This window comes from Marmota flaviventris, chromosome 16 (assembly GCF_047511675.1).
Source record: "Marmota flaviventris isolate mMarFla1 chromosome 16, mMarFla1.hap1, whole genome shotgun sequence".
Taxonomy (NCBI): domain Eukaryota; kingdom Metazoa; phylum Chordata; class Mammalia; order Rodentia; family Sciuridae; genus Marmota; species Marmota flaviventris.
Window position 1 is genome coordinate 26725492 of NC_092513.1, and position 144179 is coordinate 26869670.

The 144179-nt window shown below is 37.2% G+C and overlaps 2 protein-coding genes across 6 annotated transcripts; both read left to right on the plus strand.

Moving 5' to 3' along the window:
* Nucleotides 1-19250: 19250 nt before the first annotated feature.
* Nucleotides 19251-112036, plus strand: Pias2 (protein inhibitor of activated STAT 2). 5 transcript variants are annotated; one of them, XR_011704809.1, is made up of 16 exons: nucleotides 19251-19422; nucleotides 34508-34615; nucleotides 44614-45088; nucleotides 54287-54371; nucleotides 62733-62783; nucleotides 62916-63006; nucleotides 70093-70227; nucleotides 71863-71968; nucleotides 74466-74539; nucleotides 80884-81044; nucleotides 87383-87516; nucleotides 88787-88958; nucleotides 97694-97833; nucleotides 99725-99898; nucleotides 102652-102689; nucleotides 105422-105449. XR_011704809.1 is itself a non-coding variant. In XM_071602789.1 (15 exons), the coding sequence occupies exons 1-15, from the start codon at nucleotides 19399-19401 to the stop codon at nucleotides 105599-105601; spliced, it is 1977 nt and encodes a 658-aa protein (XP_071458890.1). In that variant the 5' UTR covers nucleotides 19251-19398; the 3' UTR covers nucleotides 105602-112036. The 5 variants fall into 5 exon arrangements, 4 of the variants coding, with proteins under 4 accessions (XP_071458890.1, XP_071458891.1, XP_027791426.1 ...); XM_071602789.1 differs by lacking the exon at nucleotides 99725-99898 and having other exon boundaries at nucleotides 105419-112036; XM_071602790.1 differs by lacking the exon at nucleotides 99725-99898 and having other exon boundaries at nucleotides 105422-112036.
* Nucleotides 112037-130078: 18042 nt separating this feature from the next.
* LOC139702182 (small ubiquitin-related modifier 1) lies at nucleotides 130079-131144 on the plus strand. Its single transcript, XM_071602631.1, has one exon. The coding sequence runs from the start codon at nucleotides 130168-130170 to the stop codon at nucleotides 130471-130473; it is 306 nt and encodes a 101-aa protein (XP_071458732.1). The 5' UTR covers nucleotides 130079-130167; the 3' UTR covers nucleotides 130474-131144.
* Nucleotides 131145-144179: the final 13035 nt, after the last annotated feature.

Below are 144179 nucleotides of genomic sequence, written 5' to 3' on the forward strand. Positions count from 1 at the left end.
ATGTAGTTTAAGGTGGGAGGCAGAGCCTTATCTCAGGTAAGGCGGAGCTCTTTATAAATCTTAGGTAAAGTGTTCTAGTTCTGAAATATCATTTTACAAAGTTTACATATATTGCTGCTTGAGTTCACATGAATATTAGCTAATACAATATGATATTATATTTAAAACATGAACTAAAGAAAGGCTGTGGGCTGGGGATGTGGCTCAAGCGGTAGCGCGCTCACCTGGCATGCGTGCGGCCCGGTTCGATCCTCAGCACCACATACAAACAAAGATGTTGTGTCTGCCGAAAACTAAAATAAATAAATATTTAAAAATTCTCTCTCTCTCTCACTCTCTCTTTAAAAGAAAAAAAAAGAAAGAAAGGCTGAGAACTTTTAATCTTTTTGTGGAAAAATAGCAAAATACTTTTGTATTTTATAATATTAAACTTTACATAGATTAGGTTTTCATTAATTTAAAAATACATTTAAATTGTACCCCCATGTAAAAAGTAACATAAACTTTATATATGATATTGATAACACAGTTATAGAACATTAAATGATATAAATAAATCTCCAATAAAATTTGTAATCCTTATAAGCCTAAAATTACCATACAGCTTTAGTTTGGAATTATGAGTAAATTAATGTTTTAATAATTCCTTGTCCTTTTAACACATAGATTAAGTTTTGGTTTATATCAGTACATTAACATTTGACCTTAGATAAAAAATTTAAATAGCTTTGACTGATTGTTTCATATATATGTATAACAACTTACATAGATCATCTTTATCACTTACTTAAACCCTTATTTACTTCATCACATAAAGACTTTCTTATCCAGAAACACTTTCTTTTTTTTTTTTTTAAGAGAGAGAATTTTTTAATATTTATTTTTTAGTTTTTGGCGGACACAACATCTTTGTATGTGGTGCTGAGGATTGAACCCAGGCCGCATGCATGCCAGGCGAGCGCCCTACCTCTTGAACCACAGCCCCACCCCGAAACACTTTCTTTTTCTTCTATTTAATATGGTTTTCATACCTAGAACCTTCTAATTTCATTTCCCATTTGTTAACCTCTTTTCTGTTCTCATTCTGAAACAATCCTTGTAAATTCTAAATTAAGATAAATTATTTTATTTTAATAAAAAGAAATACTTTTTATTTACAGTACTCTTAATTGGAACAGTTTAAACTTTTGGGCCTTTGTATATAGAAATCTTCTATAAACCTTTGTATATAGAATCACATATAGAATTATACCTATTGGGAGTTTAAATTTTTAGTAACCTTTTTCCAGTGATGACAAAACAACTTTACCCCCCACTTTTTTTTAATTTAACAATCTATGAAAACATCAATAATACGCGGCCCTGGGTTCCATCCTCAGCACCACATAAAAATATAATAAAAGATGTTGTGTCCACCGAAAACAAAAATATAAATATTTTAAAAAAAAAAAGAAAAGAAAACATCAATAATGTTACCCAATGGAATTCAAGGAGTTAAGAGTACTTAATGGTATATTTAACAGTTAGCCTTTTAACCTTATGAGTTAATCAGATGTCTAACAAACACATTTATGAGTAATCCCATGTCAAATCGATTTTACTTATTTTTATCAAGATATCAGACAAGTGTAATGAACAGTATTAGCCATTTCTTCCATGTTGAAGAAAAGTCCTAGATACAATGGATATTAGACATTTTATAGATAAACATTTTATTAGTTCTTTGACCACCTAGAGAGACGTGTGAGTTAAGTTTAAAGACATCTTCACTTTCATCTGTTTACCCAATTTAAATTGAACCCTTTTAATTCACGTGAATTAAAGGTATTTAGATCCATTTTTTAAATTTATGAGCGCTCATTTTCAATCTGCCAATTTTGATATCATGTACATGACATATGTCTATGTCACACACACATATGGGCAGACAACACAACACACAGTGTGCACACATACAAAAGTAAAGGCCTTGTAGCATTTCGCTTGTAGAATCTCCATTGCAAAGTTACAGATGTTTAAAAACTCCATAGTTGAAAATCAGCACCACATAAAAATAAATAAAATAAAGGCATGTGTCCAACTACACCTAAAAAACAAATATTTTTAAAAAAAGAAGAAGAAAATGTCCTAGAAAAAATGACTGGCTGGTAATTAGTAAAGGACCATACAATTTACTTTTTGGATTGGTATAGTATGAGGCTTCTTCCACTTACATTTCAATGTCAGTCCTGACATAGGTCTGGAAGGAGCTGAAGAAAATTGCTGTTCCCTAATCCTGTGCCGCAGTCTGGCTGGGCACAAATAACTGAGCCAACATGAGGCACTTGTAGGTTTAAACAGGAACTACTTTATTGCCTGAACCCTCACCAGCACTCTCTGCGCTCTCCCTGGGAACTCTCCGCCCTCCACCGGCTCCGTGAGAACTCAACTGGAACTCAGGGAGAACTCAATGGGAACTCCTCGAGAACTCAAAAGTAGCGGGCGCTGGAGGCAGCAGGAGCCGCCCTATTGCCGGACAGCAGGGGTCCATATACAACTGAATACACAGCCTGCCCCAATCCAGCATCATCCAGTCACAGCAATTATACACAGCTTAACTTAATTATCATCATTCCAATGGCTCCCTGGTGTCACCTCTCAACCACTCCCTCCAGCAAAATGCCAGGCGCCACCCGACTGTGGCTCTCAACAATCCTGCTCCCAAACTTGCCTGCTTCCTCAGGTAGAAGAGTTTTGGATAGGATCATGGAGGTTAAATCGTATTATTGGATTAGATATTGGAATTCCTTAATGTACCCTGAAGGATTGGAGGTGAAGGATCCTAGCTAGCCCCTTTCAATTGGGAGAGGTCACTAAGGGAGAAAGGGACCTGTACCCAGACAACTCCCACCAACCCCACTACTACACAAAAGGGAAGCAGAGGTGCGTGCTGGGTAGAGGGGGCCTTGCGAGAGCAAAAGCAAGTATCAGGTGGACTGAAAGTAGGTGAGAGAGGTTCCAGAAGAGTCAGAGCAGAAGGTGGAGAACCGTAGGGAGGGGGTTCATCAGCGGGGTCGAAGCCTGGGGTTTCTGGAGGGTCCTGAGGTTGAGAAGAGAGGGTTCAGGAGTCCACAGAACCTGGGCCATAGAATAGGAAGAGCAGAGGTATGATTTGGAAGGAAGGAAAGAGAAGGCCTGAGGATGCAGGGATTGCTTTCCATTTTCCTGAACACTCACAATAGTTGAACAGATCTCTAATGATATTGGGATCTAGAGTGTTGTTAAGTGGCCATTTAGAGTCGTTATCCAAAGGATATTGATGCCAGATCTAATTGCACAAGAGGATAAGTTTGGGAGGTTTTAGGTCCAGGGTGAGAGAGAGAGACCCTAGGTTAGCCAGGAGGAAGCCTAGAGGACTATGGGAAGGAATGGATGAGGAGCCACCCATGGTGAGACTTAGGAGGTGAGCTTAGAGGTGGGGCGTCCCCAGTCTCTGGTATCACCTAGTCAAGACGATGGTTTTGCTCAGGGGGTCGTCACCGCCACTGGGTAAGCATTGGGTCAGGAGTCCATAGAGGCACTTGGGCTCTAGGCCAGGACTATATAGTAGGGGCAGAAGCCATAGAGATTAACCCAAGGGCAAGAGGTCTTACTAGGAAAAAACTCCCAATCAGCCTCAGTGGTTTTTTTTTTTTTCAAAACCCAAGACCCAAATAAAAGACCACCTATAGAGTTGGCTAACAATAGGGATCAGCCATAGCTGTGAAAGCTCTGGCTGGGCTACCACATGGTAACCCTGGGAATGTCAGACGATCAACAGTCACTTCCCAGGACCCTTAGGTTGTTTAGGTCAACCAGACACAGGGGTCTTATCTGAAATGTCCCGTGGTAGATGCAGAGAAGGCATTGGGCAGAATGGAGGGCCTGGTCCCACTACGGAATCTGGATCAGGGCCCTAGGATGCTCAGTGATCCTCGAAGAGGGGAGGGGGCACACCAGGGAACCCAATCCTGGGTTTTGGCAACAAAATGAAGGAAAAGCAAGGAACAAGAGTCAGGTAAGCGAGAAATGAAAGACAGAGACCAGGCAGAAGTACACATGAGAGTTTATTTGTCAGAGCTGACAAATAAAGGCCATCTCTCTATAGGACAGAGGTAAAACAGGCTTGGGGTCGTGACTGTTATGGGGCAGGTTTAGGGATTAGAGCTGGGTGGGTCCTAATGCTGGCGGTTAAGGTGGGATTGGTATGAGGGAGTGGTGAGCCTTTCTTAGAAAGGCCCTTGGGCGGTAAAGCAAAATTTTTCTTAAAATGGCGGCTGTCACTTAGACATGGTCATCCAAATGCTAAGCAAGGACCTTATACTAAATAACTTAGGGAGATCCTGTCTCAAAATTAAAAAAAAAAAAAAAAAATTAAAAGAATAAGAAAACAGGCTGGGAATCTGGCTCAGAGGTTAGGTGCCCCTGGGTTCAATCCCCATTTAAGAAAATATTATTGTGACTTGGGTGTAACTCAGTGGTCAAGAGCATGAGTTTGGCAGACCTGGGGCCAATCCTCAGGTGAACCTTGATGACATTCCAAAATTGTGGCATTTAATGTATGTGAAACAGAGTTCAAACTTCTTTGTTTTTCAAGACACATTATTTTATAAAGTTTTGAAAAACACAGTTCAACTTCCATTGGAAAAAAATAAGCTATTTCACAATTTCTTTCAGCTACAGCAATGATATTTTATAAGGTAATTTATGACTTTTTCCTTATTTTTTTTCAGAAAATAAAATTTTTATTTGTTCTTTTGAGTTATACATGACAGTAGACTTTTTTACACATATTATGCATACATGGAGTACAACTTCCAGTCTTCTGGTGTGGAATTACATTGGTGGAGGTTTTCCTTTTTAATTACAAGCTTTTCCTTTCATTGGTCACACTCTTAAGATCAGTTATTCATTCATCAACGCCGACCTCCTATTTCCTCCCCAGGTAACCACCTTGGAAATATGTGTTCACAACCTCATTTATGTCAAACCAAAGCTTCTCTAGACATGCAAGAGCAAGAAGAAATTTTCAAGAATGACAAGAAATATACCTTCCTAACTGCAAACCTTGTGACAGCCACTATATGCATCTCTGAATATTTATTTTTAAAAAGTTGATCTTTTTATGTTGCTAAAAACATGTATCCCCATCTTTCTCTTAAAACTGCCCCTTGTTAATGGGAAAAAAGAATATTTTAATCATACAGACATTCTATATTGCTACATATCTGTCTCTGCCAACAATCGTTGATAAGAAAGAATAAAGAGCTTTTACTGGATCTTATCCACACAGTGAAATCCATTCCCTTGCCATTGCTGTGTCATCTTCTTTCTCTTTTTTTCCCCCCAGTGTGTCATTTGCTAATTTAAACCACAGAACCAGTGCTGTCCTTCCAGCAGTCACAGGTGGCAGTTCAGGTTTCTCTCTGGAGTGACAGAGGCCAGGGTTGGAATCCTGTACCAACAGTCACCACTCCGTGATTCTAGCAAAGATGTTGGACCTGATCAACCCTTTTCTCTTCTTGTGTAAAATGGGAGCAGTAACACCCCTCCCCGCCCCTTGGTGTCACAAGGATAAAGGCATGGGAAGGACGACCTTTGTCAAGTTTCCTTGATTGAGAGATTGTTCATTATTTTGAGGAGAATGAATCATCAGCAAAACAAAAGAAACCTAACTGTATTAGCTTTTTCAATGCAGGGAGTATATTTTACTAAAAGGACAGTGGAATAACTTATGTCGTTATGTCAGGTAAATATTGAACAACAAATTCAAAAAGGGCAGGCATTGGAGCAGCTTCAGGGACCTCGGCAGCTGTTCCCTTCACTTCAAAATGTCCTGCCATTTGCATGACTCATCTTCAAACTTCTCTGGCCTCCGTGTCACTCAGCTCAAACTTGCAAGAAAAAGAATGTTTCCCTTGACTAACAGATGGGCTTTTCTCAGTTATTTTCAAATCAGATCAGTTGTGACTAGGGTATATCTCATGATACAAATACATCTGCAAGGGTCTATGGAGAAAGAGTGGAAGGCTGGTGTGTAACCCCTCCACACCCCAAAGTATGTGGTTCCATTGCTTGGAGACGCCTGGCCACTGAGAGTGTTTAGTGGGTCTTAGTTATTGTTGTTGTGATTATTGATAGAGTTCTCTGTAATTTTCAGCTTCTGTATTTGATTATACCATATTTACAATATTCTCCCCCTTTTAAATAAAAATAAAAGCACTCATTTACTTAGAAAATATTTATTTCATACCTGATAATGACCCAAACAATGTTCTTGGCAACAAACTCCCTGCCTTTATTGACTTTATATCCCTTTCCTCACCTTTTCTTGTTCTCACCCCTCCCTTCTTCTCTCCTCCCCTTTCCTTCCTGATATGGTCTTACTGTTTCCCAGGTTGGGCTCCAGGTATCAAACTACCTAGTGATCCTGCTACCTCAGTCTCCCAAGTAGTTGGGACTTCAGGCATGTGCCACCATTCACTGTTAGATTTTTTTTTAATGAGATACAACTTTAAAAATTTATTAGAAGCCCCCAAATAGCCCTTGCAGATCCTATACACTTCCTCTCAGAAGTATCCACTGTCCTGATTTTGATATAGATCATTCATACTTATGTTTTTAAATTCCAATCACAAATGTACGTATCCATAAATATACAATGTTTACAATTTTGAAAAGTTTAAAAAGGGTCAATAACTTTTTCCAAATTGATTTTTTTTCTATTTTCTTTCCTCTCCTTTCTTCCCACCCACCCCCACAGTATTGAGATTGAACCCAGAGCTACGTCCCCAGTTCTTTTTAAATTTGATTTGGAGGCAAGGTCTTTCTAAACTGCCGAGGCTGGACTTCAACTTGTGATCCTCCTGTCTCAGCCTTGAGAGTGTTGGGATTCTGTGTGTATACCACTGTATGTGGTCCAACTTGATTTTCTCACTTAACATTGTTTTTGAATTTGTCTATGTTTTTTATATGTAGATATATTTTCTTCATTTTTTTCTTACTTTATACATAGCCATCCTTTTGCAGGAGTATATAATCATGTGTAATATATAACCACTCTCATTATAGATGAGTTCCGTTATTTTTAGTTTTTCATTATTACAAACAGTAATGCAACAAAAATTTTTGTATGTGTCTCCTTTTGTACATACATACCCATGAATTTCTCTCACTTAGTACTTCCTTTTTAAGGTCACAGCACTGATAGCAAATATCAAATTTGTGTGCCATGTGGTAAACTTGAGGCAATTTAGGAACATCTATCTGGGATTTGGTGAAAAAGATAGTTATTTTTTTCCTTATAATTGTAAAAAGAAAGATAAAACACTAAAGTATTAAGGAAATATAAAATTTAAAAAAAAAATTGGGCTGGGGATGTGGCTCAAGCGATAGTGTGCTCGCCTGGCATGCGTGAGGCCTGGGTTCAATCCTCAGCACCACATACAAACAAAGATGTTGTGTCCCCTGAAAACTAAAAAATAAATATTAAAAATTCTCTCTTTCTCTCTCTCTCTCTCTCTCTCTCTCTCTTAAAAAAAAAATTTAAAAAAATTGTTTTGTATTTTGAATACTGGGAATTGAACCCAGGAGTGCTTAACAACAAAACTGCCTACCCAGATCTTTCCTTTTTATTTATTTATTTTGAGACAGCGTCTTGCTGAGGCTGGCCTTGAACTTGAGATCCTCCTGTGTTGGCCTTCTGAGTTACTGGAATTACAGACATGTGCCACTGTAGCTGGCTAAAAGTTGAAATTTGAATAAAACTTTCAAATGAAAATCTTAAGTGCATTTCTGAAAAAAATTTAATAATTTAATGCTTAAACTGTCTATACTTCCTGGTCAACTCGTTTAATGGCAATGTCTTTAAATTTTTTTTTTTTTTTTGCTACTGGGGAATGATCCCAGGGATACTTTATCACTGAGCTTCATCTCCAGTTCTTTTAGTTTTTTATTGTGAGACAGTCTCCTGCTAAGTTGCAGAGGGTCTCAGTATTTGCTGGGGATGGCCTTTCAAATTGTGATCCTCCTGTCTCTACCTCTTGAATTGATGGAATTATAGGTGTGCACCATACACATGGCCCAAATTCTATTATTTTAAATTTTTTGTTTTAGTTATTATTACTCTGTGTATATACGTGACTGCATGACCAATGTGATTCTGCAACCAAATTCTTTAAAAAAAAAAAACTTTGTTTATTAATTTATTTTTTATGTGGAACTGAGGATTGAACCAATGTCTCGTACTTGCTAGGCAAGCGATCTGCCATTGAGTTACAGCCCCAGCCCCTAGCCCAAATTCTTGGTGGAAACAATTGACAAAAGAAATTTTATTTAAATTAAAATTTATTGAAGTATTGAAAATGCACAAAACCATTTTAATTCAAGAGTTGGAATTATATTTTAAAAATTGAACACATTTTCATTTCTATCATTGACAAATACAGGTTTGAAATTTCTTTTAATAAATGAGACAGGTTCTTATTTTTCATTTTGGTGCTAGGGATCAAACCCAGGTTCTCATGCATGGTAAGCACAATATTTACCAGAGGCATACACTCCCAGTCCTAACTATTGCAATTAGTTCAGTGTTCCCATAGGCCCCTACCCAGTTCCCCTTTTTAATGCCTTATATTAATATGGCATGTTTGTCACAACTAATGAACAACTCCTAGGATATTATTATTATTTAATATAGTCTATGCTTTTTTTCAGATTTCCTTAGTTTGCATCTAAATTCACTTCCTGATAAATCACCTGATAAAGAGGTGAATGACGGGGCTGGGGATGTGGCTCAAGCGGTGGCTCGCCTGGCATGCATGCACCACATACTGAAAAACCAGCCTCTACCTCAGAATAAAGCCTGTCCAAGGAAGGGACATCACCTTTGTCCTTGGAAAGACACACAGAGCACTCCTGGGCACATTCCCACCCTGCTAAGTTGTTTACCTACAAATAACAGGAGAGATCTGCTGCGCCAGGTGTCCCTGATTCAGTCAGGCTAGCTGGGGATCCATAGCAGCCCCCTAGCAGCCACCAATCAGCATGGGACAGACCAGTCCCCTTATATCACTCAAATGAGCATAGTTTACACACACAGCCCATGAATGGCTCCCGATAGGCTTGCCAGAGGAAGTGGTTAATGCGGGGCACGGCCATGGGGTATCTATTTTGTATCTGGAACTGGAGTCTCTCTTTGTGCTTCTTGATCGCCATGATGTGAGCTGCTTCCCTCTGCCACACACTCCGCCATGATGTTCAGTCTCACTTGGATCCCTGAGGAATGGAGTTGGCTTTCTGTGGACTGAGACCTCTGAAACCGTAAGTCTTCAAATAAACTTTTCCTCCCCTACAATTGTTTTGGTCCCATCCTTTAGTCACAGCAGCGAAAAAGCTGACTAAAACAGCTAGTTTTTTTTTTCTTCTTCTTCTTACAACACTTTAAGGCTTAAGTTTTCTTATAACCATGATTTTAGGCAAAACTCACAAATTTCAGTATGTAGTATTTTCATTATCATTCAAGTAATTAAATTTTGTTGTGGTTTCCTTTTTGTCCTCTAAGTTATTTAGAAGAGTACGTAATTCCAAATAATATATGGTGTTTGTTTTTTGGTAGCAGGGATTGAACCCAGGGACGCTTAGCCGTATCTCCAGCTCTTTTTATTTTTTGTTTTAAGATAGGATTTTATTAAATTGCTGAGTCTGGCTTTGAACTTGTGATCCTCCAGCTGTAGCCTCCAGAGCCACTGGGATTACAGGAATGCACCCCATCATTTCCTGATGTAAATGGTGATTATTCTCCCCACTTTTCTTCTTTTCTTGGTGGTGCTGGAAATTAAAACCATGGCCTCATACATGCTAGGCAAGCACTCAATCATCGATTGAGCCACATTTCCAGCCTGATTTTCTTGTTATCTATTTATTACAGATTTCTAGCTTAATTTTGCATGGACAATACATGTGTAGGATTTCAATTATTTAAAGTTTATGAAGTCTTGCTGTTTGGTTAGTATATGTCTGATTTATGTAAATGACCTATATGTGCTAGAAATAATAAAGTTGTGCACATATTTTTATACATTGGGTCAAATTTGTTAATTATGTTATTCAAAAAATCTGTATCTTTAATGATTTTTTTCTTTTGGATCCGTTATGGAGATTTTTTTCAATTATGGAGATTTATGTGACAAAATATTCTATATTTCTTGATTTGTCTGTTTCTAATTGTAGTTCTATATTATACATTGAGCTCATGTTACTACATGCATATACATTTAAAATTACTATATTATTCAGGTGAATTTGAAATTATTCAAAGAAGCCCCAACTATAGCATCTCCATCAGATAATTATAGGACATATATAGTTTCTCCCACACCAATGGAAATCTTCTGTTAGGTTCCTAAGTAAACATCTAGAAAGCTGACTGAAGGCCAAATTTTCATGCAGAATGATGAAGAATTGTGTAACCCTTTACCTAGTGTTTTTTATCAGTCTGAAGAAAACTCAAGCCAGGCACAATGATGCACGTCTGTAATCCCAGTGACTTGGGAAGCTAAGGCAGGAGGATTGCAAGTTCAAAGCCAGCCTCAGCAATTTTGTGAGGCCCTAAGCAATTTAGTGAGACCCTGTCTCAAAATAAAAAATAAAAGGGCTGGGGATGTGGCTCAATGGTTAAATGCCCCTGGGTTCAATTCTTAGTAGTAAAATAAACAAAGTACAACAAAAAAACCAACTGTTATAATATCATCACATTACTTCTGCCTCACTTTCTTTTTCCATTGAAGATTCTGATTATTGTTAGACCTTTTTAATGGTATCTTCTATGTCTCCATTGTTTTCTCATGCAGTTTCCAATTCTCTAAATAGTCAATTCTAAATAGTCTTATAACATATGTTCTGGTTATTCATTCTTTCAGAAGTCATGTATAATATTAGCATTATTACACTTACATTGAGTTCTTTCTTAAACTATTCTAGAGTTTCTATTAGGTTATTTTTATTCAAGATGTGTAAAATTTGTTACTATATATATGGTCTGGGTTGTTTATTTATTTACAGTGCTGAATATCAAACCAGGTTGTCATGCACCTAGGTAAATGCTCCACCACACAGCCCACTCCCAGCTGATCTGGTCATTTTTGACTGAATATGGGTAATTTCTTTGAAGATTATTTGTAGGATATTTCTGATGTCTAAGCTATCTGGAGAAGATTTTTGTTTGCTCTGCCTGATGCCTGTAGAATACTACTATAGAAACAGTTTACTCAGCATTCAAAGTTTGAGATTTTTCTGAATTCTGTAAAACTAGATTGCATTTTGTGGAAGTGCTGATTTACTTCTGGTTCATCTCTACACTATGGGATTTCATATTAAATATAAGAGCTATTTATTAGGCTTGCCAACTTCTAGGGTCACTGGCTTTAGATTCTTTTTCTCTTGTTCTGCAATACTGTAAAAAATCACAGCTCTGTTTATGAATCTATTGTATTTTCACAATAGTATATTCCTTCAGGAAAAATGCTTGACTAAACTCCCTGGAATCTTGTCATCTTTAGTTTTGGCTGAATAATTCTTATATTGTGTTATGGTTGGATATGTGGTGTCCCTTAAAAGCTCATGTGTTAGACAATGTAAGAAGGTTCAGAGGTAAAATGAATATAGTTATAACCTAATCAATGGTTTAATCCATTGACATGAATTAACTGGGTGGTAACTGTAGGCAAGTAGGGTATGACTGTAGGAGATTGGTCCCTGGGGGCGTGCCTTTAGGGTTTATATTTTGTCCCTAGTAGGCAGAGCACTCCCTATTCTGCTTCTTGGTACTATGTCCTTCCAACATGACCTGTTCTGCCTCATCTTGAGACTAGAGCTATGGAGTTGGCCACCTATGGACTGAGACCTCTGAAATGGTGAGCTCCAAATAAACTTTCCCTCCTCTATGTTGTTCTTGTTAGGTCTTCTGGTTACAGCAACAAAAAGCTGACTAAAATAGTGGGTATTGCTTCTGCTTTTTAAAATCTAGGTTTTTATTTTTAGTCTTCAGCTGTGGACTTGAATAAAGTTAAAAAATTTATAAAATATATGCTAACATGAAATTATTCTTGCTTCTTTGGGGTAAAATTTACAGTTTATAAGTGATATTTAAAAAAACCCTAATCTTTGTCTGATTTTGGCATCCAGCTTATAATAATAACATGGTGAAAGAAGTAGAGAATGCTTCTTCATTTCTTAATTCTCTTGAGCAGTTTGTATACATTTCTTTTATGTTCTCATACTTACTCATATGAAAAGTAGTGTATTTGTTTACTGTAAAATCCCTGCAAGATCTATAATTGTGTCTATTTTCTAAATGTAAATGTTTATCTCCTTTATTTTCTTCAAAATCTTGTTAGAGATTTATTTATAATATTTTCTAAGAGCAATGCTTTAACTTTGCCTTCCCTATTGTATTGATTTTACATTTCATTATTTTCTACCATTGTTAGGTTTAAAAATTAGATGTCTCCCAAAAACTTATGTGGGAGACCACATAAGAAAGCTTAAAGGTGAAATGATTGGGTTATTAGAGCCTTAACCTAAACAGTGCGTTAATCCCCTGATATGGATTAATTGATTGTTAACCACAGGCAAGTAGGGTGTGGCTAGAGGTCATGCCTTTGGGGTATAAATTTAGAGCCTGCATGGGGGAGTTGTCTCCCTTTGCTTCATGGTGTGAAGTCTTGAGCTGCTTTCCTCTGCCACACCCTTTCCACCATGATGCTTTGCCTCACTTGGAGACCCAAGGAATGGAGCTGTCTGTGGACTGAGATCACTGAAACCATGAGTGCCAAACAAACTTTCCTCCTTAAAATTGTTCTAGTCAGGTCTTTTCTTCACAGTGACAAAAAGCTGACTACAACAACTGTTGTCTTTCATTCTAACTTCAAATTTGTGTTACCTTAATTTTTTCTAACTTTATTCACTGGCTATAAATTTCCCTAAAGCAGTACTGTATATATGTCACACATCTCTTTTGAAGAAGGTTCTAGAATCTAGGTTATTAAACTCATAGTAAAAATCTGTACACTTTAGTAGTAGTGTTAGGTTAAAGTATAGGAAGAGACTTTGCAAATAAATGCATCAGAGATATGTAAAAAGAGGCATGTAAGGAAGATAACAAAATAGAAAAGAACTAAAGAGCAATCAAACATTTCAAAGAAGGACTGACATTCAATATTATCAAATAATTTTGAAGTTAAATAAAACAGTAAAAATGACACTTAAAAAGTTACTAACTAGCCAGGTGCATTGGCAGAAGCCTGTAATCCCAGTGGCTTGGGAGGCTGATGTAGGAGGATCACAAGTTCAAAGCCAGCCTCAGCAAATTAGGCATTAAGCACCTTAGTGAGATGCTGTTTCAAAATAAAAAAATAAAAGGGCTGGGGATGTGGCTCAGTAGTTGAAAGTCCCTGGATTCAATCACTGGTACCCAAAGGAAAAAAAAAAAAAAAAAAACTACTAACTACATTCATTGCAGGTGAATCTGAAAAGTTGGATAACTGGCAGTTTTGTTAAAAGTTAACCATAGTTTCTTTTTTTTTTTAATATTTATTTTTTAGTTTTCTGTGGACACAACATCTTTATTTTATTTTTATGTGGTGCTGAGGATCGAACCCAGCACCCCGTGCATGCCAGGTGAGGGCGCTACGGCTTGAGCCACATCCCCAGCCCCTAAACATGGTTTCTTTATGTCCCATCAACTCTTAAATATTTGAAAGAAATCAAATCATAGGCCAATAAAATGTCTTGTACAAGAATGGTTACAGCAATTTTTGAAAGGAAAGTGACCACAACACTCGGAGCAACCAAAAGATCTTTATTGCAGCAGTGCAACAAAGAGAAAGGAAAGAAGGAGAGAGAGAGAGAGAGAGAGAGAGAGAGAGAGAGAGAGAGAGAGAGAGAAGAGATGAGATGAAGAGGGAGAGAGCAAGAGCAAGAGACAGACAGAGAGTGCGTGCAAGAAAGATAAAGAGCAAGAGAGAGAGAGAGCAAGAGAGAGAGGGAGCAAGAGAGAGGGGGGCCTGGCAGGAGGGAGTTTTCATAGCCCAAATCTAATGGGGCCTCTGAGTCTGCAAGCTGCCTTGTTGGCCCAAGGGGGGGGTTAAGTGTTCAGCCTTAAGCAGGGTTGAATGTTCAGACTTGAGGCAAACAGGTGATAAAGGACCAGATAGAGGGGGGTTTGAGTGCATGGGCTATCTTGCAGCCAACATCTGTTCAGCCTGCCCTGCAGACAACACAGTTCAGCCTGCTCTGCACCCAGCAATTTTATTTATAACAGTGAAAACATGGAAACAAGATGTCCATCAACAGAACAGATAAAGAGATTGGGATCCATTCATACAATGTAATACTAGTCATCATTAAAAAGAAATATGTTACACATATCAATTTGATTTCTTTCAAATATTTAAGAAAAGGGTTGATGGGGCAAAAAGAAACCATATGTTTAACTTTTTACAAAACTGCAGGTTATCCAACTTTTCAGACTCACCTGCAATGAATGTAGTTAGTAAATTTTTTCTTTTGGGACCAGTGATTGAATCCAGGGGCTTTTAACTATTAAACCACATCCCCATCCCTTTTTTTTATATTTTGATATGTGTAACATATCAATTTCAAATATACTATGCTGAATGAAAAAAAAGGAAGAGTACACACTGTATGATTTCACTTATTTGAGATGTTAAAATATGAAAAACTAGACTATAGTGTTAGAAATCATATCAAAGTTTGTTTCTGGTGGGAGGTTTGACAGGGAACAGGCAGCAGGGATCTTTCTAGGGATGATAGAAATGTTCTGTATCTTGACAAAAATTATTCTAAACAGATTAAAGAGTTTACTTAAGGCCTGAGCATTTCACTATATGTAAAGTATAATAAAAATTAGTGGCAAAGATGATTGAATCTTGTTTGATGGTAACATGTGCAACATAGTATGCTTTCAAATCTTATGTTTAGACTCTTCAGAGTAAAATGCTGGGGAATATAACTTAATAGATTTATTGTTTAATTTCCTCAGTAATTAGTTTTAGTAACAGTTAAGACCACACACTATCTAAAAAGTACAAAGAAGTGAGGAGATGTGGTTAGAAATAGATGTGTGCTTGGTAGAAGAAGAAAGGTGGAGGGAAAACCATTTGGGAGGCTTGAGTTTGGTTATAAGGGGAGAGGAAGTAAACAGTAGGAAAAAAATAGATGTAAAAATCAGTAAATTCTGATGGGTTCAGAGGTAGGAAGGGAAAGGATGAAGATAACTGGTGCTTGGAACCAAATTCAATATTCCATACTTGGTTTGACTAGGTTGCTCTTTTCTATTGTTACTCAGAATATCATATGTTTCTTAATAATTCTCAAAAGAATGCTTTTTTTCCTGTTTATATATTGATCAAAGTCAACTAGTTTAGACAAAATATTTAGATATAAATCAGCTATTTAACTATTTAGATATAAAAATATCTTTCATTAAGTTTATAAAGTATACTCATAAAACTGATTTCATTTAATCCTCCAATATCCTGATCAGGTACGATTATTTCTATTTTACAGATGAGAAAAATCAGGATGAAGCTGGGCTCAGTGTTTCATACCTGCAAATCTAGCTATTCAAGAGGCTGAAGCAGAATTGAAAGTTTGAAGTTAATCTGGGCATATTAAGACCCCATCTTAAAATAAAATTAAAAAGGGACTGGGATGTAGCTCAGTGGTAGAGCTCTTACCTAGCATACCTGAGACTCTGGTTCAATCTCTCTGGTACTGCAAAAATAAAAATAAAAAGATGATAAAACTGCTCAAGTTACACAGCTATTAGATGGAAAAGCCACTTCTGATGCTTTTGACTTCATGCCGTATAATCTTAGGACACTTCAATCATAGTACTTATAATGATTTCTATTTGGATACATTTTAAGCAGGTAGACTAGCTCAGTAATTGCCTAAAGACTCAATCCATAAAGTGTTAAAATATTGTATCATTGGAATTGTAAGGAGGAAAAAATTTGTAATGTAATGGAATTCCTATGGTAGAAGAGTTCTACTTGTGGTATTTTCATATGTGGGCTATCCTGGGTGGTGAGACTGCTGTATGTTCCCCCTTTCCTACTGTTCTCCAGGGGTGTTATGCCACAGTATAAGATAACTGGACCTAAGTAAGTGCAGGTATTTTGATCTGTTTTTGCAGCACTGGAGATCAGATAAGGGACTCACCCATAAGTACTCTACCTCTGAGCAATATATTTCAGCCATTTTAAGAGTCTTGCTAACTTGTCGGCATTGCAGGCACACAGCACAATACCAGGTCAGCTATTTTTTTTTTTTTTTTGATGAATAGGATATAAAATCTGGATTGAATTGAATTGCTCACAATAGAGAAGACGGTTATTTTTTTTTTTTACTCTTTCCATTCAGGCTTTCCTTTAAAAACAACTGTTAGGGAATATAGTTCAGAAAAGGCACCAAATTAATAATCTGGTTTTGGGACATAAACTAGCACCCTGTAGCAGACCATATATATATATATATATTTTTTTTTTTTTTCTTTTTTTTTTTTTTTTTGTGTGTGTGTGTGGTACCGAAGGATAAACCTAGGCCTCAGGCATGCTAGGCAAGAGCTCTACCACTGAGCTACACACCCAGCCCTTTATATATATATATATATATATATATATATATATATATATATATATATATTTTTTTTTTTTTTTTTTTTGAAGTAGGGTCTCACTAAGTTGCTGAGACTGGCTTTCAACTTGCAATCCTCCTACCTTAGGCTCCTGAGGCATTACAGGTCAGATTTACAGGCCTGAGCCACTGCCTCCAGAAACTTTCAAAGTCTGTTAAACATGTTTAACTCTACTGAAGTATAAATTAAGGCCTAAAGAAAATAAACAAGAATAAGCCAAACTGAGATCACAAAGTTAATGGTGAAGAGTCAGTATTAGAACCTAGACATTATTCATTTATTCCTTTATTTCTTAACTATTATTCCTTAGACATTTATCAGTCATCATAATCTAGTGGGTTTAACTTTTTTTTTTTTTTTTGGTACCAGGGATTGAACTCAGGGGCACTCGACCTGAGTTTCTTAGTGTCTCAGCATTGCTGAGGCTGACTTTGAATTTGAGATCCTCCTGTTTCAGCCTCCCGAGCCACTGGGATTACAGGTGTGTGCCACAATGCATGGCTGGGTCTAACTTTTGATAAGCATTTTAAGTGGTTTTATTATATGTAATAAACAATTACACAAATACCTACATAGTTAATATGGAAACATAAAAAGTTCTTTATGGAAGGTCATAATGATGCTGGATACCAGGAAATATGACTTGGTAACAACAAAAATGAAGTCAAGTCATACAAGTACAAATATACAGACAAAACCTATATTGCAACCTTGACTTGGGTAGGGAGACAGCTTCCACAAGAAAGTGTCAGGGCAGCTTCGTGGAATAAGAGAGTTAATTTATTGGTGGCTTGCAGGGGTGGGGTTTATATATGTTGATTGGCCTTAAGGTGCGCTTTCAACTTATTTGAATAAATTAACTTTTGCCCTATAAGAATAAATTAACTTGGGGAGGCACTAAGCAACTCAGTAAGACCATCTCTAAAAAAGGGCTAGGGATGACTCAGTGGTTGAGCATCCCTGGGTTCAGTTCTCAGTATCAAAAAATAAAATAAAATAAAATAATTAAGTGAAAGCAACCTGGCTTTAATGATGTACCTGGTAGTGTTTGAGGATGGATAAATGGATAACATTTGGTTATGTGACAAATTGTGAATTAAGTGAGACATTTTATTTTATTTATTTATTTTTGAAATATTTATTTTTAGTTCTAGGCGGACACAACATCTTTGTTGGTATGTGGTGCTGAGGATCGAACCGGGCCGCAGGCATGCCAGGCGAGCGCGCTACCGCTTGAGCCACATCCCCCCAAGTGAGACATTTTAATTACTGTTAAGCTATAAGCCAAGGCTCAGGAGTGTATTTGCTCTTTGTCCCTATGGTGGTCTCTGATGATATAGGATAGTCTATGAAAAGTTAAAATTACAAAAAATTTAGTTTGAAGATCTTAATTAGCTTTTCTCCATGATTCTCTAGGGCTGCAGTGCAATCAGACATTCAAATGTAGAAAACAAAAGTGAACTGCTGGCATCTTATTTGGTTATAGCATGTTTTTTCTTTCTCTTACTGGAGTCAGCAGGCCCTTGGAGGGACTGAAGCTCAAAACTCAGCTATTTATTGCAAATGTAGGCTCAGGTCAGGGTTTATGGTTAGCTTATGTATTGGTAGTTTAGCGGTAAAGACTCAAGTAAGGAGGCACTCTAGGGCCTACACTTACTATAACAAGGGGGATTTTAATTAGAATCGGTAATGTGAGTGAGAAAGGCAGTAGGTAGAAGCCAGATTAAACAGGGCCTTCTAAATCATAGTTATGCAGTCCTTAGGTGGTGGTGGTGGTGGTGGTGGGTGTTTCCCATTCCCACCCACCTCAACCAGGAAATTTGAACTTGACTGTCCAGATTGACTCAGCATCTTCTCTCATCCTTCATTAGCAGCTGGGGGGGCGGTATAAAGCTTCCTTCCACCCACTGGTCAATTCCTTCTTTCCTGGCTCTCAGATTTCCCTGATCCCTTGACTTTTTATCAGAGCCCTTCTGGGTGCTCTTATTTCACTTCGCCCAGTCCCACCCCTCGACTCTCAACTTTGCAGTCCCTGACATTCAGGCGCCCTTCAAGGCCAGGAAAAACCAGCCAAGTTAATACTTGAAGGACGTTAGCAATTTAAAGAGGTCTCACCCATGCAGCACCTTTAGTCGGAACAGTGGCTTTCCCAACACCCCACTTCAACTGTTCCGCCCCGACTACTCTGGGGATGGTTTTATTTGCAACTGTTTTCTCAGCGCACAGCCACCGAGGGAAGGGGACCGTTACAATCTTCCCGAATGTTATTATCACACGTCCCGGCCACATCTCCAAACCAGGCCCTCCTCTGGGCCCGCAGGTAACACCGCAGACGCGACAGAGCCTTGAGAACCCGCAGGCGTCTCCACGGTAGTCCGGCGACGCGCGGCCGAGCGGGACCAGGCCGCGGCCCCGACGCCGGAAGCATACGGGGCGCGAGCGGGAGGGCGCAGCCGGCGCACAGGGGGCGGGGCTCCCGCGCCGGTCACGTGACGGCCCGGCGGCGGCGGCGGCGGCGGCGGCGGTTGCCGCGGCGTCTTCAGTGGCGCCCAGTGCAGGATGGTGCTGGAGGCGGCGGCGGCCGTGGTGGCGGCGGCGGCGTTGTTGGCGGCAGCGGGAGGGGGAGCGGTGGCGGCAGCGGCGCCCACGGGTGGTATAAAATGGCGGATTTCGAAGAGTTGAGGGTGAGCGGGGGCGCGGGAGCGGGGACCGGAGGCCGCGGCAGAGGGTGGGGAGGGAAGCGGGGAAGCCGCAGCGTCGACGGCCGCCGCCTGCTTGTTTCGCTGGGGGGCCGGTTGGCGGAGCCTTGCGACCGGCGACCGAACGGGCCCGAGCGCGCGGGGGAGGGGAGCGAGCGGGCGGAGGACGCGGGCGGCTGGCCTGGGCCGAGGGCGGAGGACCGCACACCTGGCGCGGGGGCCGGGTACCCTCGGGAGGCACGTGGACCGACCCCTGAGCCTGTAGGGCCGCAGCTGTTGGTCCCCACCTTGGCAAGAGCTGAAGGTGTCCGTGGCGATTCAGAAGCCCTCATACTTGATACTCAGTTGTTGGAGGACCGTTTTCTGCGACGTGAAGTTGGCGTTTAGGAATTTTTCTCTCCTGCTTTTATGATTGAAGCTACCGATTAGTCAGATCTGTCACGAGAAAAGGCCTCTTCCTCCCACCCGTGCTTCCCATGTATTGGAGAGAAGCGTGGTCTTTTGGGAACACTGCATTCGTGATCGACCTTAAACCTTGATATTAGTGCGGTGGTTAAGAAATCTGCAAAGTCCATTTGTTTGGTCTGTGCACTCCTTCTGCTCTTGAAAAGAAATAATTTTTCTTAGCCCTAGAATAAAGTCATAAGTTTATTGTTGATACCTCTGTATAGTAAGGGTTTGAAATGGAGTTGTTTGGGGTTAAGTGGAAAAAGATGATTTTTTTTCCCCACCAGATTGATAACCTTTAGAGAATCTGTAACTTAAACAAAACTGGATGGATCCCTGAGTTATTGGCAATATATGGGATGTTTGCAGATTGAACTACATTTTTTAAAAGTCAAGATTTCTAAGTAAAGATGAGTGTGAACTAAGATGAACTGCGACCCAGTTTGCATGAAACATACGTGTGATATCAGAGTTACTTTATCGAATTCGGCAAGATTCACTTTTGTATGTTTATTATTGTTTGGGGGATGGCGTGGGGAAAAGATGTAGTCTGGTTACGAATCCGGCAAGATTCACTTTTATATGTTTATTATTTTGGGGATGGAGTCAGAGAAAGATGTGGTCTGGTTACCTGGTAGTTTAGTGGAACATCAGCAAAGTACAATATCATTTTCCCTCCTGTTTCAAAAAGAATTGTTTTCCATTGAAGAGAAAAGTATGTTAGTGTATGTTATGACCCATATAATTTCAACATGATAAAGGATGTTCCTAGTTCATAAGTCTAAGGGTTTTAGTTGCTCAGTGCTTCAGCTGTGGCACTTTAAACACCTGTGGCAGGCGTCACCTCACCTCTGTAAACATGCTAGGCTTTGGATGGGTTGAGAAGACTGAACTTTGAAGTTAAATTTATTTTTATCTGCATTGTTGTCTTAACTTGTGTAGTAATAGTAACGGATGTAACTTTTCCTCCAACTTTTTTTTTTTTTAAGTGGGGGGCAGAAGGGATGGTGAACACTTTTCAGGATTTGTATTTAATTTTTTTTTTTTTTTTTGGTCTCCGGAATTGAATCCAGGGGTGCTTAACCACTGAGCCATGTCCCCACCCCTTTTTACTTTAAGACAGGGTCTCACTAAGTTGCTGAACTTGTGATCTTCCTCCCTCAGTCTCTGAAGCCACTGGGATTACAGGTGTTTGCCACCAGGCCTAGCTTGTATTTGACTTTTATAGATGTTTTTGGTCAAAACTTAATATGAAGCAGAGAATTAACTTAATCTGTTTATGGCAGAAAGGGCAGTCAGTGCTTAGATCGTAGTAAATCCAGGAACTATCAAGTGGCGGAAACCAAAGACAATTTTTTTTTTTTTTCTTTTTGTGCCTCCCTTACTATCTTTTTCTCATTTGCTCTGTGGATTAACTTCAGATTCTTTTCCTGTACATCAGCTGTATTTGATCGAAGATGGTCCCTTTTTCAGTTCACATCAGGTGAGCTAGTTAGGGACAAAGGGCAAATGCACTCCTGGGCCATGGCTCTCAGCCTGACAGCCCTCTAACCTGAAGTCCCTCTAACTGCCTATACCAAATGTGCTTCATTTATCAATCCTGAAACAGTGCCAGGCATATCAATAATCAGGTCCTGACTTAACTCATAGGTTGCCCACACAGGTCGAAGCACACCTAAAGTCCATGAACATATCTAAACTCCACCATTGCAAGCAGGCTATAAAGCTAGCTCCTTTCTCTTGTTTCAGAGAGCCAATCTGTCACTTTCTCTTGTGAGCTATCACTTCTTTTCAAAGTGGTGGCCCCAGTGAGGGCTGTGCTTGTATATTTAAACTTCTGTGACTGAATTTTGTTTCTGTTATGAGTCAGAGTTCCCCAAGTTCAGCATCAAGGCAAACAACAGATTTGGGAGAGTTTTCAGAGAGAGGGAAGGTTACTGGCTGAGAAGAGGCAGAAAATATTATCTACTCCTCTTTGTGATAGCTTCTCAGGCTAAACTGATGTAACTGTACTTAAAGATTAACTGTATCCCATCTTTCCCCACTGTAAACAGTGATGATGATGGCTTATATCCATTATGATATAATGCTTGGCTTTGGTTTAGGTACTTCATGTATACATTCTATTCTCACAATTCTATAAAGAAATTAGGCACAGAGAGATTAAATAATCTTACAAGCTCACAGGTTGGCCTGGAAATACTGGGATTTTTAACCTCAGTCATTTAGCTTTAGTGTCCTTTGCCCTTTAAAGCCCCTGCTATATTTGTTTAGGTTCCTTTAGGTCTAGCTGGAAATCCTAGCCATCTTCTTGAAATTTATGGATTAAATTAAATGATAATCACACACTTCTTATAGGACAGAAGGAACGCTGACTAAAATACTTAGGAAGAGAAGGGGAAGAAGTATCTAGGACTCTCAAAATGATGGTCTCAGGTTCAGAATATTGTCTGATGGTCAGAGTGTAGACAGGTAATTTATAGAACCCGAAGAATTATGAGCAATAATTGTTTAGCTATCTTGTTGGCAGGAAATGGTCAGCTGATCTGGATGCCACATATCTGGATGCTGCTGATATTGCTGCTGGGAGTATTTTTGTTACCCTTCAGTGTCACTCCCTACAAATCAGTAAAGGACTGGAATAATTGGAACTCGTGCTGAATCTGTAGTGGAGGTTGGGAATTTGGGGAAAGTTTATTCAGTGTGTTTTAGTAGCTTTACTTTTTAGGCTTGGGAGGTTTTTTTGATGGGACATTCCCTGTTTTTGAGATTGCTGTGTGAGCCAGTATTAGAGATATTGTCTGGTAACAGTAGAATATGGCAACCCTACACTGCCATTAAAGCTCAGTGTTCAGTAGAGTACCAGTCCACCTCTCTTCCTATTCTTCTGGGAGAGAGAATCTGAACTGCAGAGTTTGGATGATGATCCACTTCTGTTCTAATCTATAGCTAGGGGGTTAATAGTCATAGCATACAAACCTGACTTAGGAAATGATCCCGATGGGTTGAGGGAAAGAAGGAGGCAGTTCTCTGAGAAAAAAAGTTCTGGCATGTGAAATCAAAGATGATTATAATACTGTGTCATGTGTTAGAGATTTTCAAGGTGCCAGAGGAGCTGGATTGCAGTGGGATACTCTTGCTATGCTGGAGACTGAGGCAGGAAGATTTCAGTTCGAGGCTAACTTGGGCAATTTAGTGAGACCCTGTCTGAAAATTTTAAAAAGGGCTGCGAGTGTAACTCAGTGGTAGAACACATTCCAGCAAGTGTAAAGCACTGGATCCAATCCCCAGTACTGCAAAAAAAAAAAAAAAAAAAAGAAAAGAAAGAAAGAAAGATAAAAAAAAAAGTGCCAGAGAAAAAAATTCTTCAGTTCGCCAGCTACTTGTTTATAGCTCTTATGTTGTTAGGTCTTGAAGTGCAGGTTAGCTAGTTTGTGAATGGATAAGTTTGTGAATTATCTAGTTCTGCATTAATGTGGCACAAGATTTAATAGTCTGCATTTTGTCATTGCTGCCTTGCTTCCTCCCCTCAAAATAGTATAGAGGAGCCAAGCCCTGAAGTGGTGAAGAGGCAGAACAGTTGGGTTTTTGGAACCATATACCTCTTCAGCCAGAGCAACTTTTTTCTTTCTTTTTTTTTTTTTTTTAATTGTAGTTGGGCACAAATCTTTGTTTGTTTGTTTTTATGTGGTGCTGAGGATTGAACCAGGGCCTCACATGTGCTAGGCGAGTGCTCTATTGCTGAGCCATAACCCCAACCCCCAGAGAGAGCAACTTTTTTTCTTTACTTGTTTTTCTCCTCCTGTTGGCATAATTTCAATACTGTGGGTTACTGGTAGCAGTCATTCTTACAAAGGTCCTTGTATTTAACCTGGTCAATTCACTCTCCTTGCCTCTTTCTACTCAACATTGGGGAGGGGGAATCTATTAGTGACTTTTTTTTTTCCCTGAAAGGATCTGCTTATTATTTATCTTGTTCCTTTCACTGATTGAGAGCTTATTCTGTATGTGTGCTTTGGAAAATGAGTATAAAGATACATGCCAGAGTCTGAGTGTGTATTTGGGTTGATGAAAGAGCAAATGATTATGACTTTCTTCATAGCTGTGGGCAAACCAGTTTACCAAAGTAGGTAAGTTTGCTGTTGTGCCATAATTTCAATATCAGAGTTGGGTCTTTTTGGTATTGGGGATTGAACCCAGGAGCAACTTTTATCACTGAGCAACATCCCCAGTTGTTTTTATTTTTTATTTTGAGACAGGGTCTCTGGTATTATATGTGTACCATGCCTAGCTTGGTACTATATTTTATGAAATCGAACAATTGAGTAAAAATAATGAGTGAAATCAATTTGTATCATAATCCAAACTCTTCTGTATTAATGTTCATTTTGAATCCACTAGTAACATAGCTTTTTGCTAGACTTTCTGAAAAAATGTTTCAATACATATTTTTACAAATAAGATCTTTATGACTTTGCAGAAAGTAATATAAACCTACCATAAACATTCGGAGCACTCCATTTGGCTTTATATAGATCAGATTACTGATCTTGATTACATCAGATACCTTTTTTGTTATTAGCATCAAGAATTGATGATTATTAGAGCTGGCAATATAGATCAGTTGATAGAGTGCTTGCCTCACATGCACAAGGCCCTGAGTTCAATCCCTAGTACCACCACCAAAAAAAAAAAAAAAAAAAAGAATTGATGATTATCAATTGTGTGAACATGGACAAATCAGTTGACTCTAATCTGGAAAAAAGATTTTATTTTTAATTCTTTTCCTCATCTGTGTATCTGTGTCTGTGCAGATAGTATGGAAAGAAATTCCTTTCCCATTAACTGTACTTCCTCTGTAACTGCTTTTAATTTTTTTTTCCCTGATAAATTTCAAAAGTTAAAAAGTAGTATCTTTTCATATTCTGATTTTTTAAAAAATTCTAAGCACTTTTGAATAAGAAATTTAGGTCATTTTCCACCTGTCCTACCACTTTGATTTTTATTAGTTATATTTTTGTTTTTAATCTTTTTACTAGTTATTTCTAACTTTTTATAATAGTTTAATTATCTGTTTTTTAACCTATGAATTTGATAGCTCTTCAGTTTTCAGTCTTTCTGGGAAAGATATAACAACCATCCATTTCCTATCATTTCTTCTCCCTGTATGCATCTTCCTACTCTGCTTTCTTGTGTCTACAGGAAGATTCTAGAACTTGGGTACTAATAATTGTCTTTTAAGTATGTATGTTGACATAAGTATTAGTCCCTATGGAACCAAGTACTGTGGATTCATAAAGGAATTTTACATCTATGCTATAAAGCTTGTGCTCTCAACAAGCTTGAGTGAGAGAGCTCACTGAAATTAAGTTTAAATTTTAAAAATTATTATTATAATGTGATATCATCTTGCAATCACTCCACCTTTCTTTGTAGACTTTCTGGCCTTTATTTTTAATTGGGAAGCTTGCTTTCCAAACCTCTTATGAGCCGTCATCCTGGGATTACTTTATATTGTACTCCTGGATAAAGAGTGTTCTCTTTTGGATCTTATGTCTTTTTATTACACATCTTCTTTATTTTACCAAAATGTAGTCTTGAGTAGTCGTTTCAGGAAGATAGGCTAAGTGATAAATTTCCTGAGTTCTTGAATGTTTGAAAATGGCTTGCCTTGGTTCCTCATTTAAGTCTTAGATACAGGATTAGTCATTGGGATACATTCTGAGAAACGCATCCATAGGTGGTTTCATCTTTGTGTAAACATTGTAGAATGTGCTTTAACAGTTTACTATATATCTAGGCTATATTGTGTTTATGCATACATATGGAATACCTGGTTACTTTTAGGTCCACGATGAACAGAACATGTGGTTAAATCAAGCACAGTAGAAAGTGCAGTCAAGAGAGGGAGAAGCAAGAGATGTGTATGGAGGGCTGCTGCTGGCATAATACAGTATATTGTTTGTGGTACTTTTTTCTTTTTAAAATAAGTAGAAGTGTATCTAAAGTAGTGATTAAGAAGTATTTGTATAAAAGATGATGGGTTTATTATTTTTGACAAAAACACACATTTGGATCTTTACACTGTACAAAATCAGTTCTAGGTGGATTAAAACATCAGATGAAAAAGGTAAAAAAGACCCTGCAACTTTTATAAAATAATGGAAATATCTTCAGGTATTCTGAAAAATTTCAAGATTCAGAAGCACTTTAAAGCCTGATAAACTCAACTACAGTAAGATTTAGAACTTCTCATCATGATGAATAGTTAAGTACATAAACAGTAGTATGTAGTGCATACAATTGTATGTGCTATATACTTTTATACAGCTGATGGCCTGGTAGTGCAGTAGGTTTGTTTATACCAGCATCAACACAAACATGAATAATACATTGTACTGATTTGTTATGATGTTTTGAAGTCACCAGACAATGGGGGATTTTTCGTCCCCTTTGTAATCTTATGGGACCATTGTTGTATATGCAGTTCATTGTTGATTGTAGTGTTCTTATGTGGAGCATGACTGTATAATTGTATAATAACAGTTTCTCTCTCTTCAGACACTGAAAAACTTTGCTTCAGGAATTTAAAACACTCAGTGTTGTTAATGAGAGATCTTTTGCAGATCTGATGGTTATTCCTTTGTGGTGACCTCATTTACAGTCTTTATGATGACTTCCTTTTTTTGGTGTTAATGCAGTGTCTAGTGGTGGGCCTGTTTTCACTCCTCCAGGAATGTTTTTCAGTTCTAAGAATCTTCAGTACTAGAGAATTACCTTATAATTTGATAATATTTCCCCTCTTTTTTTGTGTTTTTGGGAGATGTGTGCATGCGAGTGTGTTCTGAGGATTGAACCCAGGGCCGTGACACATGCTAAACTGGCACTCTACCACTGAGCTACACTCTCAGTCCTTCTGTGAGACTCCTGATAGGTGAATATTGGATAACTCAATATTGGAATGTTGATATTTTGTTTATATCCTGGGAGAGTTCCTTGACTTTGAAGTTTTCTATGGAGTTTATTTTGATAATTATATTTTTTCTTTATAAGAGCTCTACCTTTTTTTTTTTTTGGCGTGTGTGTGTGTGTGTGTGTGTGTGTGTTTTGTTTTAAGAAATGGCAACTCGTTTTGGATTTATGGGGAAAATACTTTGAATTTGTCTGAGGATGCTAATTTCTTCAAAAAGTTCTTAATTTTAATTGTAATAGTGGTTTATGTATTTAAGTATGACACTTTAATAGTCAAATAGTTGGTAGGTGCCAAAGATTATAACAAGTAAGATGTAAGTAAAAGTACATATGTGTACTCATCACCCCTTAACAGTTATTACAGAAGTTATAGTAGGGTGCCCTTCTCTGATCACATCCACCATAACCATGCCTGCCTTCACTAATTTGAGGGTAGCCACTATGCTGAATTTCAGATTCATCATTCTTGTCTGGCTTTATGTTTTTTTCATACCAGGGATTCAACACAAAGGTGCTTAACCACTGAGCCACATCACCAGCCCTATTGCTGGACAGCAGGGGTCTAATATACAACTGAATACACAGCGTATTTCAATCCAGCATCATCCAGTCACAGCAATTATACACAGCTTAACTTAATTATCATCATCTTAACCATTCCTTCTGGCAAAAATGCCAGGCGGCATCCAGACTGTGGCTCTCAACATCTCCCCCATTCTGTTTAATTAAATAACAAGCATGTGGCTTAGGGACCGTGCCTGTCTTAGGTTGTCCAATACTACATATGGTCCTTACCCGTCATTGAATGAGCTGACCTCAAGGCGTCAGCCTCCTGTCTTAGGTTGGTACCATTGCAATTGGATCTTAACCGTCATTGACTACCGGCCCAGCATACAGCCATAATTGTGGATAGGCCTTTGCACCAGTGGGGGGGTGGGTGAGGTTCTTTGCCTCACCTCTGTTGGCCCCCAAATTTTAGCTGAATGACCATCACAAGCAGAAGGGAGGAGGATACCACCGATGACACCATCAGCAAAAATACCCCGGCACTACCACAAGTTGCTGCACCAACAGATAGTTCACAATTATACAAGTGATACATAGTCCAGGCAAGTTCTGCAAGCAGTTCAAAGCAGAGGAATCCATCAATATGTCCATTTCCTCCCAAAGCAAATTGACTTCTTGATTGAGCGTCACTTGTTGAGTTACATTATTCATTGATGCATCAGTTTATACAGTTTGTTGTGATAGCTATCACAGAAGCTGTAGTTTGGTTTTATCTTTGTGTTCACCAGCACTGGGATGAAGATAGGAATTCTGGCAATGATGGCCAAAAAAAAGAAAAATTATGTAGCATACCAGCAGGCACTAAGAAAACAATTTTCTGAACAATTTACATTATCCTGAACAGAATTATTAAATATAATGAAAAGGAAAGGTGAAAGTAAACAAACAGATCTGTTAACCTCCTTTTTTGTTCACATTTTAAAACAATCCTCAACAGCTGTTACCCAATTTAAATTAGACCATTTAAATCACGTGAATAATAAAAAAAAAATTGGATCCATTTTTTTCATGAGCGCTCCTCATATATGATATATGGACATACGCACATACAGACATACAACACAAAACACAAGTGTGCACACATAATACAATACATACAACACATAACATAATAGTAAAGGCCTTGTAGCTTTTCACAGGTGAAATCTCCATTGCAATGTTTAAAAACTCCATAGTCAAAAAATAGAACTGATCAGAAAAACATTAACCTAGGTCTGTATGAGCTCAAAAAATAAAATAGAACTTCATGATGTGGGAAAGGGCAATAATAAAATAGATATTGAAAAAAGCATCCTGGTTTCATTAGCCTCCAGGTGTGGGAGAACCACTGTCGCATATGTAAGGATAGCCAAATTGGAGTTCTGGATATCAGCTGTTATGGATTTGAGCCAAATCATCATCTTTTTGGTCTGTAGAAATCACTTTAGTTAGTCTCTCTGGAATCCAAATCGGCTGCTGTTCTCCCTGTGGAAACACACAAACAGACCCCGACTCCAGACAGTCACTGGGTCAGGACCTTTCCATTGTCCAATTAGAATATCCTTCCAAAGTACCTTGGGCTTATGTACATTTTTTGGACACATGTGCCTTTCCGCAGCACTAAGCACTGATGAATCCAAATTTTAAAAGTTTAGAGTAAAAAGGATATATTTTAAGTTTATCTTTGGGGGATATATACCCCTTCTCAATTCCCTCTTTTTGCTTTAATAAGTACATTTTAATAGTTTGATGAGCTCTTTCACCTATGCCTTGTCCCTGTGGATTGCATAGGATTCCTGTTATATGAGTAATGCTAAATGATGAACAAAATTGCTTAAAAGAGGTAGAAGTATAGCCAGGGCCATTATCTGTTTTTAACTGTTTTGGAACGTCCACAGTGGCAAAATTTTGTAAGCAATGAGCTATAAAATCTTTAGTTTTTTCTCTGGCATGAAGGGAGCCCATCAAAAATCGGAAGAAGTATCAACTGTAACATGCAAATATTTTAATTTTCCAAATTCTGGCAAGTGTGTGACGTCCATCTGCCATATATGGTTAGGTATCAGTCCTCTAGGATTGACTCCAAGACTAACTTGTGGTAAAAAGGTCACACAGTTTTGACATTGTTTTATTATTTGTCTAGCTTGTTCCTTAGTTATTTTAAAACGCTTTTTTAAAGTATTTGCATTGACATGGAAGGATTTATGAAAACTTGTAGCTTCTTCTAGTGTAGAAAAAATATGTATGTCATGTGTAGTTTTATCTGCTAAATCATTGCCCAAACTAAGGGCTCCAGGCAATCCTGTATGTGCCCTGATATGTCCTATAAAGAATGGATCTTGTCTGTCCCAGATTAGACTGACTTCAAACTTCTCTCTTCTACCTTTTTCTATTTTGAATGTCTGTATCCAATAGTTGTCTTAGCTTCTTGCATTTTCTATCTGAAATACCTTTACTTGACATTTTCAACCATTTTCTATCTTGTTTCTATCTTCTCGTTTTCTTCTAAGGTTTGTACATTCACCCTTAGTTGCTTTTTTTCCTCCTAGTTTTCTTTTGCTTCCTATTTTGTGGGTTTAAAATTCTTGTCTTCCTACATCTTCTCTATCTTTCTACATCTTCTCTGTCTTTTCTTCACCTTCCTGTACTTCTGTCTTCAAAGTTTCCCACTTCAAATTTCTAATCTTCTTTCTCCAAATTGCTTTTATCCTATTATCTTCCCATTTTCATGGGTTTTTTTTTTTTTTTTTTTAAGTAATGCTTTTAAGATTAACTAGGCTTCGGATGATGCAATCTTTCCTCCGCTGTGGCTGTGAAGGCATCTTAACCACCTTCAATTTAACCCGTTGAATTCTCGCGGAGTTCCCGGAGAGTTCCAGCGGGGCCCGGTGGAGGGTGAGTCCTTGACTCCCTTGTAACACTTTATGCCTTCAAACAAATGCTTTTTTTAATATTATGCTCAGTTAAATTCTCACAGGGACAGTTGTTCTGAAATAGTCTAGTGAGTCACTGAGAAGAGACAGAAGCAGGAAAAGTCCTGTGGGTCTTATAGTTGTTCTTTAAGGAACTTTTTGGCTTATTGGTCCTCTCTACAATTTGAGAATCATATTTTCGAGTTTCTTTATCTGTCTCTGTATCTGTTTATCTGTCTGTTCCCCCCACCACATCTCATTTGGGTTTTTGCGTTTGAGAAATGCATTGAATCTGTAAATTAGTTATTTTTAAACCATGAGTATTGTACTCTCCATTTATTTACATCTATTATAGCTTTTTGTAAAGTTTTATAATTTTCAATTAAGCTGTTGCAAATATTTTTTTAGATTTTATTTCTAGATACTTTAGAGTAAATCATAAATATTGTCTTTTTATAATTATATTTTCTACACTACTGGTGTTTAGAAGTACAACTGGACTTTGTATAACATCCTTGCTGCATTTCTAGTTGTGGTAAATTATCTATAGATTTTCTTTGGATTTTTCTATAGAGATAGTCCTATTTGTGAATAACGACATCTTTGATTTTTCTGATTCTTGTGCTTTTTTTTTTTTTAAATTCTTCTTGTCTTAATGTGCTGGCTAGGATCTTCAGTACAGTGTTGAATAGAAGCTGTGATGCGGGCATCCTGATCTTGGTCTTGATTTTAAAGGGAATACTTTAAATGTTTCACAGTTAAGTATGATGCTTACTAAAGGTTTATTGTAGAGAATCTTTGTAGGCTGAAGATTTTGCTCCCTTGGTTTGCTAACTTTTTTTTCAATCACAAGCTTTTTCTTCATCTTTTGAGACTATTTTCTTCTATACTCTATTAATAGAGTGAAGTACATTGGTTATTTATTTATTTATTTTTTGTGGTCATAGGGATTGAACCTAGGGCCTTGTGAGTGCAAGGCAAGCACTCTACCAACTGAGCTATATCCTCAGCCCAACATTGGTTAATTTTTTAACTTACTTAGACAAACCTTCTGTTTCAAATATAAATTAAATGCTGATCTGTTTCTTTTTTCATTATTGAATTAAATTTGAAGATGCTTAATTTAGGATTAGGATTTTTATTTCAAATAATAAGTAACACTTGCCTAGAATTTTTAAAACATCTTTTCTCTTCTGGAAATGTTTATATGACATTAGAATGATGTATTTCTGAAATGTCTGATAGAACTTTCTTATAAAATTGTTAGTAATGCTGGGCTTTGGTGCACGTGCCTGTAATCCATGACTTGGGAGGCTAAGGCAGGAGGATTACAAGTTCAAGGCCCGTCTCAGCAATTTAATGAGGCCTTAAGCAATTTAGTAAGACCCTGTCTCAAAAATAAAATGGGTTGGGGATTAGCTCAGTGATAAAGCAACCCTGGGCCACAATACCATGCCCCCTCCACCCCCCAATTGTTACTAGGCCTCCTGTGTGCCATGTAAGCACTCTACCACTGAGCTATTTTCCTAGCCTCTAGTGGTTTCTTTGAAAGATGCTTCTTAACTACTGATATAGTCGTTTTGATTATATTGTTTATATTTTCAATTTTCAAACCTGTTTTGGTAGGTTATAAGAATTTGTTCATTTCATACACATTCTTTTTTTTTAATGTTTATTTATTTATTTCTATGTGGTGCTGAGGGTTGAACACAGTGCCTCACACATGGTAGGCAAGCACTCTGTTACTGAGCCACAACCCTAGCCCCTTCATATACATTCTTGAATTTATGGTATTAAGTTGTTAATCTCTAATTTTGTAGTACTGTGTAAGTAATATCCTCTTGATCTTTTTTTTTTTTTTAACACCTTCTTATTTTAAGCTAAAACTTCGCAAATTTTGAAGACTTTGGAGAATAATTTGCTTTGATTATATTCTTTAGTGTATCCTTTTCCCATTTCATTGGTTTCTCTTTATTTTTTCATGATTCTTATTTTCTAATAAGTTGAATGCCTTTTATTAGCTTCAACATTTTAGTATAGACTGACTTTTTTTCTTTTTATGGTGCTGAGGATTGAACCCATGGCCTTGTGTGTGGAAGGGAAGCACTCTACCAACTGAGCTATATCCCCTTAGTATAGACTTTTAAGACCAAAGATGTTTTAATATTGCCTTTTCTGCATCACCCAAGTTTTGATGTGTAGTACTTTCCCTTGCACTTTTCTATTTTTTCCCTATGAATTCTTTTTTTTTTTTTTTAAAGAGAGAGTGAAAGAGGGAGAGACAGAGAATTTTTTAATATTTATTTTTTAGTTATCGGCAGACACAGCATCTTTGTTTTGTATGTGGTGCTGAGGATCGAACCCGGGCCGCACGCATGCCAGGCGAGTGTGCTACCGCTTGAGCCACATCCCCAGCCCCCATGAATTCTTATTTAAAAAATTTAATTTCCAAGCATAGGGAGTTCCTCTAGTGAATTGTTATTGATTTATGCACACAGCATTGTGGCCAGGCAGCATGGTCTGTATGATACCATTTCTTTGAAATCTGTTGAGACGATGTGGTTAATTTTTACAATTTTTTTTGTTTGTTTTTTTGATACCTGTATTGAACTCAGACACTTAACCACTGAGTTATATCCCCAGCCCATTTTTGTATTTTATTTAAAGACAGGGTCTCTCTGAGTTGCTTTTAGTGCCTTGCTAAGTTGCTGAGGCTGGCTTTGAACTCAGGCATGATCTTCCTGCCTCAGCCTCCTTAGTTGCTGGGATTATAGGCATGCTCCTCTGCGCCTGGCTAATTTATATAATTTTTGTCAGTATTTTAATTATGTTGCTAAAACCTTATGTCATTGTTTTTTAGAGTTATGTTCATTTTCTATTGTTTTACTCAGTTTTGTCTTATAGTTCTAGCAACAGATAAAAATGTTTTGTTATTAGAACATGAAAGTTTAAATCTATTCTATTTTCCTGCTGAATTGAAACATTTTTGTTGTTGTTGTTACTCGAGATTGGACCCAGGGTGCTTAACTGCTGAGCCACATCCCCAGCTCTTTTTAGTATTTTATTTGGAGATAGGGTCTGAGTTTCTTAGGGCCTTACTGAGTTGATGAGGCTGGCTTCGAATTCAGGATCCTACTGCCTCAGCCTCCCAAGCTGCTGGAATTATGAGTGTATGTGTCCCTATGCCCAGCCTGAAACTTTTACTCTATATACTAAATATGTACCTAGGAATGGCTTTGATTTAAATACTGGTGTTATTAATTAATATATCTAGATTATATGTCTTTTGGGCAGTTAATTTTGTCTGATTTTGAAAATTCTCTCTCTGTACATTTGTGTTATTTTGATCATATGTCTTGTGAATATCATGCTATTGAATTAAAAAAATTAACTGTCCAGATACTCTTGGTCTTTGTAATTTTAAATTATTTTATGAAGATAATTGTCAGTTCACTTACAGTTTCAAGAAATAGTAGAGGCATCCCATGTACTCTTTATCCAGTGTCCCTGGTTGGTGACATCTTGCAAAACTGCAGTACAGTGTTAAAAATCAGGATATTGGCACTGACAGGATGAAGATACTATTTTTTATCTGCTTAAGAATCCCTCATAGTATATTTTAGCCACCCTCAACCCCTACTTTCTGGGAAACATGAATCAATCTGTTCACTTCGGTGATTTTTGTCTTTTCAAGAATGTTACATAGGCTGGGTATGGTGGCCCATGCCCCAGTGACTTGAGAGGCTGAGGCAGGAGGATCACGAGTTCAAAGCCAGCCTCAGCTGGCTAGGGATGTGGCTTACTGGTTAAGCGCCCTTGAGTTCAATACCTGGACCAAAACAAACAAAAAGAATGTTACATAAATTGAATCATAGTATGTAGCCTTTTTGATTTCACTCTTTTCATTCAGCAGAATTCTCTGGAAATTCTTCTGGGCTGTTATGTGTAAAAGGTTGTCCCTTTTTATTGCTGAGTTGTATTCAGTGATATGAATTTACTACTATCCATTTGTTGTTGAAAGACATCTGAGTTTATAGTTTTTTGCTTAGTTATCAATAAAAGTTTTGTTCATAGGGTATTCTAATTTTTTCTTAAACTTTAATTTCTCTGGGATAAATGCCTACGAGTGCAATTACTGCATCTTCTGATTGTTTTATGTGTAGATTTTAAAGAACTTGCCAAATGTTTTCCAGAGTTGCTGTACCATTTTCATCCCTACCAGCAATATATGGAGTGATCCAGTTTCTCTACATCCTTGCCAGCATTTGGTGTTATCACTGTTTTTCATTTTAGCCATTCTGGTAGGTATCTAAGTGATAACTTAGTGAGGTTTTAATTTGCATTTCCCTAAAGGCTAATGATGTTAAACATTTTTTATTGTGCATATTTGCCATTTCCTATATCCCCATTGATGAAATGTCTCTGCATGTCTTTTGTCCTTTTAAAATATTTTTAATTTTTTTTTCTGTTGTATTCTGAGAATATCAATATATTCTAGATACTAGTCTTTGTCAAGTATGTAGTTTGCAAATGTCTTCTGAGCCTCTTGACTGCCTTTTCATTCTTTTAAAGGGGTCTTTTGCAGAGTACAAGTTTTAATTTTGATACAGTCCAATATATCTTTTTTCCCTGTTATTAATCATAGTGTCAAGTCGAAGAACTCTTAGAATAGACCTACATCTTAAAGATTTCCCATTAAAATTTTTTTTGTAGTTTTATTTTTACTTTTGTCTGCAATCCACTTAGAGTTAATTTTTTTAGAAGTTAGGAGACTTAGATGGTAGTTTGTTTTAAATCTATAGATGTTGTTTTTAGTATCATTTGTTGAAAGCCATCTTTATACATTTGATACCTTTGTCAAAATTATTTAGGCATATCTGAGTAGTTCTATTTCTGGACTTTCTATTTTGTTCCACTGAGCTATGTATCTGTCTTTTCCTTAATATTACACAGCCTGATTACTGTAGTTAAGTTACAGAATAATACATGGACTGGTCTCCCCACTGGGTCTTGGGGTTTAAGCCCAGCGCCTTGTGCCCTCTATCACTGAGCCACATCACTAGCACTTTTTTTTTTTTTAATATTAGTTGTTGATGGACCTTGATTTGTATGTGGTGCTGAGAATTGAACCTAGTGCCTCACACATGCTAAGCAAGTGCTCTACCACCGAACCGTAACCCTTGCCCCTCACCAGTACTTTTTTAAATTTTGAGACAGGGTCTTGTCAAGTCTTTGGGGGCCTCACTAAGTTGCTGAGGTTGGTCTCAAACTTGTGGTCCTTCTGCCTCAGTCTCCTAAGTCACTGGGATTGCCAGTGTTCACCACCATACCTAATTCTTACTGGGGTTTGGATAGGTACTATGTTAAACCTGTGTATCAATTTGGGGAGGACTGATATCTTAACTGTGTTAACTAATCATGAAATTATGTTTTTGCTTTCCCACAGCCTCTTGATATTGTCTTGAAATTTTTCTTAAATAAATTTTTTGGGGGGTTTAGGGGGAGGTACCGGGGAATGAACTGAGGGCCACTTAACCAGTCCAAGATGAAGAATCCATGTTTTTGGTTCTTAGATTTCTTTCACCAGTGTTTTGTAGTTTTTAGCATACAAGTTCGATACATATTTGTTAGATTTTTACATTATGTATTTTATTTTCTTTGGAGTGATTGTAAATGGGGTTATATTTTTAACTTGTTTTTTACTCATGTTCACTGTTTATAAAGATGTAATGATATAGTTGGTGTTTGTTTTGTGTTCTGTCACCTTGCTGAACTCACTTATTAGTTCTAGGAGTCATTTTATAGATTTGATGGGATTTTCTACATAGGCAGTCATGCCATCTGTAAATAGTTTTACTTTTTTCCTTTCCAACTTGTTGGACCTTTTATTTCCTTTTCTTATTTTACCAGAACTTTTAGCACTATATTGAATAAGTGCCTCATTCCCAACATTAATTATGGAGGGAAAGCAGTTAATTTCACCATTAACTGGTAGGAGAGCTAGGTTTGGGGTTTTTTTGTATTGTTTTGTTTTTTGGGTTAATACTGTTGATGAAGTTGAGGAAGTTCCCTTCTACTTCTATTTTTCTGAGAGTTTTTGATAATGAGTAGTTGCTGAATTTGTCAACTGCTTTTTTTTTTTTTTTTGCATTGATTGATTTGATCATAGAACTTCTCTTTTTTAGCTGTTAATATCATGTACTTTGTTGATTTCAAACAGTGAGCCAGTCTTTTCATCCCTGGCATAAACCCTTCTTGGTCACATGAATAATTCTTTTTAAACATTGCTGAATTTTATTTACTAATATTTTGTTAAGGGTTTAAGCATCTGTATTTATGAGGGATATTGATGAATAGTTTTATTTTTTTGTACTGTTTTCTTGCTTTGGTCTTAGGGTAATACTAGATCCACAAAATGAATTTGAAAGTGTTCTTTAGCTCTTTTTTTGTATTATTTATAGATATTATGTAGAACTAGGGTTCATTTTTTCTTTGATAGAATTCGTACAATCACTTGGGGGTGGGAATTTCTCATAGGGGTTTTAAAATTGTGAATTAAATTTCCTTAATTACAAGTTAGAAGTGTATTTAAAAGATCTGTTTTAAAAACTGAGTGTTTTGGTAGTTTGTGTTTTTCAGGGAATTGGTTCATTTTATCTGTATTGTCCATTTAAATGGGTATAGAGTTGTTCTTCATATTCCTGTATTATCTTTTTTTTAAATTTATTTTTTAGTTGTAGTTGGACACAATACCTTTATTTTACTTATTTATTTTTATGTGGTGCTGAGGATTGAGCCCAGCACCTCACATGTGCTAGGTGAGTGCTCTACCGCTAAGCCACGACCCCAGCCCCCTGTATTATCTTTTTGATGTTTGCTTTTCTGTAGATATTCCTAATCTTGTTCTTTTATTAGACAGTCTATTTCTTTTGATTTGTTGGGGTTATTAACTTATATGCATTTACTTTTACTCATTCATTTTATTTTGTGCTATCTTACTTTGTGTTTTGTCTTTGTTTTCACATGTATTGTTGTTTTTCTTTTCTTTCCTCATTGCCTTGCTTTTCCTGCTTTACTAGTGGTGAAATTATGTTTTTGCTTTCCCACAGCTTCTTGATTTTGTCTTGAAATTTCTCTTAATTTTTTTTCTGTAGGGGGAGATACCGGGAAATGAACTCAGGGGGCACTTAGCCACATTCCCAGCCCTTTTTATATTTTATTTAGAATGTGGGTCTTGCTAAGTGCTTAGGGCTCTTAAGTTGCTGAGGCTGGCTCTGAACTTGTGATCCTCCCAGCCTCTGAGATTACAGGCATGTACCACCACACCTCACTTCTCTTAAAATTTTGATGTATGTCAGTCTAAAATTTTCTTTTCTCACCTATAGAAACTGTTTACCACTCTACCAGTTTACATTGTTTCCTAGAATTTTCGTTCTTTCTGCAACCTCATTGTATTCTATTTTATACAATACTTGTTTAGGCTAAACGCTCTCCCAGGTTTGTCATTTTCTTTGCTCTTCATGGATCTTTCCCCTTCTGTACCTGCCCTAATCTTCACTTCCCAGGGCCTTAGACATGCTTGGTAGATGCTTTCCTGCTGAGCTATATTTGCTTCCCCATCATTCTGTTATCTTAGTATGCATTTTTCTTGCTTATTCTGGTTCAGCAATGGTGGGCTTTTTGTTTTACCTGCTGTGTGTTAGATGTGCTTTTCTCCTGGGAACTTTTGTATCAGCTCCGTCCTGTGCTTTGGAATGTTTTTCCTCAGGTATTCCATGGGCATTTTGTTAACTCTCTATTTACTCAATTACCTTTTCACTGTGATCTTTTTCCTGTTAAATTGCAAATTCTTTCTCTTTTGCTTCCCCTGCTTTATTCATTCATCACCACTTGCTCTATTTTATAAATATGTATATATAAATAATTTTATATATATATAATTATTCTAAGTTTGGCCTGTTATGCTCTCCAACATTCATTGAAATTTTACTGATTTTGTTTTTGTACTGGGGATGAACCCAGAGGTGTTTTGCCATTGAGCTACATCTGCAGTCCATTTTATATTCTATTTTGAGATAGGGTGTCGATAAATTGTTTAGGGCCTGCTAAATTGCTGAGACTGGACTCGAATTTGCAATCCTCCTGCCTTAGCCTCCCAAGTCTCTGGGATTATAGGCATACACCACCATGCCTGGCAATAAAATTGATTTTAAAATAATGTGATACCTCAGACAGTATTTAACAGAAGAATTTTGTTGGTTTAATGCTAATGATTCTAATTTTCAGTGGATTCTTTGTATTTCCAATGTAAAGAGTCCTATTGTTTGTAAATCTGAGTTTATAAACTTTTTATTGATTTGTTGTATTATTTTAGGATTTTTGGAATAATGTTGAGTGACAAAACAATGTACATTTTAAAGGCCTTGACTTTATGACAGTGTTTCTTTGGCAGGGAGGGATTGAACCAGGGGCACTTAACCACCGAGCCACATCCCCCAGCCCTTTTTAATTTTTTTTTTTTTTTAAAAGAGAGAGAGAGAGAGAGAGAGAGAGAGAGAGAGAGAGAGAATTTTAATATTTATTATTTTTTAGGTTTCTTTTTGGCGGACACAACATTTGTTTGTATGTGGTGCTGAGGATCGAACCCGGGCCGCACGCATGCCAGGCGAGCGCGCTACCGCTTGAGCCACATCCCCAGCCCCCTTTTTAATTTTTTATTTTGAAACAGTACCTTGCTAAATTGCTGAGACTGGCCTTGAACTCATAATCCTCCTGCCTGAGCCTAGAGTCTCTGGGATTATAGGCATTTGCCACCATGCCCAGCTAAATGTATCTTTTTTTTTTTTTGTACCTGGGATTGAACCCTGGGACGCTTAACCACTGAGTCACTTCCCCAGTCCTTTTTGTATTTTATTTAGAGACAGGGTCTCACCAAGTTTCTTGGAGCCTTGCTAAATTGCTGAGGCTGGCTTTGAACTCGCGATCCTCCTGCCTCAGCCTCCCAAGCTGCAGGGATTACAGGCATGTGCCATCACACCCATCTTAATGTTTCATTTTTAATTGGATATTTGCTATTGATTGATACCATTTATCATGTTAACAGTTTCCTGCTATAGCTGTTTGAGAGGTTTATTAGGAATGAATAAAATTTTATAAAATACCCTTCTAATATTTATCTAAATAATTCTGTGACTCTTTCTTGAATCAGTGCATCTTTTTGTTTGTTTCCCTAACATTGTCTAAGGATGATCAGTGAGCTTTTAAAAGTACTGTTATGAGTAAAGTTTATTATATATTTAATGTTTGAATCCAATGTAGTTATTGTTTTTTGTTGTTGTACTTGTTTGTTTTTGATGCATTTTTCAAATCTTGGGCTAGTGGGATCTCATTCTAGATGTTTTCTTTGTTCTGATGAGATCCCGGTAGTCTTGGATAAATTTCTTTTTTTCTGGTGTGATAAAATGGTTTAGGTTGATCTTGTATGCATTTCCTACCCCACATCTCTAATCCAGCATTTCCCCTAAGGAGCCTGGGTTCCTTTAATGGGAAATGCTACTTAAACCACAATCTTCCCACACCACTCACCACCTTTAAACAAACTGTCAATTTTTAAATTTAAGTCTAGACTACTTTGAGATTTATAGAAAAGCCTGGAATGTAGTACAGAGAGAGTCACTATATGACAGGTACCTAGTTTCCCCTGTTTAAGCAAACTTTTAATTATGGTTACATTCTTACATTTCCAGAGAGAATTCCTCATGTACTCAACACTGAACTTCAATAGTGATCAATTCCTCTTTTTTTCAATAGTGATCAATTCCTCTTTTTTTCATGTAGGTGTTTACCTACTTACTTTCTACAAATTAGTCAAAAGAAAATCTGATATTTTATACTACTTGACTTTAAGGATAGGAATTTTACCCTGTCCAGCTTGCTCTTGCTAGGCAAGTTCTCTGCCACTGACCTAAACCCGCTGCTCTGGGTAGAGATCATCTAAACCAAGTACTTTACTCAATTTATGTTAAATTGTTCATATATTCCTCAGATATACTGTATTGGTATACTTCAGAAAACATTGTTAATGTGTTAATATTGGTTTATAAATTATACCATATTCATAAATGAAGGTGTTTATTGTTTTAATATTGTAATAGAATAAGCAGTAGTTGTGTGATTTATCACCTTCCCTCCCCCCATATTATAGCAGTGTGTTAGTTAACTTTCCCTTGCTGTGATAAAATACGTGGGATAATCAGTTTATAAGGAGAAAATATTTATTTTGGTTCACAGTTTCTGAGGTTTCAGTCCATATTCACTTGGCCCCATTACTTTGGGCCCTTGGTTAGGCGGAACATTGTAGGGGGAGGGCACATTGTGGAACAGAGTTGTTTTATATATGGCAGACTGGGAGCTAAGAGAGGAAGGGGCCAGGGTTCCTTTATCCCCTTTGGGGGCCTGCTCCCAGTGACCTAATTTCTTTCTACTAAGTACCACCTCTTAAAGGTTTCATCACCTCTCACATGCTAGTGACCAGCCTCAATACATGGCCTGTGGGCGACATTTAAGATCCAAACCTAATAAGTGGACACTTTATGGTCTATTTTGGGAAATGAGAAAGAATAGTGCATTAGGTCCATTGTTTCATCAGGCTTTGCCTGAAATTTTGGTTGGATGAGGTAAACACCACTGCTGAAATTTTAATATCATCAGTTTGCATATTTTTGAAATTTGGTGTTCAATATTTTTCTCTTTGTCTTCTAACAAGTATTTTGTATTTTGACTCTTAGACTTGAATTCTGTTGGGCAGTTTAGGAAACAATTTCATAATTTTCTTGGAAACTGATAGAATTCATTCACTAAACTGCCTTGTTTGGTAGATGTGTTTGAATGTGTATCTCGGGGACAGATACTACTACATCTTTTTGACTTGGATGGAGTAATTTATAGTTTTTATAGTTCTCTAGGAAATTGCTTTTGGCTATGGCTTTAAGTTGTTAGGACATAGTTGCATAAAGTTCTCTTAAAGAAATTTTCGTAGTATTTGTGATCTTTATGAGCCTTTTCTTATTTTGAAGTCTGCATTTGTTAGCTTTCCCTTTTGGGGGCCTGATTTTTTTTTTTTTTTAATAGACTGCAGTTTGTTTTCTCGTTCATATTTTTTGCTTTATTTAATTCTTTACTTTTGTGGTTTGTTTTGTTGTTGGTTATTTGTTTTCTTGACTGTTATTTTTTTCTCTTTTTGGTACCTGGGATTGAACCCAGGGTGCTTAACCACTGAACCACATCCCCAGCCCTTTTAAAATATGTTATTTAGAGAAAGGGTCTCATTGAGTTGCTTAGGGCCTTGCTAAGTTGCTGAGACTGGCTTTGAACTTGTAATCCTCCTGCCTCCACCTCCGGGGCTGCCAGGTGTACACGTGTTAAATCTTTATTGTATAGTAAAAGAAGCATTTAGGAGATGTTCTCCAAGGTTTATAGATTTTTGAAAAGTAGTATGTTCTTTATTGTTTCTTTTAATAACTGAATTTTGGTTTTGATTTTGTTACACTGGAAGCTACTGTAATCATTGTAACATAGAGACTGATTTAAGGACCCTCAAGTAAAAGGGAACTTGATTATACGGAAAATATGATTTTATCAGTAATAAAAACCAAGAATTGGACCTCCTACACTCTCTGAAATGGCTAGTGATTAAAAATTGCCATATCATTTGATGACTTTTGCGTGGTCACTCATTTGACATGTTGACTATGTTAGTTTTGTCTTTATTTTTTCTTATATATAAAAATGTACTATTTTAACATAGCTAAAATATGTAATAATAATATGTTTTTTTCAGTTTCCCTTGGTAGCCTCTCCGGCATCCATATTATACATCACTGCAGATGGGATATTTGCAAAATAGTTGTATTGATTTTACCACTGTTTCTAACTTATTTCAAACTGTTTTTTTGTTTTTTCTATCTCATGTTTAAAGTTGAAGAGTAGTGTCAGGGAAATATTTTTATTCATTGATGACATGTAATTATTCTATTTTCCTGCTTAATGTGGGTTATTTTGTGTGTAAATATGCCTTCATGAATGTAATGTTTCAATTACATAATGTTCCAGTTTTAAGCATTTTTATAATTTTGTGTTTATCAAATATGGTAAAGAAACAGGGTTGATTATTATAAGTTTTAGTCTTAATTTACATTAGTTTTTTATTTAGAATTCAGATAATGTATCATGTGTGTGTACACTGAGCTTCTTGCGTGCTAAGCAGGCACAATGCCATTTTTTAAAAAAAATTTTTTAAATATTTTTTAGTTTTTCGGCGGACACAACATCTTTGTTTGTATGTGGTGTTGAAGATCGAACCCGGGCCGCATGCATAACAGGCGATCGCACTACCGCTTGAGCCACATCCCAGCCCCAAGCACAATGCCATTGAACTACACCCCAGCCCTGTGTCTCATGCCGTATTCCTCTGTAGAGTACATAGAAGTTGTTACTGAAGTATTGGAAATCATACTTTGAGAACATTTGAGAGATGGCAGAGTGGAGTAGAAAAAATTCACTTTAAAAAAAAATAGACTAAAGTTAATAGACATCAGAGATTAGTAGAAAATAGTAGCTGAAATCAGTTCTTGGTAGTACTTATAGCAGGTTAATTTCACCCCTCTATGGTTTTTAATGATCCTTCCTACTAAGCATACCCGTTCACTGGAGGAAGAATTTGAAGCTTGGTTCAGAGATTATGTAAGTGCTAAATAAAGGAGAGGAGGTTTTTATTGTTGCTTTAGTTAATTTGGTTGCAGTAGGGATTGAACCCAGGATCTTGCACGACAGGCAAGTATTCTACCACTCAGCTACATCCCCAGACCTTTTTATTTTTGAGACATGGTCTTGTTAAATAGCTAAATGGCCTTGACAAACTTGAGTTCCTTCTGCTTTAGCCTCCCAAGTAGCGAGGATTACAGGTATATGCTGTTGTAATTAAATGGAAATTGAAGACCAGAGAAATGAAATGTCTTTCCCAAGGTCCTAAGTCTTGGTGCCAGGGGTTGACCTACAGCTACTGACTTGCTGGACTGAAGTTTTCTATAGCGGTTCATTGACTCTCAAAACCATTATTTTTGATTGTGTTTTTGGCATTACTTTATCTTTGCAGCATTTTGTAAATGCAGAGACTTTTCATCTGCTGTTCAGAATCATGTGACATTATAAATCTTTTCCTTTGTGTACGTAATCTCCAATTATTTGAGGGGATAAGACCCCAAGTTGTCCAGAAAACGAATACCAGGCTGCTTAGGTTTGAGCCTCACTGATTAGGATGCGTGGAGAAACCTCAAGTCACAGTAAGAAAAGGGTCTTCTGTGAGTAGGTTTCTGAAAGAATTTTGGTCAGCTCCAGGTCTTCCTCTCTCTCACTAGATGGTGGATGTGTGATTTTGGTAAATCTGACCCATGTGGTTTACCTTTAAATTCAGAATCAACTCAAAAATCACAGTAGCAGAATTCATGAGGCAGCAGGTGGTTAAAAGTATTCATTAGATTTTGTTGAATAAATAGAAGGTGAGATGTAAAACAGGAACTGCCTTTATTTTATACCCAAAAATAAGTCAGTAGAGTGAGGTGGAGGGTAATCTTGTCCTTTAGTTGACTCTCCATTTTCAAAAGTATTTTTCTCATTTCAATATCCAGCTAGGATTTTTAATAATTTTGAAAGTTTGATTGCTAAATAAAATGGAAATGATTTTTAGCTTTAATATTTTAAAATATCAGTTTCTTATTATATTGTCTGTTCCCTAATATTTGAGTTGGGGTAAAATAAAAATTCATTGGGTTTTGGATCACAATTATATGACTTGATTTTATAAATTTACTAAGTAGCACCAGAAGTTACACATGTAACCACATATAATTTTTTGCTAGGTTAATTAGTGATAACTTTGTAACAACACAAATATTAGGCTTACTTTTGTAAAAGAACATTTCCATTGGTTATAGAATTCATAATAAAGCAAATATGGATTTAATTAGTTCATAATCAAATAACGAAGAGGTTAATAGACACTAGTAGATTAGATTACCAGAATTAAGAGTTTAACAAGGTATAATTCAATGATGTAATTTGAATCATTTTTATGGGAGATGGTTTTATGAATATTAGTGATTCTAAGTTGGTATGTGAAAAATGCTGATTACTAGCATGTGTCAATTGATAGAGGAAAAAATCAGATTTTATAGTATATTTTAGGTGGGGTTTTTATGTTTGGAGATGACTATTGGCTTATCTTTTTTCTCTTTCTTTTTAGAATATGGTTTCTAGTTTTAGGGTTTCTGAACTACAAGTGTTACTAGGCTTTGCTGGACGGAATAAAAGTGGACGCAAACATGACCTCCTAATGAGGGCACTGCATTTATTGAAGAGTGGCTGCAGCCCTGCGGTTCAGATTAAAATCCGAGAATTGTATAGACGTCGATATCCTCGGACTCTTGAAGGACTTTCTGATTTATCCACAATCAAATCATCGGTTTTTAATTTGGATGGTAGCTCATCACCTGTAGAACCTGACTTGGCTGTGGCTGGAATCCACTCATTGCCTTCCACTTCAGTTACACCTCACTCACCGTCCTCTCCTGTTGGTTCTGTGCTGCTTCAAGATACTAAGCCCACATTTGAGATGCAGCAACCATCTCCTCCGATTCCTCCTGTCCATCCTGATGTGCAGTTAAAAAACCTGCCCTTTTATGATGTCCTTGATGTTCTTATCAAGCCCACAAGTTTAGGTAAGTGTCTTTCTGGACAAGAAAGTAAACAAAACAAGAGGCCTTCAACTATTAATTGGTGATTTGTTGTTAGTATTACAAAATTGAGACATTAATGTCAAACGTTTAAATGTATGGGTAAAAAAAATATGGTAACATCGTATGATAAAAAAAAATATGGTAACTATAACTGAAATCTGACATAACTATTATTTTAGTGTTCTTGTTTCTTAATTTTTTTAATTGTGATAAACTACATATAAAATCTACAGTCTTGACCATTTGTAAATGTACAGTTTAGTTGTATTAAGTACATTAGTAATCTTGTGCAGCTATCACCAGCAACCATATTCAGTACACTTCAGCTTGTAAAACATAAAACTGTACTCATTAAATAATAACTCACCATTCCTCTTTCCCCAGCTCTTGGCAGCCACCATTCTGCTTTTTTCTGTTTTTTGGGGGGTGGGGTGGGGGGTGGGGTGGGGATTGAACCAGAGCCTTATGCTTGCTAACTACATGCTTTACCAATAAGCTATACCCTGAACCCCAGCCATTCTACTTTATCTCTGATTTTGACTAGTCACTTTATATAAATGGACTCCTGCAATATTTGTCTTCCTGTAACTAGCTTATTTCAGTTAATGTGTCCTCTGGGTTCTTCCATGTTGTAGTGTATGTCAGAATTTTCTTCCTTTTTAAGGCTAATACTATAACTTTTATTTTGTATTTTTTTGATACAGAGAATTAAACCCAGGGGCACTTAACCACTGAGCCACATTCCTAGTCCCCAGTCCTTTTTTTGGTGGGTGGTGGGTACCAGGGATTGAACACGGGGGCACTCAACCACCGAGCCAAATCCCCAGCCCTATTTTATTTAGAGATGGCATCTCACTGAGTTGCATCGCTTTTGCCATTGCTGAGGCTGGCTTTGAACTCGCGATCCTCCTGTCTCAGTTTCCCAAGCCACTGGAAACTACTGTGCCTGGCTCCTATTTATTTTTTATTTTGAGACAAGTCTAAGTGGCCTAGGACTTCACTAAATTGCTGAGAGGTTGATCTCAAACTTGGTATCCTCCTGCTTTAGCCTCTAGATTATAGGGATTATAGGTGTACACTACCACACCTGGCTATAGTACTATAACTTTTTAAATGCCCCACTTCATTACCTGCCACTCATTCTTACTGCTTTGAAACGACTACTTTAGTTGATGTTGTAATGTTCACTTCCATTACCACATTTTGCTTATCCACTAATGGATACTTCAGTTGCTTGTAATTTTGAACTATTGTGAATAATGCTTCTATGAATGTGAATTTATAAAAATAAAAATCTCTTTGAGACATTCCTTTAAATTGTCTGGTTATATACGCAAAAATAGAATTGCTGTATCACATGATAATTCTTTAATTTTTTGAGGAAATTGCCACACTATTTTACATAGCAGCTGCACCATTTTATATTCTACCACCAATGCACAGGGGTTTAGTCTACATCCTTGTTAACATTTCTTTTTCCTTTTTTTTTTTTTTTTTTAATAGTTGCCATCCTAAGCTGGCATCTTACATTTATTTGCATTTTTGTAATGATTATGATGTCAAGCTTCTTCATATGCTTATCTACCATTTGTAGTTTTTTGGAGAAATATCTTTTCAGGTCCTTTGCTCATTTTGAACTAGGTTGTTGTTTGTTTTTGAGTTTTAGGAGTTCTGTTTATATTCTGGATATATACAGATATCAGATATATGATTTGCAAATATTTTAACACATTCTGTGGATTACTGTTTTTTGTCTTTGATGCAAAATTTAAAACATTTTCATGATGTTCAATTCATCTACTTTTTATTTTGTTGCCTATGCCTTTCATGTCAGATCCAAGAAATCATTGCCAAATCTCATGTCTTGAAGATTTTGCCTTATGTTTTTCTCTGAAGTTTTATACCTTTAGGTTTTACTGGGCTGATTCATTTTGAGTTAATTTTTATATGTAACATTAGGTAAGGTCCACTTACTTTCTTCTGTGTGTGTATATTCAGTTTTCCCTCTCAATGAACTTGGCAGACTTGTCAAAATTTTTGACATAATGCAAAAAGCTTTATTTTTATTTATTTATTTTTCAGTTGTACCAGGTGTTAAACCCAGAGAGGCTTCATCACTGAGCTACATCCCCAACCCTTTTTATGTTTTTGTTTTTTTTTTTAATTTTGAAATGGGCTCTCACTAAATTGCTCAGTCTGGCTTTGAACTTGTAATCTTTCTCACTCAGCCTCCCAAATTGCTGGGATTACAGGCATGTGCCACCAGGCTTGGCATCAGATGTTTTATTTCTGGGTTTTGTATTCTGTTGGTCCAGGTGTCTGTCTTCATGTCAGTACTAAACTGTTTGTATTACTATAGCTTTACAGTAAGTTTTGAAATCATGAAGTGCTCTTTCAAGATTGCTTTGAGTATTCAGGGTTCCTTGATATGCTGAAAGCATTTTAGAACAGGTTTTTCTTTTTATGGAAAAATCTCACTGGGATTTTGAGATAGATTGCATTTGAATTGTGTTGGGTGGTATTGGAATCTTTATGATATTGTGTTCCAGTCCATGATTGTGGAGTGTGTTTTCATTTGTGTATATTACCTTTAGTTTCAGCATGGTTTGTGCTTTTTGTCATGTAAGTCTTTCACCTCTGTAGTATTATGAAGTATTTTTTCTAATGCAAATATAAATGGATTTTTTTTCATAACTTTCCTTTCATATTGCTCATTGTTAGAATATAGCAGTGTAATGATTTGTGTGTCGACTTTGTATATTGCTACTTTTCTGTATTTATTCTTGTAGCTTTTTAAAAATGTGTGTGGGTTTACTAAATAAAAGATAATATCAGTGAACAGAGATCATTTTGCTTCTTTCCAAATTGTATGCCTTTCATTTCTTTTTCTTGCCTAATTTCTCTGGCTAGAATTTCCTCATACATTCTTCTTATAGCTTAGGAGTCATTGTTCTGTGTAAATGAGAACAGATGTAGATCTCATGTCTGTGATTTTATGTTTTGATATGTTTACAAAAAACCAAGTTTCTTTTTAGTTTTAAACTGCTTTCCTAAAAAAAAAAAATGCCTTTTTCATAATTAATTTTTTCCCAAAGTAACACAGAGTTTGACAATAACTGCTCAGAAAATTTGAGGAATTTTATCATAGTTCTGAAAGTTGCTACACATGACTAACAATTTTTCCAGCTTATTGACTTCTATGTTTCCAGAGCATAATTTTAGTGTATAATGAAATTATTTATGTAGTCATTGGACTTATTGATGACATAAACTGGGAAAAAGCATTTTATGATTAATTTGGAAGATTGTTTTCTATCCTGGGATAACTTTTTAGTTTTAAATCATTTGAAAACTTAAATATGTCAGTGTGCTTTTTCCCCTTTTAGTAGTAGTATACAGGGTTTCTTGGTAGTGGTTACAATAGAAGGTATTTCAGAAACATATGATTCTCTGGAAAGAAGACTGGGGGATAAAAGAAGATGCAGCAGTGTCTTTTCTCTAATAGCTGTAATGGTGTTCTAAGAGGTGAACTCTGGAAAGACCTCATGCTTTTCTTTCTTTATTTTTTGGCATTGTTCAGAAATAGAAATAGGAATTTAAAATAATTTCTTATATTTATTATAGAATTTCTCTTTAATTAACCTCACTAAGGTTAAAGGAAAGTAGTAGACTGTATAAATTTAATAAAACATGCATTTTGGGCATATAGATAACTTTTTTGTTTGGCTTATGTAAAACAATGGCTGGGGATATTTTGTGTTGAAGAGTGGCTAAGAATACTCTACATTTTGCTTATAGTTAAACTTAGGATGCAAGAAATGCACACACACAACCTCCTGCCCCCCCAAAACCAAAACCTGTATGTTTTTTTATAATTCCTACCCAGCATTATTTTCTTACCTTATCTTCCCTAAAGAGACATTGAAGGGATTCTCTTAATTATAGTGTATCATTATGTCAGATTGATAAAAAAATGAGCAATTTTCTCTTAAGTTGGGTTTGGTGGTGCACACCTATGATCCCAGGTGCGTGGGAGGATCACCTGTACATGAGTTCCAGACCAGCCTGGGCAACATGGTGAGACCCTGTCTCAAGGGTTTAAAAAAATTATTATTTAGACTTTGAGGTAGACAGTTAAAATGTCAGTAAAATACCATGTGGTTTGTGTCATGGTTTGAATATGGGCAGCAAACACCCCCCACCCCCACCCCCCGTCCTTGGTAGTGTTCCTGTGCTGAAGGATTGTTCCTCAAGATGGTATTATGGACCTTTGGGAGCTGGGTCCTTAGGTCATAGTGGGTCATGCCCCAGAAGGGGGAGTCCAAGACTCATGCCATCCTCTTCCTGTTTTCTTTTCTGGCCATGAGGTGAGTACTTCACTCTCACTTCCAGTCTGCCCCACAACCCCCAGGCCCAAAACAACGGAGCCTATGATTTGTGGACTAAAGCCTTCAAAACTGTGAGCCAGGATAAATCTTTTTTCTTTGTAAGTTAATTATCAGGTATTTCATTATAATAACATGAAACGGATTCATAATTTGCCAAAGAAAAATTGAAAAATTTTCTAATGTTTCTAATGATAACATTTGATTGAATATTTTTAGTGGTGTTATAATTTCTGCAGCAGTTAACGTAAATTCAGAAGTTTCCTTAATTTTTAATAGTTTGGTTTTGTAGTTTTGAAAATACTTATGAAAATATTTAAACATTGTTATGAAATAACTTGTTGACATTTGGGAATGAGAATCAAGTCAAAAAAGATTCTCAGGTGCACGTTTCAAATCACATACTCCTTCTTTTGCAGTGCTGGTTGTTGATCCCAGGGCCTCCTGCAGAAAGTTTGTATTCTTGACATTCTCAGGCTGTACAGACTTGATTTATACACAGAGAATTAGTTCATTACTAGGATTTTGTTGTTTTGTGGTACCAGGAGTTGAGCGCAGGGCTCATGCATGCTACACAGGTGCTCTACATTGAGCCATATCCTCGACCCTTTTTATTTTTTATTGTTTTTTTGAGATGGGGTAAGCTAAGCTTCCCAGACGGGCCTCAAACTTACAATCCTCCTGCTTTAGGCTCTCAAGTTGCTGGAATTACAGACGTGCACTACTGTGCCATCTTTGTTTTTGTATATCAATTAAGGTGCTGTGCTTATCAGGGGCCAACTTAGCCAACTTAGCAAGACCCTTTCATTAAAAAAAATAAAACGGCAACAACAACAAAATACGAGTATATTCTCTTTAAGAATATACATTATTATATAGTTTTGCAGTTTGGAGTGATATATGTTCAAAATAGTAAAATTAAATAACCTGGCATTTAAAATGATGAATTGTGGTATCTAGAAAACATGGGTGTCTAGTATATTAAAGTTTTTTGTAGCCAGTTTTGCTATTAAGAAATGTTTAAGGGGCTGGGGTTGTGGCTCATTGGCAGAGCGCTCGCTTAGCACATGCAAGGCGCTGGGTTCGATCCTCAGCACTACATAAAAATAAATAAATAAAATGAAGGTATTGTGTCCAACTACAACTAAAAAATGTATTTAAAAAAGAGAAATGTTTAATTTTCTAATCAAAAAGCAAACTAACAAAAATCTTCTGTTTTTCTCCCTTAAGTAGCTATTTCTCATTTGCTCTCAGAGGCAGTCTTTTTCTCTTCAATTTTAATTTTTAAAGATAATTTAATATGAATCCTTTTTAAAAGTTTAGGTATATATTATCTAGACAAAAGAACAGATTTAAAACCTGTTAAATTGGAAGAAAATGTTTAAGGGCTGCATGACGGGAAATATTGTTGTGGCTATATTAGGAAAATAAAATCTACATTATGATAGGTTATTGAAAAAGGAAAGGATTTGAATAAGCTATATTTAATTCACATCCTTGAGTTATGATGGTTTTTCCCTCTGTGGGTTTTTTTTGTTTTGGTTTGGGTACTGGGGATTGAACCCAGTGGTGCTTAACCACTGAGCTTCATCTCCAGCCCTTTTTTGTATTTTATTTATAAACAGGGTCTCTCTGGGTTGCTTAGGGCCTCTGTAAATTGCTGAGGCTGGCTTTGAACTTGCAATCCTCCTGAGCTTCAGCCTCAGAAGCTGCTGGGATCCCTCTGTTTTTAATTAAAAGCATTCAAGAAGTTCATTGGATTAAACAAAGAGGAATGAAGGGAAGGGACGGGGATTGAGAACAGGAAAGACAGTAGAATGAACTGGACATAATTTTCCTATGTTCGTATAGAAATATACAATCAGTATAACACGCCACATCACGTACAACCACAAGAATGGGAAGTTATACTCCATGTATGTACAATATGTCAAAATAACTGTGCTGTTATAACTGTACTGTCATGTATATCTAAAAAGAACAAATTAAAAATGTGAGAAAAAAAATAAAACCATTCATGGGATCTTGCAGAATTGATTTTCCTGATCTCAAAGTTTAGAAAATAGAAAATAAATAGAATTGTATATCATGCATGCTCTACTTTATGTTCTGCTTTTCTTTCTCATGATCTGTATTACAATTACAATTCAGTTCATAGATTTACCTTATGGTAAGTTTAGCATGCTTTTGGCTGCTATTGTCATGAAATCTAAAAATTGTCAGCATCAATACAAATCAGGTTTTATTCACATGCACTATTTTTTGTTGTTGTAAATTCCTGGAGTCCAGTTATGATAGATGTATAGTGAAGAAATAGATCCATTTTTTTCATAGACCATGAGGTAATAATCTGGATTGAAAATTTGGTAGGAAAGAAATGATAGATAAAAAATAAGATAAAAATGATAGATAAAATGCATATTATTGAAAGGCACAATAAAGGTAATGTCTGTTCTGATATAAACTACTCACATTAAGTTGAAGGTTAACAAGTTGTATGTGTATGTGTCATGCTGACTGAAAACATTATGATTTCAAATGTTAAGTTTCTTGATTTGTGGGAATTTTTCTGGGTAGGTTAACTGTAGTCATCCAGATGGGGCCTCAACTACCGGCATATATCATGGGGAATTCACTGAGGATGTTGTGCCCAGCTTTGCAGGTGTAGATACGTAATTTTTTTTTGCTATTGTTATATCTTTATGTCTATAATGCCATTCCTTTTGCTTTAAATAGTTACAATATCTTTTTTAATTTTTAGAGGGGTTGAACTCCAGAGCACTCAACCGCTGAGCCACATCCCCAGCCCTATTTTGTGTTTTATTTAGAGACAGGGTCTCACTGAGTTGCCTAGTGCCTCCTTAGTCTCCTTTCTCAGCCTACCAAGCCGTTGGGATTACAGGGGTGCGCCACCGTGCCCAGCTAACAACAAATTCTTACAGCTTTTGTTTACCTTAAAAGTTATTTCACTCTGTTTTGGAAAGATACTGAATTTTTGTTGTTTCCTTTTACCACTTTGTTTTAATTTTGGGGGGAACTGGGGATTAAACCCAGAGGGATCATCGAGCTACATTCCCAGCTCTTTTTATTTTTACTTTAAGATAAGGTCTTGCTAAATTACTTAGGGCCTCGCTCAGTTGCTCAGACTGGCCTTGAACTTGGGGATCCTCTGGCCTCAGCCTCCTGAGCTGTTGGGATTACAGACGTGTGCCACCACGCCAGGCTCTTTTCACCACTTTAGAGATGTCTTGTGTCTTGCATTCCTTCTGATGAGAAATAGCTGTTATTTGTAGAATGTTCTTGTTCTTTGCCTGTTTTTAAGATTTTATGGCCATTGATTTTTAGTAGTTTGATTTTTGTGATGTGACTAGGTAGTTTTGTTTGTATTATTTTGCTTGGGGTTTGATTTGAAATCAAGTCATTTTCCTCCTTCAAAATTATGAATTATTCTTTAATTCTCCAAGTGTTTTGTTTGTTGTTCAGTCTTCCATTTTTGCTTTCTAAATAATGCTTTATTTGTATGTAGATCTTTTGAGGTTTCTGGCTGGAGAGACTGGGTGCTCAGGCCATTAACTAAGATAGGAAATGCAGTGTATGCTCACTTGTAGTCTCAAAATAAGTTATTGAATTTCACAACTAAAAGAGGTCATTGGTCATCTTAGCCAAGAGTAAGAGTGAAAAGTTGGGATTCATAAAAGAAAGAAAGGATCAAGTAAGAATTTAAGAAATGAAGAGACTTAAAAGATTGTGCTTGTGTCTTTGTGTTTTATGCCCCATAATTGTGAGGTAGCCTAAAATTGTTTCATTTTTAGGCCTTCAACATAAATAGCATCCGTTTTTCCCCACTTTTTTTAAGAGTAATCTGAGAAAATACCAATCACTTTATGATGATATCTAGGGAGCATAATTGCTATAGCATATTGCTTATGCTTTGTCTCAGTTTATATTTTTCTTAGGTTAATATGACTTATAGTTAAGCCCTCTGACGTTGAATATTCAATTGGCATCTTACTTAGTCTCATGTTCTAGGAAAATTTTGGTCAGATATACACAAGGGGCTGTTTGCCCATTTTTAGGTTGTACTGTAATCAGTACTTGTTGGGAAGCAGAAGACTTAAAATTTCTGTAATAGCTTTTTAAATTTGTTTTGTTTTAACGGGTACTAGAATATCAATGGATAATTCATCACTATTTATCTGTTACACAAATATGTCATGAATCCAACTAGTATGTATAATTATAATGTACCAGTAAAACATTAAAAAAATCTGTTGCAGAACTTTGTGAAGTCATAAATACACTTCAGCTTTTCATATTAGAATTAAGAAGAATGAATTCAGTAGGTAATTTGTAAGCAAATAATTAATACATAATTATTACATAACTTTGAAGTTGTGAGATTTAAATTTTTCAGAGATACTAAATATAAAGCACTAAATACAAAGCACAACAAAGAAATACAAAATACACTTAGATAGAGTTCCCCCAGGGGACAGTTTACTTCCTGAGACTTTTATTAGATGGTACTATTGGAAGGATGAAATGCAATCTTAAAGGATTTTGTTATTTTTAATAGTATATTACAATTTGTGTTTTAGAATAAAGATTAAGTGCTTAAAATAATTAAAACCAAGTTGAAGTGACTTCACTCAAAATTCTAAGATCAGTACAGTTTAGTAATTTCTTGGTCACTAAATTCTTGATTACTTATAATTTTCATTTCAAAATTTTGCAGGTTATTACAGGTGCTGACATCCTTTGATTTGTTATTGAAATAGTCTTTCTTTTTCCCCAGTTCAAAGCAGTATTCAGCGATTTCAAGAGAAGTTTTTTATTTTTGCTCTGACACCTCAACAAGTTAGAGAGATATGCATATCAAGGTAAGAGGAATGCTTGAAGTATGTTTCTTCTTGAATGTTGTATATTGGTCTTTTAGGGCTGCCATAACAAAGGGCTGCACAGAGAGGTTGGCTTAAATAGCAGAAAATTGTTTCTCAAAATTCTGGAGGCTTCTGTTCAAGAGCAAGGTGTTGACAGGTTTGGTTTCTTCTAAGGCCTTTCATTTTAGCTTACCCATTTTGCTGTATCTCCTTACATGACCTTTTCTTTGTACCAGGTATATGCCTGGAGTCTTTTCCTTTTAACACAATCCCTGTTGGTTTAGGGACCCACCCTCAAGACTTCATTTAACCTTAATTGCCTCTTAAAAAAATCTTGTCTTCAAATGCTCACATTGGTAGGGCTTCAGCATGACAATTTTGTGGGTATACTGTCCAGTTCATAACTGTTGGACTATTTCTCTTTTAAGCAAGGGGAGTATACTTTGAAAATTAGTCAAATATTTAATAAATACTCTATATTAGAAACAATTTTAACTTTTGAATTGAAACCTCACTATCTTTTAAATTGTTTAAGTCACATTTGGCAACACATGTTTTTCCTGTTTTGTCAGTGCTGGGAATCAGACACAGTGCCTTTTACATATAGGCAAGCATCTCACCACTGAACTACACCCCTAACTGCGGAGCAGTTTTTTAAATGAAAAATATTTTCCAAATATTAAACATAAAAATTTGTGATAAAAGCCCAAAGGTAGGATGACAATCAACTTCATAATATCAAACTGAAGCATTTTTTAAAGTAAAGTGAGCATAATTAATATTTATTTTTCAATAAGAACAAAAACCTTAAAGTTTAGAGCAAAGTAAGCTAAAAAAATACTGACCAAAAAATTACTTGAAATCTAAAAGCAATTAGAAAAGTACTGTTAACCCTTGCCTATTTTGGAAAATAGAATCTTAAAAGTACACATTTGTAAAGAGTAAATGAACTAAGAGATGTAAAAGGAAAGAGAAGGTAATTTGTAGGGTAAACTTTTCAAATTAAACATAATCATCTTAAAAACTGGAAGCCATGTGTAGCCATTCTTATTTGTAGCCATTGCTGAAGCAGAAGCGGCCAAAATGAAGTTCAACCCTTTGTTCAAAGGTGTCTTAATGCCTCTTCCCATGTTCATCGGATGATTATGTTCTTCCCTCCTTCCTGAGAGCTGAGGCAGAAGCACAAGCACAACTTTTGATCTGTGTGCAATCAAAGGGATAATGAAGTTCAGGTTGTGTGAGGACACTGTAAAGGCTAGCAGATTGGCAAAGTAGTTAGGATTTATAGGAACAGACTTGTCATGTGCATTGAATGTGGCGATGGGAAAAGGCTAATGGCACAAGAGCTGTCCATGTGGGCCTTCACCCCAGCATGGTCATTATCACCAGACTAAAACTGGACAAAGACCGCAAAAAGATCCTGAAATGGAAGGTCAAATCTTGCTAAATAGGAAAGGAAAAGGGCAAATATAAGGAAAAAACAGTTGAGAAGATACAGGAGAGAAGTCTAAAGTTATCTTTTACAATTTTCAAGCTGCTAAAATGAAAAAAAATATATATAATTTTTTGGTGTTAATAATAACTTCTTTATATAAGGTGCTATAGTTTACTAACTTTGGGGGGAAAGTCTATATTTAACATAATTTTATAAGTTTTTTATAGCCGAATGTTGCCATCTTTAATCTGTAAGCTGCATATTAAGTCTCCCTAGGTGGTGGATTCAGATTTATGGACCTTAAACTCTTAAATATGGAGTATCTTGAAAATGGACTGTTGTTATGTAGAAGACTCTGGGACACAACTTTAGATTCTTTGACTAATTATATCATTTTTATTAAAATTATGTGTCTCAACAAAATTCTCAATGATTTTATAATCTGTCCCTGGAAAGTTTGAGGTCCCAAAGAGTAGTGCACACATAGAAAGGGTAACTTGTAGGGATCATAGGGGACATTTAATAAATCAACTAACAATAGACAAAAATCATATTTTATATTATTAGTTCTTAATTTTGTTTTCTTTTGATAAGCTCTTACTTAGGAGCAGTGTTTGTTAAGTGTTCATTAGGTATAAGATGTTTTATATGACATGATCCTTTTCTACCAAGTTTAGTGCAAATTGTAAGAGGAAATCAGCTCATTTTCATAAAGTGTTTGATGCAAGGTGTCATATGAAAAGAACCTGTTTAGTAATGACAGATGAGCTGATTTATAGGAGGGAGAAGATAACTGTTACCTGTGGTAACAGTCTGGGAAAACTTGACTGAGATGTTGGTTGGCTTTGAATAAAGGAGATTAGAGTAAGAGATTTAGAGGTTCATACTTCAAGGTAAATTTTTTAAGCAAATGAGGTGAGGAACACTTGCAAACTGTGCTATTCTAAACGTGTGGGAGAATTTGCTTTAAGTACATAAATATGTAAGTAAACATATCACTTAAAACTCTAGCTGCTTCTGGAGAAAGGAACTAGATAGCTGGGAGCCGAATTATGGGGACTCTTTATATCTTTCTTGTATACCTTTGGTGTTTGGATTATGTGAATATGTTAACTAATAAGAAATGAATGACTAATTTTGGTTTTTTTTTAATACTTATTTTTTAGTTGTAGTTGGACACAATACCTTTATTTTATTTATTTATTCTTATGTGGTGGCTGAGGATCGAACCCAGGGCCTTGCACATGCTAGGTGAGCGCCCTACTGCCGAGTCACAACCTCAACCCATGAATGACTAATTTTAAACTGAAAGTATTAATTGTGTTCTGTAGATAGATGGTGGTGATAGTTGCCCGATGTGAATGTACTTACTGCCACAGACCTGCACTTTTTTTTTTTTTTTTTAAATTTTTTAGTTGTAGTTGGACACAACACTTTTTATTTATTTATTTATATGTGATGCTGAGGTTTGAACCCAGGGCCTTGCTTGTGCTAGGCGAACACTCTGCAGCTGAGCCACAACCCCAGCCCACCAGACCTGCACTCTTAAGAATGATTATAATGGAAAAGTTATTTTTTTATTGTATATTTAACCCTAATATAAAATTTATTTTAAAAGTAGTGGCTGTTTACAATCCCCCCTCAAAAAATAAAGACCACATGCATCACATGTAAATTACAAAGCCTAACCTTTTCAGAGCTACATAGTAAATTGGTAAAAATCCCCTTAGTGCTGCCTGTAGTTTCAGGATTCTGAAGGCTGAGGCAGGAGGATTGCAAGTTCAAGGCCAGCCTCAGTAACTTAGTGAAACTGTCTCAAAATAGAAAAAATAAAGGCTTTGGGATGTAGCTCAGTGTTAAATTGCCCCCTGGGATAAATCTCCAGTTTCCAACCCCCACTGCAAAAAAAAATCCATATAATAAATGGAAGTGAAAGTTTGCTGCCTTTTACCAAGCTTTAATAATTATCAATGTTTTGGCTGTCTATACCTGACTCCCTCCTTCCTTTTTTTCCTGAAGCATTTAAAGCAGATCACAGGCATTATATAATTTAATCCAAAAATATTTCAAGATTCAGCTCTAATTTTGAACATAATCACTGAAATTAATAATTCCTTAATATGGATAATACCCAGTCCATATTCATATTTGCTCAATTGTTTTAGTTTTCAAACAAGGTTCATATATTACTTTTGACTTTAATGTTGATACAATAATATTAACTGTAGACTGCAGATTTTGCTAATTTTTCAACTAATGAACTCTGTTTCTAGATCTCATTTTAAATTACATTTAATTGTGATATCATCTTAATTTTTTTTTTTTTTTTTAGAGAGAGAGAGAATTTTTTTAATGTTTATTTTTTTTTAGTTTTCGGCGGACACAACATCTTTGTTTGTATGTGGTGCTGAGGATCGAACCCAGGCCGCACGCATGCCAGGCGAGCGCGCTACCGCTTGAGCCACATACCCAGCCCTTAATTTCTTTTTTTACTTAGTAAGTTTCTTAGTTTTTCCTTGTCTTTTTGACTTCTGATACTTTTGGAGAGTACTGGTCAGGCATTTTGTTGACTGCCCTCAGTTTCGGTATATGTCTTTTATTTTGTTACTGCTGAAATTTTTGCATTTTTGATATCTCAAGTTATATTCCCTTCTTGGTGTCTCATACCAGGGACTACATAATATTGATCTGTTTTATTTTTGGTGATACTAACTTTGGTTGTTTGGTTAAGGTACTGTGTTCCAGATTTTTGCACTGTAGTTATTGAGTTTCTTATTAATAACTACCTTGGGGGAGATACTTTGAGAGTAGGCATATACTGTTGCTCCTCAGACTTTTGCTCTAGTTCATTATTCATTTGTGAATCTTATCTTCAGCAAAATAGTCGTGTTTCAGTGATGATTTTCTATTGTCCTTATTCTTTTCTACATTGGAGCTTTTCTTTTGTAGGAAAGAACTGTCCCTTCTCCCTTGTTTATGTATGTAGGAATTCATATCAGTGTGGTTTCATAGGTGTTCCATGGATTTAACTCAGTGCCATAGGGATTTATATTGTGGTTCAGTTGTTCTACTTTTGGCTGTTGGTAATTCTTTCAAATTGGTTTTAATGCCCTTTTAATGTTTCTCTCCCTCCTAGATCCACTTTTAAGCACCTTTATACTTTCTGACATCCAAGATACTCCAGGCTTATCTTCTGGTTTTGTGTTCCCCCTGGAATTGGGAATTGATCACTTCTCCACAGCCATGGTTCCCCTCATAATTATAATTATAATTATCACAGTTTCTGCTTTTCAAACAACAACAACAAAAAAGTTTCATTTGCATGCTTGCTTCTTGTGGTAACATTTAACCATGCCTATCCCCATGGTTTTCAAACTTGCTGCATATTAGAGTCAACTGGGGAGCTTTAAGAAAATCCAATCCATGCCAGATACCCAGGATTCATCCCATATCAGTTAAATTAGAATCTCCTAGGATAGACAGTGGTTTTTGTGGTGCTGGAGATCAAACCCATACACATGCATACATACCGTATATGTGCTTTATTATTGAATTATACCTATATCCGCAAAACAGGGATCGTTAAAGCTCTCTAGGCGTTTCCTGTGAGCAAATTTGAAAACCACTGCTGTGTGTCTGACTCTTCCCGTTTGCCTGTAGAGATAATAAGGTCTAGTATAAAGATGTGAATATATTCAGGTTCAGCTAGCTTGCTTCCTTCCTTCCCTTCCTCCTCCTTGCCTGCCTCCTTCCTTGTCTCCCTCCCTTCTTGCCTCCCTCCCTTTTTTCCCTCTTCCCCTCCTCCCTTTGTATTATGTCATGTAAAGATCCATCAGTGAGTGGCCTCAGCTCTCTTCTTGACTTTAGGACTTCCATTTGGTACTACCACATTTCTAATCATTCTTCCTTAGGTCTTCCCATTGACTTTTCCTGCTCATTCTCAGAAATCAATTTGTGATTCTCTTCTTGATACTCTGTGTCAGTTTCTTTGTATGTGCTTTTCTTATTTTTATATTGGAAGTTGAAGATCACCGCTATCTTTCTCCAGTGTCCTTTCTCATTGAGCCTACTTTAATGACCCACAAGCACATCAAACACAGCACACCAGCACATCTAAAATTAAACTTGCCTACTTTTCAGACTTGCTTGTCTTTTGTTCCTTTATGCAGCACATATTTATTGACTTTCTGCTGTAGTCCAGATTGTACTCCATATATCAGTGACACAAACTTGAAAAATAAATTGGCTTCAAGGACATTTTTGTTTGATGTATTTCCTGCTGTAGTCCCCATTCATTGATAGCATTGGGATCTGTCAGGACACAAGGCCTCTTGGTATTATCCCACTGTTCATAGACCATCTCCCATTACTTTGATAACACTGTATTGATTCTTCTCCATCACTTTCCAGAGTTATAACTTAACCATGGAACTCTACTTTTGAAGAAGCTAGTAGAATTTTTAGAGTAATACCAACTAGAAAGTGAATCTTGGCCCAATGCACTGGTCCATGCCTTTAATCCCTGATTTGGGAGCCTTATTCAGGAGGATCACAAGTTCAAAGCCAGCCTCAGCAATTTAGCACGGCCCTAGTGAGAGTCAGTCTCTCTCTCTCTCTCTCTCTCTCTCTCTCTCTCTCTCACACACACACACACACACACACACACACACACGTCTGAGGGTAAAGCTCGGTGGTAAAGTATCATTGGGTTCAGTCTCCAGTAACAACAACAAAAAAGTGAATTTTGGCTTAACCACCTAGGTCTATATGCTGCTGGACTAGTGACTAAACCTCATTCATTCTTATGTATCCAATATGTAAAACTGGAGTAACCACCACCTCAATGGGTCTCTTGAAGAGGGGTGCTATAACTTGCTCTACTTCTCCTTATCCCAATGAGTAGCATCACCAACTATCCCACTGCACTATTCCAAAACCTGAGCACCCACCCAAAAATGCCTCTTCTCTCATTTACTTCCTGTGTTTAGTCAGGCTTTGAGGTCTACTGAATACTTTATGCTGAAGTATCTCTCAGCAGTATTTGTGTTTAAATAGCTTTCAAGTTCTCTTCTTTTGCCTATACAATTGAAATGGTCTCCTAACTTTGGTTCCTAGCTGATCATGTGATCTTTCTAAAGCCTGTTCTGTTTTTTTCTCTTTGGTACTCAAAAACCTGGTAGTGCTGCTTCATCAAGTCCACACTTCATTGCCTGGCAGCTCTTTACATTTTGCTCTGCCCAACTTTTTTTTTTTTTTTTAATCATCTTATCTCCCATTAGTTTTCTCTAGCAACTTATATTCTGAATAGGCTTTCTACTTTTCTAGGCTCATCTCCTGTCATTTCTCTTTTTTTCAGATTATGTTCCCCAACCTAACAAGATACTTAAGGCATTTCTAATTGATCCTCACTTTTCTATTGAGAATCACAACACAAGTGGGGTCACTAAATAGAAATAGGCAGAACCACTGTTGTACAAACCCTATTTGATTGGTCTTCTGATAACTGCCTTGAACTTTCAAGACAAAAATTAAGTTTCCACATTGCTATAGCACTTATCACACTTTTGTTTTGTTATGTGTGTGTATATATATATATATATATATATATATATATATATATATATATATTACCTACTGTCATGAGTCCTTTGAAGCAAATACTGTGTTTTATTTATCTCTGACGCCCCCAGTGCCCAGACGGAAATGTTTCTTGATTTGAATGAGTGGAATAATATGAGTTGCTCAGAAGAGGTCAGTATTGTCTAGGATATGGGAATGTTTTGAAGAGACACTTGAGAACAGTGGAGCCTTTTAGTGGCAAGGAAGACAGTGGGAGGAGAGGAAACACTGGTACTCAGCTGCTCACACTTATTGAGCACAGCTCTTGTGTTAACATGTTTAATCATCACAAGTAGTTTTCTGTCTTTAACAAATACAGAAACCAAAACACAGAAAGGTTAAGTAATTGCCCAAGGTCCTTTAGCTCAGGACCATAAAGCTCATGCTGGTCATTGCTGTGCTTTACTGCCTTCCATCAAGGTAGAGAGTTGGAAACACTGAACAGACTATCTCAGTTAGAATAAAGTGAGGGTAAAATGTACTACTTTAGGTACTACTGTTAATGATCTTTTCTCTGACAAAATGCAAGATTTAGGATAATGACTAAGGATACCTTGTTAACTACAAGGTGTATCCCCAGGTGATCTTGTTACAATGCAGATTCAAATTCCATACATCTGGGATGGGGACAGAGAGTCTGCATTTCTAACAAGCTCCTAAAGATACTAGTGCTACTTTGCTGTGGACTCCATTTTGAATGGCAAGGTTTAGAGAGTTCGGTGCCAGAGGTGTTTTATATAGAACTCTGTTTCTCATCTAGAAAGTGCAAGAGGTTATGTGTATTAATTTGAATACTAATTATGAAGTTGCTATTGTATAGAGAAGTTGATACTGCAAGCATTAGTTCTATATTAGAATAACTTGGGTAGCTGTAAAATGTAATGAGAGACAATACTCAAATCGTAAGAATATCTAGTGAATGGACTTTTATGTTAAACAAGCAAGATCTTCAAGTGATTAGAGTCTTAGAGTGGAGAACTGTTAAGTACAGATTAATTTGTTAATTTTTTTCAGAACCTAGCATATTTCTTTTCATGTTAACAAATGTGTTGTCTATTGAAGTAAATACTGTATTGTCAGAGTTCCTATGAATTGAAAATACCTTAAAATTGCTGAAAAGACATGACTAAAAGTCAATGAGCGTTATCATCAGAGTGTTTTAATTAAGGTTTATACGGTTGCCAGGCTAGATTTCATGTTTTAACAAGTAAGAATAAAAATGAATAATACTTTTTCCCCCCCGGTGATAGTGTTCCTGTGGAATCTTATTCTATATTCTTAACCTATTCTATTTCTCTTTCCAACAGGGATTTTTTGCCAGGTGGTAGGAGAGATTATACAGTCCAAGTTCAGCTGAGGTGAGTTTGAAATTTTCTAACTATAAGTTTACACTTGTTACCTTTGTGTATGTGACCCTGAATTTTAAAACATATAAACATGTTTGGATTCATTATTTAAGAGAGGTTTCTTCTTATTTTTTTTAAATGCAGACTTTGCCTGGCAGAGACAAGTTGTCCTCAAGAAGACAACTATCCCAATAGTCTATGTATAAAAGTAAATGGGAAGCTGTTTCCTTTGCCTGTAAGTTGCTTTTTATTCATAAGATTTTCATGTAAATTTAATGTAAACACTGACAAGGTCTAGAAACAGTGATAGCCACGTACCAATTAATAGTTAGTTCTAGCATCTAGATTAAATATTGCTTTGTCTTTGAGGGATCCATAGCTCCTTAGAGAAATAAATGACTCTTGGAGAGATGGAAAAAAAAAATGAGCCTGGAACTTGTTGTTTTAGAATTTTAGGAAGCTCTGAAAGACTCTTGGGATCATATTAAACAACAGGACTTGGGCACTTAAATATATAGGACAGCGTGTTACGGTGGCTATATGGATTAGCTGAGACTAGCCAGTGGACGTGTGGTGGGATGCAGGGTCTTTTTGAGAGCGGCTAGCCCAAGAGGTATAGAGTTCCAAGCCTGGAACTTGATGTACACACCAGAGGGTTAGGGGAATGCAATGATATTTGACAACCTGTTGTTTAACAGGGAAGCAGCATATGGACTTAGCTGGAATATATACATTGTAAATGTATGCATCCTATTCCTGACCTAATAGATAGTTTTGGAATCTTCAAATCCTTAATCAAGTCTTAAAAATAATATTTAAATTGGTGAACTGTTTTGTATTTTGCACTGAGGCCTGAAGTATATTATTAAATTTGTCAGTTGTACAGAAGGCCAACAAAAGCATTAAAAAAAAAAAAAAAGTATGATCTCTTTGTTAAGCCCTACCAAGTGTTTGCTCTAACTGAAGTATTCTGAGAACAGACCCCCTCCCCCGCCCCATTTTGCTGAGGTGCCATTTCAACAGATCAGACACCATTGCAGCTCTTGAGGAATGAATGGGAAGCTGTTTAGCATTCCTGCTGAGCATGAGACTTGGCTCTGGAGTAAGTATATGAATAATACCTATGAGCAGCTAAGCCCTTGAAATTGAGCTCCCAACTTAAGATAGTCCATGGCTCAGGTTGACGCCAGTAGCTAAAGGAATCTGACTTTTCTTGTTAGGAATGTGTCTCATTCATAGACAGTGGATTTAGAAAACTTGAGAAATACTTGTTCCAGGAGTTTTAAAGAGCTTGAAGACCACTGCATCACAAACTCTTTGTGAAGATGCCTGTGAGACTGAAATCAGTTGGGATAGTCCTATGGGGGTAAAAAAAGGGGGAAAGAGGATGAATAGATATGCTCAGGAACAATTGCTTACATGGTCTCGTATATGTTCAAAGCCAGGTTGGACGTGCCAGTGATGCTGTGTCTGAAATATGTGATGTTTTGTTTAAATTCTTTGGCATTGCTTTAGAAAATATGGAGGCTGCATATGTGTATACACACAAGCCCACAAAATTTTCAGATGGACTAGTCAGTAACATATATGAGGATGATAATCCTCATGGCTGAGATCTTCACCACTGTAGCTCTGAATTTGTCACTCTTGCAGTCCTTTTGAGAGAGAGAAAATTGGGCAGCTAATTATTTCCTCTTTACATTGTTAGTTATTGCTGACTTCTGCCCCAAAGCACCAATTAACCCTTGAGTGCTTATCCTAGGTTATTTGTGAATACATTGACTACTATTTAAAGCACCCTTTGTCTGATGAATTTGGTACTTATCCTGGGAGTTAGGGGTACTTGTGAAGAAGAAGAAATAGAGCAATGGGAGAAAGGCAGAGACATTTTTAAAATTTAAAGGGAGTGGGGAAGCCCTCCTTGACCCAGCTAGGGCCATGCCAAAGAAAATCCTGTTCCAGCCTTTTCCCTGAAAAGGCTTTTTGCCACAGACCCATGAACTCCCATGGAACAACTGACATAAATTCACATGCAATTGATGGAAAACGTCTTAAAATTACTTCTTAATCCACACATGCTATTCATTAAGGTAATGAAATTCATTAAGAACACGAAACAGGATTGTGAGGTTTATGAGAATTATGTGAATATGCTGCAGCCTCAAAAGAAGAAAGCTACAGGGAATGTATAGGAGTGACATTGAACATTGAGTCTCAGGGACCCTGTTCTAATTGTAAGAACCATGAGCAAGCCATAAAGAAGCTTAACATGTATGTAGTCCTTGCCCCTGACCCTGGTTTGTTAAATAACAGATCCCAGAGGGATAAGTTTGACATGGTCATGGAATTTCCCACAAGAGCGCCAAACATATTTGTCGTATGCTGAATCACCTTATTATAATGTCTAGTTATTATAAACCCATGGCATTTGGCCACTATATTGCATATACACAGTAAATGGAATGGGAAATGTAATTTGGATAATACGAAGGAGAAGATTCTCTTGAATCTTCAGGGAAGAAGTATGCAGCTCATAGTGAGGCTTGCATGGTAATGGCCTGCAGCTTGCAAAGATAAAAAGTTGCCTTAGACACTGCCCCCATCTTTGACTCCAAGGACTGCCGGTGTGCAGACTGAGAGCTAGATCAGAAGTCTATGTTTTTTGTTTTGTTTTGTTTTGTTGCAAGGTGGGGGCGGGCAGAAAAAGGCTTAGGGAGTTATTTTGAGTAGTTGACTTATTATTAGTTTTAAAGAGATTATAAGAAATTTCTATGAAACCTGTGGAACTGGAAGCTTGAATGGGGAAAGACTGACAGGGAGGAGTATTTCTTAGAGAGATTCCAAAGAATGGAGAAGATACGTGCTTTAACTCAGTTGGCAAAAATCTCCAGTTCCTCTTAGTGCAGTACTGACCTCCTTTTCCTAATAAATTCTGAGTTTATGGATTTCCCTCTTTCTGTTTTTTTTTTTTTGTTTGTTTGTTTGTTTGTTTTGTATCTGGGATTGAACCCAGGAACACTTAACTACTACTGAGTGACATCCCCAGCCCATTTTTATATTTTATTTAGAGACAGGGTCTCACTGAATTGCTTAGTGCTTTGCTAAGTTGCTGAGGCTGGCTTTGAATTCCCAATCCTCCTGCCTCAGCCTCCTGAGCTAGTGCGATTACAGGTGTGCACCACCATGCCCAGTTCTTTTCTTTGTTTTTGTGTATGAAATTTTCAGTAATAAAAAATGTCTTTGAGGGTCGTGGCTCAGTGGCAGAACGCTTGCCTAGCATGTGTGAGGCACTGGGTTCGATCCTTAGCACCACATACCAATAAAAAAATGAAAAAAAAATTTTAAATTAAAAAATGTCTTTGAGGCAGCTGGGAAACTGGAATAGAAACAAGATATTAGATGATTTTTTGGAAACTTGTGAATTTTGTAAGGTTGCAATACTGTGTTTTTTTAAAGGTCTTCTTAGACACACTGATTAATAATATGAAAATTAACTGGTATGTCTAGAATTTGTGTTTACTCAAGGACAAAAATTATTGTGCATGTACATGGTGGGTGTGTTTTGGGGCAAGCTGGAATGAGGCTGGAGACAAAAGTAACAAGATTGAAAAATGTTAGTAATTATTGGAGCTGATTAGTGGGGACCTATTGTTCTCTCTGCTTTTGTGTATGTTTGAAAATTTCCAAAATATAAACTAAATAGTGGTGATTAGAATTTAGGAGGTGTTGATAAAGGAACAGCATTGTGGAGTTTGTCACAATTGTATGTAGGGCAGGATGTTGTCACAGCATGTAACATGAAAAGTTCTTTTGAGTTTCTTTTCCTAAAGTGTGAGGCTGAGATCCACATAGTCTTCTACCAATGTTCTCTAACAGCCTTTATTGAGAAAACTTGTGGATTTGCTCTTCAGATCACCTGTGAAATGAACTTGATTTTATTTTTGCTTTAAACATGGAAAGTTGTTAAAAATTTGAGAAGGCTGAACATTAATATTTTACAAAGTTTCAACTATAATGGGGTCTTGGGTGCTTGGATAGGTAGGAGGTTGCTATGGGCTAGAAGGGGAATACAGATTGATGACCCATAATTACTATTGAAATCAAACTTCTCAAATAGGTAGAGAATAGACTGAATATACTTTAGGCAATTAAGACTAGTTCCATACATAATTTTGAATTTGCTTAGCACTCATTCTTAAATTCACTGTTGTTTGACCCACTGTTACTGTTCCATTCCATGCTGTCAAGATGTGTCTCAAAATTCCATTTTACAGACTTCACATATAGCTAGGTCATGAGTTATTCTTATCATTTTGGCAGACCCTATGCCATTGTTTTTATTTGGCTGAAATACCAGTAGACAGAATTATCTTCTAGGCCCAAAATAGGCAAGACAAAAGTTTGCATTTATAATTGCCTAAATACTGATATTGATATTCCTTGTGTTTGTCTATTCTTAGAATTTTTACAAGAGGACTTTTTAAAATTTATTTTTTACAATTCTGATTATTAGTTACACTTGACAGTAGATGTATTTTGACATATTGTAAGAGGACTTTTTTTTTTTTTTGGTACTGGGGATTGAACTCAGGGGCACTCAACCACTGAGCCACATCCCCAGCCCTATTTTGTATTATTTAGAGACAGGGTCTCACTGAGTTGCTTAGCGCCTCCCCAATGCTAAGACTGGCTTTAAACTCTCCATCCTCCTGTCTCAGTCTCCTGAGCCTCTGGGATTACAGGCATGCACCACTGTGCCTGGCTTGTAAGAGGACTTTTTAATAAGCTTTTTTCTGTTGTATTTCACATGAGCAAATTTAGATGTGTGCACCCCTCCTATACACGCACACTCACACTTAAGTTTTTTTCTTTGCCTTTTTACTCTGTTCCTCAGTTTTTGTTTTTGTTTAAGTACTGGGGATTGAACTTTGGGGCTCTTACCCACAGAGCAGCATCTCCAGCCCTTTTCATTGTTTAATTTTGAGGTAGGATCTTGGGAAGTTACTGAATCTGGCCCTGAACTTATAATCCTCCTACCTTAGCCTCTTGAGTCACTGTCATCACAGTTGTGAGCCACACTGTGCCCAACTACTCAGTTTTAATGATTTTCAGAATTTTGTTGCAAGTTGTAGAGTAAGACTTAGCATGTAGATTCCTTCCCACTTAATAATTACTATTCTTCCTCTTATGAGACAGTGAGGAAGGATGTTCCTAAGTTGTAGTAGACAACTTGGATGTGTTCCTTAGTTCTGCTCTATAATACCACCAGTATAGAATTCCTTGTAAGGTATTTAATTCAATGTTGCTGAAATAACAAATGTTTTGTGGTTGCTGATGTGGCAGCTGTGACGTTTTTGTCGCTGCCTTTACTTTTACAACTTTGATAGTATTTCTCTAGTATGATTGATTAGCTGCATGCCCTTAGCTTTTCAATCAACAGGTACTTTAAGGACATTTTATGAAGGAGAGTGAATTCTGGCTGTTGTCTGAAAACCTTTCATCACCATTCTGATAAGATTCATATTGTATTAGCATTGACTCATGTAGTTAATGATATGATTGACTTGCAAGGAAATCTGAGGTGTTAGCAACATGAAAAACAGTATTAAGAATATCATTTGGAAAAACATACATTGATGACTTTGAAAATTGAGCAGGGGGCTGGGCTTGTGGCTAAGTGGTAGAGCACTCGAGTAACATGGATGAGGCACTGGGTTCAATCCTCAGCATCACGTACAAAATAAATAGCCGGATGTAGTGGCGTATGCCTATAATCCCAGAGGCTCAAGAGGCTGAGGCAGGAGGCTCGCAAGTTCAAAGCCAGCCTCAGCAACGGGGAGGTGCTAAGCAACTCAGTGAGACCCTGTCTCTAAACAAATACAAATTAAAATCCCTGGGGATGTGGCTCAGTGGTTGAGTACCCCTGAGTTCAATCCCCAGTACCAAAAAAAGAAAGATATCATGTCCATCTGCAACTAAAAAATATTAAAAAGAAATATGAATCAGAAGATTCATCTGTATCCTAAAATAATATTAGTCAATTAATTTTGCTTATATTTTCTTCTATGTGTACAAAAATAAGTGATACACTTAGTGTTTTTCCCTTCTCAATAGTAGATAATTAAATTACATGAAAGATATCAGACCATTAGTGAAATATAATGCCTGCTTTTCAATACACAGATGTTACTGAAGCTAAGAAATTTTGATTTTCTTTAATATGTATTTGAAAGTATATAACCTGAAAATTATAACCTTTGAATTCTTTTGGTAATTAAAAATTGAGTATACTGTTAATCAAAAGTGATTATGTGGGGCTAGGGTTATGGATCAGTGGTAGAGCACTTCCCTAGCAAATGTGAGGCAGTGAGTTCGATCCTCAGCACCACATAGAAATAAATAAATAAACAAATAAAGGTTAAAAAAAGTGATTATGTTACCAGGCATGGTGGTGCATACCTGTATATCTAGCTACTCAGGAGGCCGAGGCAGGAGGATCACAAGTTTGAGGCCAGCCTCCAAAACTTAGACCCTATTTCAAAATTAAAAAGTTTTTTCCAAATGATATTCTTATATGTGAACTATAGCTATAGAGATAAAGCAATCTCTTAATACTGTTTTTCATGTTGCTAACACCTCAGGGGATATAACTTAGTGATAGAGCACCCCTAGGTTCAGCTTCTATTGCCATTAAAACACAACAAAAATGAGTATGTTTACTATTTAAAAGAAAATCTAATGCCAACTGAAATAGTGATGAATTTTTTTCATTGGCTTGATGTTTTGGTTTTTTTTCTTCTTCCTTATTTCTTCCGTTTTTGATTTTGTGGTGCTGGGGATTCAACCCAGGGCCTTATGTTTGCCATACTACTGATTTACATGTCCAGCCCTTTTTATTTTTGAGATGGGGTAAAGTCGCTCGCACAGGGCGACAACTTGATGATCTTCCTGCCTCAGCCTCTCAAGTAGCTGGGATCACAGGTGTGCACTTGACCTGATTTAAGTTTCCAAAGTTTGTTCTCCCTGTTTTCCACCCCAGTATGTTAAAATATTTTGAATGGGGTCTCCTAAGTGACTCATTTTGAAGAGATGGGATTTCATCTGTAAAATTTGGTTTCTTGTAAAGGGGAAGAAGATTCATAGCCAAAATGGCAAGATGTTAGCCTCTTTAATGTTAATGAGGAAACATTGATTTTTATTATTTCTTGTATTTTTCTGGATCATGTGATTGTAACTGAAATTAGACAGTATCCTGCATCTATTTTGGGTAAAATGTTTAATGTCTTACAGAGAATTTAAGATAAATTTCTTATGGTTACAGGGGTATGCACCACCACCGAAAAATGGGATTGAGCAGAAGCGCCCTGGGCGCCCCTTGAATATTACATCTTTAGTTAGGTTGTCTTCAGCTGTGCCAAACCAGATTTCTATTTCTTGGGCATCTGAAATTGGAAAGGTAAATATTCTCTTGTCCACTGGAAGTTGGTGTTTTTTGTTTTTTCTTAGGCTAAACTGGCTCCACCCCTTTTCAATTCAAGGGTTGTAAGTATAGATATTTTGAAGGTTAATACCTTTAACTCTGAGGTTTCTTAAGTATCATGTCTGTTTTCTGGGTAAGAAATGTATATGTTTATATTCCTTAAGGTAATGATTTAAACACTGTGTGTGAGAGTGTGTGTGGGTGTGTGTGTGTGTGTGTGTAGTGTATCTTAAAAACCTGGAAGTTTTGGATGATTAGTATCTATGAAGAGGAGCAAAGGACAGAATGTTATCAGTCTTTGGAGGAAACAGTTGAATGTACTCATGTGATCAGAAATAATCTGTTCCTGCCTTTACATAAACAGCTAATAGTTCAGATAACACAACCATCTCTTACAAAGATGTTCACTTAAAATTATTTTCTCTATACCTTCAGGTTCATGAACCTGGCTTTTTGCTGATTTTGTCTCAAAATGAATTATATCAATAAGATACTGACTAATACAACAGGGAATATACATTTTAGATGCACTTGTTAACAAATAATGGAAAAAGATTTAATATCTGAGTATCAACTTTAGTTCCTGTTTCATGGAAATAAAGTGTAATATTTTGTTGTGGATGAAAAAGTCGAGGCATATGTTTATAGCAGGAATTTTATTTCACCACTAGAGTAGTTGCAGAACTGGAAATAACTTTAGGATTTTTGAATAAATTATTATTGACATTGAAGACTATAGATTTGCCATATAATGGGATTGATATTCGTTCTTTGTAGTTAAAATGATACAAGGACCTAAAATTTGCATAGTTTATTGAGTATGAGATATTTAAAAGAACACTAAATGTATTTAAAATATTTGGTTTGGCAACTATCAAAAGTATTTTTTTTATTGTGGAATGAATGAATATATGTGTATGTGTTAAAATATTAAAGTAGAATTTTTTAATATTTGGTAAAATTATATGTCATCTTTCAAAGCTGTATAGATAATCGAGAAAGTTGCTTTGTGCCAGATTTATACTATTATTTTCTGGCCTCACCTTTTGAATTTCATTATTTTTTCATGTGTCTTTTGTAAATGACTGCTTTTCTCAGAAGAAAGCCAATACTAACTTTATCTGAAGGCTGTGCTCAAGGCCATTTGACCAGTGGTTTCTCTTGTTAGAAATAAAACTTTGGAACTCTGGGTGTAAAGTGTTAATTCATACCACTATTCGAACTTTGCTTCTGCATTTTTAAATGAAAATATGAGAGCCTCATTATATAAGTAGATGAAAACAAAAGGATTCTAATTGTAAGTAATTATGGGAAGGTACATTTGCATAGTGGTCTCTGTAAACAGTTTGTAACCACTAAATTGAAGCTATTTACCATACTATACCAACCCATGGGTATTATAAAATGATAAGAGAAATATATTTAGAATGAGTAAGCCATTATTTTCCCTCAAGTAGCCGTGTTGATTTTGCCCTCTTCCCAGTAACTGACTTTTTTTTAGAAGTTATTTTGAATGTTATTTTTAGAAACTAGAGTTTCTTAGATAAGCATTTTATGTAAATAAAGAGAATATCATCTCTAGTCCGTAATACAGATTATCTTTCTTTGTAGAATTACTCCATGTCTGTGTATCTTGTACGACAGCTTACATCAGCCATGTTACTACAGAGATTAAAAATGAAAGGTATTAGAAACCCTGATCATTCCAGAGCACTAAGTAAGTAATGCTTGTGAAAGACCAAGCATATGAGATACTGTAATGTGATTAAAAACAATAAACTCACATATGCATCTATATTTATAATATTTGTGTATTTATTAGCTTATATATGGTAAATTGTATATATTACCTCATGGAAGAAATCAAACATGTTACCTCAGATATAATAATTTTCAGTTGTCAGATGAGATAGTTTTTTCCATATTTATTATTGGAACATAATAGTTGTACATAATAATGGGATTTGTTGTTACATATTCATACATGCACACAATATAACAATTTGTCCAGTATCACTCCCTATCACTTCCCTCTTTCCACCTATTCTCCCACACCCTAGTCCTTTTCCTCTACTCATCTCCCTCAGATTTTTATGAGAATCCCTGCCACCTTTTCCTTTTTTCTCTAACTTCCACATAGGAGAAAACATAATGACCCTTGACCTTCTGATTTTGACTTGTTTTGCATAGTACAATGGTCTCAAGTTCTATCCTTTTTCCTGTAAATGACATATTTCATTTTTCTTTATGGCTGAATAAAACTTTGTTATGTGTATATACCACATTTTCTTTATGTGTCCATTCATAGATGGCCACCTAGGCTGGTTCCATAGTTTGACTGTTGTGACTTGTGCAGCTATAAACATGGGTAATCATGTATCACTATCGTGTGATGACTTTAATTCTTCAGGATAAACGCTGAGAAATGGTATAGCTGGGTCCTGTGGTGGTTCCATTCTTAGCCTTTTGAGGAACTGGTGCTTTATAGTGGTTGTACCAATTTACAGTCCCACCAACAGTGTAAAGTCTTTCTTTTTCTCCACATCTTCTCCAGCATTTATTATTATTTGTATTCTTGATGACTGCCATTCTGACTGGTGTGAGATTAAACCTCTGTAGTTTTTATTTGCATTTCCCTAATTACTAATGATGTTGAACATTTTTTCATACATTGTTGGCCATTTGTATTTCTTTTGAGAAGTATCTACTCATTAGCCCATTTATTAATTGGGTTATTTGATTTTGAGGTTATTCTTTATATTTTCTAGCTGTTAATGCTCTCTCAGAAGAGTGGCAAGATTTTCTCTCATTCTGTAGGTTCTCTCCTCCTAATTGTTTCCTTTGCTATGCAGAAGATTTTTCATTGGGGTGTTTTATGTGCTAGGGGTTATTGAACTCCGGGGCACTCAACCACTGAACCACATCCCCAGACCTACTTTGTATTTTATTTAGAGACAGGGTCTCTCTGAGTTGCTTAGCACCTCAGCTTTTGCTGAGGCTGGCTTTGAACTTAAAAATCCTCCTCCCTCAGCCTTCTAAGCTGCAGGGATTATAGGCATGCAGAAGTTTTTTTAATTTGATGCCATCCCGTTTGTTAACTCTTAGCATTATTTCCTGAGCTTTACAGATCCTGTTGAGAAAGTCATTGCTTATTCCTAAAAGCTGGCATGTTGACCCTACATTTTCTTCTAGAAGCTGCATAATTTCTGGTTTCTTAGGTCTTTGTTTCCTTTTGTGTAGGGTGAGAGATATAAGGGTCTGCATATGGATAACTAGTTTTCTGAGCATCATTTGTTTCTCCCAACCCCCACTGTATATTTTTGGCACTTTTGTCAAGGATCGGTTGACTGTAAATGGGTGTGTTTGTCTCTGTCTTTTATTCTGTACAATTGGGAGTCTGTGTCTGTTTTTATGCCAGTCCCATGCAGTTTTTGTTATTATAGCTCTGTAGAATAATTTGAAATAGGTATTGGGATGATTCCAGCATTGCTTTTTTGGCTTAGAGTTGCTTTGTTATTCTGGGTTTTATTCCAAATTTTAGAACTGTTTTTTCTAGTACTGTGAAGCATGTTATTGGTAGTTTGATGGGGATTGCATTGAATCTCTACACTGCTTTTGGTAGTAGGGCCAACTATTAACTCTGCCTATCAATGAACATGGGAGGTCTTTTCATCTTCTGAGGTCTATTTCAGTTTCTTTCTTCAGTGTTCTTTAGTTTTCATTGTAGAGGTTTTTCAACAAGAAGATATAAGACTGTTTATGTCTTTACAAATTTAGTAATTGTTAGAAATAATCAGCGTAGCTTAATACAAATTTGTTAGAAAGAAATTTTTAAAATTTGTTAGAAAAGCATTGACGCTCAGGGTACTGCTGCATTTGAAGTTCCTCTGCTAGTTGTTGTTTTGTTCTTAAGTCTTAAAAAACAACTTTCTATTTTGTAACTCTTCTTTACCATCAGTCTTAGTTTTAAAAAGAAATCTTAAAACCTCACTTAAACATTTGATCTAAAGTTTGCATGTTTGTAATTCTTTAACCTAATACCAGAAGTCTGGCTATATATTTAATACATTAATATTTAACATTTTGTGTTTCTTGACCTATTTGAAGTGTTTGGGAAATTATTAAAATAAAATATTTTTATATTTCAACTCATTTTCACTGTTATTTAGAAACTTTTCATTGTATTTCACTCTTCTTTTTCTTTTTTTTTTTAGTTAAAGAAAAACTTACTGCAGATCCAGATAGTGAAATTGCTACAACTAGTCTTCGGGTATCCTTAATGTGCCCTGTAAGTAAACTGGCAAAACATTCTAGGTAATTTTACTTTGTAGAAATGATTGATTTCCTTATAAAATAATTGTGGGAATGAATGATGTAATTTGACAGAAGTCTGAACTTCCGTTTTTTACCATTTGGAAATCTACATGATTAAGCATTATAATTCTTTGTAGTCTTCAGGTAGTGATAGAGGAAGAAATTTAAAGGCCATTGGATCAAAGAAGAAAGATAACATTAGACTCGGAATAATCTGTCATGGTTAATACTGTAGACAATCCATAGCTGCTAAAAAAACTTATAGTAGGGCTGGGACTCAGTGGCAGAGCATTTACATGTGAGGTATTACGCTTGATCCTTAGCACCACCTAACAAAATAAGCAAAATAAAATAAAGGGATGGTATCTATCTAAAACTACAACAAACAACAAAAAACCATGTCGTAAAAGGTGGCTCCTTTTGTGAGAATACACGTGGTATTGAAAAAATACTAATAAAATAACAAGGGCCTAATAAATGCTAATTGATGATCTTGGATTATTAAGTTAGGATATCTTTGTAAGGTACTTTGAATTACATAATTTTGTGTATCCTCATGTAGAAATTTAGGTGAGAAATCACTCAACGATCCCGAAATCCTCCCATGAGTTTCCAACTGAACTAATTCAGCATGAAAGTGCTGAGGACTTGCCATGAGTTGTTGGAAAGTTAATACTAGTTTGAGAGATAAAACCAACTCCCGTGATAAAACATCAGATTGTATTTATCAGATATGAGGAGATGGGAAAGGACAGGGATGGTGGATGAAGGTTTCTCTATAAAGTTAGTGGAAGAAAAACCTTTCAATAAGATTTTAGGATAAAATTTATAGAATAAGGAATCTATAATGTAGTTTTGGGGACATTTGATGACTCCCCGCCATTGTGAGAAAAGTGTTTTGTTTTTTTTAATGGACATTAAGTTGTGTCAGAAGTGAGATCCTACTTGGTGCTTCTTATTTAACTGTTTTAGCAAGCCTATATTGAATAGTTTTCCTGACTTTGTGTGTGTGTGTGGTGGTGGGGAAATTGAACCCAAGGCCTCACACATGCTAAGCAAGCACTCTGCCACTGAGCTACATCCCCAACTCAGTTTCAGTGATTTTGTAGATGAGAAAACCAAGACAGATACAGGCTGGTCAACCCAAATCACACATTTAGTAGTAGAACAAAAATAAAAATTTTGAATGTTATTCTAGTTTTTTTTCCAATAACTGCTGCCAAATTGGGCTAAAATATACATGTCCTAATTATAAATGTACCTTCTGTTAACCTGGAAAATGATATTTACAGTTATCTTCTTTCCTGAAATTTTATTATCATTAATTTAAAATAATTTCCTTTTACTGAAAAATGTAGAATTTAGTGAAATGGGGATTGATGAGAAATTGGTACCCTCTGTGGCTATGAAACTCAGAAGTTGTGTACTCCCAGCAAAGGAGGATGATACCTGAGGTAGTGGCAGAGGTTCTAGTGGACAGTGGCTTGGACCCTAACTTCCTCTTTTTATAAGCTTGACACAAGCTTCTGACATGGGTTTGAGAGTCTCCACATTACCTTTTTGTTCCTTCTAATATTAAAATTAAAATTGATACCAGATTAAAACAAATGAAATTACTGTTTTTTTGTTTAAAAATAGTTGCATTTTGACAGTTTTTTTAAATGGTTTTTAATGACCCCACTATATTTAGCAGGCATTAATTGCAGACTCTCTAGGAGTTCAGTCATGGTATGGAGAGGGAACTCATATATAACCTATATGTTTTAGTGTATCAAGCTATTTTACCAGAAAGTAAGTACTGCTATACAGTTTCCCTAAGGAGTTCTACAGTGTTACAATGCTGTTTTCTCTAATAAGTCTTATTTTCTTAGAACCTTAACCCTCCTTTAAACAGACTGCCCATTCTACATAAAAACAACCAAAACACAATGGCAAACATACTGAAGGATTCTCAGACTTTTATTAATAGCAGAAGTAGTATATAAGAGTTGTTAGTATTCTTTTTATATAAAAATAGGGAGCAGTTCATTTTAAATATGTCAACTTTAGTAAAGTTGACAATTTTAAGAAAATTAACTTTTCAATTATTTGAAGAAGTCAAATCATATAGCTGTTTATTTATTTTTGTGGTGCTGGAGATTGAACACAAGCCTTCACTCATGGTAAGCATGTACTCTGACCTACACCCATGGCCCCATCCTGTGTTCATTAAATGTTTCCTTTTGGGCTGGGGATGTGGCTCAAACGGTAGCGTGCTCACCTGGCATGCGTGCGGCCCGGGTTCGATCCTCAGCACCACATACAAACAAAGATGTTGTGCCCGCCAAAAACTAAAAAATAAATATTAAAAATTCTTTCTCTCTCTAAAAAAAAATAAAAAATAAAAAAAAATAAATGTTTCCTTTTCTCTGTTTGTAAGTGACAACAGGTCTATTTCTGAGCTACATTTCCTCAGAATTTATCTTTCTTGATGTTCTCAAGAGCTTTATAAGAGTAGATCGTACTCTTTAGACCATAGTGATATTAAAATAGATTGGGTAGTTAAACTGTAATATATGGTATAAATCAAAATCTAATGCAGATGTCTTGATAAGATTTAATGGGTAGTTAACTGACAGATGTTAGCAGATTAAAGTAGTTTTAGAAGAAGGAGCAGTTCTAGCATCAGTTAGAGAAAGCAGAATGGAGTCCCTGCCAGAATAGAGTCCCAGCCAGCAAACTATGGAAATAACATGGGATTTGGTACAGTAATGGGAAATAAAGAAGGAAAAAAAAGGTCTTAGTTACTCAGAAGGATAAAGAGTGAACCCTGGGTTTATTTGGGAAAACAGGAGAAAATGATAGCTCAGAGTGATGGAAGAAATGTTTGTTTTATTTCATAAGAAGCTTGTGAAATTATTTAGAGTAGATGTGAGTCTGGGAAATGGGAACAAGTCTCAAGACCTCTGTCCTAGGGACCTGCAGGAGGTAGTTTCACAGTATTATTGAAGAGGGATCTGATTGAGCATGTATAATTTTATTTGTGGAAATAATATGTGACGTTTATATGGGAGTTTTACCTTGTGATATCAGCTAGTGATTTTCAGTGTGTCCTGCAGAGTAGGTGTGTTGGGTCGCTGGGGGAAAAGAAAGATGGATTTGATTTTTTACCTCTTGAGATTTTTAAATTATAGAATTATTTAATTGGGACAGGAAGAGTAAAGAAATGAAAAAATTTAAATGGTCAAGGTCTACTATTTGAAGTAATATTACTGATGGAATGTGATTTTTTTTTCTAGATTTAGCTCTTGTGTTCATAATCATATGCATGTTAGAAAAAAAAATGTTTTATATATACTGTGCGGCTTGTCTTTTTTTTTTTTTGGTGGTGGTGTTACTGGGGATTGAACCCAGGGCCTTGTGCATGGAAGATAAGTACTCTACCGATTGAGCTATTTTAAAATTAATAGTATATCCTAAATACGTTAGTATGTATAGATCATTATAGGCATTTTGTTGAATGGTGTAGTGTAACTTATTCAACCTGTTCTAGTGACTATTTGCTTATATTGATTCCTAAATATTTTATTTAAGAATTGATTGAAAATTCCTAAATAAAATATTTATGCTAATACTATTTAAATAATAAGTGATAACAAAAGGATGTCTACTAGGAATGCAGATATAGTTTGGGTTTAGAAAAATCTGTTAAAACTATTCATCTTATAATTGAAAGGAATTTTTTTTATAAGCCCATGATCATCTCATAGAATGTCAGATAGTTAGTATCTATTCCTAATACATCAAAAGCTTAGCAAAATAGGAAAAATTGATGGTTAAACCCCCAAACATGTGTAATGTTATAAAGCTAGGGACATCTCAAGGCAGTGAGGAGCATTAGGATTTGTGTTGTAATATCAGCTGTGTCTCAGCGGGTAAGTTATTTTAGCTTTTTGAGCATCTGCATCTTCGACACAAATTAAAAATAGAGATGCCAACTTCTCTGGGTCATAGGATTATGAGGATTATAGGAGGTTTCTATAAAAACTCTTAGCATATTGTAAGATTCTAGGTAACTTAAGGAATAATCTGTTTTAAAAGAAGAAAAAATATGGAAGTATGTAGAGTAAGAGGAGAAGTTTCCTCAGGTTTTATTCTGTTTTCTTTTCTCAATGATGAGTTATAGTGTACTGCATGCTTGCTTAAACATTTAACTTCTAGGATTCCTTTTAGAATTCTAGTTAGATGAATAGCTAGAGGCAGTATAGCACAGTAACAAGGATGGCTTGTAATAAGCCCAGATCTTAGCTCTGCCTTATTTCTAACTTCATGTAATATTAAATTGATTCCTTGTGCCTTTGTTTTTTCTCATTATTAAAATGGGGAATGTTTTATATTTAAAGATGTAAAAGGTATGATTGTTTAAATGTAAAAGTGTGGCTGGATGCAGTGGCGCACACTTGTAAACAACTACACAGAAGCAGGAGAATTGCACGTTCAAGGCCAACCTAAGCAACTTAGATCCTCTCTCAAAATAAAACTGAAGGGAAGAAAGAAGCATTGGGGATGTAGCTCTGTGGTAGAGTTCCCTAGCATGTGTGAAGCCCTGGATTCAATCCCCAGTACATAAATAAATGATAGTAAACAAAAGTGTTATTGGAATTAGTGAAAAGTAACTTGCACATAGGCAAGTTCTGTAAGCATTAGTTATTGCCATGCTGATTTAGCTAATTGTTTCATTTTTAAATTACAAAATTTATGAACACTTAGACAATTATAGATGAAGTAGAAAGGAGGGAATATTCTAAAAATTCTACCACCCAAGCAGTATTAAGAATGTTCTGATTTTGTTTCTGAATTTTTTCAAACTTTGTAGTGCGTATAAAGAAGTTTTTTCTTTTTTTAATATCTCTTTGCCACTTTCCAATTATTCATTCTACTGCCTGATAAGCAAATACTGAGCACTTACTATGAGGTAGTATTGTGCTTGGACAGTGAAATTACAATGGACAACAGATGTAGGCCTTGGCCTTGTGGGAGCTCTATAGTGGGAGAAACACTTTGAACCAAATTACCAGAGCTGACTAAAAATGGAGATACTTTTGGTAAAGAAAATATATGGGGAGATTAAGAGTTACATAGAAAAATATAATCTGATCTCATCTGAGTATTATGTATATGTTGGTGCAGTAGAGCTAAACCAATTGCAATAGCAGTTGAACAAAATGTAATTATAGAAAAGTATATTGAAAATCGACGTGATTATATAATAGTTAAACTTTCATAAAAAGTATGTTTAGCTTATATCAAACATACAAGGCTGATCTGTCTCATGTAAATAAATCCTACAAATATATGATCAACATTAATGATCAAATGAAAAATGAGGAAAGGTTTTATATGAATAAATAGTTATTAGAAACACAGGTGACTCTTAGAAGTAGAAGAGGAGGCTCTACAACGTCTTATAATTAACAGAAATGCAGTTCACAACTGTTTTGGAATATTTCTTATTTCATAAAAATCAAAGAATTACAAAACACTGTATTGGCAAGGTTACGTGGAACCAACAACATTTATTGTGTGCATAAGAGAGTAGGTATCTCTGGAAGGTGGTTTGTCATTGGGACTGAGATCATACATGTTATCCCCCTCCCCCCCCCCCCTTTTTTTTTTTGGTTGTGCAGAGGATTGAACCCAGGGCCTTTGTGCATGTGAGGCAAGCACTCTATCAACTGAGCTATATCCCCAGTCCTTTCCTTTCCCTTTGACCTCAAAATTTAATTCCTAGGTACTTAGCTTTTCTCACTACAAAGATTGGAAACAATTTAAGTGTCCATCACTAGTGTACTTATTAAATAAATTATGCCTTTGTGTAATGGTAGTTTTATATATACTGACTTGTGTATAATAGTCACCAAATTATGTGACAGGGTAAGTTGCAGAAGTGGGTGTAAAATATGCCACCATTTGTGGAAAAATACTTTCCTTAAATATCCACTTATTTTATGCATAGGACATCTATGAAAAAACATGTAAGAAATGGATACAGTGGTTTCTTTAAATAGGAAAACTGAGAACCAGTTGAAGTATTTTTTTCATTGTATCTTTTTCTACCAGTGCATTTATACGTAGCTTATTTTGAAAAAGTGAAATGTTTTTTCAAAAACCACAAAGCAGTTTGTGAATTAAAAAAAAAAAATAGTGATTTAATAGTAATAAATTTAGGTTTGTATTTTATTTTCATTTTGATGCTTCTTGAGACTTTTTTCTCTGTTCCCTTTGAGGTTTTGTCCTCTTTCTTGAACTACTTTCCATGTTGTATCCCCTGTCCTATAGTTAGGAAAAATGAGGCTGACAATCCCATGCCGTGCAGTGACTTGTACACATCTACAGTGCTTTGATGCTGCCCTTTATCTACAAATGAATGAGAAGAAGCCCACCTGGATTTGTCCTGTGTGTGACAAAAAAGCTGCCTATGAAAGTCTAATACTAGATGGGTAAGTATATGCCCTCCCATTTTAGAGGGTACTGGCGATTGAATTCAGGGGCACTCAGCCACTGAGCCATATCTCCAGCCCTATTTTGTATTTTTATTTAGAGTCAGAGTCTCACCAAGTTGCTTAGGACCTCACAATCTTGCTTCAGCCTCCCAAGCTGCTGGGATTATAGGTGTAAGCCATTGTGGCCTGGCTGGTACTCCCTTTTTTGGTGCTTAGGGATCCAACCTATGGCCTCTTGAATGCTATGCACAAGCTCTACCACTGATCTATATCCCCCAGCTCTTTTAATAGCTATTGGCTTTGGCTTCCTTTAGTATGGCCTTATAAATTCTACTCTAGCATAAAATTCAGATGTTTGTGCATTTTCTATTTTACATTTAATTACACATAGCTTCTTTTTAAGCAGGTTATTGGTGCTTTATGTTTTTTTGATTAATTTATTTGTTCTAGTTTGTTATACATGGCAGCAAAATGCATTTCAATTCATAGTACATATATACAGCACAATTTTTCATGTCTCTGGTTGTACATAAAGTAGACTCACACCATTTGTGTCTTCATACATGTTCTTAGGGTAATGATGTCCCTCTCATTCCACCATCTTTCCTAACCCCTAAGCCCCCTCTTTATGTTTTCCTTTTACAGGTTGAGTATCCACTAACTGAAATGCTTGAGACCAAAGCGTTTTACAGTTTAGAGTATTTCAGACTTTGGAATACTTGGATAGATTTTTCCAGTTGAGCACTCCTAATCTGAATATCCCAAATCAAAAATGCTCCAAAAACTGAAAGTTTTTGATTGTCCTTTTAGTCCTCAGAATAGTTTCAGAGTTTTGATCAGGGATGCCAAACCTGTAATATAATTTGTATTGGGGAAAGTAGGTATACAGTTTCCTTTTGTCTTTGCCTCCCAAGATCTTTTTATAAAAGCCTGTAGGTAAGAGGGAAATCTGCTTAGTGAAATCATTTTGTTTACCTAAAATCTCTTATAATAGCAATTAGGGTCTTTGAAATAAACCATAGAGTGGCAGGATAGATAGTCACAGAGGTGGTAGATTCATATTGGAATTCACACTCAGGTTATTCTGATTCTGGAGCCCAAATTCTAAACATTATTTCTTATATTGCATGTCAGAATATGGAAAATTATAGGAAATAATTTGAATAAGTGAGGTATTCTTTTTTTTTTTTTTGAATGACCTTTAAAAAAATTAATACATCATCTATGTACCACTATAAGATTTAGAAATTACAATTAATGAAGTTATTAAAATAACCAGTAATCTCATCCTGTGGTGTTGACTTTGTAATTTACATTGAAATAGTTAAATCCTACTTTACTTACATGATTTTCACTCAGTATATAGTGAAAACTTTTCAGAATGTTTTACTTTGGAGAATAATGGGGCACTTGTGAGAGAAAGTGATTTTCACCCTTCCCTCTAAACTTCCTTTTTGCTGGATATTATTGTGGTAATTTCAGCTTATTTTGAAAGAATTTAAAATAATAGCAAAGAAGTGGAAACAGTAGTGCAACCTCCAGTATCAGATTTGACCCAGATGCATCAGTTGTTAACCTTCTGCCGCAATTGTTTCTTCACGTTCCGTTCATATATATGTATGTATATACATTTTTGGTGTGTTGAATGAATGGGTACACACAGAAAGAATTATTACTATTTGTAGACTTGTTTTGAACCATCTGAGAGTTTCATGTTCCTGTCTTTTTGCACTTTAATATTTTAGGATATTATTTGTTTCTACTTTTCTGTTTTAAATTGCCTTGTGATATAATCATTTTGGAAGGTGACATTTTGTGTATGTTTATGGAGTTCTTAAGATTTCCAAAACAGAAATCTTGATTCAAAAAGTGAATGGCTTTAAGACAGCATTATTATGATGCCTCTCATAGTAAGCTGTTTACACTAGTAGTAAAATCATTTTAGTCTCTTGCCAGCAGGTATATCACCTACTTCTTAGTCCCTCTTATCAGTCTTACATATTAAATCTTATTTTTAAAATGCCTACCAATTTCCTGATTGAAAATCATGTCTCATTGTTTTGATTTCTACATCTTATATTATTAGAATTATTAGATACCTATTTATTCCATATGTTGATCATTATAATATCTTTTGTGAATAACCTGCTAGGGTTTCCTTTCTTTTCTAGGACTGTTCATCTTTTTTTCTTACTGATTTGTAAGTGGTCATCATATAGTAAGAGTATTTCATTGTTTATATGTGCCAAATGTGTTTTCCTAGTCTGTTTACCTTTTAATTGTACTTATTATAATTATTTTTCATTTAGAAGTTTCACATTTTTGTTTCATCAAGGATGTTCCTTTTGAATTTCTGTCCTTAATGCATTTAAGAAGTCCTAGAGATTTTAAATAATCATTCACTTGTTTTTCAATCATTTTCTTTCTTTTTTTTTTTTTTTTTTTTAGAAAGAAGGGGGGGGGGGAGAGATAATTTTTTAATATTTATTTTTTAGTTCTCGGCTGATACAACATCTTTGTTTGTATGTGGTGCTGAGGATCGAACCCGGGCCGCACGCATGCCAGGCGAGCGCGCTACCGCTTGAGCCACATCCCCAGCCCCTTCAATCATTTTCAATCATGCAGTTCTTCATTTTGTTGTGTATTCCTTCAAGAATTTATTAAGCATATTTGCCAAATACCTATTATCTGTAGATGTTGCATATTAAATGCTATGGAGACAAAGAACTGTACTGCGTCAGGAATATTGGAATGGGGAAGATGATTTTTTTTTTTCTTTATTTAGGTACTAGGGATTGAACTCAGGGACACTCAACTAGTGAGTCACATCCCCGGTCCTATTATTGTATTTTTATTTAAAAACAGGGTCTCACTGAATTGCTTAGTGCCTTGCCATTGCTGAGGCTGGCTTTGAACTTGCAATACTCTTGCCTCAGCCTCCTGAGCCACTAGGATTACAGGCTTGTGCCACCGTGCCCAGCCGGGGAGAAACTTTTATGGTAGAGTGCAGTTTACGGTAGAGAGTAGGTGATGCTATTAGGGTTAAGTATCCTACCATCCTGCCACTCATTGTTAATAGTTTCGACATTTATTGAACAGCAGTTAGCTCTTCCTTGTACTTTTGTGGTAGTTACTACCAGCATCATCACTCCATTCTTATAGTTCAGTATGATTAAGGCAAATAAATGGCTCATGAAGGAGGCATTCTTTTCTCCCCCATTTATATCAGCTGTATTGAGGTATAAGAACTACATATATATAACATATACAGTTTGCTAAATTTTGACATATATGTATGTAAACTCTTCACTCCAATTAAGATAATGAATATATCCATCACATTATATATCTTTGTGATCTTTCCCTTTTATTCAGTCCTCAGGCAGACATGATATGCTTTCTGTTTCTGTACAGTAGTTTCCTTTGTTCAGCTTCTTTTACTCAGCATACTTATTTGAAATTCATCCACTTTTCTGTGTGTACCAACAGTTGATATTTGGGGAGGGTGGGTACCAGGAATTGAACCCAGAGGCACTTAACCACTGATCCACATCCCCAGTCCCTTTTTATATCTTATTTACAGGGAAGGTTTTGCTCTTTTGCTTAGGGCCTCACCAAGTTGATAAGACTGGCCTTGAACTCAATCCTCTTACCTCAGCCTTTGGGATTACAAGCATGCACTACCACGCCCGACAACAGTTCACCTTTAGTACATAGTTCACTGAATTGCATTTCATTTGTAGTATAGGGATATCATAGTTTAACTTTTCACATGTTTTGGAATTGTTTCTGGTTTTGAATTATGGCAAATACAGCATCTGTGGATATTCATTCATTGTGTAGATGAATATTTTCATTTATCTTGGATAAATGCTTAGGAATGAAATACCTGGTTGCATTCTAGGCATATGTCTAAGAAACCGCTGAACTGTTTTCTAAAATGGTTGTCATATTTTATATTCTGATTAGCAGTATGTGAGAATTGTAGTTGATTTCACATTCTCACCAACATTGGTATGACTAATCTTTGATTTTTGCTATAGCCTGTAGCCATATATAGTGGTATCCCATTGTGAATTTAATTTGCATTTTCTATTGCTAGTTGTGTTGATCTATTTGTGTATTAATTCTCCATCTGACACTTTCCTTGAAGTGACTGTTTTAATTTTGCCTATTTTTTGAATTGATTGTTTTCATATTACTAAGTTTTGATGATTCTTTATAAATTCTGGATGCAAATCTGTTCGCAACTATTTTCTACCATTTTTTTCATCTTTTTAACCTGTTTTTTCAGTATCTATCAAATAGCAGAAGTTCTTAACTTCTAGGAAGGCCAATTTAACAAGTTTTTCTTTTACGGATTGTACTTTTGATATCACATTTCCCTCTAACTGAAGGCCACAAAAATTTTGTCTAACGCTTTCTCAAGAATTTTTAAACTTACTTTTATATTTAGATCTATCTACATGAATTTAAGAAAAAGATCGAGATTTATTATTACTACTTTTTGGTATATAGCCATATGATTGTTCTCCCATCATAGGTTTTTTTTTTTTTTTTTTAATTTAATTGTCTTCCCCAAAAATCAGTTGATCATATGTGTGTGAATCTATCTTGGACTCTGTTCTGTTGATTTATTTTTCTATATTTGTATTAGTACTACACTCTCTGGAAATTAGGTAGTATGAATTTTCCAACTTTTTTTTTTTCCTGGAAAAAACCTGGGATTTTGATTTGTATTGTCCTGATCAACAATATTGAGGTTTCTGATACATGAACGTGATAGATCTATTTTTCAGTAATGTAGTTTTCAGTCTATCTTCTACATCTTTTATCAAATTTTTCCCTAAATATTTTATATTGTTAACACAGGCTTCTGATTTTTTTAATTCTATTTATTCCTAATATTAGAAACATAATTGATTTCTTTATATTGCTTTCATATCTTGAACTCAGTATTTCCAAGAACTTTATTGAAGTTTACATTGGATTTTCTTTCTTTCTTTATATTTATTCTTAAGTTTTAGGTGGATATACAATATCTTTATTTTGCATTTATGTGGTGCTGAGGATGGAACCCTGGGCCTCGTGCATGCTAGGCAAGCACTCTACCACTGAGCCACAAACCCAGCCCCTACATTGGATTTTCTACAAGACAGTTGTGCTTTTGTGTCTAGAATCTTCTTTGTGATAAGATTTTTAACTACAAATCTAAAATCTTTAATAGGCAGAGCTTCTGAGGTTACTATTTCTTGTTGAGTGAATTTAAATAAATCTGATAGAAGTTTGTGAGTTTTACTGATCTGTTCAGAAAATCAGCCTTTGGTTTCATTGATTGTTTTTTCTATTTTATTTATTTCACTCTCTGTTTTTTATTTCCCTTTTGAAATATTTATTTTTGCTTAACTATAATTTTCAGTTTATCAAATAAAGTTTTTGGACTGAAACCATTTCTAAAAAGGGGGGTATAAGTGCTATTTTCTGTTTATTACTACTGTAGCTATAATTCACAAATTTTATTGTATTTTCATTCTGTTCATAATACTTTACAATTTTTATTTTTATTTTTCATATCTTACAGAGCATTTAGTTTATAAATATTGAGAATTTTCCAGATATTTTTCTAATTCTGACTTCAATTTTATTTCCATTTTAGTCACAGAAAATAATGTATGCGTTGAATTATTTGAAATTTATTAAGACTTTATTGCCTTTCTTCCTCTTCTCACCTGTTTTCCTTTTTTCTTGATATTAAAGCTTATAAATTATTTTATTGTATAATAGCCTTTGTCTACTCATGTTTGTTTTATAAGCTGTATTTGAGGTTGTTCTTTAAGGCCACTTATAGCTAGGAGACTCTAGATGTCTATTTCTGTTTTAGTCACTGATATTTTAAATCATTGATATTTTAGATCATTAGGCAATACTCATTGCCTATTACACACCTAAAACTTGGCTCATGATTAGCTCAGTGGTAAAACACTTGCCTAGCAAGGATGAGGTTCTAGGTTGAATCCCCAGTAACATAAAAAAATAAATGAATTAATAAACAAATACTTAAAAAATAAGTAAATAATCAATCCTTGGAGGAAAAGGGCATAATAGTTGCTATGAAGTGTTAAGTATTGAAATATTAAAAAAAAAAAAAGTCAGAAAACATTACTTTTTCTTGTTGAGTGAATTTAAATAAATCTGATAGAAGTTTGTGAGTTTTACTGATAAGATTTTTAACTATAAATCCAAAATCTTTAATAGGCAGAGCTTCTATTGTACACTATATACTTAATATTTGAACAGAGCCATTGACATGTATGTACTTCTTAATTGGTTTTCAGGCTTTTTATGGAAATTCTCAATGACTGTTCTGATGTGGATGAAATAAAATTCCAAGAAGATGGTTCTTGGTGTCCAATGAGACCGAAGAAAGAAGCTATGAAAGTTTCCAGCCAGCCATGTACAAAAATAGAAAGTATGTGCACAATGCCATCAGAGAGCAAAGCCAGGAGATTTGTACAACATTATCTTTTTAATGAACCTTGACTGCTAGACCTAATTTTGGATTTCAGTTCACTAAGTTTTATCTTTTAATTTTTTTTAGTTGTACATGGACACAATACCTTTATTTTGTTAATTTATTTATATGCAGTGCTGAGGATCGAACCCAGTGCCTCATACATACCAGGCAAGCGTTCTACTACTGAGCTACAACCCAGCCCTAAGTTTTATCTTTTGATCATCTATCACATGTAATTTCTTATGAAATATGCAGAAGGTTTAATACCATCTTTTCATTGTGTAGTTTTCATATGCAAAATAAATAAGTCACTAATAATTTTAATAAATTATAAAATGTTACCTATAGAATGAAAAGTTAGAAAATGACATACAGTTTTTTAGAATTCTTTTGAGAGTTTCTGTAGGTAAAACCTCAGGTGGAATTCAGGGATTGCATCAGAGTACAAAGAGAAGAAAAACTAAAGGAGTTTTACTAATATTAGTTATTTCCCTGTAGTTGGAAGAGTGCAATGGCCAAGGTTTCCCTTATCTTTGAGAAGAATGGGAGTGATTTAATTGATAGTTACTGGTGCTTTTTCCTTTATAAACTAACATTCATTTTTTACTAAACAGAGTTTAAGAATAATACTTTTATATTAAAATATGAGTTGATATATAATGTATTAGACTATCCTAATGGGCCAAAAGAACCTTGATGATTAATAGAGGATTCATAAGAAAATTTTAAATGTCTAAATCACTCGGACAAGTTTGGGATTTTTTTCTGTTTATCAAGTTGACGATTTTTATCAAGTTTTTGGCTCATGATGAGTCTATAAATTGTTTAGTATGAACGTGATTGTTTGAATGGAAATACCCGATTCTGACTTAACTGGGCCACGAATCTGTGAATATGCAACTGGTGAAACATACTTTGAACAGTTTCCTAACCTCTGAGTCTCTCTGTACTATGACTGCTTACCTGGGAATACCACATGAGCAGCAGCAGGAGTCCAGTTACCTCTTTGACCTCTGTCAAAGAGTAATGCTCATGTTGCCTCTCCAGGTTAGCAGCTATTTCACGGATATCTGGAGTTAGGGAACTGAACTCCGTCAGTTGGATAGAGTATGTAGCTTCCCTGGCTGTGTGTTATCATCCTTTACTATATAGTTAAGACTGTCACGGATAGAGTTTGTGTTATACCATTGATGTTTTTATTTTCCTTCTCTTTTTCTGCATCCAGCTTCAAGTGTACTCAGTAAGCCTTGTTCAGTGACTGTAGCCAGTGAGGCAAGCAAGAAGAAAGTGGATGTTATTGACCTAACAATAGAAAGCTCTTCTGATGAAGATGAAGAACCTCCGGCCAAAAGGAAATGCATCTTTATGTCAGAAACACAAAGCAGCCCAACCAAAGGGTTTGTTAATTTATAGTTCACTATTGTTCATTACCCTTGCCACTAATTGTTCTTAGGATAGATTTGTAAATATCTCTTTGGGAAGTTGCATAACCGTAGAAGGCAATTTTAATTTGCTTTTGTTTAGTTGAATTATTTTCAAGAAAATATATTGTTTATAGGAAAGCAAATTTTGTTGAAGAAAATATTCACATATCTGAGAAGTGAGACTGAGGTATTTATTTCATATATGATACCCTTTGTTATTTTATTGAATTTTTTTACTACAAATTTTTTTCTCTAATTTTTTTTAATTGGTGCATTATAGTTATATGTAATGATGGCTTTTATTGTTACATATTCGTACATGCACACTTGGTATAACAATATAATTTATACAGTATCACTCCCCAGCACTTCCTCCTCCTTTCCCTCCCTCCTACCCAGTGGTCCCTTTTTTCCCCTTTCTTCTACTCATCTCTCTTTGATTTTCATAAGTTCACTGCTCCCCACCCCATGCTCATCTTTTTCTTTTTCCTCTTGACCTCCCACATATGATAAAATGTACAACCCATGACCTTCCCACTTTGGCTTTTTTCACTTAACATAATGGTTGTGAGTTCCATCCATTTTTCTGCAAATGACTTATTTCATTTTTCTTTATGAAATAAGAAATAAAACTCCATTATGTGTATATACCACATTTGGTTTTTTTTTGTTTTTTTTAATCTGGCCATTTGTTGATGGGCACCTAGACTGATACCATAGTTTGGCTGTTGTGACTTGTGCAGCTATAAACATGGGTAAGCATGTATTACCATAGTATGATGACTTTAATTCTCTAGGATAAGGGCTGAGGAGTGGTGTAGCTGGGTCCTGTGATGGTTCCATTTTTTGCCTTTTGAGGAACCTCCATATTGGTACTCCATAGCTATTGTACCAATATATAGCCCCAGCAACAGTTTAAGAGTGTTCCCTTTTGTCCATATCCTCTCCAGTATTCATTATTGTTTGTATTCTTGATGACCTGTCATTCTGACTGGTGTGAAATGAAGTCTCTACTGTAGTTTTGATTTGCATTTTCCTAATTGCTAATGATATTGAACATTTCCTCCTATATTTGTTTCTTTTTTTTTTTTTTTTTTTTGAGAAGTGTCTGTTTAGTTCATTTGCCTATTTATTAATTGGGTTATTTGATTTTTTTGTGTGTATAAATTTTTTTGAGTTTTTATATATTCTAGATAATAATGCTCTGTCAGAAGAATAGCAAGATTGTCTGCCTTTCTGTTGGTTCTGTCTTCACATTCCTAATTATTTCTTTAACTGTGCATAAGTTTTTTAACTTGATGCCATTCCACTTGTTAACTTATGACATTACTTCCTGAGCTTTAGGGGTTCTATTGAGAAAGTCATTTCTTAAATCTTTTTTGTGAGGAACCTTTTTTTCATGTCTCAGGCCATTGTGAGGAAGCCTGGTGTAATAGAGTGTGGAATTGGAAATCTTCTAAGAGAACAAATATCAATTCTGGCACTTGCTTCTTTGCTCTGTGGTTTTGGTTGAAATCCTTAAGTTGAGCCACCTTTTTCTGTTCTGTAAAATGGGATGAAATAATGCCTACTTTATGGGATTGATATCAGGTTACAATGAGATAATGAAAGAACTTAACTTTTGTTGTCAGGCACATAATAGTTACTCAATGAGAATTGATTCCCTTACCTTTTCTCCCACTCCAGGGTAAAATGAGAGCAAATAGTGCATTTTTTATGCACTTTCTGTGACTCATCTGGCAGAAACCATTCCAATTTGAAGGAAAAATGGGTCTGAGTGTTTAATGATAGATGCTTCTCAGAGATTTTGGAAGGTGTAATGGATTCTCTTCACCATTCCATCACACATTTTTTTCAAACTTGGAAGTGCTGGCTTCTCAGTCTGTTTATTTTTTTCTGATGGTTTTTTTACATGCCATAAAGTCCACTCATCCTAAGTATAGAATAGCACAATTAATTCCTTTTTATTAAATTCATACAGTTCTATAACCATCATCACAAGTCAGTTGCAGAATATTTCCAACACCCAAAAAACATCATATTCCTTTGCAGGTGTATTCCTATACACACTCCAGAATTAGGTAACCATTTTTATCTCCTAATTTACCTGTTTTAGACTTTTTTTTATAAATGGAATTACACTCAGTACACTTTAACAGCATTCTTTTTTGTAACTTTTTAAAAACTTACATTCGGAATACTTTTTAAAGTTACTTTTAAGAACTAAACTTTTGTTCTTCCTTATAAAATACTTATATTTTCAGATATGATTTATATATCTAAGGGCTTGTATTTTTAGAATGCTTTTTTTTAGTGGAATAGAAAAAGATGAAAGTAATTGATCTGGATTTCTTCTGCCATGCTGATCACTTATTGCTCCTTTGAGGGATTTTGTTTGGCATTTCTATAATTTGAATGACAAAAAGTGAAAATATACTTTTGAAGTGTTTACTGAGGTGTAGAATCAGAAAAATGAATGCTTAGGTATGGTATTTCTACATATTACTTTCTCATATCATTTAGAATATGCTGGAAAGATGAGTTGCAGAAGCTGTTTAAGTTGGAGTTATTCCTTGAATGAATTCATAAATGCATATTTTTAAAGATATGCATTGATGCTGGCTCATGAGTTAATGTGGTTGTAGAGAGTTGCTGGTGGCATGCCACAAGGGTCTAATCCTTTGAGTATTCTGTACCACATTTTATCAGTACTTGATAGGGACATGACACTGGAGGAATGACATATACATTGGGTAACAAAATCTGAAGTGACCACAAAATGCAAAGGAATAAAGGTAGTTTATACCTGTGGTCAGCTACTATAGAGATAAATATTAAGACCCCTCATCTAAGTTGAAAAGAAGGTCATAACTAACTCTGGTTAGTGTAAGGTGAAAGTATATGATTAAATCAACATATGGCAGTTTAGAATTTTGTATGAATTTCAGCTACCCAGCTCCTTCCATGAAATCAGCATAACCCTCAATACCCAAATTAGGTTATCACCATATAGAAGAATAGGTTCACATGGAAAGATAAGTGAAAATTCTGAACTTAATTTTAGGAAGTCTTATAATTATGCATTAAAATGACATCCATTATGACCAAGTAGAGCTTATTCTAGGAGTGCTTTAATATTAGGAAATAATAAAGTGAATTTTGTCATTAGGACAGCTATATAGTCTTAAGATGTCTGAAAGGCATTTAGTAAATGCTATTTTTTTTTTTTTATGTCAGAATTCACTTAATGGTTTAAAGAACTTACTGCTTAAGCTGATTTGTTCTTTGTTCTTAGATAGCACTAATAAAAATAGTGTCCAGAATATGTACGATAGCAGTTTTGTTCCATTTTAGGTTATGCAGCTCTATTTAAGACAATTTTAGAGATGATCATCAAGAAGTGTATTAAGAAATGAAGGCAGCCAGGCAGGATGAATAGGAAGGTGTGGGTGATGGAACCTGGAACACAATAGATGAAGGTATTAAGCCAGGAGAAGAGTCTATGTTACAGCCACCTCCTAGTTCTTAAAAGGGAACTATTCACTAACTTCATTTTTACTCTTTGTTATAACATTCAGTGGATTTAGGTCAAATGAGAGATGCATGGAAAAACTTTGTATTGGAACTTTCTGAACACAAATAGTTGATGTTTTGTGCTATCACATTTTTCTTTGTTAAGACAGAGTGCACACCATCTATCAAAATATCCGAGTGTAGGCTTAATACTATGGTTATATCCTCTCTGTAATCCTTTCCTACTCTTGGGCTTTGGGGGTTTTGTTTCTCATCATTCTTTTCATATCTTTCCTTATGTCTCAATTGAGAATTTCGGTGGTTTTCCTCAGCTGTGAAAGTTTATCCTTGAATGAATGAACCTCATAACCAATGACAGTAAGCAAATGAAAGAATAGATGAGAGATGCAGAAAACTTAATTTTGACTTATAATCCAGAAATTATATGAACTGTTTTTTAAAAAGCATATTGTTTTAGTAAAATTAATTCTTATAAACAATTTTATAGAGCACTGAGAAGAAAGTAAAAGGTCTGTCATGTAGAAAGAACTTCTGTTATCATTTTGTTGACATCCTAGCCCTTTTCTTTGCTTACCTCATGGAGATTGATTGATTGATTTTTATCAGGGATTGAACCCAGGGACATTTAGTCACCAAGCTCATCCACAGGCTGTTTTGTTTTGTTTTTGAGACAGGACCTTATTGCTTAGGGCCTTGCTAAGTTGCTGAGGCTGGCTTTGAACTTGCAATCCTCCTGCTTCAGCCTCCCGAGCTGCTGGGATTACAGGCATGCTCCAACACAGGGTTTTAAATGTAGTTTTATAATTCTTGTTGGAAGAAACTGGTACCATATAAAACATTTAGAAAACTTAAGTTCTTCTATATTGAGATATTTTGCATTTGATGCTTCTGTCCCTCCAAAATTGAATAGTTGGCTTGGTTTTAATAAGGAGACAGGAAATAATAGGAATAAAATGTGTATGTAAAAATAGGAATAAAATGTGTATTAAGAAGTATTAAGAATTGGTAGCAGGTTGGGGATGTGGCTCAAGTGGTAGCGCGCTGGTCTGGCATGCGTGCGGCCCGGGTTCGATCCTCCTCCATACCACATACAAACAAAGATGTTGTGTCCGCCGAGAACTAAAAAATAAAAATATTTAAAAAAAAAAAAAAAAGAATTGGTAGCAAATTTAAATCTTTATTCCTTTATGATCATAAAGTGGGAGTGCATGGTGAGCTTCAGGTATATGAATAAAAATCAACTCAGCCAGGCATGGTGGTGCATATCTGTAATTCCAGCCCTTGGGAGGATAGGCAGGAGTATCCCAAGTTTGATGCCAAGCCTTGCAACTTAGTGAGACCCTGTCTGAAAATAAGTAAAAAGGGCTGGGATGTTGCTCAGAGGTAAGCACCCCTGGGTTCAACCCTGTACCACCACCACCCCCCCACAAAAAAAAGGAAAAAAAAAATACCCAGAAAATTCATTTTCAGATATCTGTGTCTGAGACAGGTATGAATTCCATGTATGTAATACATGATCCGGAATGCTAGGATTTACTATCTAACAGCAGCCTAGCAGTTTACTTTTGTGTTGTGGTATAGTGGATAAAGTTTAAAAAATTTAAAATGAATATGTACACTTGCATAATACATACTGTGCCTAATGTGTCATTGCCTACCCAAGAAGTGTCCATAGCAAATTTTTTTAAAACTTATTTATTCTAATTTGTTACACACAATGGCAGAATGCAATTCATTTCATTTTACATATATAGAGCACAATTACTTAGGGTAATGATGTCTAACTCAAAATTCACCATCATTCCTACCCCCTTGTTCCCTCCCTTCCCCTCCCTACCCTTTGCCCTATTCTGAGTTCCTCCATTCTTCCCATGCCCCCCCCCCCCCCCCCCCCCCCCCCGGCCCATTGCCATTATAAGTCAGCATCCTCATATCAAAGAAATCATTCTGCCTTTGGTTTTGGGTATTGGCTTACTTTACTTGGCATTATATTCTCCAGTTCCATCCATTTACCTGCAAATGCCATGTTTTATTCTCTCTTAATGCTGAGTAATGTTCCATTGTGTATATATTCTAAAGTTTCCCTCTTCATTCATCTACTGAAGGGCATCTGGGTTGGTTCCACAATTTAGCTATTATGAATTGTGCTTTAAAAACATTGATATGGCTGTGTCCCTGTAGTATGCTGTTTTAAGTCCTTTGGGTATAAACTGAGGAGTAGGATAGCTGGGTCAATTGGTGATTCCATTCCAAGTTTTCCAAAGAATCCCCATACTGGACCATAGCAAATTTTAAAGACTATTTAAAAATCTGTTACTTCATGGTGTCACATTTGTATACCCATAATTTCATAAAAACAGTCATTTACATATCTATGGAACCTGTTATTTATATCTATAAATACATGTATTTTTCACATAGGTTTTAGAATCATTTTATGTTTCTGATTATAGTCATGGTGAAGATTTGATGAAAGCAAGATGTACTACCAGTCTCTAATTTGATACCCTAATGTCTATTTACACCCATTTTATATAAAGTTGAATTTGTGTTAATGCTTACAAAGTTCAGGTAATAGGAATTAGTCAACACTAAAATGTTTTAACTTTTCATATGGTTTTAGAAGTTGATTTAATAGTTTTTACTTTCATTAGATTTTGCATTTTCATGTTTGACAAGTCAATATTTTGTTATGGCAGAAGCATGAATAGTTATTTAATTATTTAAGGTTTCTTGTTATGTAAATGGGATATGTGCAATAATTAGTGTTCCTGTGATGATAGAGCACAGGGATGCTTACTTGTCTGCTCTTTAGATATAAAATCAGTGGTTGGGGAAGGAAAGAGTTGAGTTGCTGATTTCTGTAATATAGGATCAAGACAAAAGAAAATCTCCAGTGACATCTCAAAGGAAGAAAAGGGTAAGTGGTAGAAAGAAAGGCATTATCTTTTTCTTATCAACCTAAAATTCTTTTTTTTTTTTTTTGTGCTACTGGGGATTTAACCCGGAACCTTGCATATTATAAGCTGGAGCTTTACCATAGAACTGTAGTAGCCCTTGAAATTCTCCTTTTAGTTTCCTTCAGGGGCAGAGAAAAGATAATAGGTTCAATGTTCCTTTAAGTAGGAATTTTTAAACTAAATGAAACGTTTTTATATTTGTGGGAAGTATTTTGGGGTTTTTCTTTTGTTTTTGTCTTTGAAAGTTTTCCCTCTTATATTTTGAGAAAAAGTAGGATCGAGATATTAATACTGAGAGGCAACCATAATAATCAGAACTTTTTTTTTTTTTTATAGATTCCTCCCCAGCACTAAGGCATATCTGGTCTCTTCCTCTTTCTTAACCTTCTCTGTTCTTCCTTCTGATTTGCACTCCTGGTGGTGGAGTGGGTAGGCTCATGTATGAAAACACTTTTGGTTATTTTCTCTTCTCGTATTTATTACCAAGTTTTTCATTGATTCCTCTAGATTCTTTTATAATATCATTCATATCCTGTTTGTGGCTCTAGTTCTTCAGGTTCTGTTGGAGACTAAGGAACTTCTTGATTCTTTCCTAAGGCAGATTATCTTTGGAATGACTTCCCTCTAACTCTGGAAAATGTGTTTTGAAGTTCCAGGCTTATGTTTTCATGTCAAGCATATTATATTCCATATGCCCCTTGAATCGATCAATTTATAATCTAAAGTTTCTGAACTACGACTTTTGTTGATTTTTCTGAGAATAATGTAGTTGCCAACACAACTATATATATGTACTCTGAAAATGACTTTGTTTTCCACATTTTCAGTTTGTGTTTTCAACGAGTAATATGGAATAACAGCTAGACAAGGTCCTTATGGTATAACACAAACCAGTCTTAGAAGGACTCTAAGTAGCTTCTGATTATTTAAGTGGGTAAACTATTTCCTAACATGATTTATTTACCAGAGTATGAAGAATATCATGCAAATAGGTGGTTCTCATTACCAGCACTTAATAATCTTAATAATCTGAATGATAACAGAAAATATTTTAATCTAGAGAATGGACATCTAGAGGTCCCAAGTTTTCATCCCTGCCAGCTTTGTCACCATGGTCCTACTTTTAGTTTCTAAGAAGATTGCGCTTTATTCATCTTTATAATGGTTTCTTTCAGCCTCACTCATGAAGTTAACCAGCAATGCTTTGGGATGCTCACCTTAAATGTTTTGCACTGTTCTTGTATCTCATTATTTGTTGGCGAGATGGCCAACAGGGTCAGTAATGTTGCTTAGCTTCTCATAAACATTCAAAATGTTTTTCTTAGGCAGTTCTAGTTGTTTACCCTGGGTTAAGAGAAAGAGAAAATGCAGGTTAAATAGAAAAGTACAATCATCTTTCTTCAAGTTTGAACTTTTTCAAAAATATGTTTAATTTTTAATTATATTGTTTCTTGAAATTACAAAGCTTTAGTTATATAGTGTATATTTATAATACTAAATTATAAAATATTTTTATGTGTTTTAGTTGTATTTTTAGTAGCATGAACAGCTACTTTAAAAGTCAAAAATTCTTATAGAAAAATAGGTAACATCATGATAGTCGGCTTTTTTATTTCTGAATATCGTATCCTGAATTCTGAATACTGCTCCTCTTATCCTGATACTGGATTTTGCCCTACTGCTATCTTGTTGATCAGCTTTGCTCGGAGCATTCCCAGATAATATTTGAATAAATTAATACAAGTTAGAATTGAAGAAATTCTGGTTGAGCTACTGTGAGTTGCTTTGCTCATAAAAGTGTCCTGATTAAAGTCAAATCTTATGAGTTCTCTGTTTTATTTTTAAATTTTTTTAGAGATGAATTACTAATAGCCACATGCATGTTACATTTACATTAATAAAAGCATATGTCAAACACATTTCTTTTTGTGGAATGAAAGTGTTATATATCTTACCCCAGCAGTGCATCATGTTTTTAATGCCAGCTTGCTCTTACATCATAGCTGCTGTTAAGAGCCAGGATACATTCATGCTAAAATGAAGACTGTTATGAAAGAGGAGAGTAAGAGTGTGGAGTACTGTGTAGTGAGTAGTTGCCATATAATTGTGCTAAGACTTAGTGAACGTACATCTGAGAATGCCCAGTGGTTCAGCTCTTCTCTCCTGTGAACTAACAGCCAGATTGTTTGTAATTTCCCATGCTATTTAAAACAGGGTTCTCATGTATCAGCCATCTTCTGTAAGGGTGCCCAGTGTGACTTCGGTTGATCCTGCTGCTATTCCGCCTTCATTAACAGACTACTCAGTACCATTCCACCACACGCCAATATCAAGCATGTCATCAGACTTGCCAGGTATGTGGAGAGTTTTTGTTGTTTTTATTTTTTTAATCAAATTTTATCATTTTTTAAAAATCTTAATCAGTGGAGCAAATAAATTTCAAAATTTTAAATAAAAGTGGTAAAGAAATTTGAAGTCCTCATGTAAAAGTAATATCTATTTTGCATCATATTCAGTTGTTGTCATTGTAACTACTAAGAAATCTATAGATTTCTGATGGTAGGGAATATAAGATAATAGAAGGAAAATTTTATAGACTGTATTCTCCCTTATAGAGAATTTGTGCTTAGACTTCTTGGTTTATTTATCATAGAAGCTTCACAGTTTAGGGAGAGTATTTTCTCATACTCTTCTTGGTAGTCTGTTCTTTCTCAGTAGCCTATCAGAACTCCCCAATATACTGATGTTTTGAGGGGCCAGTTTTGCCTGCTAGCTGTACCCGGTGGATTTCCTCCCAAAAGAATAGAATCTATCATGTGTTTCTCTAGATCTTAATATTTGGAGATTACTATAGTATTAGAATATGCAATCAAGGGCATATTATAAAATTTAAAGGCTTCTCCCTTTACTCTTCTTCCTTCTCTCCATAGCCATTGTTTTTGCTTAAATTTTTGTCAGTTAAAAGCAAGATAGAATCAGTGCCTCTTCCATTCATGGCTTCACTTTTCTCTGAAGGCCCTATATACTTCCTTCTTCTGTTATCAATTTTCTTTTATGGAATTGTAAAATTGATTTTGATGTGGTTTATTTTTCTTTTTGCCCTTTGTTTTAGGCACAATGCTTATTTTGTTGGGCAAAATTTGTGCTATTGAAACAGTTAACCCTAACCCTAGCCCAATATAATTTTGCCACTTGAAATTAGATTATTTGAATAAAATTTAGTGGTAACGAATAAATTAAAATAGTACCCATCAAAAGGAGCTTTAAAGAAAAAAACTACTTTTTGCTTCTAAAATATGTTTACTGGATATTTAATTTGTACCAGGTATATATTTGTACCAGTTAAAAAGTATTTGTTGTATATAAAGGCTGATGCTGAGATATGGTGAGGTTTTATGGACCATGACAAAGATGGAAACTCAAATATTTCTAATTCCTAATGGTCTATGTTGCTTTACCTTGGCTGTGTTGAAGAGTCTTCCATGTATTGTCTTACTATATGTTATAAATAAGCATCCCTGAAGAATTTGTTTCCTTAAGATCTTGAATTAAAAACTAATCCTGAAAAAATAGTGAACTTTTCAGTTTATTGAAGTGGCTCAGGTTATTTAGCAATAGCATAGACACAATTTACAAATAAATCACTTGCCCTGGTAGTTTTCAAATGATGTGGGTCTGGATGAATTTTTTAAGTTGGGAGAATTTACATTATTTCAGAATGTGATCTTATAAAGTGATATTTTACATCTTTAAAAAAGTGTGTGGTTTTGAGAAAAATGTAGTGTAAAATTAGTCTAATCTGTGTATTTGGGAAAATGCATTCCAAGCTGGTATTGAGGATACAACACTAATATATGGGACTGATGTTTAACCAATATCTGGTTGCTAAAAGTTTGAGAAACTTTCTTAGCAGTTGATAAACTAACTAGAATAGTTTCAATTATCCTTTATAAGAATGACTGGTTTATTGTCGAGTGTGAGTTATGAAGCAGTTATTACGTCCAAATAGTTTATATTTTATTTTTATTATTAACTTGCTCTTTATAACTAGTAGTCACTTTTGTTTTATTCTTGTGTATGATTTTTATGTCATTAGTCATAATGTAGAATTTGGGTATTGATAAATTTAATAATTTTATAATAAAATATTAAATAGAACACCAAGAATGAAAGGATAAGAAAGTTTTAATACATTTCTTAACATTCTTTTTAAACATCATAAATATGAATCTTCTGAATCTGCAGGAATACAAAGAAGAAATGATATTAATAATGAACTGCAGCTTGGAACATCTTCTGATACTGTGCAACAGTGAATACAAAATTAAACATAATTTGTATTTATGGAATGGAAAACAGCTTGATTATTACAAGAAAAAAATAATGACTGCCTTATTATTGCTAGTGCCATATTGTCAGGTGCGAATGGTGCTCAACAGTTGTATCATTAAAATTTGAAAGTGCTAAACCTTTACATTTTTAATCTTGTAGCAATCATGTTTTGTGAAAGTTTATGGCGCAAGTTAAGGAAAAGTGTGTTGTCATCAATGAGGGAAAAAAACTAATGAGTCAGTTTCACTTAGTGAAGCATTTAAAGTTCAAAAATGAGAATTTTATCAGTGTTAATAAAGCAGAAACATTTAGAATGTACCATCAGAATTTTTCATAATACTTTTTAGTTAAAATAATAGATCATTTTCAACCATGAAATACAAGGGCAAAAAATATCAGTATTATATGTTACAATTGACATGATAAAATAAGGAATAACATTTTGCTGAACTTATAGAACAAGGTAGTAAAATTTTCATCACTTGATAAAACTATTAGTTCATGAGTTTTAATCTACTTAAAATGTAAAAATACAAGACTCTTGGTATGTGGTGGATTGAACCCAGGGCCTTGTGCATGCTAGGCGTGTGCTAAGTGCTCTACCTCAGACCTACATTCCCCAGTCTTTTTTCTTTTTGGAGATTATGTCATTGTGTTGCCCAAGCTGCCCTCGAACTTGGGAGCTTTCTGCCTCAACCTCCTAAGTTGCTGGGATTACAGGTGTGTGCAGCTATACCTGGAAAAAATGCAAGATTTTGATGGATGTTTAGCTTCTTATTAGAAGGAGTAACATAAAACATCACATTTTATCACATTTCACTGTTAAGTGCTTAAGACAGAGTTTCATTAAGAAATATTTACTTTAAAACCCTATTGGATTTTGTATTAACAGCACCTATGTAATGCTTAGAAGACAATCTAGGGTTTCAACACAATTTTTTTTTAAAGTCTAGATATTTTAATATGGCATTGTATAAGTCACCATATTTCAGTTATCTTTGGATGGAGTATCAAAAGATACAGATCAAGTAAATCTTTTTCACTCTTTTCTAATTGACTTGATATTTATTGGCACACAAAAAATCCCCGAAGAGACAAGCTGGATATTGAAATAATGAAAATAGGTAGAATCTTTGGATCTCAGTGGGCATCCTTTAGTGGCAATAGAGCTGCAGAAGCAGAATATTATATCAAGCGTGAATTTATGTAAGTTGAAATTATGAAATGGAAGAAGTTGAACATTTAGAAAATGAACATTTCTGAGTGATTTGGTTTCATTACACAGTATTCCATCAGAGATGTCAATACTTTCTTTAGCTTTATTTTTAAAAAAGTTAAAATGGATTGAGTAATAAACATTAAGTGATAGAACATGTAAACTATTAAAACGTAGAAACTGTTAAAAAATTAGGAAAATGTTATACCATTTGAAGCAAAACAAAAAATTAATAAAATGAGGCCAATTATATTCCAATAAACCTTTTGTGACAGCAATAGAAATTTTTCTATATAAAGCTCTGAGAAGGTATGTAACTTTAGGCTAAATTTGAATTACTGTTCAGAAGCAGGATTTACTGAACAATATCATTAATGTGAAGAGAAACTCTCTGCTTAGAAATATGTCATTTACTGATTTCAGTTTAATGGAGGAAGTCATTGGAAAGATTCATTGTAATTTCCTTTGTCCATCATAGTCTCAAACTGCTGTATTATATAGCTGGTAACCAGTGTATGAAATGAAAAACTATAGCAACATTTTAAAAATGCTTTAGGAATTGTTTCATTTTAGATAACTGGTGCTATAGTTTATATCACTTGATATGCTTACAACAGATTTTGAGATTATAAGGGAGTAAATACACTTTAAAATTTTTGAGTCAAAATTATTCATAGGGGATATTAAAAATTTTAAAAACAATCCTCACTGATAGTCTCTGCTTTGAGTAATAGTGTATATAACATCATACTTTGACTCTGTAGTTGCATTTAGGGTGACATTGAATGCCTGCATATAAAAAGCCATGTTATTGATAGACTCTGACCTGTCTTAATGGCTAGGCCTACTATGATTCCTTTTTTATTTTGAAATAATTGAAAAGAATTCAGTTACCCAAGGAGGTTTGGGGAACTGACTTCAAAGTTCATTGCTTGGTTTTTCAGATCTGAAGTTTTATTATTCTGTTCCTTTAACCCTCTTAAATGATATTCCTGGGCAACCTTTTCTACATTCCTATTTCTAAAACATAAGTGGAGAATCCCAGGTCATTGGTTTAGAGCTTAGTAAACTTGTATTAACTTTTGCTTGTTAGTGAGCAACAGTTACCAACTGCTTGCTTTGTGCGGAGTGTGGGACTGTGTACTACTCTTCATTGGCAGCAAGGGTCAGAGAGGTATCAATGAAAGAGACATCTGTTTAAGAAGTAATATTTTAGATGAACCTCAATGTGTATTTCTGAAAAATAAATGTGAATTATCTTTAAGAACCTAAGTATGTTTTTCTTTTTAATCTGAAGATCATTATCTCATCATTTTGATTGCCTCTCATTCTGTTAAATGACAAAGGAAAAATGTATGATTAGTCCTACTTCTCTGAAAATTTTTGGACTGCTTCCTTTGAGATGCTGGGAGGTGGTTTTTCCAGTTACTTTGTCAGGTTTTTATATGCATCAAATATCACTGATGTGTCACTGATAAGTGATATGGTACAGAACTTCCTATGGCAAAGTGGTAAGCATTTAACCCAGTGGTTTTGTGATTTATGATAAATACAAAATCATTTTGGAAAATAATTCTAGTCCCCAAAATATGAGTCAACTATTAACAAAACATTTTTGTTTTAGGTTTGGATTTTCTTTCCCTTATTCCAGTTGATCCCCAGGTATGTATCCTGAATTTAAGCAACTAATTTGTATTTGATTGTTATGCCATACTAACTAAAAATGACCAGTTGCATAAAATCAGGACAGTCAACTATCAGTTATTTACATTGAAGGGAAGAAAGTACTGTATAAATATTTCACAGTTTTATTTGGAGAAATAAAGTTACTATTTTTCAATTTATAATTTTTTGTCTTTAATACCTAAGCTTTTAATCATACTTTATTGAGATTAATCAGTATTTGATTAGATTGAGTGGAAGCAGTGCCAGGTGGCTGAGGATTAAGGTTTTAAAGGTAAAATTTTATCAATAAAAACTTAATCTTGCTTGGCGCGCTGACACACACCTGTAATCCCAGTGGCTTGGGAGGCTGAGGCAGGAGGATCACAAGTTCAAAGTCAGCCTCAGCAACTTAGACCCTGTCCTTAAATAAGAAAACAGGCTAGGATGTGGCTAAATGGTAAAAGTGCCCCAGGGTTCAGTCTCCAGTTCCCCAAAACAGAAACTTACTATATACATAAATAACAGCTAAAGCTTGTTAAATAGACTTGACTTGCCAACTTAATTCTCCATTGTTTGAAGGAAAACCATCAGACATTAGGAATACCTCAGTGAAAAGGTGTGATGTGCCTATTTTCTCTCAAAGATAAGCATTTCTGTTAGCTCCCAGTTCCAGCCCTTCAGACTGTTCAGTGAGCATGGATTCCATTCACATGCTTAGAGCTCTAGCAGAGGAAAATTAGGGAAAGAAAACAGCCAGAAAGAGACTTTGAGAGCAGGTATAATGACTAGTGGGGCAAAGGATGAACCATAGACCCCTACTTCATGGGTTGCTCAGCATCAACTATCTACAGGTCTGTTATGAGCCTCCTGTAATTTATTAATCTGAACACAAACAGCACTGGGAACTTGGACCTCAAATAATGAACAGACTGAGGAATTTCTTGTCACCTTTAGTTGATTTAGTAGATTCTATAGCAAGGATATCTATTTTTCTAGGATATGGATTTTTCAGACTTAAAGGTTACCAATTTTTGTGAAGTCCTTTAGAAAAAATTATATTAGAGCCTGAGATTATTATTTCATAGCTCTGTTTGCCTCGGTGAGTGTCAGGCTGATTACATAAGTTGGTAGATGAATGAGATTGTGCCTTCCATTTACTATAGAATCCTTAGGTTTTCCTGCTTTAGTTCCATATTGCCCCTTAATATCTATTGTCTTTATGTAGATATATAGATAAGGGTTAGAAGTAAAATGGTTATAACTGGAGTATAACAATTCAAGGCGAGGAAGTACATGGAGGATGGGACTATAGCATCCACTCATTGTATAAATGAAGAGGGGTGTGTTTTTACTGTCAGGTAGTAAAAACCAACCTGAAAAGTAGTAAGAATAAAATCATAAGTTTCTGGAATTTTCCCCTGACTTTTTAGTAACAACTTTTTAGAGAAGTTAGAAATTGATTTGATTTTAGAGAAGAATTTGTAGTATCCAATGATTCAACTATCTTCAGAGCTACTTAGAAGCTTTTTAAAATTACTTTCTCCCCCTTATAACGTCCCTTGAATCTCTTTGTGTGTGGCATTCATTTTATTAATATATCAAGAATTTTCCATCCAAAACATTAAATAACTTTCTCTGTTGAAAGACAGCCTAAACTTGGTGCTGTTATTCCCATTTTATTTATGGGCTTTGAAGATCATGGAGTCTAAACAATTTCAGTTTTAAATGACCATTTCATAAGTTAGTGGTTCTAAGAATGAATTGAATGATATATAGAATATATAATACCAATCAGATATCCTTACTGACCTTTCAGTCTGTATCCAGACCCACTTAGGATAGTGAGTTGCTAATTATTTTGTTAAAGTAAGTATGGTTGTTTCTCTTATAACGTATTCTACTATGATCATTTAAATGTTTATCCCTTGTTTCTCTCCATTTCTCTTGGTCAGTATTATAGACTCTCACACTTTAGATTTGTCTTTGGGGGTAATTAGCAGCCTGTATGGTAAGGTGACTTGAAATGTGAACACTGGTGAGGAATGTCAAGCAAGCATTTTAAGATTAGATTAGATCTTCATTAAGATGCATTCCAAAGTTTTGTGATTATATGATTTCCTGCCTGAGCATTCCTTGTAGTCTCCATTTTAGAATGAATGTTGGCATTTTTATTACACAAGTAGTGTTCTATGTGTATGTACAGAGGAGTCCAGCCCCATCATTCTGCTGCTCACTCTTAATATTCACTCTTACTCATAAAGGGTCTGTTTGATACTGAATTTTGGAAAATGGTTGAGCTTTTCATTAGCATTTTTGCTTGAAAAATAAGTGCTTATCAGCCTTTTATATTGTGGTTTAAACCTTGTCTAAATATACTTAGTGACCAATTAAGAATGAATCATAATTGTGGGGCCAATATTTAATACTCAGTGATTTCAGTTATTGTTGACATTACTTGTTCTTTTACCTCTGTATGCGGTCAACAAACAAGTTTCACATGTTCTTGATTTGAGAGAATCAAGAATATGATGCATTCACTGAAGAATGTAAACTAGCTAGCTAAATTCAGGCCATCTTCCACCCAGAGATGTGAAGTTTAAAGGTATCTTTAAATTCAAGGGCGATTTAAATATGTGACTATCACTTGTGCATATCTAACAGTTTCTAGTCTATTTATTTAAAACCAATGTAGCCTCTTCCTCATCGGCATCATTGTTTGTTTCAAGCAGTACTGTCCTCCTATGTTTTTGGATAGTCTCACCTCACCCTTAACAGCAAGCAGTACGTCCGTCACCACCACCAGCCCCCATGAAAGCAGTACTCATGTTAGTTCATCCAGCAGCAGAAGTGAGACAGGGGTCATAACCAGCAGTGGAAGTAACATTCCTGACATCATCTCATTGGACTAAAGGCGGACTCATTTGATTCTGGGAATCATTCATCAAAACTGCTCTTTCTTGGATCTCTGGTCCATGGATGCTATTTTTTTGGCAATTTAATATTTATTGAAACGTCAAATGGATTCTTTTGCTTTCTGAGAGATGAACCCAGATGACTGAAGCAAGAACCAAATGACACACAAGGACTTTTCGTATTCATGTTGAGCATCAGATACATTTCAGCCATAACAGTGTCTTCTTGAGCAGTGGATTTCAATTTCATGCATTACTGGATGGATTCTACAAGGCAGTTTAAAGGTGTTTTTTTGAGGGGGGGGTATAATAAACAGCAATAAAAATTATGTAAATATTTAAACTTTTCTAATTAAAAAAGATGTAATCACTGATTCTAAAATGACAGCAACTTCTGTTTAATCCAATGTGAAAGAAAAAATATATGGAAAGAAGTCATGTTTGCTAAATGAGTCTTTTCCATGGAGATTTATTTTTTTGTTGCAGTAATGAAATTTTGATAAGTGGCCAAAGCTTGAGTTTCACTATTCTTTCACTCTTCATGATTCCATCAAAGAAAAATGGCCTTTGTGGTGTTCTTTTTTCCCTGGTTGTCATTTACATTTTGATTCTGTTTGCTCATGAATGCAGAGGAAGTTCTAGGATTTGGCTGCTCTTTATTAGTGATTATGTCTAAGAACACTATGCAGATTCTGCCCTGACATGATGTATTATTTTTGGTAACTGTACATTCTCATTCTAGAGTTTTCTATAAATTTAAGGCTTGCCTTCTTAAAAAATTCTATGCAGCCTTTGAATGAAATATTTTTGAGGTAAGGTGTGGCTAGAAAGTTTGTTCGAATTTTCTTTCCAGTGTCTAGAAATGTTGATAGGAGTGGAAGGACAGATTTAGGGAAGGTGGAAAGAACAAAATTTAGTCTCTCCCTAAGAATTTAATTTGCTCATTGGTTTTATAGGAAAATATACAAATCACTGTTGAAACTGTTCACATTTTAGGGGCAGTGACATAAAAATTGTTTTAGGTCTTCAGTCATATTTTTTTGCCAGTGTAATTTCTGTCTCATGGAATGATTTTCAAAAGGAAAAGACAATAGCGAGGAAAGGGGACATTATTAATTTCTTTTTTCCTTTTTTTCAGTCTTTCTTTAAACCACAAAAGATGAAACAAAATGAGAAATGTTTGAACTGAACAGTGAGGAAGGGTTTGGGAGAGGGGCATGAAGCCCACTTCATGTCTCATTCCATGGTATCCAAAAACACTCCACCCCTCTAGCTTTACTGGGTCCACTTTGAAAACCACTCTCCTATCATTTGTTTGATTTTAAACCACTCATAAACTGGGTTTTCCTTGTAGAGAAACATTTTTATCCAAATTTTATACTTTATTTCATTTGGCTTCTTAAATTATCTAGAAGCTAGCATTTTCTTATGTTGAGCGTTCCCTCCTAGGCTGTGTTCACTTTTCATAGCTAGTCTGACAGTCTCCTTCTCAAGCAGAGGTGCCCAGAGGAGGGCTGTCCACTTGCAGTTTAACGAGGACACCTTGCTTCAGAATTGGTGCAACTCCAGGGAGCTCCCTGCTTGGGTTTTGATGCTCTCTCAAGTTTTCATGGCATTTGTTGCCTCTTTTCGTGTTCTGTAATGTGTGATTTTCCACATTATACCTTCTTTGGCTCCGTCATCCACTTATTTAATGTAGTATCCCTTTGTGTGGGCTGCATGTTAAAGACATGGAAAAGCAAAGTCAGCCCTGACTCTTGGAGCACTAGTTGCACCATAGTTGCCAGTTTTATCTTTTAACTGTTAGGTTTCAATCCAGACTACAGTCTTATTTTTGGTCCAGATACAGAGAACTACTTATTGGTAGGATTTCGTGTTGCTGCTGTAAGTACAGATGCAATTTCTGTTAACTCTGTAATCAGAAAAAGTAACTTGATTTGTGTGGTATAATTTGTTAACAAAGAAATAATGCATATTTGTTATCATTTTGTGACCCTTTAGATTCTTGGAAACTCCTTTTCTCCCAGTTGAATCAGCAAAGTTTTATAAAGTAATGAAAATATTAATACTTTACTTGGTTCTTGTAACTGATAACCTCTCCTTTTGTAGTTGTGATGTTTCCTTGTTACTGTTTTATGTGAACAGTTTTAGTGTTCATTTTTGGTGCTTTACACTGAACTTATGTATAAATTTTTATTTTACCTCAGGCAACTAACACTTTTGAAAATATACTTTCAAGTTTTTAATGTTGGGCTTACCTTTTGTAGATGTCTTTGAAGATACTTTTTGGTGTGCTTTTGGCACTATGACAACAACATGGTTTGTAAGCTATTACCCTTGATTTAATATGTTCACTTTAATTATTTTTACAAAGATCCTGATAGCAGTGTATTTTGCTAACCCAGATTCTGCTTAACAAAGTATAATGGAATAAAAAGCTGTTACTTAGAAGTCAGCCAGTCAGTCATTATTTGGAGTATCTTGTTTAAGGAAAGGAGCTGTAATTACTACTTTTATAGTCTTTTAACCAACTTGTATTTTTACCTTTCTTCACTTAGAAATAGGGAAGGCTTCTCTTGCTTTGGTACGTCCTGCAGAATATCTGGTGCTGACTGTAGCTGCTCGCCTAGAGCCACTTACACTCACCCACTTTTCACCCCTAGGGGATCCATTTTAGGATCTTATTCCATTTCTGCCCTGAAGTTATAAATACTTGGCATCTGTTCTACAATAAATGTAAAGGCCAAATGAAATAGTTGTGATGAATTCAGGTTATGTGGCATCTATCTGATAACATGTTCCAGGATAAAAATACAATATGTAGGTAAGAGATAGCAGATAGCAAGTGTAATTCAGTTGATCCATAACTCCTGGTTTAAAACAAGGTTCTTTAGGATAGTATTAAGAAATCTGAAGAAAAGTAAGATGTTGAATTTTAATTAAAGTTGAACAGAAACTATTTTGACTTTGATATACCTTCAAACCAATCCTAGACACTCACCATCTAATAACCTCCTTTCTTCTTTTGCCAGTAAAGTTACATTTGTGCTTTTAACTGTTAAGGTTTTTACAGAGCATTGGTTTAGTTGTCAGGTATTCTTTTCTCCCCAGCCTTCATTGGCTAAAAAGTAATTGTTTCCAATTATTTCTAGTTCTTTGGAATATCATAATGAATTTTTTTCCTAGTTGTTTTCACCTTAGAAAATGTAAAGTAGTACCCCATTATAACTTAAGGGTGACATTGGACTTAGTGGCACTGGGTTCATGTGATTTGAGAGCTTGGTAGTGTCATTTTGATGGGTGATTGATGGTTCCACCTAATTCCCATCTGTTCTGCTACAGTTCTACATGCATACAATGAAACTTATAGAAAAGAATTTAAGAATTCTGCTTTTTAAGAGTCTCATGCCTCCTATCAAATAAATGACTGGTTTGTATGACTCCCACTCCCCCCCCCCCCTTTTTTTTTGTTAGGAACCACACTGCAATTTCTAGAAAAAACAAAGTTTTATTAAAATATTTGCCCATTCTTCTTTAATGATTGTCTGGTTCACTGATTTTTTATTCTTGTTTATGTCAGTGGTATATGCTCATTGTAGAAATGTAGATGGTACAGAAAAGAACAACAAAAATTGCCCCTAAGTCCATCACTAGAGAGAAGAGATTCACATTAAATATTTTTGCATATTTCTTGCCAGACTCTTTGCTGCTTATGCATTTTTATATATAATTTGTACCTTGTTTTTTCCCTCAATCTATAGGCATTCTTCCTTGTCATTAAAAACTCTGTCAACCATTATTAAGTCCATGATATTCCATTGTGTGTCTCTATCACAATTCATATAACCTTTCCCCATAGGACATTTTAGATTTGTGCATAAATTATTTCTTAGGATAAATTCCTAGAGGTGTGATTTCTGGGTCAAGGATATGAACATTTTTGTGGTTCTTGATTCATGCCACCTTTCCAGACAGTTGTTGTCATTTATACTCCACCAAGAGGTGTGAGAAGGGCTGCATAGTGTATTTTCCAAGAACACATTTATCTTTATGCAGCCATCTGCACTCAGATCCTCAGCTCTTCTGAGCCTGGTGAACTGGGCTAAGGATAATTGGAAGATACTTTCCCAGGATTTCTCAGTTTTAAATATACAGTTGTCCCAATTATCTGGGGAGACTGCTTCCAGAGCTGCCCCACCCAGTACTAACAAGCACAGATGTTACCTCTTATATAAGAGGACATTGTACTAATATAATCTGTGTACATCCACCCATACACTTTAAATCATCTCTAGATTATTTATAATACCTAATGTAATATAAAAGCTGTATAAATAGTTATGCTTTCTTTTTAAATAATAATAAGAAAAAGCCTGTATGTGCTCAGTACAGATGCAGTCCTGCTTCCCCCAAATGTTTAGTTGAATCCACTGATGCAGGTCCTATGGGTATGGAAGGTTAACTGAATTTTTCTGACAAGTTCTAGAAACATCTCCATATGTATATCCAACTGATTTTTCACATAGTTTTACTTGCACTGTGCAGTAGCAAAAATATTGGTCAGACTACACTTTGGTTTTTTTTTTTTTTTTTTTAATAAACAATTTGTGCCTAGGGCCAGCCCTTAGTAGCAGCTTTCTTTTTCCTCTTGTAGGCTCCATTGTGGCCTTTCTGATCTCCCTAAAGCCAGTAGGATCTGCTGAGACAAAGGCAGTCCAACCCAAACTGGAAAAGTGGTAAGGCTAAAACAAAACAGGGCCAAGCTCTGCCCGTTTCACTTTGCATTCTTTTATGTTGCCAATCAGATCTTATTCTTGGTGTTCAAGGGTGGCTATGGAGAAAGAAAACAGATTGCTATGTTCATATTAGAGGTGTAAGTAGCATTTTCTCAACTGGCATAGTACGTTCATTATTTCCCAAACTGCTTTTCATTTCCGAATGGTTTATAAAGCTTCCTTTATTCTGTGTTCTAGAAGCTTAACTATCCTAAATTAAGGAGCATGTTGTTTCAAAATGGAATATGTCTCTTATTTTAGCCTTCATCAAACTATTCAACAGATGTTTAATGTTTTTCTTATGTCTGGGATAAAGTAATTATAAAAGATCTAATTGAAGCCTTCAAAGGGCTTATCTAGTTTTTAAAAAACAAGAATTCTTACCTAGTATTAGGTTTTGTGTGCTAACTTTACTACAGTGTGTCTCATTCCTTATAATAGCTTTTCACTTTACAAATGGACTAACAGATTTAGTAAGTTCACCAACATCTTAGTGAGTAGTGGGCTTGGGATTCTGGCCCAAACCTACCTCAGAAGCCCTTTGACTAAGCTGAAGTGACATTAATTAGCTATGGTTTTTAGGAAACTCATGGAAATCTAGACGAAACTGGTTTTCAGATCCTGGCCAAAGTAGTTAGGAACAAGTGGACTCAAGTTCCAGAATTCACTGCATAGCTTCAGAAATAAGTGCCAGTCCGAGACTAGAGATAATGGGGCTGTTATGCTTTTATCCTGTTACAGGTTGAAGGATAATAGTGCTGTTTACCAGCCGGGAGGCAGTTGTGGTTAGTCCTTTAGAGGAGACAATGATGAGTTTCTTAGATCACCTGTGGAGCTCATCCCTGGGTTTTGTACAGACTTTCCAAAGTTCAGCCCTTCCTTGTCCTGCATCTCACCTTCGCTCTCCTCTGGGCTGTGCATGCTCTAATCCCTTGCGGTTGCCTGTTGGCTCCTTCCTCCCTGCTTAGCTCTGTCTCAGCCTTTCCTTTCCTTCTCTTCACTGCCTTGCCATGACAGATTTGCTCTCATTTCCCTGTGGCTCTCACTAGTGTGGGCTACATCTGCATTTAGTGTTTGCTGCCCTTTGTCCTTGTGGAAATGCCTTTGTCAGTAGTCTCTGCCTGTGAAGACTCTTGTGCAACAGAAGGCATTGGAATTTGCCTGATAGATAACAGTAATGAGAATTTGTTGGAATTATTTCCAGTTTACAAATGTGGAAACAGATTCTAAGAGGGTAAAGGATTTGTCTATGGCCAACTGCTAAGTGGGGAGTCAGGTTTCAGACCCAGTTTTAACCACGTTCCCAGGCCCTTCCTAATGATTTTATTTTATTTTATTGTTGGTTGTTTTAGTGATGGAGATTGAACCTGGTGCATTGCACATGCTAAGCTTGTAATCTACCACTGGGCCATACCCCCAGCTTTCAATTATTTTATTTTAAAAGTAAGTGTTTCTTAGATATTTTCTATCATATCACCCTGTTTATATACTGTGTGGGATTTATCACACCTGCGATTTTATGTATTGGTTCACCATGTATTGTGTCTATTAGATTGTAAGCTCCTTGAGGGCAGAGATGATATTTCATTGCACCCCAGATTCTAATGTGGTAAATGGTGCGTAGTAGATGCTCAATAAATATTTGTGAATGAAGAAATGATGGATACCCATTTGCATTTGACTTATGCTCCCTGTGGAAATTTGATATCTGTTGAAAATAGAATACCCAAGCAGCAGATATTTACCAAGACAGGAAAGCTTGAGAGAAGGTGCATATTTGGGGTAGGTAGTAGAGGTGCTGAAGAGTCAAAGGAAGCAGCACCTTCACTTTCTAGGCTGTTGCAGCTTACAGGGGCAAAGAGCAGTTAGTAAGTGCAGGGTACACAGTGCAGATCATGTACAAGTAGATGTTTTAGTAAACCTGAGAGTCTTAAGTGACCTCTTGTGGACCCAACCTACTATGTATATAAGGCTGGGGAAATTCTGCATGTAGTCTAGATTATGTATTGAGAACCACCTCATCTGCATCAGGTACACCATGCTCAGTTACAGAGTATAATTGTTGAAGCCAGAAGCACGTGGTAGCACATGCTTATAATCCTAGTGACTCCAAAGGCTGAGGCAGGAGGATTGCAAATTGAAGACTTGCCTCAGCATCTTAGGAAGACCCTATCTTGAGTAAAAAAAGGAGTAGGGATGTCATTCAGTGGTCAAGCACCTCTGTTTAATCCCCAGTGCACCCCCCCCCCCCCGCCAAAAAAAATGTATTTATCTCAATCTCTTGATGCTAATAACCTGACCCAAATATTGGATTTGATGCATTGTAACTGAAACAAGAATTGGTTAACCTGATGTCACTGGAATCCATTCCCACATGCTATTGTATGAACTACAAGCAAGTACTACAACGCCATAAAAAGAACCCCCCCTCCCATTAGCAATCACTTCCCATTCCCCCATCTGCACCTCCCAGCTCTAGGTAACCATGATATACTTTACACATGTGCTTTTCTGAGCATTTCATTACATTGAATCATGTCCTATATGGTTTCTTGTCACCATTTACTTTCATTTGACCTAGGGCTTCAAAGTTCATCCATGCTGAGCCTCCTTTATTCCTTTTTATGGTCAAATAATGATATGGTATGGATATGTCATGCTTTGTTCATCCATTCAGCAGTGCACAAATATTTGGGTGGTTCCCGTCTTTTGGCTGTTTTGAATGATGCTCTGTGGTCATTCATGTGCGTGTGTTTGTGTGGACATGATTTTTTGGTTTCTTTTAGGTATATACCTAGGATGGGAACTGCTGGGTCATATGCTAACTCCATATTTAACATTTTGAGGAACTTCCAGACTTTTCCAAGGTTGCTGTACCATCAATGTGTCGAGGTTCCAATTTCTTCAAATCCTCATCAATATTTGTTACTGTTATTTACTATAACCATTTTAATAGGTTGGAAATGTGAACTTATAAAGGTTTTGATTTGCATATCTGATGATTAATAGATCCTAACCATCTTTTTTATGTGCTTATTCGTCATTTGCATATTTTCTTTGGAGAAATAACTGTTATTTATATCCTTTCCTTATGTTTTAATTGAGGTTATTTGTCTTTTTATTATGGAGTTGTAAATATTTTTATATTTGAAGGTACAAGTCCTTTTGAAGGTATATGATTGGCAAATATTTTCTCTGGATTATCTTTTCACTTTCTTGATATGTCTGTCCCTTAAAGCACAAACATTTTAAATTTTGATGCAGCCTCATTTCTTTCCTGTGTTGCTTATGATTTTGTTTTTACCTAAGAATCCATTGTCAAGTCTAAGATCATGAAGATTTACCCATATTTCTTCTTCCAAGAATATTAATAGTTTTAATTCACATTTAGGACTTGGATCCAAATTCTTTAAATGGCATAATGGTTCACTTTCATTCTTTTCTATGTGGCTATCCAGTTGTCTCAGTATTAATTGTTGAAAAGTCTGTTCTTTCCCTATCAAATGGCCTTGGCTGTACCCCGGTTAAAAATCAGTTGTGTGTAAACACATAACTTTCCATTCTGTTCTATTGATTTGTGCATTTATCCTATGCCAGCACCACACTGCCTTGATTACCATTGTTTTGTAATATGTTTTGAAATTGGAAGGTGTAAATCAAGTTTATTCCTTTTCAAGGTTGTTTTGGCTAATCAGAGATCCTGATAATTTCACATGAGTTTTAGAATCATCTTATAAATGTCTAGGAGGAAGCTGGTAGGTATTCTGATGAAGATTGCTTTGCATGTGTAGATCAGTTTGGGAACTACTTTCACTTTGGCAATATAGTTCTTCTTATGAACATAGGATGTTTTCCCAGTTATTTACATCTTTAATTTCTTTTAATGACATTTTGTAGTTTTTACCGTGTAAGTTTATGCTTCTTTTGTTGAAATATATTTATACATATTTTATTATTTTTGATGCTGTTGTAAATGGAATTGTATCTTTCATTTTGGATTTGTAAAAATACAATTGATTTAAAAAAAAAAAAAAAAAAGAGTAGTAGACTTTATTTTTTTAGAGTACTTTTAACTTCATGGCAACATTAAACAGAACACAGAGAGCTTTCGCATGTTCCCATTTAACCCTGCCATCCTCTCCCACCGACAGTATACTGTATCAATATAGCATATTTGTTATAATTGATGAGTCAGCATTGACACATTATCTACTAAAGTCTGTAGTTTAACATTGGGGTTCACTCTTGGTGGTGTACATTCTGTGGATTTCACAGACTTATATACCCATTACCGTATTACAACAAAGATGAGTCACTGCCCTAAGACTCCTGTGTTCTACTTTTTCATCCTTCCCCTTCCTGAACCCCTGGAAACCTCTGTTTTGGTTATCTTCATAGTTCTGCCTTTTCCAGAATGTCAGGGTATTGATTCATACAGTATGTAGCATTTTCAGATTGGCTTCTTCCAATTAGTAGTATGCATTTAAGTTTCCTCTATCATATGGTAATAGTGCTAAACCATCTTCCAAAGTGGATATATCATTTTGCATTTCTACCACCGGTGAAGAGAGCTCTCTCTATTCTACATCCTCTCCACTATTTTATGGTGTTCATGTTTTGGGTTTTGGCTGTCCTGAATCATGTGGTATTATTGTTGTTTTGATTCACAATTCTGTGATGACATGATGTTGAACATCTTTTCATATGTTTATTTTCCAATTGTATATCTTCTCCGTGGTGTCTATTCATATCTTTTTGCTGTTTTCATACTGAGTTTTGGTAGTTCTTTGTAATGTTTGTTCACAGTCCTTTATCAGGTATGTGTTTAGCAAATACTTTTTTCCCGGTCTGTGGCTCATCTTATATTCATGATGGTCTCCTTTGCAGAGCAGAAGTTTTTAATTTTTTTAAATTATTATTATTTTTATCAGAAGTTTTTAATTTTAATGATGTCCAATTCATCAGTTATTTCTTTCATGGGTTGTATCCTCAGTGGCCTAAACATTCATTGCTATGCTGAAAGTCCTTTGAATTTTCACCTGTCTTTTAGGAGTTTTATAGCATTTTTACATTTTGATATATAATCCACTTCTAGTTAACTTTTATGAAAGTTGTAAGATCTATACCTAGATTCTTTTTTCTTTCTTTTGGCATGTGCCTGTCCACTTGTAACAGTACTGTTTGTTGAAAGGTCTATTTTCTGCTATATTGCCTTTGTTCCATAGTCAAAGATCAGTTGATTGCATTTATATTGGTCTATTTCTGGACCCACTATTCTATTTGATTGACCTCTTGGTCTGTTCTTTTACCAATACCATTCTCTTTTGATTACTGTCATTTTATAGTAAATGTTGAATTTAGACTTTTTTTTTCTTCATTTTTGTATTGACTATTCTGTGTCTCTGCCTTTACACAAAGTTAGTTTGTTGATAGCCATAAAATAACTTCCTGAATTTTGGTTAGAGTTGTGTTGATTTTACAGATTAAGTTGGCCAAAAAGATGCTCCATGAACATGGAGCATCTCTTCGTTCATGTTCTTCTTCTTTTATTGTTTTCTTTTCTTTTCTTTTTTGAAGACAAAGAGAGAGAATTTTAATATTTATTTTTTAGTTTTCGGCGGACACAACATCTTTGTTTGTATGTGGTGCTGAGGATCGAACCTGGTCCGCACGCATGCCAGGTGAGCATGCTACCGCTTGAGCCACTTTCCCAGCCCTCTTTGATTGTTTTCATTGGAGTCTTGTGATTTTCCTTATATAGGTCTTGTCGCACACTTTGTTACACTTATGCCTAAGTATTATTTTTTTCACCTGTTTATTTCAGATCCCAGTTGTTCATGCTGATAAATAAAACCCATTATTTTCTTATCAACCATATCCTGCAGCCTTGCTGTAATCACTTATTAGTTCCAGGAGGTTTTTGTCCATTCTTTGAGATTTTCTACCTTTTCTTAACTGCATTAGCTAGGGCTTCCAGTATGATGTTTAAATGTTTCATTCCTCTCGCTCATTGCTTGCATGGTTTCTGAAGAGAAGTACAATATTATTCTTTTATTTACTGCTCTATACGTATTTTGTTCCTCTAAATTCTTTTAAGATTTTTCTCTTTTGCCTTGGACTTTCTGTAGTTTGAATATGCTATGCCTAATGAAGTTTCGTTGTTAGTGGCATTTATTGCATTCTGAGAGCTTCTTGGATCTGTGGTTTGGTGTCTGTCATTAATTTTGAGTGACTGTCATTATTTAAAATATTTTTCTGGGGCTGGGGATGTGGCTCAGGCGGTAGCGCGCTCGCCTGGCATGTGTGCGGCCCGGGTTCGATCCTCAGCACCACATACAAACAAATGTTGTGTCCGCCGAAAACTAAAAAATAAATATTAAAATTTTAAAAATATATATATTTTTTTCTGCCTTCTCCCTGTTTTTCCATTATTTGTTAACCTTTTATAACTGTTCTCAGATGATATCCTGGCTTTTTCCTTTTTGCATTTAAGTTTTGATAGTTTTTACTATTTATATTCAAACCCATGGTTCTTGCCTCAGCTGTGACCACTCCACAGATGAACCCATCAATCTTCATTTCTGTTATTTTTTCCTTAGGGTTTCTTTCTCTGTCTTCATTACCCGTGTATTGTTGCACGTTGTTCACTTTTACACCAAGTGAAAATGGACTAAATGCTCCAATCATACGACAGAGATTATCAGATATCAAGGAACATGCTGTGTACAAAAGACATCTAAAACCAGAAAGTGCAGAAACGTTGAAATTAAAAACAGCAAAAGGCACAGGGAAGCAGTTAAGGTATTGGAAGTTTATAACCTCAGTGGTGTTAGAAAACTAGGCAGAAAATAAAAGACAAGCATCCATATTAAGTTATAAGAGTATCAGCTGGGCTCAGTGACACATGCCTGCAACTTGGGAAGCTGAGGCAGGAGGATCGCAGGTTCAAAGCCAACCTCAGCAACTAAGGCCCTAAGCAACTTAGACCCCATCTCAAAAAAAAAAAAAATTATATACACACACAAATATATAAAATTATAAAAAGGACTGGAGATATAGCTTGGTGGTAAAGCAACTCAAAATTTGTTTTTTAAAGGAAAAAAATAAAAGAAATTAAGAAAAAAACAATAAAGAAGTCGGTGTTTGAAAATGGCTCTGAAAAGACTAGTACATGGGCTGGGGATGTGGCTCAAGCGGTAGCGCGCTCGCCTGGCATGCGTGCGGCCCGGGTTCGGTCCTCAGCACCACATACAAACCAAGATGTTGTGTCCGCCGATAATTAAAAAAAATAAAATATTAAAAAAAAAAAGACTAGTACAGTTGAACTGATTAAAAAGGAACAAATATTAAAATCAGTATGAGATAGACATCTTCCAAAGATATGTATAGTTTTATCCTAATAAACTTGAAATTGTAGTTGCAGTGAAAATAGGTATAAATAGCCCTAAATTTACTCAAGAAGGGATTGAAAACCTAAATTTAAATAGTCAAATTGAGTAGCTATTTCTTCCTACAAGACACCTCCAGGCTCAGTTGAATTCAGTGAGCTTACTAAAAATTAAAAAAAAAAAAAACCCTCAATTTTACATACACCATTCCTGAATACAGGGGGAAGAAAACACCCCCCCCCCAGCTCATTTTAAGATGCTCTTGTAATCTTCATTCCAAACAAGGATAGCATGCAGTCACAGAAGTAAGAATTTTAGATGAAAAGTTGGTAAATTGGAATGTTTAAAAAGGAAAAAATCATTAGTTAGTTGGATTTATCCATGGAATTCAGTGAAAGTTTTAATAATAGAAAAAGAGTGAATTCACATTCCATTGTCAGGGTAAAGGAGAGTAACACTACCATTATCTCAATAGATGATAAAATTTAAAACTCACCATCTGTTTAACTAGAAATGGACTTTATTGGGTCTCTGGCCCAATAAAGATATAAATTGTCTACATTGAAGTTAAGAGTGTCCATCCACAGATGATCCCAGAGAGTGAAAAGACACCGAGGAGATACTTCATGCAACTCAAAGGACTACATAAGAAAATATAAATCTTTCCTGTAAGTTAAGAAACGGACCATCCAAGTGTGGTGACACATGTCTATAATACCAGTTACTGGGGTGGCTAAGGCAAGAAGATCGAAAGTTCAAGGCCAACCTTGTCAACTTAATAAGACAATCTCAAAAAGGACTGGGAATGTGACTCTGTGTGGCATAGTACCCCTGGGTTCAATCCCCAGAACAACAACAACAAAAGAACCAAAATATTAAATGGGTGAAAGACTGAATGGTAACTCACAAAAGGTATCTAAAAATCCCATAAAGGAAAGGTATTTATTCTTGGTGTTCAGGGCAATACAGAATAAAGGAATAATTGTATGCCATTACTTGCCTTTTTGTATAGATTATAAAATACACAGAATTTACCACCTTAACCATTTTGAAGGACACAGTCCATTCAAAGTGCTGAGAATGTGGAGCAAAGGGGACTTTGACTATAGGAGAATTAATTAGCAGCCAGTCTTACTCAGGGAAGCGTATGTACATGACACATCCCTAAAACAACACTAGGGAGAGGTTATCAAAAAATCAACAGTAGCTGTGGGGCGGGAAAGGATGCCCACAGGCCCAGGGAGCTTGTAAGATGGGAAGAAGGGATACTGCGGATACACAAATGTTTGCCTTATTTAAAATGGATGTGTTTATACACATTTCTGTACATACAAACTTTTCAAAAGAAAACTTTTATGTTCTGAATACGCCCCCCTCCCCAACAATACCACCCTGTCCTCATTTCTTCAAATTCTCCTCCCACTCCAGTCACCCCAGCTTCCTTGCTGTTCCTTGGATGCTCTGAGCATGACCCCACTTCTGGGGCATTCACCGTTGCTATTTTTTCCTGTTGGGGTGCTTTTACCTCCAGATTCCTACTTGATTTGCTTCCTCCTTTTAAAGCTTTAATTAAAAGTCACTGAATTAGTTAAGCATAGTGGCCCATACCTGTAATCTTAGCAATTCTGGAGGCTGATACAGGAGGATTGCAAGTTCAAGGTCAGCTTCAGCAGCAACTTAGACCCTGTCTCAAAAAGGGCTGGGGATGTAGCTCAGTGGTAAAACACCCGGTATTCAATCCTCAGTACCAAACAATGCCCCCTCCCTCCCCCCAAAAAAAGCCTCATTGAATTAGTATTAGATTCAGCTACAAATATCAAGATTTTCCAAGATACCAGTGACTTAAATAACACAGACATGTATTTCTCCAGACCTTTGCTACCCAGGACTGGTATACGATCTCTGCACCATGGTTTCATGGGACCCAAGTTCCTTTTGGCTGCAGCTCTGCTATTCCCAGGGCATGTCCCTTTGTCCTGGTGTTGTTCTGAATGACTTCAATAGCTGCAAGTGAAGCTGGGGAATGCAGTCTTTATTCTGAATTGTGTATACTCTGCTAACATTCTGTTTGTAAGATGGGAAGAAGGGATACTGTGGGATAAGCATCCATCTTGCCCATGGCTATCTTCTCAGAGAGCCCTTCCCTGGCTAGGACCCTGTCTGAAAGGGCCTCCCCCACATACCCCTCTCACATAGCTTCATTTTTCTTCATTGTCTATGTCACTCTCAGAGAGTGCCTGGTTGTTTACTGTCTTGAGGTGCCGTCCTGCCTCACACAGAAGGCCAGCCCCCACGAGAGGGACTTCACTGTGCTTCCTCCCGAATCCCTAGTACTTGAAATGGCACCTGGCACATAGCTGGCACTCAAGTGTCATCTACTGTGTAAGGGCTTGTACCCATTCCTCACACCCTTCTGCTTGCTAACTCCTGCCGTTCAGATTCCAGTCTGGCTGTATTTTCTGCAGCCCTCAGAGTATTCTAATGCCTATTTGAGAGTCATTGTGCAAACTTGAGTTTGATCAGAATCTCTTAGGTGGCTGACTTAGTATACCTGGGAGGGCCTTCTCACAAGTTTCTCAGGGCCCACTGCTCTAGTAGTGACCACTGCTATAGGGGCTTGAAGGAAATGTCCAAGAGATTCTAATTTAATTAGTCTGATGTGTGGCCTGGGCTTGGTGTTCTTTTAAAATCTCTCCAAGTTGCCAGGTGTGGTGGCGCATGCCTGTAATCCCAGCAGCTCAGGGGGCTGAGGCAGGAGGATCTCAAGTTCAAAGCCAGCGTCAGCCAAAACCAGGCATTAAGCAACTCAGTGAGGCCCTGTCTCTAAATAAAATACAAAATAGGGCTGGGGATGTGGCTCAGTGGTCAAGTCCCCTTGAGTTTAATCCCGGGTACCCCCCCAAAAAAAAAATCTTCCCAAGTGTTTCTAATATGTAGTCAGGGGTAAGAGCACCTACCAGGAACACTGTCTCATCTATCCGTCGCCGTCCCCCAGGGTCTCTCCTAACACCCTGTGCTTCTCTCCCCTGTAGCAAATATCCTGCTGCCCAGGACAGACAGCTGTCTACACACCTAGTCGGAACCTCTCATAAGCACCTCGCTGCCTCCACTCACATGTCAATCTAGTTGTTGAATGATTTATATGTGAAGTGCTTCCAGTTATTGCAGCAGGGTTACACAGGATCAGTTAACGTTGTTACCAGCTAGAGACAGATATTCTCCTTTGCCGCTGACAGTGGTGCTCTGCGGGGAGGGACAAGGTTTCTGAAAGAAGAATCAGAATAGAAGCTGAATCAGATGTTCCCTTCACTTGGATTGAGATTAAGTTGCCCTGAGCAAGAGAGTGGCAGGAGAGAATGGCCATGGTCAAGGTGTGGATTTGGTAGCCACACTGCCTGGATTAAAATTCTGCCACCTGTAATCTTGGCAAAGTTACTTAATTATGCTATGATCCAGTTTCCTCTTGTGTAAAATGAGGTTAATAAGATTACTTTCCTTTGAGGTTTGTCTTTTTCTTTCTTTTTTTTTTTTTTTAGGATTAAAATACATGTAAAGCTATCAGAACAGTAACCAGCATTTATTAAGTGCTATTATTCCCCTCCCTTTCAATTTATGGAAATGGTCAGAAGTTAACTGATGGTTAAGTCTCATGGCTCACATTTGCTAAGCCACCAATTAAACCCAAATACGATTTTCCCCCTTACACAAGAACTGTGAATGCCACAGACCCAAAAAATTAAGTATCGAAACATCACAAGCTGATAAGATGATTCAACCAAGGGCGTCAAGGTGTTTGCTGGTATGAGTTCACAGATTTCGCTCAGTTTGACTCAAATCAATCTGATTTTAAACTGCTCATTAGTATACTTTCTAATTGGATATATTTTGCATTTAATAAACTTATTATATTTTACTAATTTTGTAACTAGTACCAGGTCACATTTTAATTGATCTTAATAATTTGACAATACCCCCACCTGTTTCTTTTTCTTGAATTTCTACCCTTCAGACCTTAGAGGTGAAAGTGCTATAAGCTCTGAAAGAGTTTAAGATGTTAGAGCACGTTGCTGCCGGGGACATGGCTCAGTGGTAGAGAGCTCACCTAACACACGAGGCCCTGGGTTTGATCCCAGTACCACACACACACACACACAAAATGCTTGTAATAGGGTGCTGAATACTAGAGATATTAGGAAAAATCCTTTGCCTCTGAGTTCAATCCGTCATATCCCCCTCCAAAAAAAGAAAGGAAGAAATCTTTTAGCTAACTTTTTCTTTCCCCAAAGCTATTTCCCATTATCCCATGAGGAACATAGGGCAGAGATCCTTCCCCCTTCTAAAGAGAAAACAAGCCACATACTGTTCACCAAGTCAGACAATTGCAAACTAACTTTCCATCTAAGATGTCTCCCATCAGGCCTTGCCATGTCCAGGAGGAGCAGTAACCAAACCATGTAAGGCTTGGGAGGTGGCCTTGCTGTATTGCTGAGGCTGGCTTTGACTTTATGATCCTCCTGCCTCAGCCTCCTGAGCTGCTGGGATTAGAGGCACACACCACCACACTTAGAATCTTTCTCATATTTAATACACATTTACTTTCACACCTAATCCTGTATTCTTGATATTGGATTTCTTAAAGAGAGACCCCCAAATTACATAATTTCCAAGTTCCACCCTGTCTTGCACATGTTTTCACGTCTTGAGCCTTCACACATGGTAACACACCTCTACCTGGAATGAGTCTGCAGAGCTGACTCTACAGGCAGTTGGTGGGCTCCCAGGACAGTGGGAGATCCCTCTATCATTCACCCATTTCATCCATACCCATTTAAGTAACCTGTGGTTTCCATCGCAGACTGCATACCAGTCATCCAAGGAGCTTTTTTTTTTTTTTTACTCTTATTGAACAAATTTATTTTTTTATTTTTTATTTTTTTGAGAATTTCAACATTTATTTTTCAGTTTTTTGGCGGACACAACATCTTTGTTTGTATGTGGTGCTGAGGATCGAACCCGGGCCGCACACATGCCAGACGAGCGTGCTACCGCTTGAGCCACATCCCCAGCCCCCAAGGAGCTTTTGAAATTAATATGTGGCGGGGCCACACTTCAGGCTAATGAATCTACTTCTGCAGGAGGAGGTCGCAGGCCTGGGCACTTTTAAAAAGCTCCCCTAGGGATTCCAAGGTCCAGTCAGGGCTAAGAACCATATGCTTGCTTTTGATAACTAATCTGGAATGAACAGGTAGAGGAATGAATCTGTAGGACAGGAGGAAGTCTCAGCTTGGTTACTGCTACCCCAAAAGGGTCACTGATTCCAGAGGCTCCCTTCTATGGGAGAGAATCCCAGCCACAGTGGAAAGCCTTTTGAGTTAAAAATAGGGGTAGCAAGAGAAATATACATTGACGCTCCCTTCCCTTTTCCTATCCTCCCCACTCCTCTATCATCCTCTCCCACCCTGGTCTGGCTCCATGCATGGAGTGGGTGCCAGGCCCAGGAATTCTTACTAAGTTAGAAAGGTACCTGGCACTCCCAGTTGACCCAGGCCTACCTTTATTCCCTTTGAGGGACTATTGCTGGAGCTCCTGTACAGTCAGAGAGAGGGATGGTTGTCCCCACCCAGACCAAGACAGTCTTCCAAGCCAGGAGAGAGGGCAGTAGATTTTAAACAGCTACCCAGAACCCCACTCCCACCCCGAGTGACCACTGAAGCTGTTGACCAATACCTGGGACCTGCCCCGGTTCCTCCTGGGTGTGGTGGTTGGGGAAGGATACTCTCCCCAAGCCAGACTGAATATTCTGCTTGCTTTGGCTTTGGGTCTAGGGTAAAGGTACAGGCAGGAAGATATTTATTTAAAGATATTTACCAGGAAATAAACACAGAAGGCTGAGTCTATGAACAGATTCCTGCTGGCTACATGTGCCACAAAGCAATTAACCTCCACTGAATGTCTAATGCCAGCTAGTATTTATTGACTGCGGGCCAAGCACTGGTTGGTTCATTTAATCCTGACAATGGCCCTGTGAAGTAGGTGCTGTCATCTCCATTACACAGTAGAGAAATTAAAGAAGATAGCCGAAATAACTTTCCCATGGTCACATAGGAGCAGCTGAGGAAAATGAGATTCAAATTCAAGGTGCCTCTCAGCTTCTGCCCAAACTGGTGACTAGATCTTTCCACGGACATTTTCTCATCCTGTAAGGCAAGCGGTTAGCCACTTTGTAACAAAAAAACTGAATACACTTGCCCCAACATCTCAGCTAGTGAATGGTGGACTCATCAGTTCTGTCTTCTGATAAGCAAATTCTTCCTTTTGTGTGTGCCAGGGATTAAACCCAATGGGTGCTTAACCACCCAGCCACATCCCCAGCCCTTTTTTGTATTGTATTGGGAGACAGAGTGTCATTGAATTGCTTAGGGTCTCACTAAGTTGCTGAGGCTGGCTTTGAACTCGTGATCCTCCTACCTCAGCCTCCCAAACTGCTGGGATTATGGGCGTGTGTCACTGCACCCAGCTAAGCAAATTCTTCCTAATCTTCCATGTTGCCTTCATCTACCTCCCTCCCTTCCTGAGGGAATCCGGATGACAGAGCCGTGTAGTGTAAGATAATTGCATTATACTGAGATAATTGCCAAAACGGTTCTGTGTCAAGTGTTATGGGCAGCGGGGAACACAGAGCTGCTCTGCCTTGGAGGAGAGAGGGCAGAGTCCTGGCAGAGAATCAAGGGAAGAAAAGAACTGCCTGTGGGGTCAGCTCTGCAGACTCATTCCAGGTGGAGGTGTGTTACCATGTGTGAAGGCTCAAGACATGAGAACATGTGCAAGACAGGGAGGAACTTGGAAATTGTGTAATTTCGGGGCCTCTCTTTAAGAAATCCAATATCAAGAATACAAGATTAGGTATGATAGTAAATGTATTAAATATGAGAAAGATGCTAGGTGTGGTGGTGTGTGCCTGTAATCCCAGCAGCTCAGGAGGCTGAGGCGGGAGGATCATAAGGTCAAAACTGGGAGGAGGCAGGGGAGGCCGAGGAGGAGGTGGGGGGAGGCCAAGGAGGAAGAGGAGGAGGAGGAGGGGGAGGAGGGGGGAAGGAGGAGAGGAGGGGAGGAGGGGGGAGGGGGGAAGGAGGGAGAGGAGGAGGAGGAGAGAAAATAAAGGGCTGGAGATGTGGCACCCCTAAGAAAAGAGAGAAGAAAGGAAGGAAGGAAGGGAGGGAGGGAAAAGAAAAGAAAGAAGGATAGATCATGGCAATTCACAAACTTTAAAGCTATTTCAGGGGTCTCCAAGACCACCCTCAGGCTCAGAAATGCTGTTATGCTTGTGATTATGTTTGAGTACAACAAAAGTAAAGATCAGCGAGGGGGAAGGGTGAGTGGGGCTCCCCAGGCTCCCAGCAGATTGCATGGACAACACTGAATTCTCCCAGCTCTGATATGTGGCAATGTGTGGAGTGTAGCCCGTCTGGGAAGCTCACCTGAGCCTCGGTGTCCAGGATTTCACACAGTTGAGGACCAGTTATCAAGGTAAGTGGCATCTCAGTGACTGACCTTGGCCACTAGTCTCAGTCCTGCCAGGGATCAAACTGATACAGGGACTCAGGCCTGCAAAAACATGCTAGGAGATTCTAAGGCTCAGAAGCCATCTCCCAGGAGTTGACAAGGGCCACTTCTCCCTTTGAAATGTGCTGGGCTTGAACAGCCTGAGCCTGTTCAGTTAACCCTTCAAAGCACCCTGACAAATACTCCACAAGGCACAGAGAAAAATTTGTCAATGGACTGCTTGGCATACCTCCATTCAACATTTCCCTACATAACTGCATATGACCTGATTGCTTTTTTATTGTTGATTGTGTTTTCTACAGAAAGAACCGAAAGATAAGTCAGTGTTCTAGAAAAGTGAATGGATTTGTTTACTGCTAGTAGTAGAGATGCAAGAATTATGCAACTTCATTAACATGTAATTTGTAGTATTGCTAAGATTTGTCGCTAAAAATAGGAATTCTGATAAATTCTGTTTTTTCACAATTCCCATTCTTTTTTTAAAAAAAGATACTGGTGCATTTAAAATTGAATATACTTCGTTGTCCACAAATGTCTGTGTTTGTATACATATGCCCATGAGAACACATGCCTGGAGTCCTCCTAGGATTTCTGCAGGGGCCCAGGAACTTAAATATATTCAACTTCTGGTAATGGCTCCTGAATCAAGACTTACTGGCTTAATCTTTTGTGCCATTACTGGTCTGAGTTTTCCTGGGAGCCCCTAAGCATACATTATCCCATCAGAGAGAAAGAAAACATAAAGCTACACAAATTTGGCACTCACGCACAATCTTAAAATGGACTTCCAGGCTCTGGGAGAATTTAGAAGGTCTGTAAGCCTTTTCCATTAACCCGAGACTAACTCTTCAGATTTAGCTATTACCCTTTAAGAGTCACTTAGAATCAGATGGTGTTCTGGTTTAGAAATGAGGTATCTCCCCAAAGCTAAGATAATGAAATATCATTCAGGAGTGAAATGATTAGATTATTAAATTTGTGACCTGATCAATGGATTAGTCCACAAATATGGATTAAGTGGATGGTAATTGTAGTCAGGTAAAGCATGATTGGAGGAGGTGGGTCACTGGAGTGTGATTTGGGGGGGTTATATTTTGTCCCTGGTGAGCAGAGCTCTCTCTCTCCCTCTGCTTCCTGGTTGCCATGTTCTGAGCTGCTTTCTTACTACACCCGTCTGCCATGATGTTCTGCCTCACTTTGGGCAGAGAGATATGGAGCTGGCTGACATGGACTGAGCCTCTGAAACCGTGAGCCAAAATAAACTTTTCCTCCTCTACGTTGTTCTTATAAGGTCTTTTGTTCACAACGACGAAAAAGCCAACTAAAACAGAAGGTACATTGGCAGATAACTGAAGAAAGAACAAATCAGGAACCTTACTATTAGTAGACTGAATTTTGTGAAATTCAAATATAAATTCCTACTTCTCCACATGTGATACTTTTTTACAGAAATTATTTACTAAGCAAAATAGAGATTTATAAAGTATGTAATTGAACAAATGGTTTACTTCTATTTTTATAATGGGTAGTGAAACAAATTATGGGTACTTAAGACAACTATTATGTTAAGGCTAACTAAAAAAAAAGTGACCTTATGAAGAAAAATAAGTGTAAAGTTCTTATAATTTTAAATAAATCATGTTTAGTATTTAAAAAGCTATATACAATGTGTAGAAAAATATGATATGTTACAAAGTTGGCTACAAAAAATAATTATAACAGATGATTTACAAGGCAATGTGAACAGCTAAATGGCATTTTTAACATAAAGAGACAGGAATGAAGTGGATGGCTGTTCAAAAACAGCACTTCCTGACTTTGCTGGGGGGAGGAGGAGACTGTGGAGGAACCCTCAGGCTCAGGCTGCACTGCAGGGATACTTCCTGCCATTGCTTCTGCTTTAATATGCAGCTGAGTCTTGACCTGGGGGAAGGTGGAAAGGGCCTTTGGCCTTTGGACAGAGCATCTGCCTTTCTGCCCAGGAACAGCTGGCCACAGGGAAAGGGATGCAGAGCCTGAGGCCTGGGGCGTGTCCCCTCCAGGCTAGGGGCGTGTCCTGGAGCTTTGTGGGGAACAGAGGCCAAAAGAAGCAGGAACTCTGACTGCTCTCCAGCCGCCCCAAATTACCTGAATACAAGTACATCTTATTCCATCTCAGGGAAAACCAAAACCATAGGTAGAAGGAGAGAAAGTAAAGACCCCATTCAGATCCTCCGTCTTCCAAGATTTTGGGAGATTTCTCATTTGTCTCCCTGTAAACAATCATTTCATAATTTAGAACAACAGTTTGTCTTCTTTCTTTTTCTTTAATTTTTTTTTTAAGTGAACCTTTGACTGGAAGTTATGCCCAGAGACAAGAGGTTACATTTTCAGATTCTTTCACAATTTTTTGTCGATTTAGACTGATTACTTTTCCCCCCCGAATAAAATTTGATAATTTGCATTTTCCAGAAAAGCCATTTATTTTGTCAAAAAAAAAAAAAAAAAGATTAGAACTGTTCAAAGAAAAACTTCAAATTAAATTTAAGAGTGAGCACAAAACAATTCTCCAGCTGGGAGGCCTCAGATGCAGTGGTGGATTTGGAGAGTGTGGGTGTTTATTTAACTAAAGTTCCTGTGTGTATTTGGATCTGTTTGCGTGGTTCTTCTTTTCTATTCCATTAGTAGCCTACCCACTTAAGTATCAGTACCATGCTAGTTATTTTGGATTTATGTGTTTTAATATTTGGTCCAGCTATTTCCCTCTAACTGAAATCCCTTTTCAGAGTTGGAAACAAAGGTTTAATCAAAGAAAATCACAGCAAATTTACTCTGATTTAGATTTAGTCATTCTTGTCAGTGGCCTGTCAATTCTTTCCCTCCTCGTCCCCATTCCCTGTTCTCGTTTCTTCAACTCTGATGATGCTTTTTCTTTCAAACAAAATCATACAACAGAAACAAATAGGAGGAGTGGCTTAGGAGAAAAGGTCCTAGAGCCTGTCTCACAAAGAGTTGCCATAGAGACCTGCAATTTGAAAGAAAGGTCTGAAAATTATTGACTTGGGTACTTTCTATTTTGCTGCACGATAATTTGCTAGAAATGTCAAGCAGTTCTTCATAACTGCAATTAATACTATTTTCATACTGACTACTCATTACATCTTTCTTCTTACTGTGTAAACACTCCAATCTATTGACTTTTAGTAGTATTCTCCTATCTGATGTCTTCTGTTTCTCCTCTCTCTCTCTCTCTCTTTCACTCTCTCTCTCTCTCTCACACACACACACACACACTAGAATGGCCCAAATCCAGAACTTGAATGCTGGAGTGGATGTGGAGAGGATGCTGGAGAGGATGGGGAGCAATGGGAACTCTCATTCGCTGCTGGTGGAAATGCAAAATTGCACCTTCGCCTCGGAAGACAGTTGGGCAATTTCTTTCAAAACTGAACCTACTCTTACCATATGATCCAGCAATCATGCTCCTTGGTGTTTACCCGCTCATGAACTGAAAACTATCCCACTAAAACCTGTGTATGGATATTCAGAGCAGCTTTCTTCATAATTGTCCAAACTTGAAAGCCACTAAGATGCTCTTCAGTAGATGAGAGGATGAACAGTGGTACATCCGGACAATGGAATATTATTGAACATTAAAAAGAAATGAGCCATCAAGCCATGGAAAGACATGGAGAAAGCTTAAGTGCTTATTACTAAGTGAAAGAATCCACTCTGAAGAGGCTGTATATTATGTGATTCCAACTGTATGACATTCTGGAAAAGCCGAAACTATGGAGAGTAAAAAGGTCAGTGATGCCAGGGGGTAGTGGGGAGGAAGGAATGAATAGACAATGCACAGGATTTTTAGGAAAATGAAGCTATTCTGTACGATACTATAATGGTGGACACAGCCCATTACAGTTGTCCGAGCCCCTACAATGTATAATATGAAGAAGAGAACCCTAATGTAAACTCGATACCTTGGGTGATATGATATGTCAAAGTAAATGTAACCTATGTACCACTCTGGAGCAGGGCAATGACAGGAATGGAATTTGCCTGTGTTGGGCTTAGAAGTTATATGGGAACTCTGTACTTTTTCCTCAATTTTACTGTGAACCTAAAACTGCTCTAAAAAACAAAGAAAGGTGGGGCATGGGGGCAGGAAAGATGGTGGAGTGAGGTGGACACCATTACACTAGGTACATGTATGACTGCACATATGGTGTGATGCTATATCATGTACAACCAGAGAAATGAAAAATTGTGCTGCATTTGTGTACCATGATTCAAAATGCATTCTGATGTTTTATATCCCTAATTTAGAATAAATAAATAAATAAATTTAAAAAAAAAAAAAAACAAAGAAAGAAAAAGCAAGGTACCCAAGCAAACAATTTAAACTTTATCACCTTGAAAACTGCACTAAAATGTCAGCTCTCGATAGTCATGTGAGTGTAAGGAATTATTAGTTAAGCAAAATGGATTTTAAACTAAATGTTACCTAAAACTGGGAAACTTGTAGAAGAAAACAGATGAGAACATCTTTAGGCTCTTGTATCCTGCAAAGACTTCTTAGATCAGCACTTTTTCATTTTAAAAAAGACACATTGATCAGGCACGGTGGCGCACACCTGTAATCCCAGTGGCTCTAGAGGCTGAGGCAGGAGGATTGAAAGTTCAAAGCCAACCTCAGCAACTTAGCAAGGTGCGAAGCAAATCAGTGAGACCCTGTCTCTAAATACAATATTAAAAAAAGCTGAGGGGGAAGGGAGACGGATTTGTAAACCCCGGAGCCAGGTTCTACTTACCCGAGGCCGCTGCTGTGCGGAGATCCCCGGGTGAAGCCACCGTCACCATGTCTGATCAGGAGGCAAAACCTTCAACTGAGGATTTGGGGGATAAGAAAGAAGGAGAATACATTAAACTCAAAGTAATTGGACAGGATAGCAGTGAGATTCACTTCAAAGTGAAAATGACAACACATCTCAAGAAACTCAAAGAATCATACTGTCAAAGACAGGGAGTTCCAATGAATTCACTCAGGTTTCTCTTTGAAGGTCAGAGAATTGCTGATAATCATACTCCAAAAGAACTGGGAATGGAGGAAGAAGATGTGATTGAAGTTTATCAGGAACAAACAGGGGGTCATTCAACGGTTTAGATATTCTTTTATTTTTTTTTCTTTTCCCTCAATCCTTTTTTATTTTTAAAAATAGTTCTTTTGTAATGTGGTGTTCAAATGGAATTGAGAACTGGCACCCATCTCTTTAAAACATCTGGTAATTTGAATTCTAGTGCTCATTATTCATTATTGTTTGTTTTCATTGTGCTGATTTTTTGGTGATCAAACCTCAGCTCCCTTCATATTGCCCTCTCCTTTTAAAAAATTACACGTGTAAACAGAGAGGCCACCTTTTTCAGGACTGTGCATTTTCAGGCTTTTGGTGGTAAATAAGATCAACCAATGTGAGTGTCTATATAATGACTTTCCAGTTGGCCCTGAAGTTCTAGCATGTGACTGCTTCACTCCTGGACTGTGACTTTCAGTGGGAGATGGAAGTTTTTCAGAGAACTGAACTGTGGGAAAATGACCTTTCCTTAACCTGATGCTACTTTTAAAATCTGGGGGTCTGGACCAAAAGAGGAGGAATATCCGCTTTGGAGTCAAGACGAACAGACATGGTGAGAGTAACGACTAACTCCAAAGATGGCTTCACTGAAGAGAAAGCATTTTAAGATTAAAAAAAAAAAAAATGTCAGAAGATCCCGGAAAAGTTCTAATTTTCATTAGCAGTTAATAAAGTTATTCATGCAGAAGTGTGTACAACCGAACACTGCTCCTTTGATTTTATTTGTACTTTTGGCCTGGGATATGGGTTTTAAATGGACATTGTCTGTACCAGCTTCATTAAAATAAAACAATATTTGTAAAAAAAAAAAAAAAAAAAAGCTGAGACTATGGCTCAGTAATTAAATGCCCCTGGGTTTAATACCTGGTGCCAAAAAAAGAGATTAAATTATTTTTTTATTTGTTCTAATCAGTTATACATGACAGCAGAATGCTCTTCAATTTATTGTACACAAATGGGACACAATTTTTCACTTCTCTGTGGAAAAAAAGTAGGGTCACACCATTCGCACAATCATACATGTACCTAGGATTATGATCTGTCACATTCCATTATTTTTCCAACCCCCATATCCCCTCCCCTCTCTTCCTTCCCCTTTGTCCAATTCAAAGTTCCTCCACTCATCCCATGCCCCTCCCCATTATGAATTAACATCCATTTATCAGGGAAAACATTCAGCCTTTGGTTTTTTGGGATTGGCTTACTTTGCTTAGCAAACACATTAAATTTTAAAACAAAGTTCTTTTTAAAATAAACTTGTTGAAAAAAAATGAAAGGATGAGTTACAGATTGGAAGAAATTATTTGCAAAATATATATCTGTATTCAAGAAAAAATATATATATACTCTACAATGTATATATGCACATGAACTATATATATATATATATATATATATATATATATATATATATATGTATGTATATGTATTTATATATATATTAAAAGGATGGATTTTGCAGTATGTTAATTACATACCAATAAGCCTGACCCTCTTAAATGAAAAGTTCATATTAACAGAATAAAGGACAAAAATCATGTAATCATTTAAATAGAGTCAGAAAATGCATTTGAAAAACTCATTCGAAAACCATATCATCACCTATTTCTGATACTCTCAGCAAACTGGAACTAGATGGGAATTTCCTCAACTTGATAAAGCATACCTGCAAAAAGCCTACAGATAATATAATCAATGGCGAGATAGTGAACATTTTCCTCTAAAATGTTAATAACAAGGCACTAATAGCCACTATTTTTGAATAACCTCATTTCCACTCACTGTTCTGCAAGCCCACAAGTATAAGAAAAAGAAAGAAATTTGTAGAGTTACAAAGGAGAAACTGCCTTTATATTATAGATAATGGATCATTTATGTAGAACACCTAAAGAATTCTATAAAGAAACTATTAAAACTAATAAGTGAATCATACCATGGAATTCAAGGTAAATGGTAAAAAAAACTATTTCTATATGCTAGTGACAATTGAAAAAATGAAGTTTAAAAGTTGCCATTTTTAGACAGCAACTTCTCAATACCAGCATCATACCTTAGTGGCTGGATTTTTGTTTCTAAAATCATTCTCCAGTAAAACCAGGGTTCCACCAGGCACTGTGGTACACACCTGTAATCCCAATGGCTCGGGAGGCTGTGTCAGGAGGATAGCAAGTTCAAAGCCAGCAAGAAGTGAGGCGCCAAGCAACTCAGTGAGACCCTGTCTCTAAATAAAATACAAAATAAGGCTGGGGATGTGACTCAGTGGCTAAGTGCCCTGAGTTCAATCCCCGGTACCAACAAAACAAAACAAAAAAACCAGGATTCCTTGGATATATGGGAGAGTCGAGGACTTGGTGGGGTGGGTGGCAGGAAATACAGGAGCCTGGAACATCTACAACTCTATAAGAGTTAGACAATGAGTGCTAAAATCAGAGAACAAGTAGATTGGATGTGTCAAAGGGACACAGGAGCCATGTGTGATGGCACATGCCTGAAATCCCAGTGACTTGGGAGGCTAAGGCAGGATTGCAAGTTCAAGGCCAACCTCAACAATTTAGGGAGACACTATCTCAAAATAAAAAATAATAAGAGCTGGTAAAGGACATGGATCTAGAATCAATCCGTCTATCTATCTACCTACCTACCTACCTACCTACCTACCTATCATCTATCCACCTACACACACAACTACAAATCAACAATAAAAGACAATGTTATCAGGAAGGGGACAAAGGACTTAAATAGGTTCTTCACAAAGGAAGATATAAAATGACTGATAAACATATTCGAAATACATCCATTTCTTTTCTTCTTTCTCTCACACCTTGTTTAGCCAACAAATCAGAAAAGTGAGGAAAGCTGATTGAATCATGCAGTGTATCAGGGCTCTCCCGAGAAACGGAACCAATAGGTTGTGTGAGTGTATGCACCTGCTTGTGTGTGTGTATATCAAAAATCTGCAGGGTAGATGTCTAAAGTCTGAAGACAGTCTGGAGACAGGGTTTTCTCTTCCTTGGGGGATGTCAATCTCTTTTCTCTGCAGGCCTTCAACTGATTAGATGATGTCCACCCACATTAGGAAAGGTAATCTGCTTTATTCAAACTCTACTGATACAAATATTCATCTCATCTAAATCAGTACCTTCACTGAAAGATCTAGAAAAGCATTTGGCCAAACATGGAAGTGCCCTGGCTCAGCCAAGTTGACACATAAAATTAACAATTGCACTCAGCAAGCATGAACAGATCCTGACTTCTCTGGTGTGTCCGTTGGTGGTAGGGCAGCGAAGCAGGGGAGGGTCCTGTCGCAGGTCCCTCACAGTCAGGCAGCTATGGCAGCTTGTGTGCAAGGAAGAGGCAATGAGCTTGCCCTGCAGCTGGCAATGAGGGAGGGCAATGAGGGGAGGGGACAACAGAACAGCCTTCAAAGTTCACTGCCAGCTCCTAGAACAGTGCTTGGCACAAAGAATGGGCTTAGTAAATAACCTTGAATGAAGTCAGAAGCTATAGAAAGGGAGGTGGAGCAAGATGGTGATAATTCTTTCATGCCTGCTAAGAAGGGGGATGCAGTGGAAAGAGACCGAGGGATTTCAACAGTTCAGGAGATGAGCATTGAGGAGCGGTCTGGGGACAGAGGGGAGAACAAACTTCAGGGATGACCCCCGCCCGAGGCTGGAGGATCAGACCAGAGATTCCTGGATGAGGCATTACATAAATATCGCCACGCCTAAGTGCTGAGGAGTGGAGAGGACAGAGATTTAAGAGGCAGCAATGAATGTGGGAGAGGCTTAGGCATGGTTGCGGCTCTGGAAGGGCCCTGGCACACCTTAATTTTATAGATGAGGAGTCTGCAGCCCAGAGAGGGAAAGCAACTTGCCCATGGTCACATAGCCCATTAATAGCACATACTGAACAATATCCAGGTGCTTTCTCCATGCCAGATGGCCCGTGTTCTTCTCTCTCGCTCTCCTAGCCAAGCTTGTCCTCAGAAGTGTCCAGTGTCCAGTGTCATCCAAGCAGAGTCCCCGGGCCTCCTCAATCAGCAGCACCTCAGGCTGCTGGTGGCAGGTTTGAGAGTTGAGGGAGGGCTTCTTTGGGCTCAGTCCTGTTCCCGGGGCAGCTGCCTGCTACCCATGGCTGTGAGGCTGACCTACCAAGAGGTGTTGTTATTTTAAGTAATTCACGTTGGAGGGAGGAAGTGACTGAAGAAAATGTGAAAATAAGTAGCTCTTGCAAGACGTGTGTGTGTGTGTGAGTGTGTGTGTGTGTGTGAGAAAGAGAGAGAGAGAGAGAGAGAGAGAGAGAAAAGCGAAACAAGGAGTACAAAGACAGACAAAAAGACCGATCTGTTACTTTCACGCCTTTCTATAGCACCCTCCAGGCCTGACTTTTCACCCTAGGCAGGAACCCCTTAGCCCCTCTGCCCGTTCCCGACCCAAGCCCTCCTTAGCCCAGGTGGGAGTGGAGGAGGCTGGGGTGCCAGGCCCTGAGAACCCTGGGGGCTGGAAGAGCAGGCCCCAGCCTCCCTCCCAGAGGCCTCCAGGCACAGTAGGAAGCAGAGGCTGTGTGGGGGAGGGCCGGGAGGGCTTGGAAGCCAGCTCTTCTCTTGATTCCCCTCCATTTATTGAAGAATGGGGTGGCCTGCTTCAATTGGTCCCCAAACCCAGGGGCCTCTGCCCCAGGCACCGCACAGCAGTCAGGAATGCAAAGGGGAGGCTCCCTCTTCACTCAGGAAGTACCCACATTCTCATCTCACAAAGCCATTTCCCCCTTTGTGAGATGGACAGTGCACCTGCCTGTCTGTGTGCCTGCAGGACTAAGCACAGGGACTGGATCTGACAGGGGAGGGGGGAGGGGCGGCCTAATGGAGCCACTCGGCACTGAGCTTCCTCCAGGGGGTACCATTGTCTGTCCCGGGGCCCATTTGCTGCTGTGGAGAGGATTAGAAGGCTGAGCAAGTGGGGGGCACTGTCCCTGAAATCACCCAAGGCAACCTGCTGGGGGCCTCTGGTTTCCCTCCAGGTGCCTTCCTGGAGGTGAAGTACTGAAGGCTGTGGTTTTAGAATGGCTCGCCAGGGGAGAGTGTGCAGATTAAGCTCTTAGTTATGCGCCTCTTGGCTCCCGCTGGTGTATTCCTATGCTCAGCTCTGGGCTAAGGATCCTTCAGGGAAAAGGGAGACCTCAACCAAGGGTGGAACAGGAGCTGCAGAGAAATGAAAGGGAAGTGTAAAGGCCCGAGAGAGAGAGAGAGAGAGAGAGAGAGAGAGAGAGAGAGAGAGAGAGAGAGAGAAAGGAGAGGAGAGGAGAGGAGAGGAGGAGAGGGGAGAGAGGACAGGGGCAGGATGTCAAGAGCAAGGAGTGAGAAGTGAGGGGACACATGGAATAGTTGCCAAGGGGAACATGGGGGCTCTGTTGATCTTGAAGCCCGAAGTCTGCAGAGCTGCCTGTCAATGTGATTATGTGATTTTCTCCAGCAGTGGGGACCGCCTGGAAGCAGAAGTGGATGGTGAAGTCATCACTGCCTGTGGATTGGCCAGGCAGGGACAGAAGTAGGCCCAACCTTTTTTTTTTTCCCCCCCCTTTTATTTGGATCAGTAAACAAGCAGGGGCTAGGTGTGGCTCTGTGGTTTAGTTCTGGCTGGTGAGATATATAAGGGAGGCAGGCATTGAGTTGGAAGACTCCATGAGGCTCTCCATTTGCTCTTTTCTCCTCTTCCTGCCTCTGTTGTGCTGTCTGGAATGTAGACCTCATGGCTGGAGCCCAAGCAGCCATTTTGTACTATAAGACAGTGTGCTAAGTTAAAGGGATGAACAGCAAGGGAGGAGAAGCATGGATCGCTGATACATGTGTGGCCACCACCTTGTCTCTGGGCTATTTCTGCATTCCTTTTATTTGAGAGGGAGATAAATTCTCATGATTTTAAGAATTGTTATTTGGGGTTTTCTGTTATATGTCTGAGCGTAATTCCAACAGGACCAGACCAAGCATGAAGGAACTGTGGATAATTATGAGAATTCAGTAAAGACTGCCAGGAGATCTTCACAAAGGAGGGAAGGATGAGAAGCCTGGAAGGCAGAATGGGGACTTTAGCCCTGGAGGTGGGGGGGGGCAATACAGCAGAGTAGGCCAGAGAGAGTAGAAGGTCTTTAAAAGCAGAAAACAGGAAGTTGTCATTAGAGAGTGGGATTCCTGAGTTAAAGATTCCAGATTGGCTGGAAGAGATGAGGTCATGGTAAGCACTATCCCTCCCTAACACCTCCACCCACCCGGCTCCCTTTGAGGTAACTGACATGCCTAATCTCACCCCTAGCCCAACTCTTTCATTGTTCTCATTCCCAAATAAAGGATCTAAGGTTCAAGCCAAGAAGCTTACCTGAGGGGCAAAACTGGTAACCGGCCAGGTTGGCATTAGAAACCCTCCCTCAGTGTGACTCCAGAGCCCATGCCTACTTCTCTGTCTGGCAACCCCTGGGGACTGCTGGGGGACTGGGTGCCACTAGCAAGTTCAGGAGATGGAGGCCTGTGAGACTGGCCACCAGCTGCATCCTCCGGGTGGACATTCAGGGTCAGATCCCATCTCCACCTGCTATCAGGAAAGACCTCATATGAATGAATTCCAGCTATTCTAAATCAATGCCTGGCCAGGTGGAGGACAGGTAGGTGTCTCCAGCACAGACGTGACTATGCGGGCCTGGCCAGGAGGGCATGGCTCGGCTGGGTGAAGGTCAGTGAAAGGATGATTTGTCTACTCTGGATCCCGCAGACTCTGTCTGCCCTGGGACCCTGCGGGCCTGGAGCACTGCCAAGGAGTACAGGGAGCGGCCCCTGCAGGGACGTCAAATCTGGCCTGAAGCGGAGGTAGCATGAATTCTGGGTCAGATCCCGTCTCCACCTCTCCCCAGCTCTGTCCCCTTGGACAAGTGCCGAGATCTTCTGTGCCCCAGTTTCCCTGTGTATTTGGGCACCATAATAATCCTTCCTCGGGGGTTGGGGACATCGCTCAGTGGTAGAGTGATTGCTTTACACATGCAAAGTCCTGAGTTCAGTTCCCAGCATTGCCAAAAAAAAATCTATGGGCTGGGGTCATGGCTCAGGCAGTAGCGCGCTCGCCTGGCATGCGTGCGGCCCGGGTTCGATCCTCAGCACCACATACAAACAAAGATGTTGGGTCTGCCGAAAACTAAAAAATAAATATTAAAATCCTCTCTCTCTCTCCCCGCCTCTCTCTCTCTCTTTAAAAAAAAAATAAATAATAATCCTACCTCACCTGATCATGAAGACTGAATGGAGGGAAGTGCCTGGAACAGTCCTCACAGGCCGACAGCCCTCAGCAGGGTCTTCACGGAGAAGATAGGGAGCTACGATGGGGGACCCCAGGACTGCGGCAGCCAATGTCAGAGCCCCTCAGGAGGTGCTGACCCCCCCCCCCCATTCTCTATACTTCGCTCTGGACACAGCCCTAGGCTTGCTCTCCTAGGGTTATTTGATTGTCATCTATTTCTCCTATCAGGAAAGACCCCATATGCATGAATACCAGCTATTCTAAATCAGTGCCTGGACATCTTGGGAAGAGGCTGGGAGTTTTCCTCTGAACCCCAAACTACACATGCCCCTAGGTCACCCGGGGCCTATACTAGGTCATTGTCCAGTAATATTGTTAGATGACAGCATACACTGTTCAGGCTTGTGAACGTGGCAGGAATGGGGCCTGGCTTTGGTTTAGTGCCCTCCCTCTCCTGCCAGGGGCCCTGTTAGCCAGCCCCAAGCCCTGCCGCCTGCCCTGGCTGCTCCATATTCCCCAAGGTCAGGTCAGCTATTTATTCATTGGTGCCTGTGGCTATTATTAGGCACCAGTGGGATCCAATCCTTGTTTGTATTAGCAAGTGTCATAAGATTGGCATTTGTGTGTCTGTTTAGGAAACATCCTGGGGAGCCTGAGAGAAGTATTCCTGAGGACAGGGAACCTATTAAAGAGCCAGGCACCCTGGCCCAAACCAGCCTCTAGAGGATCACAGATTGTGGGCAAATCTGAATTCCCTTCCAGGTCTCCGCCCTTCTGGGCCTAGGGGGCTATAACTCCAGGTCACACACTGGCCAACCTCAGACTTTTAGACAGCGTTTGCTCTGATGTGATCCACTGTATGACACTGGGCAAGTCATTTCATCCCCGTGGGCATCACAGTGGCAATCCATAAATGCAAATAGCGGGTGCTTCCGTGCAGGGCTTGGAAAAGGAAGCCCACTGGGAGGCGCATATGTGAAGCTGCAGTGGGAGCCCCTGAGTCACATGTGTGGAGCACCAATCATGCTCCAGGTCCCATGGGAAGCACACAATATGTGGCCCTCAGACACTGCTCCGGGCAGGTTGAGCGGGTTGATGTCCTGCCTGGATTCACAAAGCTAGTGAGCAACCAAGCTAAAAGCTTGATCATGGAGACTCTGGCTCCAAAGTGCATCTTCTTTCCACTGTACCAGTCACTGTGGCCTCAGAAAGGCACGTCCTACCTGGGGACCTGGGCAGGGACGGCGGTGGGTGGGGGCGGTGAGCTACAGGGAAGGCCTTGCTAAGACAGGGCTGGGAAGAAAAGTAGAGGAGAGGAAAGGATTCAAGATAGGCACCCGAGATGGGCAAGACAGTGGATTCTGGAGTCTGGCTGTTGGCTGTTTCTTTCCCTTTGTGATGATTCATGAAGAGCTAGCTGTTCACTGTGATTTATGCACATTTCTGAACATATGTTATAGTTTTTAAAAAGGTTAAAAGAAAGAGGAACTTTGTAGCATATAGTTATTAAGTCCTATGTATTTTTTTTAAAGTTCATATTCACGTAGCTCTTAATTGCTTTTTTCAAAGAGCATTAAAAGTTATGTTTAAAAATCTGAAGATATCCAGCTGAAATTGCCAAGAGTCTGGGTCAGTATACAGATTTCAGAACTAAAATTCTGTGAATTGCCGATCCTTCCTCATGGCTGCCCAGCTCCTAATGTGGAGCCCACCACTGGTCATAGGTCCTCATCCCACTTACCTGACAATTAGAGCACTTTTAGCACAACAGGAACTTGGGACCATTGGGCCAAGTGGTTTCAAGTTTTGCTCCAGCAAACATTGCAGTTGCGATGGCACCTAGGGGCTGCCAGTTTGGCAAAACGGTGAGGGGAGGAGAGAGGACACAGGGGACCCTTTTGCTTTGGAGCCAGGATTTTGCCATTGGAAAAAGTTCTGAAAACTATTGCTCTCTTATGTTATAGGCTAGATAGGATGGTCAAACTTTGTTTCAGACAGTGGCAGAGCCAGACTTCAAGTTCAGGTCTCTGACTCTGGATCTTGTGCCCTCTCCACTGTGTCATACTTTTTTGGGTTCATTTCTGTTTGGTTTGGATCTGGAATATTCTCCAAAAAACTCATTGTTAGGTAGTGCAGGCATGTTCAGAAGTGAAAAACTTAAATTATGAGCTGTAACCTCCTTGAGGGATTAATCCATTTGATGGAGTGATAATTTGAATGGACTACTGGTAAGTGGGGCATGGCTACAGGAGATGAGTCCCTGGGCCTGTGCCTTCGGGGACTATATTTCATTCCTGGCTTCTCGCCCTCCCTCTCTCTCCTTCCCTCCCCCACCACTTTCTCTCCCTCTGTCTCCTTCTTAGTTGCCATTAGCTGAGCAGCTTTCCTCCAACACATCTGTCTGCCATGATGTTCTACCTCAACTCAGGTCCAGAGCAATGGAGTCGGCTGACCAGGAGCCCCAAATAAACTTCTCCTCCTCTAAATTGTTCTTGTCAATTTGGTCACAGAGACAAAACATTAAAACAGCTTCAGACCTGAATCAGGAAATGAGACAGTGAGACTCAAGGCAGGAAAGTTTGGTGGGCAGAGAGGCACCTTGGTCTGGGCTTCAGTGGGAACACTGGAGAGTCAGGCCAGCTCAGTCTTGGCAATGGGAGTGGTCAAGTGTTGGTGGGAGAAGAAAGACCACTGAGGACACCTGACCAACTTGACACATTTGTTGAGTTTCAACATTTGTGAAATTTCTTCTCCTAAGGCCATAGGAAAGATTGTGGTTTGTCTTGGGACTGTATGGTTTCCAGGCTTTACAAGGTGCTGATATGTTCACATTTGATCCTCTCAAACTCCCACTTTGAGGTGGAGATGTTGTATTTCCAGTTTACATGTGAGAAAGCCAGCGGCTAAGAGGGCGGGTGTCTTCTCTCACAAAGCTGTGACAGGGACATCGTCTTCTCCTGACTCCCCCTCTGAGCTAATCCCTCGTCCTCCAGCATCTCTCAAGCTGTGGGATACTGCCAGAGACTACCTTCAGCCTTGTCACAATCCTTGCAGACAAACATCAAGGTATTCACAAAACAAACAGAATTAGCTTCCACTCTTGTAAACTGGTTGACCAGTTGCCTGGCTTCTTAATTTTACAATGAGCCTCGTGGTTAGAGACACAGGTTCCAGCACACCTGTGTGTGTGTGTGTGGGGGGGGGCAGGGGATGTGTTTGGGGATAGTCAGGAGAAAGGCCACAGGTGGTACTGCACATGGTTCTGAAACATGACCTTTAGGTTAGTGGGGTGAAACCATATACACTGGGCTCAGCATGTCACATGGTGTAGAACAGGAATCAGCAACATGTCCTGTGGCCAACTCTGGCCATGCCCACTCATTTCTGCCTTACTTTGCTTCCATACTACCACAGCAGGGTGGGGTAGTTTCAGCTCAAACCATAAGGCCCACAAAGCCTAGGACATTTACCATCTAGCCTTTTCAAGAAGTTCGCTCTTAGTGTTCTCTGCATCCTACTTGGCCTACAAGTAATGATGGTCTGAGCAAACCCACAGAATTGCAAGGCTAGACTGTCATACCAGTGACTAAATTTGTGGAGAGTGATCTCGTTTCAGGATTCTTAGGCAGAATACACCAATCTTGTCATTGTTCATATACAATTATTGACATAATTGGATGGCAAGAAATTGTCTAAATGATGAATGTTATTTCTACTATTTCTATTATAAAATCAGAACTATATTCCAGGGGGAATGATTATCCAGGAGGTTGCACTGGAAATGTGTGACCAGAGGAAGGGCTGCTGTGTGTTTCTGAGCTCTGAGAGCAGTGCTCATGGGGGTCTCCTTGATTACATTCACAGATGATACTTGAGGTTAAATTTCTCTCCACCAAGAATGTTAGGGCTTAAATGAAAGCTAGCAAAGCCTTTCCCACGAGCAGAGATTATCAAAGGGAGGGGGAAGAGCATGGTATGGAACCAGGAGCTTGTGGGGGACAAGGGCCCAGTAAGTGGCAACAATGGTGTACCAAAGGCCAACTCTGCCAACTGCACAATTTTCCAGTGGCCCAGCCCCAACCGCTATTAATCTCCTTCTATGAACCTCAAATAAAGTGAATGATGAGGCACTTAATATGGTGACAGCTTTATAAAGCAGTGATCACATTTCTCTACCCCAGTCCTGCTTCCCTGGAAGGAGGAAGAAAATTAATTTTTAAATTGGTACAATAATGAGAGCTCCGTAGTGGGGCTGCCTGCCAGTGGGGTGTGAATGGGAGGGTGGGTGATGGGGAGGGATCTGAGGCCTTCAGGGGACAGAAAGAGAAGTGGGGCCATCCATGCCTCTACAACATTGCCCCCTCAGACACTGCTCTGCTAGCCTACAAACTGATGAGCTAAAATGCAAAGCTCATCGTATCATCCCTCTACTTGCAGTGGTTCCATGCTTAAAATCCAGCTCCCTAGTCTCTGCCTCCTGTGCGCCTAGGGAGGATCATCTCTCCAGCTCCGTTGAGCCAACAGAGCTGCACCTCCCACTGCCAGGTTTGTTCACATCACTCCCTCTGCCCAGAAAGTGTTGACCCACTGTCTTCACCTGGCTGTCCATCTTTACCCATCACAATGAAGGCCAAACACACCCTCCTCTGGAAACCTTCCTTGCCAGTCCACCTCTGCCTGCTATTCCTCCCTGTCACTCACAGCCAGGATGAGCACATATTTAGCTACTACAGGGATTGTCCACGTGTCTTCCTCACTGGATTTTTGGCTCAGACTATGAATTCCTAATCCCCATTCCCTTAGCATGTCACACAATGGTTAGCGCATGATGGTCATTCCAGCCGTGACTACTGAATGCATGGAGCTTTTAGAACTTAGGATAGTCATTAAATGACACATCCTCTGTGGTGGACACAGTGATAGAATTGGGACCATCCCAGGGTGCTTTAGAAGCTATGATCACTGTGGAACACCCAGCCCATTTTTCTCCTTAGCTCTGAAGAAACATGAAACATTTTAAGCAGCGATCTTTATTTATTTTTTAAATATATTTTTTATTTGCCCTAATTAGTTATACATGACAGTAGAGTGCATTTTGATACATCATACATAAATGAAGTATAACTTTAAGCAGCAATATTTATTAGGGTGTTCTTTTGAAAGCCTCAGAATTATACAGACCACCAATAAAACATGTGGAGGGGGCCTGCATTGTCTTAAAAATGAAAAACATCCTCTCAGTTGAGTTCTTCAGAACCTGGTCCCTGAGTCCCTGTTTTCTCCTCCAGGGCCCAGTCTTTTTTTTTTTTTTAATATTTTTTTAAAATTTGTTATATATGACAGCAGAATGCATTACAATTTATGTTACACATATAGAGCACAATTTTTCATAACTCTGGTTGTACACAAAGTAGAGTCACATCATTTGTGTCTTCATACATGTACTTAGGGTAATGATGTCCATCTCATTCCACCGTCTTTCCTACCCCCATGGCCCCTCCCTCCCCCCTCCTCCTTTGCCCTATCTAGAGTTCATCTAATCCTCCCATACCCCCACCCCCAACCACATCATGAATTAGCATCCTTAAATCAGAGAAAACATTTGGCGTTTGTTTTTTTGGGTTTGGCTAACTTCACTTAGCATTATATTCTCTAGCTCCATCCATTTACCTGCAAATGCCATGATTTTATTCTCTTTTATTGCTGAGTAATATTTCATTGTGTATATATACCACATTTTCTTATTCATTCATCTACTGAAGGGCATCTAGGTTGGTTACACAGTTTAGCTATTGTGAATTGTGCTGCTATAAACATTGATGGGCTGTGTCCCTGCAGTATGCTATTTTTAAGTCCTTTGGGTAGATACCGAGGAGTGGGATAGCTGGGTCAAATGGTGGTTCCATTCCCAAATTTCCAAGGATCTCCATACTGCTTTTCATATCGGCTGCACCAATTTGCAGTCCCACTAGCAATGTATGAGTGTGCCTTTTTCCCCACATCCTCACAGGACCCAATCTTTAAGGTTAGCAAGGGACAGTCAGGGTCCATTTTGGCCACCTTGTCATCTATATGTGGTCTGAGTGACTGTATTACAAACACTGATGCCATGCCCGGCTGTGGGAGTATGATACACTTGACAGAATCTTTTTACACTCTGATGCATTGATTGACTTATAGATTAATGACAACAGTATTTCTACCCTTTGGAACCAACTGGATCAACTGGAACGAACACAGAAGAGGAATCACTGGAAGTGGTGCTAGGACTTCTCAGGTTTGGAATGTGAGGACCAAAAAGTTCAGGATTATAAATGAATTATTATAAGTTATGTAGAACACAACTTGCACCGAACAAGGGATTTGAATTATCGTTCTATTATATAATAAGTTTTTAAAAACAAGATTGATGCAGTAAAGTCTAGCGTTAACTATTCAATGGCAGAGCCTGGCTTTCT

What these genes read in the sequence shown, in the direction of transcription:
- Pias2 (XM_071602789.1), top strand. Translation starts at nt 19,399, where the DNA reads ATGGCGGATTTCGAAGAGTTGAGG. An exon ending in TGATCATTCCAGAGCACTAA is followed by an intron (nt 71,969 to 74,465) that starts GTAAGTAATGCT and finishes TTTTTTTTTTAG; the next exon opens with TTAAAGAAAAACTTACTGCA. An exon ending in GCCATGTACAAAAATAGAAA is followed by an intron (nt 87,517 to 88,786) that starts GTATGTGCACAA and finishes TTCTGCATCCAG; the next exon opens with CTTCAAGTGTACTCAGTAAG.
- LOC139702182 (XM_071602631.1), top strand. Translation starts at nt 130,168, where the DNA reads ATGTCTGATCAGGAGGCAAAACCTTCAACTGAGGATTTGGGGGATAAG.